This window comes from Phycodurus eques, chromosome 16 (assembly GCF_024500275.1).
Source record: "Phycodurus eques isolate BA_2022a chromosome 16, UOR_Pequ_1.1, whole genome shotgun sequence".
NCBI lineage: Eukaryota > Metazoa > Chordata > Actinopteri > Syngnathiformes > Syngnathidae > Phycodurus > Phycodurus eques.
In genome coordinates this window covers 14665534-14805270 of record NC_084540.1, presented here as the reverse complement: position 1 = coordinate 14805270, position 139737 = coordinate 14665534, and the positions used below count along the sequence as shown (strand labels likewise).

The window sequence follows — 139737 nt, the reverse complement described above, 5'->3', positions numbered from 1 at the left end:
GAACTAATTATGGTCCTAAGCTACATACCAGGAATCTCTGAAAGAAGTTTCAGCTGCCCTGATGTACTGTAGGTCGTGGTGTACATCAGCTGAGAGTCCTCCGAGTTGCAGCACCACGCAAACATGTCAAGTATCAACAATGTAGTAAGTATACGAACAGCTGAGACTTGAGACTAAAAATAAAAATTGCAAGTTTTCACCCGATGAACTTCATGGACTTTTCCAGAGTACTACAACCGCTGTAAAAGAGTCCTCCAAAAGTTCCTAGTGCTAAAGTTCCTGCAGTTGACATGCGCCCCAATGTAGCGTGTGCAGATGTTGTCATGTTCAAACAACGATGTACTCTGTTGTCATGTGTGTTGTGTGTATGTACAGGACACACATTGTGAGCAGTCAGCCTCAGATTCCCGCCATGCCTGCCAAGACTCCATCAGAGACCTCGACCTTCTCGCTGAGGCTCATGTCCGGTATGTGAGAACGTCAGCAGTTTTGCATGTTGTGGTGAGTCTTGATTGTGAGTCCATGTATCAAGTAGCCTGTGTGAATGTACTATATATTAAGTTTGTGTGGATTTAAGTTTATATGCCTTACATTATATGCATGTTTAAGTTTCTGTATTAAACTTGTGCCTATATTAAGTTTGTCTATTTTATTTTGTCTGTGTGTTTTAAGTGTGTGTGCATGTTTTAAAATTAATGTATTAAGTTTGTGTATAAGCATGCGTATTAAGTGTTTTTGCGTAGTTGTATAATAAGTCTGAGTGCAACTGTGTATTTAGCTTGTGTGTGTTTGTATGTATTGTAGATGACTGGACAAGACTAAGGCTGTCCAATGTCTTCTATTTCGGAGACAAGGTCAACGTGGAGGCGTCCTACACCAGTCGTGGTCCAGAAGCAAGACGGTTCTTCATTGACAGCTGTGTAGCAACTCTGAACCCAGATCCAACATCAGTGCCCCGATACTTCCTCATTGAAAACAATGGGTACAATGTAAAACGTGCCCCTTAGCGCCTCGAGTAGGTCCACTGATGTCGCTTTTTTGTCCACTTCAGGTGTCTGACAGACTCAAAACAGCGTGGCTCAAAAGCTCGCTTCCTGGCCCGAACAAGAGCGGATGTTCTCCAGCTGCAGCTCGACGCTTTCCTGTTTCAGCGTTATGAAAGGAACACTGTGAGAGCTGCTTTCGGCCCACTGACTGCAATTTCACCACAGACGCGTCCAACAGTTGTTTTGTACTTTTCCAGCTCTTTCTCACGTGCCAGTTGAAAGCCACCTCTGAAATGTGGAGCCGCAGCCCTGTCAACAAGGCTTGCACTTATGTGCATTCAAGGTGGCAACTTTAAGACACTTTAAAAAAAAAAATAAAATAAATAAAAAATAATTTTTTTATTTTTATTTTTATTTATTTATTTTTTTTTAAACTTAAATGATTTTATTTCCTGAAATAGTGGCTGTACCTCAAATTGACACTGTAACATTTTTAGTTGCTGTGTGCATCAACCACATGCACACAAAAGATGCCCCACAAGACAAAATTGTAGTAAGTGTTCTCAGCTGCTGGGCGAATTTGGAGTCTTTTGCTAACCAAAACAGCAGCACCCGACGAAGCTCTTGCAATTTTGCTGTGTTTTGTTTGAAACCACACGACATAAATTATTGTTTAATATTGAAAAATATGTTCCATGGACACAACCGCAGTTCATCGAAGCTATTGTTCTCGACTGTTGGGTCCACTACAAATCTGTTGCTAAGCAGCAGCATGTAAACATCCTCTCAGAGAAATGAAAGTGTGAACTCTTGCTGCATGCGGCAAATTTGTTATTTTAAAAGGCTTGTGTTTTTCTGTGATTTTATTTAGTTTTCCACTCCACCTGACATACACTGCATGTTTGTCAAAATAATTCCTCCCCATAACAGACACCACTACACTTCAAATCAACAATTGAGTAAATGAAGTCCCCGGAGAACATTTGTGTAAATGCAGTATATGTCAAAGCCCTTTCTCCATCAGATGGGAAAATGTGGACGGCAGCGCTGACGTGTGCCGTTGCTGTGACAGCACCTGCAAGAAAAACTCCCATCGACGTCTGAAGCCAGATGGTAAGACAAAAACGGAGCTACTCTCTCCTTTCGGTGCTGCAAATAATGGACCGTATTTACATCAATTTCATTCTGTTTCAGGTACCACGATGTGTGAAGTCATCGTTCTAGGCCCTCTTGTGATTCTTCCCAACATGTAGGCGAACAACAAAGTGTTAAATACAAGGAATGGTCTTTTTACATCTATCTGTTTGGTTTTATTTTATCATGAGGTGATAGAATCCAGGACAGCGCGGTGGGGTCTTGGTTTGCACGGCTGGTGTGAATGTTTGTTTATGGTCCCTGTGATTGGCTGGCGACCATTCCAGGGTGTACCCTGCCTCAACCGCTAGTCAGCTTGCCCATCAGATGGGAACAACCGTAGCCTCCAAACTCCAGTAATGTAGGGTGGCAGTGAACTCGACTCATTCACAGCAGCAGTTTGGCAAAGAGTGAACAATTGGGAAAAATAGGCTTCAACTGTTTAAAGGCATGTCCAGTTGAAGTTTAGGCAAACTAAACGCAACAGAATACACGTTGCTTTAGGAAATTCCACTTAATGCTAACAAACAATGCAGAACACCATAGATGGGCTATCCTCACTAACAAATGGCGCCGGTGTTATAACGTGACAGATATTGGAGTGTGGTTAATTTCTTTCGCCTGTGCTTCCGAGTCGGAGATCACCCGGGAGAACTCCGACTTCCGTCTGGCATGGAATGAATGAAGACTTCGAGACACTTGGCGTTTGGGCTAATTCGATTTATTGAACAAGCCTTAGTGTCATAGCAGCTGCTTACATTTCCAGAACGGCGAAAAAGGCCCCCAAAACTAAATCTCAGTTTATCAAGGTTCTAATTGTCTGGGCGCTGTATTAGCCCCCTCCCTGGTTGCATCCGGAAGGATGGTGCTCCTCATAACCATATTTGGAATCTCACTCGCCAGCTGGTGTCTCTTCGTCTGGTCAATGTTTCTCCCCTGGGTCCTTTGTTGCGATAATGAAAAACAGTTCTCTTTGAAGATCTGGCCCGGTTGTAAACCCCAGACAGGTTTCTGTTAGGGGGGGGCAGGACAACCCCCATATACATGTAACTGGTTAAAGGATGTCCTTTGATGTAGAAGTACAAAGAAAATATAGTTGGTGTGAAGACAAGTCTCCAACCATTTGTCCTTCCCAAAGGAACTCTGATTGTGTTACTATTAAAATATACTACAGGAGCATAAATGGTTAAGCACCACATGTAGACAGACATAAGAGGATTACGTTCTTCTCCCTGAAAAACTAGTTCTGCTTACTGAGGATGACCTTGAAGTACATTTCAATCTGTTTGTGAAGGCAGAAATTGATGTCATTGGATTGTGCAAGCGAACTTCATATTGTGACCAGTCAGTCAGTGAATATCTGCTGCTGATTAAAATTGCATAAACTACTTTTGATTAAGTATTTGATATTGGTAGATGAATTTTTTTTTAAATTTTTTTTACATTGACAGTTTATTTCTGACTTATTTTTCTCTTTATTTGGCAGACATTTTAAGTTCCTCTGTTGAGTTGGTGTGCGATTCTACATTTGTTTGCTACTCAGTCTACAGTATATTATTATTTTAGACCAGTTTCCCAAGTTCTATTGAGCAAAGGTATATTTTACTTTAGATAAATTGCATGGCACACCACCAAATGAAAATGTCACAAAAAATATATATATTTTTTTTTTCTTCTTCTTCCCTTCTGGTGGAACGACTGGTTAGCACATCTGCCTCACAGTTCTGAGGACCGGGGTTCAAATCCCGGCCCCGCCTGTGTGGAGTTTGCATGTTCTCTCAGTGTATGCGTGGGTTTTCTCCGGGCACTCCGGTTTCCTCCCACATCCCAAAAACATGCGGGGTAGGTTAATTGAAGACTCTAAATTGCCCGCAAGTGTGAATGTGTGCGCGAATGGTTGTTTGTCTCTATGTGCCCTGCGATTGGCTGGCGACCAGTTCAGGGTAGACCCCACCTCTTGCCCGATTATAGCTGGGATAGCCTCAACATGCCTGCGACCCTTGTGAGGATAAAGCGGTACGGAAGATGGATTAAAAATGTGTATATATATATATATATATATTCATTCATTCTAATTTCGTCTATTCATTCTGCCCTATGAATGGCTGCAGGTGGATGCACTGCTTAATTGCACACACTTCCACTAGATAGCAGAATATACAAATTGTACTTTCTGCCATCTAATAATTTTGACGAATTAAGGTAAATAACTGCATAACATTGGAACTTAAATTTAACTGACATGAATAATTGTATTTTTTTCAACCGTCTTACCTTCATTCTAGGAACAGTTGAGACAACTTGTTGTGGTAGGATTTATTTGAGAACGTACAGGATTGACGCATGCGCAATTCACATTCTCGACATTAGCAAGTGTTTGTTTACCTTCTCCTTCCGTGACATTTTGCTTGAGGGCTGCCTCCTCTCTCTCGTCTTTGTTTCTTTAAAAACCCTCGCAACGCTTCACAAAGTGAAGCATTAGACACCGTCTGTGTGGCCGGCTGCTAGCGTTCTCAGTCCAGAGTTGGGAGCATGTTTACATCGCAGACGTCGTCGTTCCAAGATTCCATTGATGTGGAGGAGAAGGACGACTTCGACAGCGAGGAAATTGCCGCGTACGGCCAGAAGACCCAATTGAACTGCTATTATGCCATTTATTTGTACGAGGGCACGAGGTAACTATTCGTTTATTGCGTTGCTATTTATCTAATCCATCTGCTATGTCTGATGGGTGTTTTCAGTGACATTCCACATGACATGAACTGCCTTCCTCCCTCGTTTGTAAGCATCATGCGTGCATTGATACACGAAGCAGGCGATGATGAAAGTGCATTCTGTCGCAGGTCGGAGACTACCGAGGAAAATGTGGCTTGGAACCAGAGACGCGCAGACTCCACAACCAGTCAGGAGGACTTTAGGTAACCCAGGAGCTGCGTGCCCCGCACCTGCCGCCGCCGCCGCCTTGTTTTCTTCTCTCACTTTTGTGTACATCCACAGGCTGCCATGGGAAGCAATATTGCATCTATTCTCGTTTCATTGTCACTTTCTCAGCGATCATCGCCTTCCGGTGTCTCCTAATTGCCTGCTCGATGTGGTGTCGGCTATGAAAATGATTTCCATGGAAAATGACCAAGGGCTGTGCAACTTGATAATGTTTGATACAGACCGCCATCCAATTTGAAACAAATACAGTGGTGCTTCGACATAAACGGGACAGACCGTCAAATGCACAAATATAAAATAGGAGCACTCACGCCTGATGTCGGTCAAACTGTCACGCTATAGTCATGCTATCTGGGACTCAGCTGTTGTGTGTGTGTGTGTGTGTGTGTGTGTGTGTGTGTGTGTGTGTGTGTGTGTGTGTGTGTGTGTTTGTGAAGCTTTCTCCATCTGCTTCGTGTTCAGTGGCTTCCCAGTCCTTCATGACCCATCGCCACGTGCACCCATACTGACCACTACACCTTCCTCCCTCCAGCTTGACTCTGATTGACAGCAGCTTGCCGATGGAGGCGGAGCCTGAGCTTCGGACGTATATCTCAAGGAGGCTGAGCAAAGGAGCCCTGCTCGGAGGCATGGGCAACATCGCCACTGTGGAGCTCAGGTGACGCACGCTCCCCTCATCCATGCTCGTTACTTACTTACATTTATTACTAGTTCCTTTCATTTCAAATGTATTTGTGACATTATAAAGATGTATTTATTTAGTTTATCCATCCATTTACTATAGTGCTTGTCCTCGTTAAGGGTAGCGGCAAGCGGTCGTGTTAATTCATTGTCAAGTATTCTGTCAGTTTTTTTATACATACAGTACAGTACTTGTTTTCATCCAATTGCTACTAATTGAATTGTATAAAAAAATACAGCACCTAAGATATCTGTGCAAAAAAACACTTAAAATATATTATTACTAGTATTACTAGCCAAGCATTATGTGCTACTGTAGTCGCGTAAACTGGCTCAGAAGCAAATTCTGGCTGTTGGGTTTATTTTTTTAATTGTTGAAATGTGCACTTTGGCTGTGATAAGGATTGCTATTTAAATACAGTAACCCGATTTTAAAATATTTTTTAAAATTAATTTAGATGGTTAAAAATACTCATTGTTTTTCCATGTCTTCCCCCCCCCCACCCAAGCGTAACCTTTTGTTACAACAATGTATTTAACAATTAAACATATTCTCCTCAATTCTCATCCGTTTTTATACTTCCTAGAACTTTCATTAGTTTTGTAACGCTTTACAAAACACATCCTAGTATGCGTTGCGGTAGTTGGTTCCACTGAAATAAAAAATGTCCTGTTCTCTGTGTCTCTTTGCAGCCTTCCAGAGCAGGCAGTGGGCTGCTACTGCTGCCTCCTGGAGCAGGAAAGATCTCCAGAGCAACCCGATGCAGACGGCAACGGACACGTCATCTGCTTCTTGGGGGGCTCCGAAAAAGGACTCAACTTATATCCTTTTTTTTTTTTTTTTTTTTTTTTTTGGTGGTAATGTCACTTCCTCTTTAGACTTCCGTTCCTTGACTGGGTGCACGTATAGGCTAGAGCTTGATAAGTATGTCCAAGGCTTGCAGAGCAGTCTGCAGACACCCGAGGTACAGTAAGAGCTGATTGTCATTTGATTGGTTGGACTATGAGTTGACTAGTTAGTGTATGTGTGTGACACAGCTGCAAAACCTGGAAACGGAGCTTCGTCCCTATCTGAGCCGCTGGTACGACGAATCTGTCATGCACATTTACCGTGTGCTGCAGCTGGTCCAGAGTAACATCAGCTTCCTGCTGCATGCCGTAAGTGTCACACTCAAAAGGTCCTCTTTGTACTCTCCCTTTTCTTCTCTTTCACTCCCCTTTAAAACCTCGTTCTGTCCAACTGAAAGTTTCTATGAATATCCATCATAATACAAAGAACAACAGTGGCAACAGAAGAAAACTCCACTGTTGCACAGTAAAACGGTTCTGGTATAAAAGGGATACAGAGTCTCCATTCTTCTTGACCCAGCAGGACAGGTTAAAAAAACAAAACAATGAATGAATGGTAGAATATGACACCGAGCGCCAGCCGTCCACATTGCGATCTGCACTCATGCCGCACCCCCGACCGTACAAAAAGCCTGTATTACTTCACCAAAGTCTGTATTACGTCATCTTCCCGATCTTTTTTTGAAAAGGTCTTAGCGCCATGAATAATGCAGTAAATACAACAATGAGGTGACTAACCAATCATTGTATTAGGCGGATATTAATATGCACCCAAACTTGCTTATGGCCCACGAGATTCCTTCTGCAATGAGGCTTTGCAGCCATTGGTTTTAACTAAACAAGCCTACTCAAATGTATCCAACCATACTATTTTCACTAGTTGTCTAAAAAACATCCAGACCTTCAATCTAGGTGACAATTATGCCCGCACGGGTCCCGCAGAGTGAGGAAAGAGGCTGAGTTTTACAGCACTTTTCAGACAGTTGAGTGTTCAATAGCGTTAATAGATTTGTCCTCAGGCTAGTTTCAACACTTTCAATTGGTTATGTAAAAAAAAAAAAAAAAAAAAACAGATGAAGTGGAGATAGACCAATAGTATTGATGTGTGGAAAAAAATATGAAATTGAGCATATTTGGACATATGGAGTTTCTTCCCAACAGCGACGATATACCGGATATTACATATACAGTGTCTCTCTCTCTCTCAGTTAGGGTTAGTCTTCTTCCTTCAACTGCCCCCCCCAACTCGCTCAGTGTCTGAATGTGATTGTGATATAACAAATGTGAAGTTGTTCAATCCGTAATATATATATTCTTTGGCAAGAAGTACAACTTGCTTTTTGTTCTTATCTCATGAGTTGGGACAAAAGTTTATTGTGGCTTAATAAAGAGTCTAAACTATTTAAAAAGCTCCTCGGTGGGACTACTAACTACAAACTATTTAGGCCACCCTTATTGTAAAGTAGTACCCAGTTGTGTATATTTTCCTAAATACACTCTCATTCATTCAGGCTTTGAGTCACAATCACGTGGAGGTCACCAACGCGGACGACAGGACGAAGGCGGACGTGTCCCGGTGAGTGCTGCTGTTCTCCTTGTGGTTTGTGTAATGCGGTACCTTGTAATGTGTTTATTCATTGATTGTGTCGTTACTGCACAGGTTCATCAAAGCGGCCAGCTTGCAGGGCCTGTCGCAGCAAGACTCCACAGCGACCTCCCTCTGCAAGGCCATGTCAGAGGACGCGCATTCCCACCTGACCGTCGACTGCGCTGACACGCCGCCCACCCTCACCAACACGGGTAAGTCATCCAGACGCGTCAGCTGTATCAATGGAGGCGTCATAACGTCGTGTGTATTTTGTGTTCCGCAGTCAGCAACCGTTTCTGTGAGGACTGGAGTCAGGCCTTTTTGAAAGCCGCAGAACGGGCCAACCCCTTCCTCCTCAGACAGATCCTGGAAAACTTCAAACTGAAGGTGGGAGAACACTCACCGGTTAAATCTTTGGGACTCCACTTCTAGGCGACTCATGCACGCGACTCGTGTACATGCAAGCATTTTCAGCCAACCTTTTTGCCGTCTCCCGGCAGGCCATCCAGGACATGAACAGCCTGAAGCGCTTCGTGCGTCAGGCCGAGATGAGCCACTACGCTCTGTTTCGCTGCTGCCAGTTCCTGCAGGGCTGCGGGAACGGCGACGTGCTGCTGCAGAATGCCCGGGCGGAGCACAGCGACTTGCCTGAAGCCTGCCGCATCATCGCCGTCCTCGAGGAGTTCCTCAGGGAGCAGTCGCAGGCCTGATTGCCATTCAAACACTTGAGTACTGCTCCCATGTTGCTTCCTGACATACTAAATGCATTTTGGCAGCGGAGTAAAATTTATTTACACTATCTATATTACCCTTTAATGCTCCTGTGAATGTGAAACTTCAAAAAAGTTAAAATTTTGTTGTAAAGTAGGATGTGCATAATCTTTAATTCTTCAGATGTGTATATACTGTATGATAACTGAGATAATTGACAAATGTATCCAATTTAGGAATTCCTTTCTTAAGATAAGAATTGTTATCTTAAGATTTTTGTTTATTTTATTTATATTGAATTTCATTGTGAAACCAATTTTGCACATTTTTTTCAACACACTACTAATATACAGGGTGTCCCAAAAATGTTAGATCATTCCAGAGTTTAATGACAAATACGTCTGACTCAAATGATCGCAAATTCTAACAAGATGATTGACGTTTTTAAAAAGAAAAAAAAAAAAGCATTTTTCTTTCTCTTAATTTAAAACAGTTGCCAGGATTTAGTGATGGGCAAATGATACAGCTTTGGTTTGGCGCCATACTAGCTATATATAAATATTTGAAGAGTGCGAGTAAATAAACCCTTAAGCAACATGTAACCTTTAATATAAATTGCATTTATTCTTTGGGTTAGTCTGGAATGTGTTTTAAAGTATGGGGGAATCGCATCAGCATATTTTATTGTAATGATGATATAATAATTATTTGGAATGAATGAACAAAACACTTGAATGACCATAACAGACTTCAGAACTTTCATTGCTGTCATGGGAAACGGTGCAAATGCTTCAGTCTAGCTCTTTAGAGGTTGCTGTGGCTTCAGTTGTCCACCAGATGGTAGTCTTAAGTTTTGAATCTTTTTCGGCACAATTGTTGGGAAAGCCTCATTGCTTCACTTGCCCACCACTACCAGGATTCTTAAAAAAATTTCTTTGACATGATTTTATCAAAACCCGTTAAGGTTAAAGAATTACACCAGTCTTATCCACTGGAACCCACATTTTTTGGTCGGCTGTTCTGTATCATGCATATGAGCCGCTGCTCACTCTGATGCAGAGTATGACTTTTATTACCATGACAACAGTGGGCGGAGCTTAGGTTTTGTCAACAACTCCATTTAATGTAAAGCAGCCCCAAAGTCTAAAGAGAAAAGCAAGCCTCCATAAAGAAAGCATAATTTGTATTTTTGATTGTGGAGGCAGTCCTTTATCATTAAATTTTGTATCTTTACAACATGAATCCTACTTAATTTTGCTTGCTTATATCAGTACTCAAAGAAAAAAATTTTTTTTGAGACACCCTGTTATTTTAAAACTTGCATGTGATTGCAGTTAAAGGTCTTTTTGAAAACTAAGATGTCTGTGCATGTTACAAATCTATGTGCACAAAAAAAAGGTGACAAATTTCACACCGCACTAGTTCAATTGTGAAATGTGATTGTGTTCTGTGAATCTACACTATGACATGTAAATTAAGTATGGATGGATGTGTAATAAACATCACGTGATCCACTTTTGTACTGTTCCTTCCAAGACAACACAAACAACATCAATGGGTGTAAATGTGATTTATTAGAGATTTAAAACCATTTCTTTGTGAAATAAGCCACCATTTGACCCAATAATACACAAAGTTGTGGCAGATTGGAGACTGGCGAAAAACACTTGGGTAATGTACTGGTGTAGTAATAGTTAATCTAACAATATAGAAGTAAAGCTCTAGTTGAAAACCAAGATGAATTAAAAACAGTAAAGAATAGCTTTGACTGTGCTAAATACAAAAATACATGGAAAATATATTTGTAGCATGTGAACCACTCAAAACAAACAGATTGACACAATAAGTTAAATCAAAATAAACAGCTTCATGACATCCATGAGTGTTAAAATGAAGTTTGTTTGGACACCACCAGGTGGGGCAAAGAAGCCACCTGGTCCTTGCTAAAATTCTTCAGGACTACAGCCATAATATACTGCATATTGTCTATTAACACACTCAAGTCCCTTTGTGGCTGCCTCTACTAATACTTGACCTGAGAAGTACCAAACCACAAACACCAACATAATGTCAGCATTTGGCAAGTGACTGGTAGGCAATCACAAGTTGCATTTTACTCCCCCCACCCAAAAAAAAAAACAGGACTGACATTTCATGATTAAATGCATATAAAATGGTTTCTTGCAATGAGGGGATGAATGAGGCGGGATCAAGCATGAAGTAACTTGATTGGTTGGCCAGTCTTTCAGGTGACTAGAAAAGAACCACGAGGGCTTAGGATGCGAGTGTCTCCCGCCGTCCCATCACCGTTGTTTGAGAAGCGCTCTGTACATGGCGAAGCCCAGCACGGCGAACACGGTGGCACCCACGCTGGCCCGCAGCCAGAACGTCGAGTTCTTCAGGTCCGCTTGCGCCATGTGCCTGGTGAAACCACACGAGAGACCAAGTGAGAGGTTGCAACATTTACAACAACAAATACTGAGGCAATGGCGCTGATACATTATGGACTTGACCAAAACAACTGCACCACTCTTTGAGTTTAAACTACAGTATTATGATCGAAGCTTCTCTCACTCAAAATTTGTCAAATGCTCAAAATGTCTTCTCTTATGTGCACTTCTGCTCTAGATTTCGTACATATTTATAATTGCTTTTCCTCAGTGTAAGTTACTTAACTGAAATCCAGGCATTTATTAGAGAGAAAGGCCTTTAAGTGACCCAATTCATTTTTATAAATAGTAATACAGTGATGTGAATATTCCTGTTCGAAACGAAGGTAAGTTTGAATGCAGATTCATGCTTAGTCAGTTCACCTTTTTATCATTCATGGCTCTAAGACCTTTAAAAAAAGTTTGGGAAAGTGACATAACCACAGTCATTTACTTGTGGGACGTAATAAAGGCTTTTTGTCTGGTCAGGTGTTCGGCGTGAGCGCAGACTGATGTGGACGGCTGATGCTGGCGGCCTGTCCTACCGTAAATTTTGGATTTAAATTTTTTTGTTTTAGCATATTAAACTAGTGGCTACCACAACTCCGCAGGATCTCTGTCAACGTGCTGGTTGGTCGTCTGGCCCACAATAAAAGGGAAAACTCAATAGTTTGTAGTTTGGGTTTGAAACATCATTTGTGATACCAGCCCTGGAACTTTTTATACACACCTCGTACACAGCCTGTATGGCTAACTGACACATACAAAACTGTGTGTGCTGCCACTGTCCACGTTGCTGTTGTAAAACCAAAATTTCCCGACTGTAGGACTAATAAAGACTAATTCTACTCTATTCTATGAACGTAGTATGGACTTGAACACGCACTACTGGGCGTCTAAGGAGCTGGCACCACCTCTGTGGAACCACAGCTGCTCCACAACTACACAGAGAAGGACTGCGACTACGTGAAACACAGGATATCACTCTACGTAGGAACCTGTTGTGAACGACCCTGCGCAGCTGGGCCTTAATGCTGCGCAGCAACTCCATCTTGAGGAGGTTCTGACACAGGCAATAGGTGCACTTGTTGCAGACGCACATGCAGCGGAGACGGGCGTGGCTGCGGGGGGGGGAAGAACACATACGAGAATGCGTGTATGCGCATGCAAAACAGACAACACGCATAAAACATGGAGGCACGAGGAGGCGGGATGAATGAGAGCTTATAGCACAGTATGCCCCATCTTAACACTATCATTTAGACATTTCTTTTCACCAAATTGGTAAACCAAACTCGAGATAAGAGGGTCTGTGTTGGTTGCCTTTTTAAATAACAGTCAATCATTAGCAAGATTGACTCTCGGTAGGCCCTTTAGTTTAGCGCACTGCTTTTCAAGCTCTGCTGAGCAAAGTGGTTTTAATTGCTTCAGAGATGAGACAACAATTTCTGGAGAGCTAAAATGAGATTTCGAGGGCTAGGCCGGCTCAGTGCTGGTTAATCTACTCAAAAAGCCAATCTGATCAGAGAGCTTTGAACGAGTTAAGACACCCTGTAAGATCTGCACAGTCTATGGGTGACTTTCAGGTTCACAACCTGAGATCTGGCATGTTTGAAACGTACTAATCAGCATCAATACAAAGAGCAAATGGACTTCAAGTTGAAGCCATCACCGGTGGCGTTAGAAGAGACGTTTCATGGGTTTCCAGTGAGATCAAAGGCACGCTTCTGCAGTCAATCGCTCATGGAAGTCAACATCTTACCTTCCTTAAAGAGTGGGAATTGGTGACATGCAACTTAACATTGGTTTTACCTCTTTTCATGTCCTATAAAGCCTAATTGATGGAACTACCCAAAAAGTTCGGGATCGTGGGCTTTTGGGTGAAATTTCAGGATGAACCTGAAATGCACTATAACCTTTACAGGTAAACTTAATTTTACTAAACTTAGCTTAGCGTACGTAATATGATCAACGAAAAGTGAGGAAAGGGGAGATATGGATGACAACCGGTGACCATAGTGGCAACATGATGCGGGCCAAAAGGGGTTCAATACTCACGGGTACATGGCCATGGTGGTGATTCTCGTGTAGAGGTCTTTACTGGGGGCGTCGGTCGTGTTGCACGTGAACGGTTGGGGCGGGTGGAGCTTGTGTTTGCGACAAAACTCGTGTGGCGAAAGGCTGAATTGCTGACCCACTTCGTGCAGGTCCGACTTGGCGGCTATCACCACGCAGGGAGTCTTGCTGTCAATGAAGTATTGCTGCCACGCACACACAAAACAGCTTCATTTCATTGTTTGCAGTTTCCCCCCCCACTACATCAGATTTTTTTTGTGTAACGTATCTATCGCAGAAATCTGCAGAAATCACTTTTCAGAGTTTTTTTGAAATCCGGGAGAACAGTAAAATACAATGAGCACACTCACGCAGGATCTGCGTGTCGGCCACAGCTCACGCCCATTTCATTCACTACACCACCTGGCCCCACCTCTTAAAGGCACACATCTATCGCACAGATACTCCAATACGCACTATTTTCTATTCATGTTATGCTTACAATTTTTGGGGTGCGTTCAAATACATTCACAATGTATTTTTAAAAACCTTCTGAAGGGTTTGTCCAGAATGTATCCCTCATGATGAACGACGGTTCACTTTACGTTTACTTAGCCTCACTTAAACAGATACACTTTCCAGGTGTTTCTTAAAGTGCAAAACAAAATGTCATACCTTGAATATTTTGGCGCAGTATTCAAAAGAATGCGGATTGTTGACGTCATAGACCAGGCAGACCACATCACAAGCGAGGTCCACCTCGGGCATGAACTCAAAATCTGACATCATCTCATGAAGCTGGAAGGAAGTGAAAAAAAAAACATGATCGACTTAACTCCTTGTGCACTTCTCACATTTACCTTTGCATCAAAAAATTTACAGATTTAGAATTCGAAACTTTATTGTCATTGCAATAGGAAATCATCATACATCAATATTGTTCATAAATCACTAAAACAACTTCAGACTTCAAAAGTATCAAAATTTTAACCCTTGAATGCCAGTTTTATTTATTATCACACACAAAAAAAGCCCAGAGGTCATTATTTGCCATGTAATATATAGTAGGGTGATGTGGCTTTGGAAGTGATTAGAGTGTTGCATATATCAAAGATTAACAACAAATTGTTTGAACTCCATTAGTCTTTTTTTATGTAGTTCCAAATACTTGCACTAGAGCGGTTCCAAGTATCCCTTCATCCATCCATTTTCTGAGCCGCTTCTCCTCACTAGGGTCGCGGGCGTGCCGGAGCCTATCCCAGCTATCATCGGGCAGGAGGCGGGGTACACCCAGGACTAGTTGCCAGCCAATCGAACAAACAACCATTCGCACTCACAGTCACACTTATGGGCATTTAGAGTTTCCAATTAACTCCAACTAGCGGAGACAAATTCCTTGTGTGTTTTTTTGGACATACTTGGCAAATAAAGATGATTCTGATTCTGGACACCGTTGCCAAAAATGCCTCACTGACTGCCATTAAAACCGATTTTTAATCTGTCATTACAAGCATTAATGTCAGCATTTCATCTGGAAGAAAAGTAGCGATATTTGACATTTTATACTTTTATACTGCTTTCCACCAGATTCAACCGTTTTCCCACAGTAGGTCAACTCATGATATTCTCGCTTTTTGGCTGTTTATATTATTAGTTAAAAGTCACCTACCAACAAATACTTCTCTTGACCGTACACATAAGTTGTGGTGATGGCGTAGAGGGACTTGTGATCTTCTCTAATCCGCCTCTGTCGCTATGGTGACAAAAACAATGGTCATAAACATCAAAGGACAGCTAAGATGATAGCTACCAGGTGGCCTCTAAGATGGTTTAATTGATTTGTTATCCTCCGTGGAGTCCTCTTCCATCTTGGCCTTGAAAGAACTCGACAGGGGCAGTACGATGGAATAGTGGTTAGCACATCTGCCTCACAGTTCTGAGGGTTGAATCTCGGTTCCAGCAATCCTACGTGGAGTTTGCATGTGTTTGTGTGGGATTTGTTCAGGTACTCCGGCTTCCTCCCACATCCCCCAAAACATGCATGTTGGCTTGATTGAAGACTGAATTGTCTATAGGTGTAAATGTGAATGGTTGCTTGTCTGTATGTCCCCTGCAATTGGCTGCTGACCAGTACAGGGTATAGCCCGCCTCCTGACCGAAATCAGCCAAGATAGGCTCCCTAATGAGAATCTATAGAAAATAAATGGATGTAAGATCTTGACAGGTGCTTTTCCTGTGGTCAGTATTGTAAGAAAACACATATTTTATGTTTCTCTAATTCCATTAACTGTCGTCGCACAGAAGTGACTATTCTCGGTTGACCAATCAAAGCTCCACAGTTTGTCTGTCCGCTCCCGCTAGAACCCACTATTTGTGATGCTGGGAATCCACCTCCGGTCGTCATGGTAACGGATCTTTAAAAAACCCGAGATCAGTGTAAAATTGTGAGAAAAGGAGTAATATGTCCTATAAGGTTGCCGTTACATGTGATACCTCGCTTGACCATGGAAGCAGAGTACCCAGTAGTTTTGCAGGGATTTCAACAGAAATCAACTGACCTGAAGGTTCTTTCCAAGGAAGGCCTGTAAGAAGCCACTCTTCCCGCTGGCTCGGGCCCCCAGGACATTGCAGCGGAAGACGTTGCGCTGGGTCTGCTTCTTCTGCAGATCGATGCGCTTGTTTCGTGTCACTGAAAGGCAAGATGAGGCACAATTCAGTGATAATGACCCTTTTCATTTGTTCTTATCCACTTAAAAAGAGGAAATGATAGTAAAGCAGCCTTCATGCATTAGCTACCGGTGATGGCAGCTGCTTGAGACTCCTGCTCATAGATGATGGAGTAGCCCAGGTAGCCTAAATACTCCAAACTCCGCTGGACATCCAGATACGTCGTTAACCTGCATGGCAGTTGGATGTGAGTTTTTTTTTTCTGCACATCAAGTAAACCGCATGTCTGGACTCAAAACACTCACGTCCACTGGGAGAGGTATCCCTGGTATGTGATCCATCCCTGTTCATTAGTGCACACTGTGTGGTTGACGTCTGGACCCCAAGGCATGTAGGGAAATACTTTGAACATGTCCTTCACCTCCTCTGGCGACAGCGCACAATCTCTGTCCTGAACATACGCCTCAACTTCAGTGTACATTAAACAACATGGCAGCCTCGTGCAAATTTTACATTTTTAAAAACAAAATTTTAATTTTGCATAATTGATTCATTGGGGTTGAATTAGTAATCTGAGAATAATAATGTTAATTTTTCAAATATAAGGTACTTTTGTAATATACTTTTTGTAAAGTGGCATATAATAGATGCAATGCAGAAAAGCAAGCCAGCTAGTTTATAATTATCTTACTACAACATCTGCAACTATGGGGGCATAAAACTTGCATTACGTTCTGGCATTGAAAACAAACGCAGAATGTGTATTGGCATCAAAACAAGTGGCACTGAAAAAGATTCCACTGAAATATAAAATAGAGACAATATGCTTTTGTTTTTTGGGGGATATTTATTATATGAAAAGTCAGTCTTCAGTTTTCCAATTTCATGTCCATCGGTGTTTTCCAATTTCAAATTCCTGGTTTTCGCATTCAATTTTCTCTCTCTTTTATGTCCGTATTTCATGTTTCAATTGATTTTTCTCAGTGCCAATACATATATTTCTACAATGCCCAAATGTATGTTTAATGCCAAAATGTAATGGCAGTGTTCCGAACCACCATGTGTTGCAGTTGATGACAATAAAAGATTAACAGTGATTGTGTTTCAAATATTCAAATCAGTCATTCTGACCCATTTTGTATCATTTATTTAATAATACCGCTAAAGGTTTAATGGTAACTCAGTAACGCAATACTATTCTTTGTTGTCATTTAACATATGATATAGCATAATATGTTTTAGTTTCATGATTTATTAATGGCAAAAGATAGTAATCGACAGGCTTCATCTATCATGTGATAAAACTGCACCTTTCAAGATTACGTTTCTTTAATTGGTAAATTTGGCCACACTCACTTTGTCGTGCTTGTCAAAGACACTCTGAAGAAAGAGGTAAGCGTTGTGGTTCAGCTCTGTGGTGCAGTCAGGAGGGATCTTGACTCTGGAAGAGGTATGGGGCATTAACCCAAACACCGAAAACCGCAGAGTCAAAAGAAGTCAAAGTTTAACATTTTCCGGTACATACACGGGAAACAGATATTCCTGCGTGAGCTCCAGGTCATCATCGTAACCAAACCTCCTGAGTACGGTCCAGGTGGTCTCGTGTCTCCCACGCTGTATGAAGAGGGTGTGCAGGAACAAGAAGCCTAAATTAAGGAGAAGATGAGGTCAGCAAACAAAGTAATTTAATCTCAATTTAGAACAGACTGCGATTATGTCTGACCTTTTAGTGTGAGCCCGTTGTCCTTGACTCCATCTGCCATGTTTCTTCTGACTACATTTTTAACATCCTCCAAGGCCTGGGACGCCAGTGGTGTGTTGAAACACGTTCTCTACATGAAACAAACAAACAAAAACAATTAAACCAAAAAAACGGAGAAAAAAACAAAACTAATCACAATGACGTAGCAATTTGGAACTCACCATCATGCCCAACTGTATTAAGATCATGCACAGAATTGCACTACTTGATCACAAATATGATATTTTGGGGTGTTGTATGCGGTAAAAAGTATTACCTGGAAGAAGTTGAGCTCATTGTCGTTCAGGATGCCGTCGTTGTCCAGGTCAGACACTTTAAAGATTCTAGTTAAAGCCTTAATGCAAGAAGGCTTTAGCTGTAAGACAGACAGATGTATTTTAGGCTACGCGCTTAAATGTAAAATTTAGATAGCAAAATATTCCCCTCAGCTAATTCACACACTTTTAGTTGGTGTTATCCCTAATCCAAACAACAAAGCTCACCTCCTTCTCTTCTGGACAGTACAACGGTCCTGTTGGGTGGAGAACTGCCTTTTGGGCGTAGTAGAACAGCTCTGAGATGTTCTTCAGATTTTTGGCAGAGCACTATGAGTAAACAGAGAGCTTACATGTAGCTTAACATGCAAATTTGAACCACAACTTTCAAACCAAACCACACCAGAATGGCACTTAGTCCATCATATCTCGATGTGCTAGAATTTTGTTAAGATTTAAGTCCTATTTACTGACAAAGTAAAATCTTTAGCAGCACAGTAAAAAGTTTATGATTGGAATACGGGGTTGAATCTTGTAGCAGTGCATGTGAATAATTGCTTCTCTGTCTGTAAAAGCCAATGTTTCTGCCTTTTTTTTTTTTTTTTCCCCCCAGAGGGTTGAAGTTGACCTGTCAATTATCCACCTTCTGTGATAATACCACAGAAGTGTAGAGATTGGAGAATGCCCGTGTGTAAGGCGATTCCACAGTGCCCAGACTAGGGTTTGAAGTTTCACACTCACTTCTCCCACCCTGTTGTACTACAAGGAACACGTGGTATAGAAAACTAAATAGTATATATTTTTAAATTCCACTTTCCGCCCTTGTCCCTACTTTGGATTTACACCAAATCTAACATCAGGCCTGCATGACAGTTGTCTCATAAAAGACGGAGGTTTATGTCACCTACACCTGACAAAGCCCAGATTCCTTCATGACAACAACACAGTCAAACCCTGCCTGTCACTGGTGACATGAATCTGTTAACTGATGCCGTCCGTCTAAACGAGGTCAATAGCCTGCAAGCAGCTTATGGGGCCAGACTCACATATTTGTAGCTCTCTCAAGTACAGGGGGTTCTCGGTTTAGGACGGTCCCAACATATGCGGTTTCATGGTTACAAACGGCAGGAGACAAACTAATCTACGCAGTGACGTAAGACTACATCGTCATGCACCATAAGAAGGCATGCTCAATCACCACCACGCTTACTGGTTTATATTTTTGGCCTGGCAGTGTTTTTAATTCAAATATTAACTGTAATTATGACTTTACTACTGCATAGGTTAATGACAGACTGCCGTTTCTGACTCACAGATTACAAACGGACCTCTGTTGAAAAATGAGGACCTCCTGTACTTAAAATCTGTGTGAAAATAAGTGAGTGGGTCTTCTTGGACGTCAGTGGACCCAAACATACCGGTCTGGTAATGTTATCTTACCTCTACACACGTCTCAATGTCCTGGTATTGATTCATGATAGGCAGGATGGTCTCCATGCTGCTGTGCTCCACCAGGTCGGACTTGTTGCCCACAAGTATCAATGGCACCCTGGAACAAAAATCATATGCATTATATAAGTGTCAAAACACTACCAGGTTAACCAGTGCCTACTCTTTAAAGCAGTAAAAGCACTATTTCACTGTAACAGACATATCTTACATCATACTGTTCAAATTAGGATAAGGCATAAGAAGCAAGTGAAATTGATCAACCGATTTTCAAGAGCTACAGGATGACAACAAGGTACATACCAATTTGCCCTGATACACTATCACATTGGATTTTAAATAAAGCAATGCTGATATAATTGAAGTGTAGACTAACTTTAGCTTTAATTTAAGAGGTTTAACATAAACATGGTGTTTACCAAGGAGGAACTACAATATACTAGTACTTTTGCACCATATGCTTGTGAACATGCCGCAAACAGCCCAAATTATGTGATGGGCAGGATAAATACAACACACACCTGCTGTCTTTGTCTATCCTATCATTGATGAGGGGAATCCAATGGCTCGTCACCTGGGAGAGGGGAGCATAATATTGAACACTCACTGGTAACCCTGCTCAATGGAATGCAATTCAAAACATATATAAAAAATTCTGCATTTACACAGATAATGATGCTTACTTTTGGGATGTCAGCTTTAACAAAAAATAAATGCTCTTGTATTGGCTCTCATTGGATTATGAAAGTGTACCTAATATAATGCAATTCCATTGTTTGAGAGACACCTCAGCTAAAGCAACAGCAGCCAGAGGAAGAAACTTGCTCACCTTTTCAATTGACTTCTTGTTGTTGACAGAGTACACTATGCAGATAACATTTGCCTGTAAGAGGGACGTATTGCAAATCAGCTTCCCATTTATGGGGGGCAGGCGGGGGGACACACACTGCAAATGATTGAAACATTAAAATAGGAGAAAATAATTTAAACCCACTTTAGATATTTCTTGATATAGTTGCTCATCTGACTGCTCTGCCTCTGCAAGATATATATTAAAAAAATATTATTTTACATGATAATAGTTGCATCACAATGTTGTAGCATATTATGAACCAGCGGTCCCCAACCACCGGCCTCAGACTGGTCCCAGTCATTTTGTATCGGGCCGCAAGCTATGTCAAACTTGTCCGTGGTGCAAAACAGGTTGGGAAGGGCTGTTGTAAACAATACATCCATCCATCAATTTTTTGTAGTAGGGTTGTGGGTGTGCCAGAGTCGATCCCTGCTGACTGAGTGGGAGGCAGGTTACACCCTGAACTGGTCGCCGTTAATATGGGACATATACTGTAGACAAACAACCATTCACACCTAGAAAACAACAAACCCCCACAGGAACACACGAGTCTGGATTCAAAACCCCCAACCTCAGAACTGTGAGGAAGATGTGCTAACCAGTCACCCACCGTGCTGCTACAACACAGTACCTGAGTAATCCACAATGTGTGTGGGCACCCTCTCTGGAGTGACATCTGCCGGGATGGTGATCTCCTCAGCTCGCAGAGGAACCTGACAGATTGAAAACAACAACTCTTGTCAATAAGGAACAATTATCAATATATTTAATCAGGATCTGCATGTATTATATACACATCACCTCATCAGGAAACTCCTCACTGACCAGAGACATGATCAGTGACGTCTTCCCCACTTTGGCTGTACACGCGCGCACGCACACACAAAAAAAAACATCCATTAAAAATGTATGTATTATAGATCTTCTGCATGTCATTTATAGTAATAGCTTGACCTCAGCGCATTTGTTTGAGCTCCCTAATTTGCAAAGCGCAGACAACACTTCAGCAAAACACACTTCAAAAAACAGTATATTGAAAAGCTGTTAGTTAAGATTGTGTCTTAAACAGACATATTTAAGATGCTAATCAACAGAACAACTTAAAAGTTTCAGTAGACTATTTTACTAATCTAGATCCATTTGTCAGATAATGTTGCGGGAGCCAAGCCTAACAATGATCTCCTACAGTTGAATACTGAAATTATGTGGATTAAACATTTCAGAGTTTAGTTTATATTCATTTTAGAGCTGCACAACACACAGAGCAAGTCAAGCGCCAGTAGCCATGAGCCTCCTAGCTAGCACACAGTATAAGCGGATAAAGCGCTTTGCAGCCGAGCCACATTGAAGACAGTCGCTACTTACGTTCCCCAACAAGGAGTATCCTCACGTCCTTCCTCATGTTTAAAGGGGCTTTTCTCCAGTGTTAAGGACAGTCTATTGCTTCATGAAGTCCCCTCGTTGGCTGCCACTCCTCCAGCAGTTTGTCTTAAATGAGGCCCGGCTACTGTCAAACTGGGCGCCTTTGTAGGACAAAACGGACGGTCGCTTTTCGGTGTCGCCCTTCGCGTTCTTCTCGCCTTTTCTCACTGCGAGCACTTTCTTAGCTCAGTGTTATTGCATGTTAAAACAGCCGACTCTTAAGTGCCACGTTTGTTTTGAATGGCATTCACGTTTGAAGCGGGTCCTTAACATTTCGCAGTTGTTTCATGGGGCACGCCTGACCTCCACTACCCGGCAACTACGGCGAGTTGTAAGGGGACAAACTTCATGAGGAAATATAAAACATTTACTGCTGCCCTCAGGCGTCATAGAGTGGAACTGCAGTCATTGTGCCGTAGAACACTGTATTTACAATTTGAAAAATTTATCCCAGACGGAAAATCCTTGTGACAAGGGCCACATTTGATTTTTAAAAGTGACAGATGAGCCAGGTCATTCGTAGAGGAGGTAAAAGAAAATTGTTAAAATGTGTGACTTGGCAAATAATGAAATGTCATTTTTAAATAGCATATTTATACTTTTGTAATTAAGGAATTTATTTATTATAATTTAATTTTTTTTTTTTTTTTACATCGAGTATAGGTAAAATCTTTATTTTTTTCTTATCTACAATGAATGTAGATAAGATAAAATGAATCATCCATTAACACATTTTCTATACCACTTTTCCTGTTCAGTTCACAGGGAGGTTGAGTTGACTTACGACATACTGGACTGGTTGCCAGTCAGTTGCAGGGCACATATACTGTAGAACCATTAACAGTCACACTGTCACCGAGTTGTAACTTAACCCACGCTGCCTGCACCAAAGTCAGGCAAATGTAGCACTACACTATCAGTGACCCCATGTTAAATCACTTAATTAATGAGATGAATTAATTATCTCATTAATTAAATGAATTAATTAATGAGATAAACTAATAAGTACAACAGTGGCGGCACGGTGGACGACTGGTTAGAGCGTCAGCCTCACAGTTCTGAGGTGCAGGGTTCAATCCCTGTCCCCCCCTGTGTGGAGTTTGCATGTTCTCCACGTGCCTGCGTGGGTTTTCTCCGGGCACTTTCCGGGTTTCCTCCCACATCCCAAAAACATGCATTAATTGGAGACTCTAAATTGCCCGTAGGCATGACTGAGAGTGCGAATGGTTGTTTGTTTCTATGTGCCCTGCGATTGGCTGGCAAGCAGTTCAGGGTGTACCCCGCCTCCTGCCCGATGACAGCTGGGATAGGCTCCAGCACCCCCGCGACCCTAGTGAGAAGCGGCTCAGAAAATGGATGGATAAGTACAACAGTTTAGTTTAGTCATATTATTATTATCATCATCATTAGTCTCCTTTTAATTTTATTTAAAATGTATTTGAGCCACACTTTTCTCATCCCTGATTTACTCCATCATGCATTCTTTTAATTAAGATTTTTAAGAGTTTTATTGTTCATATGTATACTAAATCCCCTTCACACAATTAATTATCTATGTTGCAATGGGAAACACAAGACTAAAGGCAGGTTTACACATTGTGTATTTTCTCAAAAGAAAATTAACATAGTAAGGTTGGAACGATTGACCAATTGCACCCAAAAATGACTCAGAGTAGATGAAAAACTAGAAACAGTTTAATGGAAAACTAAGAGCTATATAATCGGCATAATAAAGAAGTTGAATTCAATACAGCACAGGTGTCAAACTGGTGGCTCGGGGGCCAGATCCGGCCCGTCACGTCATTATGTTGCCCGCGAGAGTGTGCATCGACTTTGTGTTTCTTGCTAAAATACCAAAATTCCAAATTGGGTTAACTTTTAAAAATATTGCGATATTGCAATCATTTTGTTTTTACCAACCCCAGTTTTTACTGGCTTTTGATTTCAAAAGTAATTATCCATTAATTTGTGTATATATAATAATATGAGGCGGCACGGTGGACGACTGGTTAGAGCGTCAGCCTCACAGTTCTGAGGACCCGGGTTCAATTTTCTCCGGGCACTCCGGTTTCCTCCCACATCCCAAAAACATGCATTAATTGAAGACTCTAAATTGCCCATAGGTGGGACTGTGAGTGTGAATGGTTGTTTGTTTGTGCCCTGCGATTGGCTGGCAACCAGTTCAGGGTGTACCCCGCCTCCTGCCCGATGATAGCTGGGATAGGCTCCAGCACGCCCGCGACCCTAGTGAGGAGAAGCGGCTCAGAAGATGGATGGATAATAATATGAGGCAATCATACATTCATATGAGTTTGCAGCCATAACGGCCCTCTGAGTGGAACCATAACTGCGATGTGGCCCGTGACAAAAATGAGTTTGACACCCCTGCAATACAGTGTCTAATAAAGTGTAATATTACGATTATATCAACAGTAACAGTACTTTCATGGGTACATTTCTTGACACAGTGCAATGTGATTTGATTCCTTATGAATGCAAAGACAGTTGATGTGGTTAAACATGCAAGTTACAATTCGGATGTTGTTGTTCCATAACTCAAATTCAGCTTTCATTCAGCCGTCACACGCTCCAGTTTTCATCGCTTATTCCTGATATTGGCCTCAGCTGTGAAGACAAACAAAAAATGTGCATTTGCTGACACTTTTGCTCATAATTCCCAAATCCCCATTCCCATCCTTACTGTTATAATCCTGTGGTGTCATAGGCCTGGACATGACATGTCTGAGGGAGTCCAGCCATTCTCTTTGCTCGCTCTCGTGCTCGCACATGAAGACAAATTGCCGCTTGGGCGTCTCCACCATGAGGCCAAACTTCCACTTGTTTCCACGGGTCTGCTTTGGGACACAGTCCTTAACAGCATAACTGTTGCTTTCTGTGCCAAGGAAGATGACCCCCAACTCCTCAGCATCCTACATTCACAGTGACAAAAGCACTTTCAGACATATAATAATGTCCTTGTCAGTCACTTTGACGGTGGATGGTTTTGACGGTATAAAAAAAATTAAATAAAATACAAGGGTTTGTTCTCACCAAACGGCCCTTGAAGTAGAGCAACTTCCTATTTTGAGAGTCCAAAATGAACCACCTCTTTTTGAATGGTTCCTTCTGCTGGTAATCAAAATTTTATTTAAATTAAAACCAGTGGCTACATGAGGGAGAAGATTATTTCTTATTTGAAGCATAATTTCATTTCATTTGAAAATTCTGTCAATTCCTATACGTATTACCTGGCTCCTCCTCCACACCCCTTGTCGATCACCACACAGATTTCTAATTAAATTCAGGTAAGGACTGTGACATTCCAAAACGTCAACACTCTACTGGTAAGTGATTATTTTGTCACTTCGGATGTATGATTTGAGTTATTTAACACAACAAAGGTGAAAAGCATATTTATCTTTACCTTTCTAGGAGAACTACCCTGTGACAAAATCAACTTTTTGTATGAATACCCCGCCGATTGTCTCATCTTCTTATACCCGCTGTATGAATGTGGGTGGACATACTGTACAACCCAATAGTCAGCTCAGACATATGATAACATGTAAATAGGTTGCATAATTTAGGGTGGGAAAAACTTACCGATGGACCTGTCTTTTCCATGTAACCCTCTTTAAGGTAGTTTGGTGTTATATTCGGTAAAAGCTGACAATGAGAGTTAAAAACTCATTTGCATCACAACAAAACAACATCATTCAGATTCTTATTGTTAAACTTAAAAAATAGATTATTAGTCCATGATTGAAAATGATATTTTGGGTGCTTACATCAGCTTCTGTTCCAGTTGGGTATGCGGTTTTTAGGTATGCGTATCGAGCAGCACGTAGGGCGTTGTACCATGTGACTATTTCCTAGAATACAAAAGAAACGCATCAGCTTTAAAGTAAATAAAATGAGGGCGAGGAAAAGTCAGTTATTAATTCAGATGATCACACAGTGCCACCTCAGGACTCTCATGATACACGTAGAGGCTCCTGGTATGGTCATTATCAAGGTAAGTAATCTGCATCCCATGGGGATGACCAATCTTCTCTGGTTGAAATGTTACATTCAAGTGCTTGATTGAGATGATGGCTTTTGGACCTTTGGACTCCTAAATTAAAGAAACACAGGTACACATCAATTTTGGTTGACAGGTCAGAGCCAGCCAGCTATTGACAAGGTAACTCACATTTTCCTTGTTGTAGTAAGACAGAGTGAATTCCCTCTCAGAAAGAACAAACTTCCTCTTCAGAAACTGTGTGTTCTCTTTTCCTTTCTTCCACAGCATCCCTTCATAGAAGCCTGGAATCAAATCCAAACGGAGACTTCAGATGCAGATAGTTAATGGCTGAATGGGTGAGAGGATAAAACATCACCTGTGGTATAAGACGGAGGTGGATACTTGGTCTCTCCTGTGAACTCCAACCTTTCATATTTGGCTCTAATCCATTGCATTTTTAAGACTCTGAAGATTCAAACAAACACATACAAGTCAGTACAACAACTTTTAACTCAATATGCACTCCGCTGTGGAGTATAAGCAGGTTCAAGGAAAAGGGGTGTAGTTAAGGTCACTTCCATCAAATCTAAGACCTCTTCCTCATTAAATACGACCACTATTGAATGAACGATAGGGGCTCAATATTATATCAAAATATTACTTCAAATAATTTCCATTGACTGCAGCTTGCTAGCAGCAGCATTATTCACTCATACTGTATACCTTATTTATAAAGGTAGATTTGGGTTGAGACTTCTGGTTGAGACTTTTGCACATCAGATTTAAAGAATACATGTAAGTCTTAAGCATAATTTAGGCCTTAATTTGGGATAAAAACAAAACCCCCCTAAAAAAAATTAATCAGATCAGCATATACCATATATTGAGATTTCAAATTTGTTAATCAAAATTATTTCTGTAATCTCTCCTGTATTGATTTGTTTTAATTTCTTTTGACTCGTATTACATGTTATCTCAATATAATCAATACTGTTTTGCTTCTGCTTTCCGGTAGTTGCACTTCTATTAATGGGGCAGTGATCATTCAGTTTTCTGGTTGCTTTCAAGTTGTACTGAGAAAAATACTTACACGCAGTCAGTTTGCTGTGGTCGGTAGTAGTAAGGAGGAAGTGCTTTTTCATATAAAGCTCTGGCTTTGGCATTTCCACTGCATTTCATCAACTTCCCCCAGGCACCCAAAAATATACAAAGACAAAAGTTACCTATTTTAACTCATTTTTTTCACAATAACATAAAAAAACAAACTATAAGATGTCATACCTATATATTGTATGTGCGTTTATCCATACCTCGACATGCTCATCTTCCCAGTAGTCAAGCTTTATGGACTTTACTCGGCTGGACAGGTTGCGGTGGATGCCAGAACAGTGCAGACACACAAATAAACCCAACTTGCAAGATGCCCAGTCTGGATCTCATGGGAGCAAGACGAGATGGGGAGGTTAATTGGTGCTGTAGCCCAGATAATCACTCACAGAATATGTGAAGAGTGCCAACAATACACACAGGTCTCACCAGGCGCTCCACAGTCTGCACACAGACTGTTCTCCGGCAGCTTCACCAGCTCCAGTAAGATCCTTTTGTTTCGCTCCCAGTTTGCCATAGTACTCCACAGTACGGTTTACACATGACAGGCTCAAAAAGAACCATGGTGCCTACATAGTTTCACAAGTGGCCAAATGCAGTAAACACAAGGTCTAAAATTTAAAGTGGAACTTATGAGAGCTGTGGTTAATGTCACAACACACAGCGGTCCTTCCTCTTAACCTTGTTTCTACTGTAGTGACAAGTGTCAAGTGCCAAGGGATTTTCTTTTAACATACAAATACTCCTGCGCATTTCATGGTCTGAATGACGTGAGGACACTTTGTAAAACTTTGATAAACTTTATTTACTCACAACAAAACCCCAATGTGAAAGTGTAAAAAATTGAAGGTTGGAAAAAATATTTGTAAAAATGTGATTATGTGAATGTGACATTTAGGTTTTAAAAGTCAGCAAATAATTAAAACACTCAATTAATTAGGTGGCCAGTTACAATTTATAGAAAGCCTTTACACAGAGATTTCTTCCTATTTTTCACATTCAACTCTTACAGTCGATTAAAGATCCACACTTGCTCTAAAAAGCAATTGCTACGCAATTAGAAACACTTTCCAGAAGCAAGGTAAATGATATATAATTGCTACAGAGTATAAAATACAAATGTACAAAAACACAGATTAATATGATCATTTTAGTGCTATCTTTCAAAACACCTGAAGATGTCCTGAGTGCAACACTGCATGTGAGGACAAGTGATGCCAAAACATTGTTCTTTTCATCAGTGATGCAGTCATTTCAATCTGAGGACGCACACTTTGAGACTTCACTGGACGCAATTGAGTGAGTTACTTAAAACGAAAAGTGAGTTACCGCCTTGTGTCACCACCTACACTAACCAATGCAGTTGGCATTCCTAACCCCTGCAGACAACATATGCTGCACTATACCTGCCATATTTCACTTTGTTCACCTGGAACCCTTAATCATTTGTGAAAATAATCACAAGGAATTGTGTGGTCTTCTTCCCTGAGGATTATGGGAACTCTGTGGAAAGGTATTGGATAGTATTCTTGTGGAGACCCATATGGATGGAGTCCAGGTAGTGTAGAAACCTGAAGGAAGAAGAGGAGACCTTACTGCATGCATAAACAAACTGTTTCAAACTTTTATTTATAGCCTTAAGTAAGTGCTTGTCTGATGAAACAAGTGCTTAACCACATCCTGCCTGACTGCCTGCTCACCTTCGTTTCACCTTGCCTTGCTCCCTAATCTGCTCTGACCTGCAGATGGTGCGCAGGGCTGGCAAGTAGTCCACAGCAGCTGCAGATCTGTTGCCTAGAGTACCAAATGTTCCTCTGAACACCAGATTCTCCATAACATCTCTCCTCTGCTGCACCATCCTGGAAAAAGACAATGTGCTTATTTTCTTGTTGGAGAAGGTTTACCAAAAAAAGTTATGTTTGACTGATATATGTTGGACTCACTGGGGTTGACAGAGGCTGCTCTGAGTGAAGCTGCAAAATTCGCAATGAGAGGCCACAGGGAGAGTGAGTTCTGCCGCGGCTTCCTCCGCTAGCTGCCCCTCCAGCTGCTGGGCTCGGTCCCAGGCCTCTGCTACAGAGAGCCGACACTTGTGGAAGCTCAGCGCCTCAGCTGCGGTCTGGACCTCCAGCACACGCTCACCCATCACCCAGCTCAACGTGTCCAACTCAACTCTGGGCTCATTAGTCATCCCGTCCTTCAGAGCTGTACTGACTTGCAGGTGTCCCCTTTGAGCATCACCCCCGTGATGAACAAGTAAGGAGTCTATGTCAGACATGTTGTCGAAAAAGTCACTTATTGATTCCAGGCACTTGGAGACAGGGACACTCTTTAGACGCTCTGCAGGAGTCCGTGGTTTCCTTTTGTCTATTTGCGGAACTAATCTTTCAGTGGGTTCCTCTTTGTCCGGAGATCCACGCTGCTTGCAGAGAGAGAGGAAACTCTCCTCTGAGTCAGAGTCCGAGTGCAGTCCATCCTGGTCCGGTAGGTAGTGTCTCCTCTTGTTTGTTTTCATTCTGTGGGACACTTTAATTGGACTCCCGTCATCTGAACAATCAGCTGATTCAGATGAGTGCAGCAGCCTCGCATGGGAAGACTGCGGACAAATAGATACGATAACAGATGGGGGGTGCGGTTTGTAGGTGGAGATCAAGTGCATGCGTGGTAAAGGTAAGAGGGTCTCCATGTTGGAGTAGAGCACGTTAACTCCACGTCGAGTGCTCTCCATTAGCAGCTCCCAGCAAGCCATCTCATGTGTCTGACTCTGTTGATGCAAAATACACATTGTCATTGCCCAATAATTGTGCTATCATAGAGGCAGAATGCTACGTATGAAACGTTTCTTAATCTACAACCACTAATAGTTGTCGAATGTACTAGACATTGTACAGTGCAGGTAATACAGCTTTAACAGACATATGGACTAGCCGAGCCATGCAGTTGCAAATTGTTCATTTAAAATGTACATTTATTAAGGATTTTATTTTCACATTATCCATGTTTTGTTTTGTTCTGTTTTTTAAAATTTACATTACTTCTGTGGAAGTTGATACAAGTTAATGCTCGGGGGGAGTGTTTCAAAGCTTGTTTGGCATTGGGAGAAATAAAACAAATCCCAAAAGAAAAAAAAGAAGCAAAACATGTTTTGTCATTTGCTTTTACTATAAGCGAAGTTTTTATGATAAGGCCATGTTGTCCATCTAAATAATCTCCAAAGACATTTTCATCAGCACGTGTTTGGTTTGGTGCAATCTCGCATCTACATACATTTTCTTTCACAAATACATTTTGGTTAGACTCCAAACATTGATGACCATTGAAAATGAGCAACAATTTAAAAACCAACATTTTCATATCATTATATTTCACAAACTAATCCAATTTGAAGGAAACTGCCATTTGTATAGAGGGTTATAAGCTGTAATGTCAAACCATGTTTCATGCTTAAAGTCTATAGTTAGCAGTGTATGTCATGAGTCGGCAATTTACCCGAAGCAGCTCCCAAACGTCTCTCCAAGGTTCAATATTCAGTAACCCGAGCAGACTCTCAGTACAGCCGCTTTCACATGGAGGTCGAGGTGACGCTACACTTAGTGCGCACGTGTCTGCTGCTTCTCCACAAGTGGCTGGCTTCAGTTCATTTCCTAATTTAAACAGCACATACTGAGTTTAGTTGCCCCATTCAGTCAGTAGCATTTGATTGGAACTACAGTAAAAATGAACACTTCTGTACTAACCATTTGGGACTGTTTCTGCCGTGGGTGATGTCATGCGGCGACCCCCTGCACTGCGAGTCCAGCATTGCAGCTGCAACAAGCTCTGCCTGATGTCACAGCCATTGAGTTTGAGCAGTGTGCTGATGTCACGTTGGTCTGTCCACTTGTCCTCAGCCAGACACAGCAGGCGCAGGTAGCTGCTCACGTCCACCTGAGACAAGGGAGATTGTCAGGCATATCTTATGTGGTAAAGATACCCTGAATGAGCCCCCCCATCCCCAACTCACCAAAGAGGGTGTTTTGAATAGGACCTCTTCGAAGTTGCCGTCAAACACAGCACTGAATGCAGGATCTGCAAAACATTCAATGTGAATAAAACTCAAAATACCAGAAAGAGCAAAATTCTCAAGTTCACACCCCAGCACAATCTCATTAGATCGAATACTGGAGCTATAGCTATAGGATTCAGCCAAACGTAATGCTCAGTTTTGACTGACACTCTCAGAAGAATGAATTTAACAATATGTTTATTATAATTGTTTAGCATAATCTAAAACTGCAAGTTCTCCAACACATACTGGGAGGTGTTACTAATTTGTGCTAACCCAATGTAGCTATGCTAAATGAGAAAAATGCAGCTCAGAACCCATTAGAAATGTGCAGGAGTACCTAATGTTGTGGCCTCTGTGCTTGTACTCACCGCTGGTGGTGAGGATGACTGGTCTTTTCGTTGTGCTCATGAACGTCTTGATGGCAGCAAGAAAGCCAGAGTCTTCATCAAAAATAACATCTACTTCTTCAAACAGTATGAGCGAGGTGGCGGTCTTCTTGCTCTGCTCCTCATTCTCCTTCGTCGTGGAAGCTGCATTTGATTTGACTGTGGTGTCTTTTTGTTTCCTGGTGTCTTCCTGTGGTTTCATTTTCTTGGGAGAGGCTATTAGGTGAAAAACAAATACTACTCATAGATACAGCAAGTTTTAGTTTTCAGATCTGGACAGTTGTAAAGTATTTACCCTTTTGGTCATCCTGCTTAGTGCTCGGTGGTTCCTTGTTGCTGGGTTGGCCCGTTTTGAAGAAGTTAGCTAAAGAGGTTGGAGTCAAGCCTCCTCGTTTAGCACCTCTTGGGGAGTTGGGAACTTTCCTGGGAGATGAGACAACCTTGCGAGGAGAGTTCATCTTTCCTGGATGATAAAGAAATTAATTGAGTTGACTTTTCAACATCTTCATTTGCAGGTTTAAATAATCAAAATATAAAGGTTTTAGACCTTTTTAAGGCCACACTGATCAAATTTCGGACCTGTTCTTCACGAAATGTGACCACTAGGAGTGCATGGGCTCAATATTATATCACATTAGTTAAATGAATTTAGATTTTTGAGAGAGAGAGCGAGAGAGAGACTCACTATACAATAGAGTTGTCCTGATCCGATCATCGATTAAAAATTGGGGATTTTCACATGATTTTCAACAGATCGGTATCGGTTGATTTATTTTTTTAATACAAAATAATAATTTGACAAAATAATCCTAAATTACAATGATATTGTGAAATAGAACAGCAAAAGATGAGTTTTTTGTTTTTTTTACTTCTAATGTCTAATTTTGAGCTGGGATTTCTGTTGTTCATTTCAATATTACAGTAATTGGTCTATAGTCCGCTCTACCTTGAAATGCAATTTTATGTTTTTATTTGTGACTTAATTTGAAGCGCTCTGGTTTTACGTGTACAATGTTGCACTGTGTGAAATTGATTAATTAACCATTTATGATCTGAATATTGTTAATGAGCTAAATGGAATTTCTAATATTGTATTTTATTCTAGATACTAGTTTATTTAAAACAGGATATTACCAGTTATTTTCACGACCATAAGGCGCACCGTATCAAAAGGCGCAGTCTCAGTTACGGGGTCTATTTCTATATTTAACACATACATAAGGCGCACCGTATTATTGGGCGCAGGCATGGTAAAACACGCTATCTTAAAACATGCGGTAGCATGCATGCACGCTAAAACATACACTAGCATGCATGCTAGCGTATGTTTTTAAAAAGGCAGCGGGAGCAAAACTGAGTTCGGTGGTACTTTATTGAAGTATTTAACTTTTCTTTTATTAATTAATTTTTTTGATCAACCTCTTCCACAAATCCATCAAAGTCCTCATCTTCTGTATCCAAAATGAGCAGCTCGGCAAGTTCTCCATCAAACATGCCGGGTTCTCTCTCGTCATTGTCGGAGTCAGTCTCGTTGCCGGGGGGCTGTACAGCAATGATGCCGGCTTTCGCGAAAGCTCGGACAACAGTCAAAGCAAATACCTTACCCCAGGCATCCACAATCCATTCACATATGGCGGCGTAACTCGCCCGGCGCTTTGTCTTCTTGACTGGGCGAAGCTCGTTTTCCTGCTTCCTCCACATGCGAACCATGGATTCGTTGATCATGAATTCTCTTGCGGCTGCTTGATTCCCATGTTCCTACGCGTAACTGATAGCTTACAGTTTAAACTGCGCTTCGTAAGCGTGTCTCTTCGTATGTGCCATTTTCAGGAGTCTTTAGCCAAACCGATGTTTTGCACAATGCACATACTGGAACTATATACCTACTGGGGGCGTGCCTTTAGCGTCCTCTTTCACGCGCACCCTTCCCCCTTTAAGGTCCGCATGCTGTCCTCAGTCACATCCGCCTTTCCTCTATATAAACAGCGTGTCGGCAGGAAATGCTCCCAGTCAGTCAAGCGGAGCGCTCATCAAAGTCACACAACAACATTTACAGATTTTGGAACTCGGTGCACACATAAGGCCCGCTGCATTATAAGGCGCCCCGTCCATTTTGGAGAAAATTTAAGACTTAAGTGCACCTTATGGTCGTGAAAATATGGTAATAAGTATTTGTTTGCATTAATATTTTGTGCTTCACCACAGATATGCTATGAAAAGATTTTATTTGTTTAACCATGAACAACTGCTGCACCACACTTACAGCCTTATAAAAAGGTATCATGTCTTTCATTTAAATGAAAAAATTAAGATAATTGAGTCAGATACTCAAAATCAAGTGACTGACTCAGGTGTAAATGTGATCGGGACATGGCTACTATAACAGAAATAAAAAACTATTTCACAGTTATTACAGCTTTACGTTTTAAGCATAATTAAGGTATTGATTTTGGGAATTCTGTAAGGATCCACAAACTCCCCGTCGATACTTAAACCACGGGACATATTTTCCTAATAGCGTCTCCCATGTTTGTACATACTTGGAGAGGCACCTTGCTTGCCAGTACTGCTGCTCATGCTGCAGCTGTTGAAGTATGTGGGCTTGTTGGCATTGACTCCTTGACTGTCCACCTGGTGCGACTGAGTGGCCTCTTTCAGCTGGGACAGAATCAGACGGCCACTCCGCTGAGATGAAGCGTTCACCTCAAACACCTTGGAAGACCAGGAAGGACATAGACAAATATTTAACTCGAATGTCCACGGGCACCGTCAGGACTGATTAACTGCTGTGTAATCATGTTTTATATTCACCTTGAATCCCAACTCCTGAGCACAGGCATAGACTGTGGCAGTCTTTCCTATTCCCGTGGGTCCTGTGATGAGGACTGTATTGCACAACGAGTCTTCTGCAAGCAGAGACTCCTCCTCTCCACAGTCCCAGTCAGAGTCTGCAACAAAGTATTCAGGCATTCAGTTAACAAAAGTATGGTGGATTTTGCAAACTTAAATAAAGAACAAAATGTTTTTAAAGGACAGACCGTTGCTGCCCTCCTCCTGTTTCTTTCCTTTCTGCTTATTTCGCTCTTCCCTGTCTGCACGGAGCTTCCATTCCCTCAGCCAACTGTGCAAAAGAAAGAAAGGCACTAAATAAATAAGATGGTTACTTAAATGCAAAAACAAAATAAAAGCCATTTTGGTGCTCACCAGTGGATACGCCGCACTGAGGCAGTGTTGCCAATAATGTCACAGGAGTGCTGCGGCTGATATTTGTCCGTCCACAACACTTCCTCCTTAGCCTCAACTGTGGAAAACACAATAGTTTTAATATTAATTATATACATATATTTTTTTTGTTTTTGTTTTATTATTATTTACAAAAGCCAATGACATTGAGAATAATCAACAAAGAGGGACAACAAAAAGATAATAAAGCTTTCCATTACCATCACTGGTAGAGTTATAAATTGATTGTAGTAGTTGAAGGACAAAAGTAATAACTCACCTTTATTCTCAGTGCCCTCACACAAGTAATCAAGCACAACTACATCATCTTTTCCAGGCGAAGGATTGTCCTTTGCCTTATCCAGTCTGGCTCTCTGGGCTCGTCTTGTGCGGCCTGCCCTCTTTGACGGTTCCAGCTCCAGGGGCCAAATGTTTCCTTCTGGATTGGTGGCCCGCTGTTTCTTAGCCACTTTCGCCTCCTCATCATGCTTCCTCTTCCTCTTTCCTCCTACTGGCTCAAGTGACAACTGAATGCTTCCAGCCTCTGTATCAGTAAAACACAGAGGTTGGTTTGTTTGCGTTTTCTTGTATTTAAATATTTATATTTATTTAGACTTGTAATACAAATTCTAACAGCAATCAGTTACAAGGTAACAGAGGTATAGATTTTTAATTAACTTCTGCTCTATTATTGTTTCAGTGTATTGTGTAAAATATCTGCTAGCCAGACTTACCAGAGTGTTGCTGGTAATCAGCACGTCTGGCCAAGAAGCGAGGCATCAACGTCTTACTAGGGAAGAGAGGATTTGAGGTGCTCACCTCCTCCATAAGAAGTTGGCGAACTTGTTCAGACATCTCAAGGCTCCAACCAGAACCCTGGAGAAGAGGAGAAAAGCAGTTTACAACAAGAGTAGTTTAATAGCCACAATAGGCAGGGCTCTTTAAATCTGTTAAAATTTCTGAAATGGTGGCAAGTGAGTAGCAATCTTTACAAAGATATAGAGTGAAAAACAGATTGTATAACTTACTCGGGCACCAAACACTCCCCGTTCTGGTTCTGTCTGCACACCAAAGGAGCCATTTAGAGGTAAAAAGGGGTGAGACACTGGGATGCAAATCTCTTTAAGACAGCACAGTTGGGGAGATTTGGGCCAGGGTAGATTCCATAGAGGACAATCTGTCATTGTACAAAGGATGTCAATTAATATTCTTGACTATTGTGGATGTGTTCTATTAACTGTAGACACAAAAAAATGAAGATGTTGACTATACTATTTGGTATTTGCGTCATGTGTATGACGGGTTGTAAAGAGGCACAGGAAAGCGTGTATGTCTCCTTGGTGGCGGCAGCCTTGGCCATCTGCTTCTTGAAAGACTCAGGCAGCCCACTCTTGAGAAACTCTCTGCGAGCCCTGAACTGCTCATCATCTTGGGAGTTTTCAGAGCCCTCCTGGCTGTTCTCATCAAAGATGGAAATCACAGCAGATGCCTTACGCGCATTCTTCTCTTGGCCTGGCAAAGTGTCCTTGGAGTCTTTCAGAAACACAATTCAAAACAATTTAGGGATTGACAGAATTTATACCAAACTGATGGGCACTAAATGCTATTTAAAGTGGGAAACACTACCTGGGGGAGCTTTGGTGGCTTTGCCCAGTACATCATTTAGACAGCGTAAAGACTTCTTAGTTTTACTTTTTTGTGGTCCCATCTGAAGAGAAACCTCCTCCAGGCAAATGACAGAATTCTGAAATCAAGCCTCAAGTTACAAGTACAATATAGCTGTAAAATTTAAACTTCATCCTTTGTATGAAAACTGCCACAGAGGAAACTTGCACTCCTCTGGTAGAACCATTATATTTAGGTATATAGCTGTCTCAATAGATTTATCCATCTATTTTCTATACCTCTATACCTTGTCCTCGTTAAGGTCACGGATAACTGGAGCTGACTTTGGGGGAGAGCCAGCATGTATCTTGTACTGGTCAGCAATCACATTTAGACAAACCACCATGCACGCTCACATCCACAGTAATGGGCAATTTAGAACAGTGGTGTCAAACGTACGGCCCGCAGGCCATAACAGCCAATCAGGGGGACCAATCCAGCCTGTGGGGATGATTTTTGCAAGGTGTCAAATTTAGAGAACACATGAACTGCAATTTTTCTATTAACATAGCTGTTGTTGCTAATTTTGTCCACTGAAAGTCATGTGAACGTAACAAATTATTTTGGTGAAAACAAATACCTACTGTAGAAATAATTTAGGCCAGTGAATATTGCAAAATGTCAGACATTATCAGTTCAAAAGAGGTTGATTTGGTGGAAACCTTATGTGTTTTGTGCATGTACTGCCACAACTTTTGTATTTTTATGTATACATTTATAAGACAGGAATAACTACACCCATCCATCCATCCATCCACTTTCTGTCCCGCTTTTCCTCACTAGGGTCACGGGCTTGCTGGAGCCTATCCCAGCTATCTTCGGGCGAGAGGCGGGGTACACCCGCCAGCCAATCGCAGGGAATAACTGCACCCTCTTTCTGAAAAGACGAGTCAGTTGAGTGTGTCAAGGTTTCCAGATTATGTGGAAATGTATGTCAATTCAAAATGATTTTTAGATCTTAACAAGTTGTTTTATAAAAGTTGAAATACTGACGCATAATACTGTTGAAATTGCACACATTTTTGTTAAGACATTTCAAATTGCTCACATGATTTGCATCAAGATTTACAGCACAATAATAATAAATGGATGTGAACATTTCCAGAATGCACTTGTAAATATTTGCACCAAAACAATGGAAAAAATTGGAATAGTCAGTATTTATAACTTACTATAAGCCACAATTAATACTGGTACACTTCAGATCAAACTGAGGTGAATGTGGCCCCTGAATTAAAATTTGTTTTAATCAAATCACAGCTGCACATTGTTGCTTGTCTTAATATATTGAAGCAGTTATTTGGATTTTTGTTAACTTTTAAAATTACAAGATGAAATATGGCTGTGTGTACTTTTTACCCCATAAATGGTAAATCCTACCTCATCTTCACAATAACTCTTTGAGATGGAGGCCTCAGTCCTTGATGAACGCCTTAATGTGCTCTTTTTCTCAATAGCCCCTTTCTTAATCTGTTGTATTGCTTTAGCTTTCTCCACCAGTTTTTTCGCCTTCTTCTGTTTCTTGGAGTTATCCGATGCCTTGAAGCAAAAGAGCATGAGACCACATCTTTTTAGCACCATTTAATGTATTCAACAGAGCTGGCTTGTTACCTGATTATATCATAAATATTTTACTTACATTAGAAGCCAAAGGATTTTTGCCACCACCAGATACAGTTTGATGAACTCTTTTAAATTTTATCCTGATGAAACAAAATGATAAATCAATGAACCATCATAAGGTTATTGCTAATCAGACAAATACCAAATCTTAACACTATGCACACAATATGTTACCTGATTGGACCCTTTTTAGGATCAGGTGGACATATCTCTGCTACGTAGACTCCGTGTTTGGACTTGCGTGTTTTTGGGGGTGACAACTTAACAGAGGTCTCTGGAGAATCCTTATCCGGGTTACGGCTGTTCCTAATGGGAGATGTTTCTGAAGCTTTTTTGGCTTGCCTGACAACAACCTCTCTCCGAGACCACCTCACAGCTGGGATGGAGTAATTTAAGGAAGTGTCTGATTCCTCTTGGGTGTCATCAGATTTAGTAGGCAAGGTTTCCTCTGGGGCCTTTGATGAGGTTGTGACTTTTTCTGCTGCCTTCCTACGTTTTCTTTGTGGCTTTGTTTTTGTAACCACCTTGTTTTCCTGGATGTCATTTTCCTCAACATCTCTCTCTGCATGTTGCTTTTGCTTGGCCTGGATCTTGCCAGTCTTTGGTTTGGACCCATCCAGGCCAGGTTGTTTGAAAGCCGCCATGAAATGTCGCCTCTGTACATCAGTACTCTTAGGCGTGGATTCACTTTCAAGCACAGCCAGGTCAAGCTCATCCTCATCAAGAACAACATTGGATTTCCGCTTGGCCATTGAAAGTTCTGTGTGAAGGGGCAGCGCTTCCTTTGCAATGCTTCCTTCATTCTTTCTCCTGTTAATTAACAATTCTCCCCTTCCCTCTGGGTTTCCTCCTTCCTGAGTTGGTAAGATGGTGTGCATTTGAGCCTGAATGGTGATCGTTTGAGGTGAGACTTGGACAGAGAGCTCTGTAGATGCTACATTTCCTTTGGATTTAGAGCAGTCCAACTGGTGAATGTCCAGTTCATCAGCCTCTTGTGGTATCGTATTTCCTTCACACTGTACATCAGTCCTGTTTTCTTCACCCTTGACCTCGCTCTGACTGCGCACAAAATCCTCAAAGGAGATCATGACAGTGTTGCTCTTCAACTCAGAGCCCTCATTCACGTTGACCTCCATGCTGACAGCACAAGAATTTTCTGCAGATTTCTGTTCAGATTCAGAGCAATTTGCCTCAATTTGTTTGTTTTTCCTTGAATTGTGTACAGCTTTTGGATTGACTGGTTTTGCTATGTCCTTTACGTGTGCAACTGGAGATGAGGCACTATTTGTTGACACGTTTATTTCAGGTTTGCCATCTTTCTCACAATTTAAGGTGTTTTCGTGACGTTTTTCTTTTTGAGCCTGCTGAACAGGCTCACTAGTATTGCTCTCTGTTGATTGATTAGAGGTATAAGCATCAGCACTGATCTGGGCCAGCAGCGCAGCTGTATCACTGCCAATGACAGCACAGAAACTTTGGGAATCTGTTGCCAAGTTTGTATTTCTATGTGATCGCTCCACAATAAAGCAACTTGCCTCATCAGCTGAAATATCAGTTTCAAGATTCACAAGTTTCCTTGCAGCGTTAGTTGCCGTTCTCCTCCGTTTGAGAGACGGCTGCTTAACTGCTACTTCTGGGTTGGTGTGTTTTTCTGCAGACCTGTGACGAATCCCTTTAGGGTGTTCTGATGGACTGGTCTTTACTTTGCTGGTCAGAGGCCCCCGGCTGAAATAGTCCGTGATGTTATTGGAGCGAGGAGGCGAAAAGGGTTTCTCCACAGCTTTGGCCACAGGAGAGAAGTAGCTGGTGATTGTCTTGACAACAGTACTGCCACCATCTTTGCTAGATTTCTTGCAAGGCTGTAAACATAACAGAGTAGGGAAGCTATTAAAAATATTTGACACACTTAAGACGTAATATCTGTTACATAACATATGAAGCTCAAATGTGAAAATACCTGTGTGTTAAAGTCTTCTATGACAGATGCCATTGCCACAACACCGGCCATAATTTACAGGGACCTGAAACAAAAAGTAACAATTATAATATGATGACAACAAAATACCTTCAACAAAAAAAATAACTGTCAGTTCTTTTTTTTCAGTTCTACACAAATGGAATTTGTGAACAGGCAATTAGCTAAATAATCAAGTCAAATTAGCATACATAGTTCGGTTCCTCTTTCGTGGGCACTGTAAATATTGGACAGGAGTGTTAAATCATAGGCAGTTATAAGAAAACTATATGGGTATGTTAAATAATAACGTTGTATGTCGTTCCAAAAGCACAAACGTCAAAGTGAGACTCGACAGGTAAATAATCACATCGTAACTAACATTGTAATTGCCGACATGGAACCTTATAGGTTAAGACTTTCGGTTCCTGTCCAAGCTTACGTAGTGTAGTATTATTGCCAAAACACTTACCGAAAACACTAACACAAAAAAATACCCCAACCTCGTGTCCAGTTTACGTTCCCGTGTCGACCGCAAAATAAACGTCCACAGTCAAATACATACATTTATTTGTTGCTAGCACAAACGTAATGTACCGTGGAAAACACCAAGCTAGCAAAATACACTGCATTCAAGGCGCTCCTGGAAACTCTCCACCCAACAGTTCCCAAAACAGGTCCGCACATCCTGCTTTTGTCGCCTTCGGATGTACGAACACGAAGTGTAAAGTGCTACGTTTGTTTTTTCCAAAACGTCGAGGTTATAAGTGGAAAAAGCATTATTCCGGACGACTCTTTCAAAAACGCGCCAGAGTAGTTGAGAAGGAAGGGCGCCAAAATACGAGACCCTTTGCGTAGACAAATTCCACCAATCTGAACAGAGAGCACATTTACGTCATCTCTCGCCGTCGCTTGACCAAAGTAAAGATGGCGCCCGCCCACTGGTTTATTTAGTACGTTAGTAAAATGGCAGCGACTTCTACTGGCTGTCTGACTGTTTGACTAAATCAACACCTAAAAAAATACTTAGCTCTCCAGGTACCACCATCATTTTAAAAAAACAGTAGCGTACTAGGCCTAAGTGCTCATCTGAAAACGAAACAGAGGCTTTATTCATAAAAGTATATTTAATATTATGTAGAAAAATGTTATGATGCACAGTTCGGACATTAACTTAACACTTACAGAAACTTTATCAGAAAATAAAAAAGCACTTGACTAATGAGTCATTAAAATGTGTTACACTCAAAAGTTAAATAAAAATTGTATCTAAAAAGTTAAAAAAACAAAATATTCTTAAATATTAAATGCGCAAAATTATTACTACTAAAAAGTTCATTCATTCATCCATTTTCCATACTGTTTATCCTCACTAAAGTCACGGGCGTGCTCAACCCTATCCCGGCTATCTTCGGGCGAGAGGTGGAGTACACCCTGAACTGGTCGCCAGCCAATATACTGTAAAACTGAACTGTACTACTGTTCTTTCACATAAGTCTAGAGGGACCCAGCATACCACCAGTGGCACTATTGTACCACACTTTGAGAATCACCAGTGTATAGTATATGAGACAGCTGTAACAATAACCTAACCTAAATGTGGACGATTATATTATTCTTTTAAATTAAAAATATTCCACTAAATTCCACTCATGGAAAGTGCTGTGAAAATGTGTGCAAGAAGGATAGCAGAGTATGAGGACGAATTTTGGGGACCAAGAGGAGAACAAGCCACAACGTCAACAATTGTGTGCTGTTTTCATTTTACAGCCGCTCATCATGCTACACAGAGCTAGTTGGTTCACTTCTCTCTCACTTGTTTAGGAAATACTCTCCATTTTGAACAGTATTACTGTGTTTATTTACGGGCACTGTGGACGTTAGATTCAATATAACATTTTAAACATCGAAGACTGTGACCTATATTTCAGAAAAACTCAAAAGTGTTGTGGGCAATGATTCATTATCAAAGTTTAACAGTTTTACTCAACATAGATGACTTGGTTGGAAAAATTTGTCCAAGACTTTCAGAGGTAATTTGACTTAAATAAAAGTAAAGAGTTGTCCTCCTAATAATTACGTATTCAGGGAAATAACTACTCAAGTAGTGAGTAATTTCTTTGCTTTGCTTTGCTAACTTCTGATTTTGTTTTTTTAATCTGAGCATGAACATCAACTAAAATAAAATAACAAAATAAAATATGTGCAAGTTCAGATATTGCTGAACAATATCACTTAGTCTAAAACATAAATAAAATATTTGTAAAATAACAAACTAAAGCAAATTCAGCTATAAGAAATATATGTTTCCACCTGTTAAACAGCACAAGACTGTAGGCTCATCAGGCAGATTACAAAAACAGCAACAAGGCTGCAGTGGATATAAAATGTATACACACCCCTGTTCAAATGCCAGGTTTTTGTGAATTTTGACCAATATAAATCATTTTAAAACTTTTTCCACCATTAATGTGACCTAGAATTTGTAACTTTTGAAAAGGCTTTGCAGTTGTCCTGCAGCAGTGGTGTCAACCTATGGCCTGGGGGCCATTTGGGGGCCATCTCCCATTATTGTGTGACCTGCAAATGGCCCCCAGGCCATAGGTTGACACCACTGCTGAATGACAAGTGGAAAAGTATGACCCATGCAAATGTTGCAAAAAGGTCCGGTGGCACAAAATGGGAGGAACGGCTGCAAATGACCCCTGGGCCATAGGTAGAACACCACTGCTGTCAGAAGCGCAAAGCAGTGTAACGTTACATTGACGAAAACTCGACGAAATGTGGCACGCACATCGGGCCTTGTGAAAAATTTGATAATTTTACTTTTTCAGGCGCGATTTTAAAAAAATGGCTCGCCAGAGCCCCCTAGAACCATGCCAAAAGTACATCAAAGGACAACTCGGTGATCCGTATGACTTACGGCCCTGAAAATTGGTACGCATATAGGAAACAAGGATACAAGGAAGGAAGGAAACAAGGAAACGAGGAAATGAGGAAATGAGGAAATGAGGAAACAAGGAAACAAAACAAGGAAATGAGGAAACAAGGAAACGAGGAAACAAGGAAGGAAACAAGGAAACGAAACAAGGAAACAAGGAAATGAGGATACAAGGAAAAGAGGAAACCAAACAAGGAAACAAGGAAATGAGGAAACAAGGAAATGAAACAAGGAAACAAGGAAATGAGGAAAAAAAACAAGGAAATGAGGAAACAAGGAAACGAGGAAGGAAGGAAACAAGGAAACGAGGAAACGAGGAAACGAAACAAGGGTTGACTTTTTTTTTACTTTTATGTGCAATTCATTTTTATGATGCCAATACCCCACCCTGCAAGGACCTCAAACAGGGCCGGGGTGCGAGTGCCCGATCATAGCTGCTTGCAGCTCTAGTTTCTATTGTTTTCATCCATCCATCCATCCATTTTCTGAGCCGCTTCTCCTCACTAGGGTCGCGGACGTGCTCGAGCCTATCCCAGCTGTCATCGGGCAGGAGGCGGGGTACACCCTGAACTGGTTGCCAGCCAATCGCAGGGGACATAGAAACAAACAACCATTCGCACTCACAATCATGCCTGCAGGCAATTTAGAGTCTCCAATTAATGCATGTTTTTGGGATGTGGGCGGAAACCGGAGTGCCCGGAGAAAACCCACGCAGGCACGGGGAGAACATGCAAACTCCACACAGGCGGGGCCAGGGATTGAACCCGGGTCCTCAGAACTGTGAGGCTGATGCTCTAACCAGTCGGCCACCGTGCCGCCCTATTGTTTTCAAATATTTTATATTTTCAACTCATAAGGGGGGTAATTCAGGCATTGTTCTGATGTTTCAAATGAACAAGCAGGTACTGTACAGTGACATTTAAATTTTCTATGCATTTAGCCTGTTTACCTTCACATAGCATTTGCATTTTCCCAGTTGACAAAACCTATCAACATTCACAGCTGTAATCGCAGAAGTGTTTTTTGTTTCAATTTGTGGTTTATGTGGTTGTGTAACGCTCTCTATTCTTCAGACAAACAGAAAAAAGGAAGTCGCAACTGCAAGTCTGACACGCACAGGTTTCCGGGAATATTGTGTATATACTGCCAAATAGTCCTTGAACTTACTGCAAATTCACGATTGGTTCACTCAGTGAACTTTTCAGAAAATGGAAGAAGAAATGCAATTTTTAAAAGTCTTTAATGTATATATTTTAAAATTAAACATCTGGATTGCATTCTACCACCTCCAAAGGCACAGTCATACTTACAGTAGACCAAATCCATAAAACACTGCCACTGAACATCTTTACTTTGTGTTGTTCATAAGAAACAATGCACTTTAAAAAAAAACTAAACATTTTATTAAACAATGACATATTTTGTATCATTTCAAGACTAGCATGATATATAATCAGCTGTGGTATAGATTTGGACTCCCTAAAAATAATAGATGTGCTGGTTTGAGGCTTCAAACAGACCTTTAAAACAAGTAGGGCTACATGGTGGCGACTAAAAAGTCAAAGTAAAATCACAATCTGGCATGCCTATATCAACCAATCGTGACTGAGTGTTTACGAAGATGGGTTTATGAAACAAAACAAAGCCATAGGCAGGAATGCATTGATATGGTAGAAGACAGAGTAGTCACCACACGCTCCAAAAGGGGTGTGATGTTCATTTGAAATGGGACACCTGCACCTCACAATTTAACATACAACACAGCAAAGAAGATGAAAAAGATCTCAAGAGAATTGTGTCAGACTTGATGTAACACAATATGTGCAAGGAGGCTCGATTATAGCCCGTGTGTGTATAAGTCTTTAGATATGACATGAGGATTGATAACAGAACATACAATTAAAAAAAAAATCAATAATTCACACAAGGGTCGTCTACAATGTGTGACATCACAGCACCATACACTGCACAACAGGTTCACTTGGTGACAATAAAACTCAAAAGAATGGAAAGTTTAACAGTGGGCTATGCCACTGTTCTTACTCAGGCACAGAAAAAAAGATTTCAAACGATGATAAAAGAAAACAGGCTTGGCACAGACAGAAAAATACCATGAAGTATGAGGACAAAATTATTTTCTAGAAAAATGAGGGCACAAAAATGTTCTAAATCAAAACAGGGATGAAGCACTTGAAACAAAAACATGTGACACACACTGAAGAGTTTTGCTTGCAACACATGGGAGTCCTTATTCCACAGCAGTGGCTTTATCTGTACAAGTGTGTAGCAGCTGTGACAGGCACTCCGAGAAAACACCAATGTCTCTTTACAGGCCGTAAAATTGAACGTCTCCCATGTTAAAATGAAAAAAAGTCTTAGGAATTATCTGTGGGTGAAAAACCATGCAGTGACTCACAACCACACAATCAGACTTACACACTTGATGTGAGCTCCATGTTCACTCAAACATACTGAGAAGACACACCAATACTTCCCACAACTTTGACTTTCCTGTAAAAAATAAAAAAATAAAAAACATTGGCAAACATTAAGAGCTCAAGGTCCAGTTATACACGCTGCTCTTTTTGATTCTTCGATCAAGTGGTGACATTTTGAGAAAAATCTTAGTCACTATTTTCACAGACAGGAGACAGCCAGACTCTGAGTATCAATGCAGTGACTGGGCAAAATTCCTTCTTACAGATGTACACAAGTGAAGGTCAAAATGCAAATTGCATTTTTTTGTATAAGGGTATCTGGTTCATCCAATCCATTTACGTGTTCATTTAATCCACCAACCAAGTATGTGTGTGCATTAACCAGCAAGAGAGACTAACAGTAAGCAGGACAGCAAAACTGTGCACAACATTTACAATAGCTCCTGTACATACATGTGTCTTCTTTTTATATGATCAGTTCTTCCTTTGAGTGGTCTAATGCTGGTTAGTTATCAGCTGGTCCTGTAGTAAAGAGGACCCTCTGGTCTGTTCTGGCCAGCTTGGCAGGAGGCTCCAGAGACTCATCGCCTAACACAACAGCGTCTGCAGGCAGGGACAGCTCCTGACTTTCCTCATCGCTTTCCTCCTCCTCTTCCTCTTCTTCTTCTGAACCAGACATGATTGAAAAGTTTCTTAGCACGTTTGAGATGCAACTGGAGCAAGGTACTTCAATATTTCAGTGCAATTACCTTTGTCACCGTCCAGCATGTTTAGACCTCGTCCCAAACTGGCAAACTAATCACAAGATGGGGGATACATTATTCATTCATTCATCTTCTGTTCCGCTTATCCTCACTGGGGTCGCGGGCGGGGCATACATTATTTGACTGTAAATATGATGAGCATTATTTGTTGTGTTTAGGCATGCCTGCGTGTGTCTTTACCTCTCCCATGACGGCAATGGGGGTCTCTCCTTTAGCCTGGGCTACTCTATGCTCTATCAGGTAGTACATGTACTCGTCATACAGAAGGCGGATCAGGTGAAAGGAGCCAAAACTGGCAGCACTCCGCAGTGTCAGGTCCCGAATCACCATGGAACTGAAGAACAGATGAGAGAAATTCAGCCAAGATGCAAATGTGGTTGGTTTGGTTGTTTAGAAAACTGGAATACAAATATGATCACACTTTGATTCTATTGTGCCACACCTGTAAAAAGACCACTTGAGCAGGAACAGCTTGGCAGCCTTAGGGAAGGTAGGACTATGTTGGTGGGGTTTTAACACCTGGGAAACTACACCATCCAGCCAGGCAGCCCACTGCTCCAAGGAGTTCTGCTGCTGGAGGGTCAGCTTAAAGTCCTGCTCCAGTCGTTGGACGACGCGATCTTCACAGCGGCACACCCATGAAGCCTGCTCCTGTGCAGGGTGAACAGGATGAGAGCTATCTGTCAGTACGATATTAGATGGTCTGACCCAGTGCAACGTTCATGGCATTAACAAACTACATTAACCTGAACATTAGCAAAGTCAACACGGTTGAGGTCAGAGAGCATTTGGTTGATCTGGGCCGTGTTCTGGAGGACAGCACGAGCCGCCTGGGCCAGGTGGTTGAGACTGGTGTAGCGTCGCAGTGTCTGGGCAAATGCATTGGCTGACGTTACCTAACAGAACAAGAAAAATAGAGAGAAAACGTGTTAATGATGTGATTGGTGCACAGTGCTGTATGAAAAGCGAATAATCATTTTCAATTTGAGCTCATTCTCAGTACAAATAGAGCAGTGCTTTACCTTGATGCGGACCATTTCCTCAGGGATGTTCATCATTGCATTGGTCAGCCAGCTTTCCAGGCTTTTGGCAAAGTTCCGGATGGCTTGAGTTAAGGCACCTAAGGGGAGAAGGAAGAAGGTATGACTGTAATGATCATAAAGCACTCAGTTAAGTGGACTGTTTAATTTAAATATGAAAACCAGATGTCTTAGCCAGAAATGGTTAATTGAGAAAACATGGGGTAAAACACCAAGAGAGTCCTTCCCAGTGTTTTATGCATTTCAATGTCTGACAAATGGGGTGAAAATAAAAAATAAAAAAATTAAGTGATATACTTTCCATAATTTGACAGACATTATCAACTAACAACGCAGCCACATTTCTATAGATGCCTTACTGGGTATTGGCCTGAGGACATCAGGGATGAGGATCTCCACCAGGCCCTGATACAGGCTGTTGTCACAGTCACGGCTCCAACGTAGCACCGGGTCATACTTGCACAGCAGCACCAGGCAGGACTTCGGGAGACGCTTTTCTGATTCATCGTGACTAGTAACATACGGTTTTAATTAATATATTGTATTTCTATGCCCACTAGTAATGCAACTTCAAAATGTTCTTTGTACGTGCTGGACAAAAAAGATTTTAAAAGGTTTACCTGTACATCTCAACCTCTGTTACCACAATCAGCGATTGATTTGCATATTTTTTTTAAATTAGTTGATGTGACTCGATAATATCAGGTGTCCCTAAAGTCACTATACACTTCCTTTTTTCTAACTTCCTTTAATCGTAACAGGTATCATTCAGACAGACGTCAGGCCATCAGCATTTGCCATCATGGGTTTTGCAGTTTTTGTAATCATTCCCTTGCCCATGACTCGCCAATTGACATAGGAGCAGTGTTGCGAAATTGACGCCTGGTAAAAGGTTTGTCTGCTCCCGACTGCAGTTCAGCGCCAGTTTGAGAAGCTTTATGGCCGTCTTATTGCTCTTACATGTTATACAATTTCCACTATCCATGGAAAACCACACCGCAGAAGCCCTGCTACTACCACCACTGATGAAAATACTGAACCTCTAGATCAGGCACTTGGGCAAAGCCAGGGAAAGTCTATCTGGAGGGCTGCACTAGAACTCAGCATCAACAAAAGTTCAGCTGATGCTTTGGAGAGTAATAAAGCTTTACCCATACGTACCGACTTCAGGTTGTTGTGCATCATTGCTTTGAACAACCTGCAGCCCTCCGGATAGAATTTCTCTGGCTTTGTGCGAACATTTGGTCTAGGAGTTTGGTGTTTTCATCAGTGGTGATAGTAGCAGGTCTCCCACTGTGTGGTTTGTCAAAAACAGATCCTGTTTAGACAACTTGAAATTGATAGTGTAAATTATACACACTGCGATTGGCTGGCGACCAGTTCGGGGTGTACCGCGCCTCTCGCCCGAAGATAGCTGGGATAGGCTCCAGCATGCCCGCGACCCTAGTGAGGATAAGCGGAATGGAAGGTGAATGGATGAATTATACACACATTGGAGCAGTGTGACCGCCATAAAGCTTCTCAAACTGCCACTAAATGTAAGTCTGGGACAGAAAAAACAAGGTTAATTGTTAATCAATGGGCAAGGGAATGACAAATTGAAAAGCCCGAGCTGTTAAATGATGATAGCCTCACGTAATTATGAGAATGACTTTGTGAGAAGTCTGGACCACTCACACAGCCAGTGTGGCATCTCCAGCCTGACTCTGACTGAACCTCCAGAAGCTTTTCCATAGGGTCTCCACCAGGGTAAATTGAAGATTGACCATCACGTCCAGTATGGCCTGACAGAGAAGATAGGAATCATAGCACAGCTTAGCAGTATACTAAATAATCAAGCTTTTGACATTAGCTGAGCCCTGAATATTGTTAGTCCATTTGCATGTATTGTCTTTTACACAAATGTAAAATATACTTTGTGTTAGAGCCAGCTAACCTGATTTCTCCCACTTCATTACCTCACAGTGTTCTCTGTAGAGCAGCTGAAAGCTCTTTATGTGATCCAGTTCAATACCCTCAGGTGGGGGCTTCCCCTGGAGGTCAATATCTGGAAACTCTGGCAGTGTTCTGGTTGCATCTGACCAAAGGACAGATGACATAAAAACGTAATTAGAAAAGTCATAAATAAAAGGGAGGATGATTTCCTATCATAATTATATGATTAGATGGCTTCTGTTTACTGCCACCCAAAGAAAATAACTAACCAAGGAACTGCTGGTACTGCTGAACCTGGGTGCTGATGTCCACCTGTCCAGAACCCTGTTGTTGAAGTTGCTGCTGTCCTGCTCCCGAAGCTGTCCCATTGGTCATTCCCTCCACTTTATGCACAGGCTTCAACCTGATAGGACAGGGAGAAAGAACATGAGACAACACAGGCACAATCGTGATGATTGCAACCAAACAATCCATCTGGATACACTGGAAATAAATGTTACCGAAAGGTCTACAGTAAAGTGATGCGGGTACCTTTGTTTTTGAGAGAAAGGCTGCTGCCTCATAGCCAGATGTTGCTGATCTTCCATTAAGCGGAGAAGAGAAGAGCCTGCCTTGATTCTTAGACCATAGTAATGGTATTTAGAATTGCCCCTGTCAGGTACAGAAAAGGTCCTTTATTTCACATACTGAATATGTATTGGAAAATTACTAAGAACATTTTCCAAAGCTTTAAGATATTGCACACAATTTATCCCCTTGAGATGAATTCCACAGCGCAAGAAACAATAATTTTGGCACTACTTGAGATCTATCTTTATATACATTTAATGGAAACAACTAGTGGGATGAAGGGTATGTCACACAGCTCTTTACTGATGTCCATCGATGTTTTATAATATGTGTGTGTGTGTGTGTGTGTGTGTGTATATATATATATATATATATATATATATATATATATATATATATATATATATATATATATACACACACACACACACACACACACACACACACACAGGGTGATTGAAAAGTAACTCCCTATTTTAAAATACTTAGAATTGATTCATATGTTGTAATATTTTTCTCAATTTTATTTTGTGTATGTTACATGATGTATGGCAATTAAATCTATGTTCTTGTTTTCTTTTCAGATCGATTATTTTGTTTAAAATTTTGAAAGCCCTACAAACCCTACAAAGCCCCACACGAGTTCCTTGTGAAATCAGTTAATGCGGTTCCCAGGCGGCTTGATAAACTGGTGGCTAATGCTGGCGCCCATATCGAATTATAAATAAAACTCCATGCAATACACTTTCTTCTCTTGTTCATTTCTTGTAAGAATTATAGTTCAGAAATAAATTAAAAGTACTTAAATATAGGGAGTTACTTTTCAATGACCCTGTGTGTGTGTGTGTGTGTGTATATATATATATATATATATATATATATATATATATATATATATATATAGCGAGAGAGAGAGAGGATAAGGTATCTACCATTGTCTCAGATATTGATTTCTCATATAATGACACTAAAGACACTAAACATGTGTCATCGTATTGAGATCAGGCAGCCTGTTGCAAGTCAAGTTGTGTCTGAAAAGGTTATGCATGGTTCTAAATGTGCCTAAATTCAATGACACATCTTACCGTGTGCCAAGGCGTCGTGTGCGTAGTCCCATGAAAACGGATCGAATGAGTTTCCCGAAAGAGGCAGCATTAACAGGCTCGAGCTTCTGCTCCTGACAATGTAGCAGGTAGTGGCAATAGAGGGTCGAGCGTGGCAGACTGACTCCTTCGGCAGTCTCGTAGTTGTCCAGCAACCACTGTACCTGACCGGCAGGCAAGGGAAAAGCAGGAGACTGGTGCAATTAGCAAATATAAAGCATTCAAACATTCAGAACACAACTTAAAATACATACACTACTCACAATAAATTATATTGGGTTTTTGGGTGAAGGTCAAATTAAATTTGCCTTTAAAGGTTATAGGACATTTTAGGTTCATCGTGAAATTTCCCTGGAAATCTGAATACAATAGCCCTAACTTTTTATGAGTAGTGTATGCATGATTGCATGCACATAAATTTTATATATACAGACACAAACCAGTTTAAGTTTGCAGATTATTTTTAAATGAAAACAAAAATACCCTTGTGTGCGTGCCGTGGCATACAACATTGGTATGCAATGAATTAATGACTTGGTATACTGATGGAATGTCTGCCAAACATAAGTTGGTAACCATTTTCATAAGGAATTCTATATGATGCTTTGGGGATGGCAAACGGTTTTGGGGCATTTCAGGCAAATCAAAGGCACCCCTGTTCATGCACTGCAATGGTATGAAAGCAATGAGGTCATGGTTTGGTATTCATTTAGCTGGAAATCACAGTTAAAAATCCGATATTCTTCAACAGCCTCAAATGGGTTCCGTAACAGAATATTGGGTTGTATTACAATTGTGGTCGGAATCTCCGCATTTTTAAGTGTGCTTTCCACTTGACGACATCAGTGCGCAGCAGCAAAGGGTTGTGCATATGAAAACAGAATAAAAAGAAATTCCATTGCTTGGAGCCTCTGCATACCTTCTTGTCTGCCGACGGCACGCTACTCTCCTCGCCCTCTGTTATACTCACAGTGGCTGGGGAGGCGCGGGCGGTGTGGGAGTAGCTCTGGCTATTGCCAGCTGACCCGCCGCTGCTACTGCTGCTGCTGCTGCTGCTGCCCAACATGTAACCCCCCTGGATCACATAACTTCCTGTGGCACCACCATTAGTGCCTGCCCCATCCCCTGACCCATTTGCAGTACCACCTGTGGATACCACCGTGGCCCCTCCCCCTGTTGCACTGCTAGGCTGTGCCACAAACATGGACACGGCTCCTGTTGTGCCAGTGGTCACTGAGACAGTTAGAGGCGTACCAGGGGTGGAGGCCTGTGTGCCTGAGGTTGGCTGGCCTTCATAATACTGGCCAGAGGTGGTCTGGGTGTACAGGGCTGTGTCAGTATAAGGGAAGGTGCCGGAACGACTGTACGGAAGATCAAAACAGATGTTAGAACCTTGAGTAGTAAAACTGTAACAGTAAAAGTTTGTTTGCCATTATAAGATAGGAAATGATTCTAACATAGTGCTGGTGGTGTAGTTGGCATCTCCTCCTTCCACATACTGCACCTGATTAGTGTACACATGTTGTACCTGCACTGGTGTAAGCTGCTGTTGGACCTAAGGAAACACAAATGAACACAAACTTCTATAATGCCTAGGGCATCTCGAGATGTTTTATATTTTAAATAAAGTGGTGCCTTGAGATACACGTGACCTGACTTACGAGTTTTAAAGATACGAGTCGTCGTCTGGTCGATTTTTTTGCTTTGACTTGCGGGTGCAAACTTGAGGTATAAGCACCATATGGTAGCAGTAACCCCAGCTCAATTCACTTAACAATAAGCAGCAGTTGGGCAAATAACGAACAATTAATCAAAAAGGAGGCTTCAAGCTGTTGATGTTTATTGTCAAAGATGAAACAAGGAGAATTACGAGTTTAAAACAACCACATAGCTTGCCTTAGTAAATAAAGTCTGTTTATCGAAATGCTAACAAACAGTGAAAAAGGCCAATGACATGCTAACGGTTAGCATCGATAGAGGTGGTTTTAGAACCCTATAAGCAAAACAGATATTTAAACGCAAACAGTGGAGCAATACATGTATACAGATAATATAATGATACTCACAGGGATATATTCTTTATCTTCTACCAACATCTACTAATATAGCATTTTACTGAGTCACTTACAGTAGTAGTAGTAGTAAAAGAAGTACAATTCTTCTTTCTATGTGTCTGAATGCCTGTATTATACTGCCTCCCGGTGGCCAAGGCAGGCACACCAGAAGGAGCAGCACAATGAATTGAATTGCTGCATTAAATCATGATGCACAAATTGTTTAATTTCTTTACATTCTGTTTAATTATGTTATAACTTTATGTTTTTTTTTTTATAAATTACAATATTATAGTGCTATTTTTCCATATTAAAACTGCAAACACTTTTTTGTTTTGTTTTTGGGGGGAGGCTGGAACAGATTAATGGCATTTCCATTCATTTCAATGGGAAAAGATGATTTGAGATACAAGTGACTGGAGCTACAAGCGTGTGTTTTGCGTTACGAGCATGGTCACGGAACAAATTAAACTTGCATCTCAAGGCACTACTGTACTTTAAAAAATAGTCACTAATTTATGAACACCAGTTAACTCCATTGCTGCTATCTCCCTTGTGTCCCTGACCTACTTGGTTGTAGCTGGGAGCAGCAGGCAGCTGGTCTTTCTCCACATGCATAGAGAGCCAGTAGATTGACTGCCTATAGTGAATGATGTCCAGTGGGATCTAGATGAGTTTTCCAGTCTGCAGTCTGCTCTGGGGCCTAAGCGCTGTCCTAGTCCTACACTTCATGATGCCTTTCTTCCATGGATTATTTGATTTGACTAACGCCACCACATGGATGATGTGTTGAAAATACAAACTAGGCACTCACGGTCGCAGCTGAGGATAATTTTCAATTGTACACTTCGCATTATAATTCAGAACTCATTATGACCTTACCTCTGGGCTGAGATGAACAGGCTGTAGACTGGTGACGCTGAGCTGTGCGCTGGCCTCAGTCTTAGCTATCTGAGAGGTGGCCTGAACCACAGACCTCTACGCAAACAAAGATATGGCAAGCTTTAGGGGGAGCAAGGGACAATAAACAAATGTGTTTTGCACATGTGGGCGGTTTACCTGCTGGGCAGTTTGGACCTGTTGAACGACTTGCGTGGGCACTCCTGTCTGCACGACAGCTGGAGGGGAACTAGAGTCGGATACACTGTCGCTTGAGTGGAGGGAGCCCTCTGCTAGACAAGTAACACATATAAATTGGTGACGAGATGTTCACATGCAATTGCAATTGTCATTGGACCACTAGTGCTATGTGCCATTCCTGCATCAAATGCTTTAAATCAGCCTTTTCAAAACAAAGGTCCTTGTTCTGTTTTTGGTGGTGCCTGATTGTCAATACTGTAAGTTATTTTTTAAATAATGAAGCAGGTACTCAATTTTATTGATAATTTAGTATCTAAATTCATGTCAGTACTGTAGTGTTCTTTATCCTTACTTTACAAGTACAGGTATGTCGTGGGAATACATCACATATGCATGATGTACTTCAGTAAATCTGTGGACTGGGGAGGAACTGAATTAAAACGTAGGTCTTGGACTGAAATAGTTTGGGAAAGCCTGCTTTAAGCTATGCAATATTCAGATGACGTGGTGAGGTGGAGTTTGTTTTTTTCTACCATGTGCTTTTTATCTCAGAATAATGAAAGGTTGCATGAACTATAAACATTATCAGTAAAATCAACATATTATGTGATGAACACAGACATCTGTTGATGTTGATGTACAGAGCTAAATGGTGTGGCTCATTACCTGTAACTGTAACAACGATGTACTGAGGAGCACTTTGGGCATTTCCAGACTGTGTGGGGGAGCCTTGGATTGCTGCTGTTACATAATGTGTCTGTGCAGGCTGGGTTTGAGCTGTGGCCTGGGTTTGACTGCCAGCACTGGGCTTCTGAGTGCTGATGGAAGTGGCTTGTTCAGTGGGTGCAGTCTGGGCTGTCGGGGTGACAACGGTAGGGGTGACCACCGTGGTCTGAATCTCAGCCAGGAACTGAGGGGCAGATGCAGGTGTGGAGCTGGCATCAGGCTGTCCAGATGTGACAACAGTCCCTTGAGATGGGGCTGCTGGCTGGATCTCGCCGACATAGGCCGAAGTAGCCATTACACTGGCTGGGTAATCACCCTGGAAGCAAGAAACAAGTAAATATAATTATTTTAAGGATATGTAAAGGATGCTGGAGTTAAATTCTACATGAACAAGACACTACCAATGCTGAACACAGAAACCTCGACGCATCTTTCCTTTTAGTTGCATATAGCAAAGAAAATTAAAATAATTTAGAGTGCCGTTTGTCAAATACAATGGGGAGCTGATTTAATCGGCCAGTATAAAAAATTTTCAAATTGGCAAAAGTCGGACAATTTTTTATTTCTTTTAACACATTAACACATTGCAACATAAGACAAAGATAATAACATTTAAAAAAAAGCAAAAAAAAAAAAAAGATTTGTGCCAATTTTTCTCTCTGTTGTAATATAATGTAGTAATTCATATAAAGTTGCAAATATTAAAGGGCAAAATATGGTTAAACAGTCAAGTGTTGTGCCTATAATTCATATATTTATTGTTGTACATTAAGGGACCAGAACATTTATTTCATTTCGAATACTCAAAAATAAATATAATTTTTTCCCTGGATGCAAATGTACCTATGAAATACTGCTTGGCAGTTAATGATACAGCTCATGTGGAAGCCACCAGCGAAGTAGAGCATTAGTGTCTTATTACCTGTAATGTGATCACACTGGCTCTTAACTGTGGTATAATCTTGCAAAGGAATATGGTGCATTGCTATACTGTATACACTCTGCTATATTGTAAGAACAACAATTATCTGAACAATCCATGGGGGTCCGATGAACAAGAAAGCTTAGTTTTGATTGACACAGGTGTTAGTTTTACATTGATTAATGTGGGCTCACTTTACATTGGTGTATCACTGCACCAAACTGAGAGGTACCCATCGCATAGAAGTAAATAAACATGAATATCTTTGTAAAGGCAGAATCTTGCATAAATGTCTTGCATTGGGTCTCATTAGTTTGTGCTGTACGTAATGCTATGGCTGTAAAGTGGTGTGGTGTCTGTTTTTTTTGTCACAATGCCATGAGATTTCATTTACTTTGTCAAAAAAAAAAGAGTTACTATGGGATAAATTGTACATGTTGAGAATATTTTTTAAAAGAAAAAAACACTACTTTTACTTTGTTACATAGTATTTTTATCTACAAGTATTTATTATAATTGCACAATCTGTTTTGCTGTGTCAAAGAGACTTCTGTCACGTGACCGTTTCACCAATCCAAACGTAATGAGTCTAACGACGAGACGTTTGACTCCATTCCACCAATAAAACAGCCCCAGGCAGTCACATGACCACACACAGTCTCCACGGCCCCACACAGAAGGAAAGTTTTCAAAGTGACTCATTTACCTGAAACATGGCAGAAATCTGTATTTACCATATGCAGATAGACTCTAGCTCACTTGTGACCTGAATGAGGATAAGTGCTATAAAAAATGGATGGAAGGACTACAAAAATGAACAGCTACTGTATGTCAAGTGTTGTCATCTGTGCCTGGCGGGAAAATGTCAGCATTTCAGCCTGCAAGAACTCTAGCTGGAACTTGAGAAACATACAAGAGGCTGTGTCAGTTTGTGTTTGCACGTGAATGCAAAATGCCGTTTGTCCAATCCACTCACACCCCTTTGAGCTCTGTTCCTCGCTGTAGAAAGGGTTATTTGCATTCAAAAGGAGCAGGGAGAGTGGCACGGTGACCGACTGGTTAGAGCGTCAGCCTCACAGTTCTGAGGACCCGGGTTCAATCCCCGGCCCCGACTGTGTGGAGTTTGCATGTTCTCCCCGTGCCTGCGTGGGTTTTCTCTGGGCACTCCGGTTTCCTCCCACATCCCAAAAACATGCATTAATTGGAGACTCTAAATTGCCCGTAGGCATGACTGTGAGTGCGAATGGTTGTCTGTTTGTATGTGCCCTGCGATTGGCTGGCAAACAGTTCAGGGTGTACCCCGCATCTTGCCCGATGACAGCTGGGATAGGCTCCAGCACGCCCGTGACCCTAGTGAGGATAAGCGGCTCAGAAAATGGATGGATGGATGGAGGAGCAGGGAGAAAATCTATCTGCAATGTATGCACAGCACTGAAGATAAAGATGTAATTTGGCAGAACCTGCATTGTTTTTGAATAATGAAACAGATGTCAGTATTGCTGATAAATGTGGATGAAGCCACCTGCTAAAGTTCAATATTATCAAGTTGTTTATTTACAGTAATTATATAATCAATCATCTATGTCATGTGACCCTATTGTGCTAGTTCACTGAAAAACATTTATTGTGGCTGAATTTACCTCTGTTAATGTTATTATATTTAAAAAATGTTTTAAAGTTATAGTGTTGGGCAATATTAGTATTGTCATATTCCTATTTTGTAATAAATCAGAAGTTACCAATTACTCAGTACTTGAGTAGTTTTTGTTTTTTGTTTTTTGTTTTTTTACTAAATACTCTTACTCAACCAATTATTTGGAGGTCTACTTTTTACTTTTACCTGAGTCACATTATTTGGCTGTGGCTCAGTAGTTAGAGCAGGTTGTTCAGTGACCAAAATCAGTGACTGTTCGCATGTCGAAGTCTCTTTGGGCAAGACACTAAACCCTAATTTGCTCCTGGCAGCGCCTTGCTTGGCAGCAGTCGCCCATTGGTATATGAATGTGTGTGTGAGTGGGTGAATGTGAGGCTTTGTAACGCGCTTTGGGCACTGTGATGGTGTAGATAAAGCGCTATATAAGTGCATTCCATTTACCATTTAAAGCAAGAGTACTATTGAGTATCCATCCATCCATCCATTTTCTACCGCTTATCCGAGGTCGGATTGGGGGGGCAGTAGCTTTAGCAGGGACGCCCCTCTCCTCAGCCACTTCATCAGGCTCTTCTCGGGGGATCCTGAGGCGTTCCCAGGCCAGCCGAGAGACATAGTCTCCCTCTCTTCACCCGAGAGTCCAAGACCGCAAGTCCGATGACACGACCACAAAGTCGATCATTGAACTGCGACCTAGGGTGTCCTGGTGCCAAGTGCACGTGTGGACACCCTTATGCTTGAACATGGTGTTCGTTATGGACAATCCGTGATGAGCGCAGAAGTCCAATAACAGAACACCACTCGGGTTCAGGTCGGGGGGGGTTGTTCCTCCCAATCACGCCCTTCCGGGTCTCAATGTCATTGCCCACGTGAGCTTTGAAGTCCCCCAGCAGAACGATGGAGTCCCCACCACGAGTGCTTTCCAGCACCCCCTCGAAGGACTCCAAAAAGGGTGGGTACTCTTAACTGCTGTTTGGTGCATAGGCACAAACAACAGTCAGGACCTTTCCCCCCACCCAAAGGCGGAGGGAGGCTACCCTCTCGTCCACCGGGGTAAACCCCAATGTACAGGCGCCTCTCACCGTGGGCAACTCCAGACTATATCTAGTCGGAACTTCTCGACCTTGCACACCAGCTCGGGGTCCTTCCCTGCCAGAGAGGTGACATTCCATGTCCCTAGAGCCAGCTTCTGTAACCGGGGATTGGATCGCCAAGGTCCCTGCCTTCGGCCAGCTCACAATGCACCCGACCCCTATGGCCCCTCCCACAGGTGGTGAGCGCATGGGAAGGGGGACCCACGTTACCCTTTCGGGCTGTGCCCGGCCGGGCCCCATGGGTGCAGGGCCGGCCACCAGGCGCTCGCCTTCGAGCCCACTCCAGGCCCTGGCTCCAGATGGGGGCCCCGGTGAAGGGAAAATGTCTTCCTGAATTTTTCATCTTCATAGAGGTTTTTGGAGCTGTGCTTTGTGTGGTCCCTCACCTAGGACCTGTTTGCCATGGGTGACCCTGCCAGGGGCATAAAGCCCTAAACAACTTAGCTCCTAGGATCATTGGGACACACAAACCCCTCCACCACGATAAGGTGACAGCTCAAGGAGGGGTACTATTGAGTACAATATATATATTTACCACAAATTATGTATCTTTCATCAACTATCCAGCTATCTGTGTCAGTGATGTATATATATAATAATTATAAACAATGAAATAGTGTTCCACGTGAGGACTGAACTCAAAAGGTACAATTAACCTGTCTATCCACCTGTTGCCATTCAGGCAACAGAATAAAATATTTGTGTTTACCTAAAAGGCCCAGATTTAACACTTAACAAGTACATTTGTGAGTACATTGAGACAATATCATCATTATTTAACTGTCTTTTGTGACATGTTTGGTGGTATACTGTGAGATTTTTTTCAATGCAAAATATGTTCCTTGGAATGGCATTGCATTGTCAAATGTTATACAGATAAATGCTTCCATCTTGTTATATGGGATTATAAATAAAGCATACAGTACACCCATACAGACGCTTTCTTTTGCCACGCCTCTTCAATCGTCAATGTCCGCCACATGCCTTCGCTGGCTGCCTCTCTTGACTATCACAATATTTATTCGGAAAGCAACACGGTCGTCTCCCTATTTAAACGCTAACGCATTTATTCTTAAAATGTTCTTCGGATCATGACTATCCTAAATCGGCATCTCTTTGTGTATCAAACGCTACGTGCCCATTGAGTTTTGTGATCAGGCGCTGTTGAATCCGCGTTGCAGGAAAAGGGCGAATATAACGGCGACACAAGGCACGGCTAACTAGGAAGTCGCTGTTTGGGGATAAAATAAAACAAGCCAGGTGTGGCGTGACTCCACTGACGCCAAATATCGCCCCAACTGAGCTCGCGAGCGCCTCAACAACCGCCATTTTGTAACTGTTACCTTTCGCTTTTGACATCGCCATAACAACGGCCCGCAGCATCCGTGGCTGCGTCGTCACGGCAGGCAGACTGTACTGACAAGCCAAAGACGAGTGGGCGCAAAACGAAAGCTACACGACACATTATCGCCACTACGGCTAGCTTGCAGAGCAATATTACAATTCAGCTTCCTGATAGAAACAAGGGGTTTAAAAAAAAAAAAAAAAAAAAAAGACCGCTTCATTTCATCCATTCCGTGTGCGCCACGGGCTTCACCTGTGATTCCACGTGTGTATTTCCCGGCGTTAAAAGATCTTCTTTTAAATTTATGGCCGATTGAGTCGTTGTTGTTGATTCTCGTTGCCGGGTTCTTGTCGCCAGGGCTACCGTGGCTATGGCGCTTCGTCCTCACCAGGGCAACTGTTGCTACCCACCCCACTCCCTTTCCTCCCCCTCCGTGCCCCTGATTGGCTGGCTTCGAACAAATTCTCTTAAAGTGACAGTACCATCATATTTTTACGACAAAGCCCCTACACGCCCATTTTTTTCTGACCGTCTCCAAGCAAATACAGTACTATGCGAGTAATCCAAATGGTTTGAACATATTGTTAGCATAATCCACCCAAGTAATTTTTTTTTTTGGTTTCGGAAAGAAAAACAGGAAAGAAAAAAAATCAACAAACAAGAAGAGTCCGGTTGCTTTGTGGATTATCATGACCTGGATGACTGAGAATCAATACAGACATAAAGATTTTTTTTTTTTTTATCAAGCACATTTGTATTTCGATGTCATCACTTTCCTTTAAAAAAAATGGCCTAATTCTTATTTTTTATTTTTTTTTAACCAAAATCGTCTATTTATGATTGCCACCTCTGCTGAAATCAGCTACATCCTCAGTTGAACAGATCATGCAGTTCTACCCCTGACATTAAAATATTTATAAATATAATATATTTAATATATTTGGTTCCGTTTTTTTATATATAAAAAAAAACAAAAATAAAAACTGAAAAAAATGACCTGATATTTAAGGGTGACAGTAGGATAATTTTTATGAAATTGTATGTATGATATTTGTTTGGCAAGGTGGAACGGTGAGAGACTGGTTTGCACATCTGACTCACAATTCAGAGGTCGATGGTTAAAATCCAGGCTCTGGGCTTCCTGTGTGTAGTTTACGATGCATAGTCTCCCCATACCTGCGTGGGTTTTCTCCAGATAATACAGTTTCCCCCACATTCCCAAAACATTCATGGTAGGTTAATTGAAGACTCTAAATTGTCGTAGATGTGAATGGTTCTTTGTTTATACAGTATGTGCGCTGTGATTGGCTGGCGACCAGTTCAGGGTGTACCCTGCATCTTGCCCATAGTCAGTTGGGATAGACTCCAGCACACCAGTGACCCGAGGGAGGGGAAGCTGTACAGAGAATGGATGGATAGATTGATGGATGGATATTTGGTAACTTCTGTTGTCATGAGATTTAACATGAACAAACACAAATGATTGTGTCTGTACAGTGATGCCTTGAAACATGTGTGACTTAAAAGTTTTTCAATAGATGAGCCGTCATTCGACCGATTTTTTGCTTTGAATTGCAAGCAAAAAATTTAGACACGAGGGCTGGATACGAGCTTGTTGTGAACTCAACTCACTTCAGCTCACTTCAACAAGCAGCAGTTTGTCTGATAGTAAACAATTCTTGCAGCACGGTGACTGACTGGTTAGCACATCTGCCTCACAGTTCTGAGGACCCCTGATTCAAATCCGGCCTTGCCCGTGTGGAGTTTGCATGTTCTCCCGGTGCCTATGTGGGGTTTCTCCGGGTACTCCGGTTTCCTTCCATATCCCAAAAACATGTGTGGTAGGTTGATTGAAGACTCTATATTGCCTGTAGGTGTGAATGGTTGTTTGTTTATATGCGCCTTGCGATTGGCTGGCAACCAGTTCAGGGTGTACCCCGCCTATTGCCTGAAGATAGCTGGGATAGGCTCCTGTGACCCTTGTGAGGATAAGCGGTACAGAAAATGGATGGATGGATAAACAATTCTTCAGAAAATAGGCTTCAAGCAGTTAACAAACAAACACCCAGTTGAAGTTGTGTATTTAAAGCACCCACATAGCTTTGCCTTGAAAAGTCAGTTTATCTTAATGCTCATAAACAATGCAAAATGCCATAGACGGGCTATCAAATAGCATGGGTCTCGTGGTTTTATAACCCTTTATTTGAATAAAAATGGTTGACCAATACATTTAGACAGATAATATAACAATACTCACAGGCATATTCTGTGCAAAGAACAACTAATATTACTGTGGCTTAATGAAGAGTGACTGGCTTCATTTATATCCGAATGTCAGTGTTATACTGCTCCTAGGTTGCCAAGGTGCGCACACCAGAAGAATTAGCAAAATGTCCATTAAATTGAAGCAAAGAATGTAGCAAAACTGATTAATTCTTTACATTCCTTGTAATTTCTACCTTACTGCAAAGTACAATATTATAGCTACTGCTATTTTTCTAATCAAAAAACATATTACAAGGGTGATATGTTGTCTTTTTGGGAGGCTGCAATGGGTCAATGGCATGAAGACTAAATTGTCCATGGGTGTGAATGTGAATGTCAACGGTTGTTTATCTACTGTATGTGTCCTGCAGTTGAGTGATACCCAGTCCAGTTTGTAACCTGTCTCTCTCCCCCAAAGTCAGCTGAGATAGGCTCTAGCTCACCCGAGTGAGGACAAGCAGTATAGAAAATGGATAGACAGAAGAACATCTGCGTATCTGACCTGTTGTATTAATTCACAGCAATATAAATGTGTGTGACTTTTATGACTTTTTTTTTTTTAATGAATGTCATATTTAAAATACCATTTTGTTTCCTTGCTATTGTCATATTAATTGCAAATTCATCTTGCTATTGTAATTTTCCAAATGAATGGCCTTTGACTAGTGGCTTCACAGATAAAAGGTGTTTTATTTTTGTGCGAGTCATAACTAGACTTCTATGTTATCGGACTTGGAAAATGTCACCAGTGATGACTCTGTCCTCCCCGCTCACCTTTCCGTTAAAGAAATGACAGAAAATGTCATTATCAAGAGCACAGGGTGGCGATGTTGAAGTCATACAAATTGTAATTTGTGGCTTAAAATGGCAGAACATATATATATATATATATAATAGATATGTGTGTGTGTGTGTGTGTGTGTGTGTGTGTGTGTGTGTGTGTGTGTGTGTGTGAGATATACTGTTATAGTGATGTTGGTGAGTGTAGTAATATTTTCAGGAAAACATTTATAGTGATATTTATTTGTATGTAGGTATTATATTACTACACAATTGAACAAGTTTGTATGGATTTGATTAATTTACCAAATCTCTTAAATAATCCAACTTCAATTCGTAATTGAGAGGGCTATACAGGATATGCACTCACCTGCTGCAACATTAGGTATGTCATAATCCAACACAAGACCAGCTGCTGAGTCTGAGGGATATTTCATAGAACAATAAAAATTATATTCTTGCAAAAGATGTGACATGTTTTTTTTATTATGCAGCTCAAACCATTTGACTTCTTCAAATGATAAGTCTCATTGTGATCCTTACAATATACCCATAATTCACAATTATGGCATGTTTTACATATGAAATTGAGGGACATTAGACATGTGCTTCCGACCTTTGGTCCGCTTTTTATTCTTCATAAAGGTCTTCGGCTGTATCTCTCTTTCGAATCTTCTATTCTTTCAGAGGATCCTGCATGCGCAATATGCATGTCCCCCTTATTGGGCTTCAGACTGCTTTATAAACCCCGCTTGGGTCACCACATAGTCATATCTGTTGCAGACAGGGAGACAGAAGCCTATAATTGCTGCACAACACAAATAATCTGCCTTTGTAGCTCTGCTTTTATTTCCTCAGGGTGCTATGTGGAAAGTTGTGCTTCTGGCTGTGTGTCTGCTGGCAAATGAAGTTCACACCATGGACAACCCAGTGTATGGCGTCAAGCTCTGTGGTCGTGAGTTCATTCGAGCAGTCATCTTCACTTGTGGTGGCTCACGATGGAGACGATCGCTCAGGACTTCAGGTGAGACAGTGACTTATCTAAAGGAATAATTGGGGTTTCACATTTTTTTTAATGTATAGAATTAATTTTTATTTCCACCTCTAGTGATATGACACTTGTATAATTCTTTTGAAACTCAACTTTGGCTCATTTTACTGCAGCAGAAGACCTATTCAGCGCCCATCAAGATTCCTCAGGGGAACTGAGTCACAATCCTGTGATGGAGAGTAAACGCTACAGAAACAGAGATCTGGATATCCTATCAAGTGAAAACCAAGAGAGAATTTTCAGCCGGCCAACTCGTTCTTTTATCACAGAGGAGATTCTCGAAGCCCTGCGGAAGGCAGATCGCAAGGGCCGGGAAGTGGTTTTGGGTCTTTCCAATGCATGCTGCAAGTGGGGCTGCAGCAAGAGTGAGATCAGCTCCCTTTGCTGAGAACTGAACACAACAATCACACAAACAGACATGCATACCAGTACATCATTGTGAAATTATCATGAATATTAAACACATCAATGTATACGGTAATTTTTTTCTTATGAAACTTTGGCCATTTTATATCATTGTAAAAACATTAACTTAACAGTTTTATTTGTCAGATGGATGAATTCTACTAGAACTGTCATGGTACATGTTTGTTCCATATGGCATTCAATGCTTTGATAACACATTTTTGTGAACACTGTGTCCCAAAACACTTAATAAATGCTTTCTTTGTGTTACCAGCTGGTTTGAGAAGATGTGTGCAATGTAGCTAAAGATCGCTTGTACGTGGGAACACAAAACATTGCCATTGTTGCTTTACTGCATTCATTTTAATTGTATTCAAATCTTAATAACTTTAATCAACACCACCAAATTACGAATTTCACTGTGTTGCTTTCTCTTCTAAAACTATAACAAGTCCATGCATTGCCAGTGCATTGACATAAACTATTAGGTACACTTACACAATTTAATGAGTTCCAATATGTTCCAAAAATCAAGCCTTTGCAAAGTAAAAAATTATACACAGTCAGACAGGATTTATTTGACCCTATAGTGAGAATAAGTGATACAAAATATGGATTGTTTTTGGGATTGCTGTTTGCAGTGGTACAGAAATCCAGTGCAAGATTTACTTCTTCAAACCCATTTTCAAATTTGTACAATTTAACTTTATTTTAAACTTGTCTGTTTTGCTTTTCTTATTATTCACTCACACACGTTTGAAATTAAGAATTAAATCAATCAATCATCATATTGAAACATCTTTATTTTCAATACTTTTGTTTACTATTTAGGCAGTAGGTTCTCAGCCCATCCGTCCATTTGCAATACTGCTTACACTGTTTAGGCTTGTGTCCCCGTGATCTGCTTGCCAGTCAGTCGCAGGTCCCAACAACCATTCATTCATACATTCACATCGTCACTGAGTTGGAACTGAACCTACACAGCCTTTATTAAAGTCAGACGAATGTACCACAACACCCTCAGTCCTCCAATGGCAAAAAAATAACTATATTCATTTTTTTGCAGCAATGGTTGGAGCTACAATGCTAATAAATATCATAGCACTCTTTATACAGCTACATGATACAAAAAAGCAATTGAGATTGTGCAGTAAAAGAATAAATATTGGCGAGGTACAGAAATAACAGAGAACAACTAACAAAAGTACTGAAGTACTGTAAGTCAAAGTTAGATTCTATGTGGTAACTGAGACTGAAGTTTGTGTTTCTACACAAACACATTTGAATGGGAAAACGTCTTTTCTTGAAAGATCAAAGTATATAAACCTCAAATGGCTTCATGATTGTGTTTATTCCGGTAATGTTAAACGGTAAAGCACAGACGCGTACTGCTGCCACATCCCAAAAAAATAAATAAATAAATAAGATTCACTATCACTGAACCTTTTTTGTGAGTGTGTGTGGCAGCAATACGCTTCGTAGTACATGGCTCGTCAGGATCGGTTAATATTACACTCGCATGTGAAGGGACTGACTTCCCCATATATGTACATCCACGTGATCGATGTGGAAATACCCAGGGGCGTGGCCTGTTGCGCTGCTATTTCCGGTTAAAGCGATCGCGAATCACAGGGAAATTAAGTTCTCCACACTACTGCGTTCTCAGTGGGGATGAGGTAACGAACTGTTTATTGTACTGTATTCAATATCGTGCATGCTGTTGTTACACTGAAGCTTCCAAAGTAATGCTGTTGTAACCGAAAGTCTCGGTCCAGGAAGTTGTCTTTGTTTGGTTTGCATTCCCGTCAAATACGCAAGGTGACGTCAAGTGGGGATTAGGTCACATTTGCGACGGATCTGCTGTGTAAATATCATCAATATCATTATCATACTTGAGCCACGCGAATTTGTTTGAATACTGAAATAATGATGGACAGGAGCTGCTGAGGCAGTTCTACACAGTGGTCATCGAATCAGGCCTGTGTAATTCCATCACAGTCTGGTTTGGTGCGGCTACAAAAAAGGACAAACTCCGATTGCAACGGACAAGCAAAACTGCTGAAAAGATTGTCGGTACCCCCTTACCCACCCTTGTGGACTTGCACGCTGACAGAACTAAGACAAGAGCGTGCAAAATCCTCTCGGACTCTCCACATCCCGGTCACCGGCTCTTCCAGCTCCTTCCCTCAGGTAGGCGCTACCCATCAATGCAAACTAAAACTAGCAGACATTCCAACAGCTTCTTCCCTCTTGCAATCAACTTCTTAAACAGCTAACCTACAATTCCATTGCAACATGCTGCCAATTTTTTTGTCTTGAGTTTGTTGTCACATTTCTGTCGGGCCAATTATACATTACTCGTGCAGTCACTGTCTCACTGTGTCACTTGCACACTGATTGATGAGTATCTGCAACATTTGCACAATCAACATTGTCCCAGATTATCGGGCTACTAGTCACTTTAAACTGGATACACTCCTTGAAGTCTCGACGCCCTTTGCACAATCGTCATTGCACCGGACTATTGCTGTATAAGTCATTCACACTGCTTTAAGTGCTAGAGGACGCTGCATCTTTTTGCACAATTGTCCAAAATATATATATATATATATATATATATATATATATATATATATATTGTACCGGCATTACCAGAAAAACTAGCAACCCTTTATTGCTCAGTGACTGTTTTTCTCAATGTCTTTATGTCTCAAGTGTTCTCTGTCAATTGACTGTCTGTTGTCGTTCTACAGCAGCTCCAACTACCGGAGACAAATTCCTTGTGTGTTTTTTGGACATACTTGGCAAATAAAGATGATTCTGTTTCTGATCTCATCTCAATTTGCTCACAAATTAATTTACCTCGTTCAAAATCTGGGCCTGTTTAATTGAACATGAAAGCTGATAAGTTGGCTGGAAGCCTTGACATTCTGTTGTATGAATGGCAACAGGTGGACGCACAGGTTTATTCTACGCCTAGTGGAATAGCATTTCATTGTTCTACCTGTCACTATATGTTGCTGGTATGGATAGATAAACAAAGATGTCTTTGTTATTAATAAATAATCATTTTCTGACAAGTTAAGTCAGATTGGATCATTTCCAGTGGCACCTCTAATGATTTCTTATGGCACACTCGTTGGGAATCACTACCTTGGTGTACTATTATACTGTAACTATTTCACATTATTCTGGGAAAAAATAGCCATGGGATATACAGTGAAACCGTGTGGTGGACTCATTGCTATATAGGGTGTCCACAAGTCTCTTTACATTAAAAAAAAATATTAAAACATTAATTTGATTAGATGTCCAACAGATTGTTTTTTTTATATGCAGTGGTAATCATTATTTTAATCATATTGCATTTGTGTATGTTGGTGGGTTCTTATATCAAACATTCCCAGATGTGGATTGGAAGGGATGGTCCAATTCCCTGGCCACTTCGTTCATCTGATATCACTCACTGGACTTTATTGGGTTATATTAAAGATATCTAGTATCTAACAATGATATGGGACACAAGTGATATGAAGCAAAAGATCACTGATGCTTTGCAGTGCTAAAACGAACATTGCAAGAAATCAAGTACCATCGTGATGTCTTTTTAAAATTGTTTTTAAAATTAATTTCCATGGATTTGTCTATTCAATTGCTTTTGTAATAAATATTTTAAATTGTAAAGAGACTTTATAGACACCGTGTGTTATGGAGTGAACTACAGGCAGACCTGTCTCTCACATGAATTGTAACATTTATTGTCGAATACGCTACTACTAATACTAATACACTTTATCACAATGCACATTCTCTAGGTTTGACAACTCATACAAGATCTGTGCATGCTCAGAGAAGTGAATGGAACCTCTGGACATCTGGTTAACATAATACATCCTTTTGGCACAAGAAAGCTAGGCTCAGTAAGTAAAATCAGTGACGCTCTTCACAAGCATTAAATATTGATTTGATCTGTAACAACACACTCTCTGTGTGTTCACATTTACAGGCACAATACGGCTGGCTCCAAATGTAATGGCCCAAGGATGGATTCTCTCAATCTTGATAGTCAGCATGGTCATTTCTTATGCTGCTGCAGGTATGCTCTTTTTCCGATTTATCAATTTCTGGTTTCTTTTACATCACTGCAGTAATGAAAATAGACATTACATTTTAAATATGATTGAACTAACAAAATCACACCGCTACAATGGGAAGTTAACTACATTTCCATTATCGACGATGTGGAAAATGAGCTTCATGAGCCTAGTCTTTGTTTTGCACAAGAAATAGAGTTTTAGTATTGGTCGGTGGGCTTATTTAGAGATTTGTAGGCTTTAAGGCTTTTTAGGGGACTAGCATACATACTGTAAAATTCTAAGCCATAGAACATTATTGTAGACTATAATTTTTTTTATAGTTGGATAATAATTTTAAGCAATATTTCCAAATATTTTAATCCTATTTCCTTATAATGCATTCATACTAGTCCAATATACTTTAAAAACAATATACCGTATTTTCACGACAATAAGGCGCACTTAAAAGTCTTACATTTTCTCCAAAATGGACGGGGCGCCTTATAATGCGGCACATCTTATGTGTGCACTGAGTTCCAACATTTATAAATGTTGTGTGATGAGCGCTCCGCTTGACCTTTTTATTTTTTTATTATTATTTTTAGTTTAAATTGTTTTAGCATTTCCTGCCGACACCCTGCTTACACAGAGGAAAAGCGGACGTGGCTGAGGACAGGGGAAGGGTGCGTGAAGTAGAATGCTAAAGCCCCACCCCCAGTAGGTATATAGCGCCGTTTTTTGTTGTTGTTTTTTTTTTTAAACCACTTGACTGACTGAGTATTTCCGGGGTGTGCATTGGGCAAAACAATGTCGGTTTGGCTAAGGACCCCCGAAAATGTCACCTACGAAGAGACACGCTTACGAAGCACAGTTTAAACTGCAAGCTATCAGTTACGCGGAGGAACATGGGTATCGAGCAGCCGCGAGAGAATTCAAGGTCAACGAATCCATAGTTCGCAAGTGGAGGAAGCAGGAAAACGAGCTTCGCCAAGTCAAGAAGACGAAGCTGAGTTTCTGCGGGGAAAAAAAAGGCGAGGTGGCCCGAGTTGGAAGACCCACTCGAGCAAAGGATTAATGAGCAAAGAACAGCCGGGAGAAGCGTCTCTATAGTCACCATTCAACTGAGTGCAATAACTCAGGGCTTGCCATCATTCATGAGGATTGATCAAAAAAATTAGTTAATCAAAAAAAAGTTAAATACTTCAATAAAGTACCACCGAACTCAGTTTTGCTCCCGCTGCCTTTTTAAAAACATACGCTAGCATGCATGCTAGTGTATGTTTTAGCGTTCATGCATCCTACCGTATGTTTTAAGCTAGCGAATGTTTTACCATGCCTGCGCCCAATAATACGGTGTGCCTTATGTATGTGTTAAATACAGAAATAGACCCCGTAACTGAGACTGCGCCTTTTAATACGGTGCGCCCTATGGTCATGAAAATACGGTATACTGTTTGAATTAACCTTGCTGATTCCTCTCTTATATTGAGGCTCATGGGATCTCTTTTGATTCGGGTTTACATTACCAAATATGGTTCTTTGCCCAATAAAGGGCTGCACATTTGAAAATAGCATGTTTTTTTATTTACTCTAGATCCTCCAGATCCCCCTTCCAAACCCGAGTGCCACATTCCATGTGATGACAGCTGTGGGGTTGATATTCACTGTAGCTGGAATCACAGATTTGATCCTCAGATCCTCACAAACTACAGTCTACACTGGGAAACCGCACACAGCATGTGAGCGCAACATGATACTGATCAGTAAATGACAGAGGTGGGTAGAGTAGCCAAAAAATGGACTTGGGTAAGAGTACTGTTACTTTAGAATAATATGACTCAAGTTAACATAAAAAGTAGTCGTCCAAATAATTACGTGAATAAACCTAAGTACTCGGTTGGAGGAGGGACGACGACTTACAGCGTTCTGTGTAACTTCTGATTTATTATTTTTTTGTAATGGCCGAAACGTTAAATAAACAAAAACAGAGAACAGGAATGCCTAACTACAGCTATTGCCTAACAATATCACTTTAACTAAAACAACGGTAAATAAATCTTTATAAAATAACATCAATTCAGCCATCAGAAATTGTCTTATATTACTTTTTGTTTCCACTCATGAAACTAGACAACGGGCTCACCAGGCAGAGATTTCATAAAAAAACAGCAATGTGTTTTCTCAGATTCAAGTGGAGTTCTTATAGGCTGAAATATAGACATTTTTAGGAAGAAACAGATGACGGCATGACAAAGCTGTTCTTTTTCGTAGTCGGTCCATCGATTTAAAAAAAAAAAAAAAAATTTATACCGCTTAACTCGGGTTGCGGTTGAGGTGGAACCTATCTATGAGGTAAATATTTTTCTGCCATATACATGTCACTCTCTGTGTGAGTCCGTGGCGCGGAGACTGTGCGGTCATGTGACTGCACGGTTCAGTTTTGATTGGAGAAATTGAGTCAAATGTGACTGGTTGTTAGGCTGGATTGGTTAAGAGTCATGTGACATAAGCTGCTCTGACGAACCAAAATATATTACACAAGCAATAATAAATACCTGTAGATAAAAGATAAAAAAAGTAGTGAGCAGAATGTAGCTCAAGGTAATGGAGTAAAAATAGTGTTTCTTTTGACCAAAAATATCTAAGTAAAAAGTATGTTGCATTAAAACTGCTCTGACAAGTACAAGTTATCCAAAAAGTTAAATAAAAGTAACCGAGTAAATGTAGCTTGTTACTACCCACCTCTTGTAAACAAACATCACAACTCGACTTACCGAATCTCCTCTCGCTTCCTCTCCAGAGAGGACCGTGTGAATACTGGGACAAGTTTGAGTGGGTTCATCGACCGTGAACACTTTTCCATGAACAGTGAACTTCATGTTTGGGTTCAGGCTGAAAGCAAACACGGTTCCGCCAAATCCCAAGTGGTTGTGTTCGACACAGGAGACCTTAGTGAGTCCTGGACATATTGCTCACATATACAAACATCCACTATGATAATGATAGTGGAAACTTGAATAATTACACTATTTATTTTATGCTAACATATTTCTGTTACCTCTGCCTTTAGCAAAGCCACCACCTCCTCTAATTACACGTAGTTATGAAGATCCTTTGGAAATATCATGGAGTTCCATCTGTAATGAGCCACACCTCTCTTTGGGGTCGTGTGATGTGCGATTTCGGACTCAAGCAGAAAAACTATGGCATGAGGTATTAAGAAAGCGTGGTTCATTCTGTCCTTTCCATAGAGCATTTGACATGGTGAAGGCAACTTTGACAGTATATGTAAAAGTAATGTAGCTAATAGACAAACCCAAACAAGAAATGTATGGTTGTATGTGGACATTTTCAGAGTGTGAGAAGCACCCAGAGGACTTAAAGTCCCTTTTAAGTGAAAATAAATATCCTCTAAATTTGAATGATTAAAAAAAATCTATATAAAACGAGGCTTCAAAATCATGGGGGGGGGAAAAAAGCAGTTCTCGCGGCTCTCAGACGCTGTGGGCGTGTCAACTAAATGCGCTGAAACCACACCCCGGTCAAGTGTCAACTACCACTAGTCCTGGAAAAAGGGACGGTTCTTATAGCATCTTTCTTATGCCTAAACATTCCTACCTGTATGAGTCGTGAAAATCCACTTACACATACAGTGGGTATGGAAAGTAGTATTCAGACCCCCTTAAATTTTCACTCTTTTTTTTTTTTTTTTTTTTTTATATTGCAGCCGTTTTCTAAAATCATTAAAGTTAAATTTTTTCAACATGCGTGCATTCATGCCCGACAACAAGGCGCGCTAATGCAGCCACGCCAGCCCGAAGCTCCGGTCCACACACTGGGTGTCAAGTCTGACTGTTTTAAAAAAAAAAAAAATAAAATAAATAAATGCAGCTTCCTCGCTATTCTGCCTCTCTGCGTGACTTGCGTGCTCTCATGGCTGACAACAAGGGGCTCCAAAGCGGCCACGTCAGTGGACTATCCGATGGGAAGCTTCTTGGGGTGCAGGCGTAGATAGCTAACTAGTTGACTTCACGTCGCAATTGTGCTGGATAATCACTGATGAGAACCTGCAAAGTTGACTTCGGTGATAGTAAAAGCAAATTGGATTGATTTTTTTTCTTTTTCTTTTAGTTCCTACTGAGACAGATAAAAAAAATCTGGGGCAAGCAAAAAATAAAAGCATGACCACAATTAGTTCAAGTTTTAGTTGTAGTGAACTCAACTCTTTCTCACACTTAAAAACCATGCTATAATATCTAATTCTTTGATCTCTCATTGTGTCCTCACTCAGTGTGTTTTACTTTTGGCTTAGGATGAAATTGGAGCTCAAGTCACCTATGAATTTAGTGGTCCCGTCCAAGCTGGTGTAGTCTATGAATTTCAGGTACGCTGTTCCTGTGCCACAGGCTTGATCAGCGACTGGAGTGCAACCCACAGAATAAGGAGTTCTGAGGCAGGTAAGATTTCTTTTAAGAGGCAATGTAGAAATAAGTTCAAAAGTCAACACCTATTAAAAATTGTTAGCAGACTAATGTTTGGAGCGAAACTTGTTTTTTCAGCTCCTACTGGACAGATAGATGTATGGAAGGATTGTGGCGTGCCTGCCACCAATGCTGATTGTGTTGTGACCTGGAAGGTAGACAACACACAATTTTTAATTTTACGTTTGACCAAACCAATGGTTGTCTTTTTATAACGGAATAGAAAATACAGTTAGATCCAGTAGTATTTGGGTAATGACCATTTTGCGTTGAATATACCACCACAATGAATGTGACAGACAACAATCAAGATACACAGAAAATACATTTAGATTCAGTAGTATTTGGATAATGAGCATTTTGCGTTGAATACACCTCCACAATGAATGTGACAAACAGCAATCAAGATACAATTTTAGTGTAGACTTGCAGCTTTAATTCAAAATGTTTCACAAAAAAGATGACCTATACCATCAAGCAGCTGTGGCTGGTGAGTTTCGGACCTGGGCCTTCAGTGACCTAATCCACCTCTTAATAATACCATCACGTAAAATAATGTACAAAAACACTATATAACTATGTGTGTAGGCTTTACACGATCAGGATTTTTGGGACCGATCAGCGAGTTTAAAAAAACGATAACCGATCGGATGATGGAGGAATGTGTCTATTTAAATGACCTGTTCATTTACTGTATATACTTGTGTACTTAATTGTTCAAAAAATTATATTTACAATAAATAATGTATCTTTGTTCCTCTATTTATGCCAGTGAGGCATAGTGAGAGACAGAACAAATGAATGGTCTTCTATTAGATGGCAGGAAGTAAATACAGTAATTCATGTATCCACTTTTTGTGACATTTTTGTTTGTTGGTGTGCCGTGAGATTTTTCTATTCTAAAATATGTTCCTTGGCTCCATAAAGTTTGGAAATCAGTGCTCTAGTCAGGTCATGTATTCTAATCAGTCAGGTCAAACCAACATTACAACATGACAGAAATAATGGATGCTAACTTACTGTAATTAAATTACTTTATTTTTAATTAAATTACTTCACCCACACCGAAACTTTAGAGCATAATTCGACAGAACGGCGGCATGTTCACGTACAACCGTTGGTGCTAGCAGTAGCTTGCTAGGCTATATAACGTTTTTGTTGCCTGCTTGCGAGCCGTATCGTATTAAAAGTACGTGAACATGCTGGAAGCAATCCATTATTGTTGTCGTCGCCATGGTAACGAGTGTATCTGGTCGCGTTTGCGTTGACACGATGAAGCCCAGTGATCGAAAAAACGGGATGTAGTGGTATCGGAATACAAGATTTTATTGCAGTAGTCTGACATAGTGAAAGCGCATATTTGTCTTGTATTCTGATCGGGCATTATGTGTTGTCTGTCTCAGACGTGTTGTTTGTTCCACACCGCCGACGTGTTTTTATAAAAAAAAAAAAAATTTATTGCCCGTCAGATATTTACAGGACTATGCCAAAGGACAAGGCTACAAATAAACTAGCTTTTGAATTAAAATATACTGTGCATGATGGCGAAGTCACGTCATTGATCGGATCGGCGAATTATGACATTAAAGCCAATCAGCCGATCAGGATAAAATGCATAAAATGCTGATTGGCCGATACCGATAAGGCCAATAAAATCGGTGTAAAGTCTATATGTGTGGCATTACGGAAGAGAGTGTTTTGTGTATTTGAGGGTGAATACCATTATTACTAAAGCAAGAAACAGTTACCTTTATCTTCCAATATATCATCCCCAAACAACTCCAAACCTCTATAAAGGTTGTAGTGTGTACACTACAATATAGCGCTTCACAATCAATATCTAATAACAATATAAAAACACAAAAACTTTCAATAAAATACGTCATACTCACCCGAGATGCTGATGGAGATCCAGAGACCTCCTTTCTTTCCTCCTGCCTGTCTGCGGAAGCAAGCTGTTGCGCTACACATACTCTGAAAGTGCTTCAAAAACCATTTTCCGAATTGAAACAAGACAGACGGCAACTATGTTGGTTGACATAGCCTCACAAAGTTGAGTTTTTCTTGAAAAGTACACCTGGAAAATTTATTTTTAATCATGCCTATCCTCCCTAGTAAATCAATCTCATGCACATATTCAGCTAACTAATCAGAGGGGTAAAGAGGCTATTTAGTTGAACCAATCAGAGGATGGAAAATGCCGTCGGCCGTGCTGTCACTCAGCCTTCGGGAAGAAAAAAGAAATGACAATTTCAACGGTGTTTGTGTGTGTGTTTGACGCCTGCACTCGGGATTCTGAAGGCCTTGGGCGGATTACTTTTATATGGCAACACATAGAAGCTGAAACCTGATTGGAAAAAAAATAATCTATATACACTGTATCTAGGCATCAAAGACACACTATGAAATTAAGACAGGCTTGGAAATAAATTAATATATGTATTATGTATGTTTTGTTATATAGACAATAATTAATATTAATAATTAATCATTTAATTACATTGTGGTCAGTGCTTTTGATAATGTTTAGGCCAGCAGAGAAGGCTCTGAAGAACTGCTCACCACTGCCATTAAGGAATTTACATTATCTTATGCAGAATATCTCTCAAATCCAACTGTCTTGAGTCATGCCCCACAATCCTCTTTTTTCCCACCTTTTGTTCCCTTCCAGAAGCTTCCTACATCTCAGGCTCACGGACAAATTCTGGGATATGAAGTTACGCTGTTCTCCAAACACACCACGAATGTATTAGTGAATATTTCCGTAGCTGAGCCGAGGGGCTTGTTGATGTGTGATGAGCTGAAGTGCTACCTCAAGTCCTCTTTAAAGAGTGTGTCATCAGCCAGTGTATCAGCGTACAACGCCCGTGGTGCTACAGTGCCCTCTTACCTTGCAATTCCAACACCAGGTATCAATTGTCGAGATTGAAATGTCTTGATTTTGAGCTCTAGTGACAGTGAAAAACAACACATCACATAGGTTGGACAAATACAAGGAAAACTGCAGTACTCTCTCAAGTGTCCAATATCTTATCAATTTTTCTTCCAATGGCAAATGTAGAGAGTACAAAATATCTGTGTGATTCGTTATTACGACTTCACAGATTAATAGATTACAGGATGGCCGGGGAACAGAATCACAGATCAATAAAATTACTATTTTAGATGTCATATTCCTGATTGTGTAACATATTTGTGTGGCCACTTTTTGCTTGGCCAAATCCAATTATTAATAATAATAACATCCAACATCACTTCTTCTTGGCAACTTGGGTCAGGGTGCTGCTACTGTACTGTAAAATAATACACAAGTTTGGAGTTTCACTCTTTGTGTTCTAAAGTTGGATTATGCAGTAATGACATTGGTAGTGTATTTTCAAACTCCTTGATTTATATGGACTATGCGTTCTATTTCTTATACCTTTGCCCGAAGGTCCAGTTGAAATACTGTAGCTAATACATTGCTGTTATACTTAGGTAAAGTGAGAAGTGAGCACTCCATTGATGTCAGGATGAATACGGAGAACCTCACCGTCTCATGGGCGCTCCCCTCTCAGCTCCCCGACACCAAATCATTCAAGGAATATGTGGTCCAATACAAACAAGCAGGACGTCTTCTGGGGAAAGGATTTAACTGGATCAGAGTGAATAAAAGCTGTACTACAGTTACATTTAAAGGTTTGTTTTATTTTGGTAGTTTGACAGTAATTAAATTGATAAGGTAAATTGGAACACAGTCATGTGAATTTAAAAAGTAAAAACTTTTCAAAACTGGTGTTTCATCTTTGCTGAATTTCCCCTTCCAGGTCATTTTGAAAGGTACAGGCCCTACCAAGTGTCACTATTTACTGTTACACACGATCAACAAAGCCATCACTTTTCATCCGTTATTGGTTATTCTTGTCACGGAAGTAGGTATCCATACAGTCAGTTATTATTCTTTTCCATAAATATTTGTGATTGATTTTGTCATTTTGCTTTTTTCAGTTCCCGCTAAAGTGCGTTCATTTAAAGTCATTTCCATTGCTGCGACACATGCAACCCTGTTCTGGGAGCCTGTTCTGCTGACCATGCAGAACGGGCTGATCCTCTACTACGAAATAGGTGTTCACGGACAAATGGGTAAACAGCAACAATATACATACTGTTGGTTGATACAAAATAAATTTCTTCAAACCAAGCTTTGTCACAAACAAAGTTGTCGCAGATACTGTAGATGTCAACACAAAGTTGTTGGTAATCTTCTGATAAAGAAAGAAAACCCCACAATGGTCACTGAAATAACTTGACAAATAAGATGTACTGAAAATAAACATATCAGGCATACTGCTTTAGCTTTCTGTGCAATGAAAGTTCAAGAATATAAATATTTTCAAAAGCGGAATGTGCTGCTCCGTGTCAGAAAGCTTGGTCTCAACTGCAGGTCATGGTCCACCAACAGGATAATGTCCCAAAACACCCAAGAATGGCTAAGAACAAAACATTGGTCTATTCTGAAGCACACCAATCCAATTCCTAAGGAACATTCAATGAAGGAGCTGAAACATTCAAGCTGGAGAATACACTCTTCAAATCTAAGAAGACAGGAGCGGTTTGCTCTCAAGGAGTAGGTCAAAACACCTGCTGATATGTGCTGAGGTCTCATAGAGTCACAGAAATTGTTTGATTGCCTCAAACGATTGTGCAACAAAATGTTCAAGTCCCAGTAAAAATGAATGTCTTCCAAATTTTGACACACCACAGAGAAGTATTTTTTTAATAACCCTGTCAGAATTGAATGATTAAAAAAAAAAACATAATAATAATAATAAATCAAGCCATTCTCTCCGATATCAAATGCTGTGGGCGTGTCCGCTTAATGTGCCAAAACCTCCTTAACTGCCAACTGTCAATCAAATAACTTTGTCTAGCATCTTCCTTATGCCTAAACATCCCTACATGTTTGAGCTGCGAAATCCCCAGGTGTCTGGAATATATCCCACCAGGTTGTCGCGTCGGAGAGCAAACGGGCTCCTCTCGGTAGGCGGACGGGCAGCTGCCTCGCCTCCTCGCTTGGGAATTTAAATAATGACACTGAGCTGTTCTGGGGTGTAGGCATAGTTAGCTAGCTTACTACATGCTGTAGTGGTTGAAATTAGTCTAGTAATAATAACAAAGTACAGGTCACTCCCAGTTGCGCTGGATAACCACTGATGTGAAAGAAGTTGTTGAAGGTATTATATTGTGGGAAGGGGGGCCTCATGCCGGATCACAAGTGCGTCACATGCACTGTTTTAGCTATGCCCCAAATAAATCAGGAAAACTGAAAAGGTGAAAAGCAGTTTAACGGTGACCAGTGATCAAGGAGTTTTTTCTTTCTGCAACTAAAGAAGACCAACAATTTTGCCCTTATAATGTACAGTACACGTTAGTTACTTAGTCATTGTAAAATGTGTGTTTGCTGTACTTAAATGACCTCACTCAAAGCAATATTGCAATCTTCCCTACAGCAGTGTACAATGTGAGCGCCTCCCCTCAGGATGAAAACAAGACCTTTGAGCTGCTGAATGTCAGTGCAGATCAGGAGTATGAAGTGTGGATCAAGGCTGTGACCGAAGCTGGGCCGGGAGACAATGTCACCATCAGTTTCATCACAAACCAACAACAGCATCTTCAGTTAAAGTTAAAATGTAACTATTTTTTTCAGACTTATTCACATGATAAATATAATTTTCTCAGATGTGACACATCAGGTTGTTGATGTTATATGTCTCGCTATCTCTATTTCTCAGCACATTTATTATCACTCCTGATCCTACTATGTCTCCCAGTCATAATATGCTGTCTTTTGGTTTTACTCAGGTGAGATAATACATTTTGTGTGATATAGACAAGCATGCAATGGTTTTGGCTGTTTCAACATCACTAACAAAACATGCTTGTATGTCAGTTTTCATAGAGGAACAAGCAAGACATGTTTGTGTATAAATGAGAAGATACCAGATCCATACAATAGCACCATCTACCAAATGATGGCGTATCAGGTGAGTTTAATTCTGTTACTGTAAATGCTGTGTTGTATCATCATTTTAATGGAAAATGTCTTCGTTCTTTGTGTGATATCATTGTAGGTGAATGAGCCAGTGGCTTGGATTTGCATCCCAATCTATGAACCACACCCCACCATGTCCACGTTAGAGGTAGTGGAAATCCAGCACCAGCTATGTGAGCAAAACTGCTTCTTTGAAGACCAAACAAGACCAGCAGCTTCCTTAGAGGGATGTACAAGGAAACATAGATATGGTAAAGGAGAGTACAGCAAAATGGTTGACTCTGAGGAGGAAAAGGACATGAGCGAGGTGACAGGCAGGGATGATTGTTGGAGCTTGTCAGAAGAAGAACAAGACACATCAGGATATGAACAGCACTTCATACCAACTGCTGCGGAAATACTGAATGCTTGATACAGTGTATTCACAGTAATATAGTATTAGCTGAGTCAGTCATTACTATTTTTTTCCACTGAACCCATTATAAATGTATACAAATAAGAAAATGTTATATCCCTATACAAGTGATTGAAAGCACATTCTAAGAGCTGCGTAATGTATTTTGCTGGACAGGCCAGTTTATACAGAGTATTATTTTGTTTACAGTGTACTTTTTATATTTTCTTGATATAAATTGTTATTTCAAAAGCGTACAGCTATTGATGAAATAAACATTTTCGAAGCAATAGCTGCAGTAAAATTCTTTTAATTAAACTATGTATGATTAGTGTGGAAAGGCAGTGATTCTCAAAGTGTGGTATTATTAACCAGTAGTGGTATGTGAACCCCCTCAAATACAAATACAATTTAAAACATGAAAAACTATCAAACAATTCTAGCGATGCATGCAACTTATTTAAACTTTTTTAAATCGAGTACAGTCATTTTTATTTTATTTTTTTTACTTTTCATGAACATTACATTTAAGTACAGTTCAGTTGTTAAGTACAATCCACTTGCATTTCATGTTAAAACTTCTTAAGAACATTTACAACTTTTATTAATCAAAGTCATAAGTTTTGCAGTTGTCTTACATTTAAGCGCTATACGGTTTTGTTAGAACGGCATAATTTGCAGTGACTTACAATACTAAATACTGTATACTTTTTTACCTCTCGTTTTTTTATTAGCACTTGGCCCACTAATTTACTGTATTTCAGGTTGGTTATTAATGTGGTAAGTATATGTTGAGGCAGTAGGCTACTTTGTGTAAAAAGTATTGAGAACCATCGTTTAAAGACAAGTATCAGCTGTCTGGAACAATGTATGTATATCTAATAATATAACAACGCGAATAATAATAATTGTACTTGTGTAATCTCGCGAGAAGATGAATATGTGCAGAACGGAAGCTGCCAGGAGTCAGTTTCAGTCAGCGTGCTCATTTGAACAAGAAGAACAGCTACGAGGGACGGTGGAAGAGCGGCCCAGCATTAATATTACAACCAAAAGTCAATATTGTACGTACTATAGCGTAAGGTTTGTACTCTGACATTTTAAAGTGTTACGATGACCACGTTGCTTCAGTGTGTAAGGTGGGGATTAATGTTTGGTAAAGTTTTCGTTTTGCTTTAGCTCGTGTATTAGCTTTAGCTTTAGCATTACCTTGCGCAACGTGTTCAACAAGTTTGTGACTATTATTAGCAAAGATCACGACTTTGACTTCGATTGGTAACACGATTGGAGTTTATTAATTCCTAGCAATAGTAGGTTTGGGCTTTGTTGTTCAGGAAAGTGTTGTAATTGCCCTTTGTTCGTGCCCGTCTCATGTGAACACGATGCCTTGAAACTTTACGTTCGACCAGGGCCTAGTTAGAAGGGCAATTTCGTTAGCAGAATCCTATCTCTGTATAGTTAACCTGTTGTGGTGTTGAACAATCCATCGACGTAATCGTTTGTTTTTATCGTGTGAGTAGATTTGTCGGTGCCGTTCCATTTATGTGAATAGCCGTATAGGTAACTGATGGAATTGGACACGGCGGTGCTGCAACGTTGCTAAAGTTAGCAGACTTTTAGCCTCATCCTTTGTCAGTCTAACCATTAGAACGCGGGACCACCACGCAAAGAATTTAGCCCCACGTCCACGTGAACTACATTGTTAGTGTTTCGCTCTATTTACTTTTATACGTACACGCATTCGTAGGTTAAGTGTACTTCCATGACCCGAAGTGGTGTGGGGGTTGGGCCAGGATTAATTTGACGGATTAAATTGGGTCATAGACTTTAAACGCCCGTGTTGTTTAATGTGCTCTTTTCGGGCCTCTACTCTGTCCCCAAAGGGATTTGAGAGCCGTGCAGCGAGTTACCTATTCTAAGTAGGCCACACGTAAGACTGCAATATGGTTGTGATCTTTACAGCAGGCAAGCGTTTTACCCAGAGGTGGCAAAAGCATTCACACTCTGTCCTTAAGTAGAAATACAGATGTTTAAAAAAAGCAGAAGTACAAAAGTAACATTTTCTTTTTACTGTCAAATTATAAACACTGCCCGTTCTGATAACTTAGCATAAAAAAACAAAACTGGCTGGGACAAGGCAATGTATTCTCCATGAATAATTATTGTAGCCGACATAAATTTTCTTAATGCCATGAATAGGGGGTTGTCGTGCTTGCCCAAATCTGTTGCAATCTTCGTTAATGCCCCTTCCAACAAAGTTATTTGTACTTCATTATTACCCACCAATGTTTCTAACATGACTTCTCTTTTTTTGGAGATGATGCATAAAATACAACTGACTCTCACTGATGGTCTTTGTATTCATACTGTCTGATCCAAAGACCAATTGTTCACTGTCCCCTCCCCTATGTATTGCAAGTACTGTATGACACAAAAATATTTAATGCATGTCCACAGGATGGAGTGGCAGCCAGATGACCAGGGACTCCAGCAGGTCCTCCAGCTGCTTAAGGACTCACAGTCACCAGACACAGCAACACAGAGAGCCGTCCAACAAGTATCCTGAGTTTGTAATAGGAAGTTCTGGAAGTAAAAATTGCTTAATGTTTAGAAAGGCTTTTGCTCAATTTATCTAACTACACACTATTTGGTAATCATTTTGGATTTGTATGTTGGAAATTGTTTGGAGAAGTTTGTCTGCATAGGATGATGGAAAATATGACTTCACTGAAAAATTGCCATTACTCAATATGGAACATGCTTGCAATGGTTATGAATGAAATGAAAATATCCTTGACCACAAATGTAGAAACTTGAACAACTGAACCAGTTTCCCGACTTCAACAATTATCTTATATTTGTCCTTACGAGACTCAAAACTGAAGGTAAGCATACGGTTGTGAATGTTAATCTCTTTTTGTACCACTGCTGTGAGATGATGTATTGTAGTTTCTAAGATTTCTGTTTAATCTTGAAATGAAACTTGTCACCAATTGCCACTGCAAAGTACCAACTTGGCTCCCTTTGGCTTTTAGTGCTGCCAAGATTAGTCAACAAGTCACAAGTATGTCAACGATCAACATTGTTGCCAATTTAAAAATTTACGTTTTTTTTTTTTTTGAAGCTTTGTTTTTCTCTCAAAAGTGCCGGCGTCACGGCTAATTGCCGGTCTTCTGCCCTTGACCCACATGTGCCGGTGACGTACCCAGAAGAAATATTGCTAATTGGTGTTAGCAATGGAGACCGAAAGTTTGCGCATTTCACCAAAAATACTGAGGACGAATGTGACGCAAAACCTGAGACAGAACTTGCCTTTAATGACAGCACAACAGTGATACACAAGCATCTAAAAAGGAAGCAGGTTGTGGCTAATTCAGCTTCTGGTGAAGGGGAATAGGCATCTTGGGTATTTTAGAGGGCTGCTAATGTTATGGTAAATGGACTGAACTTATATAGCCCTTTATCTACACCATCACAGTGCCCAAGGCCTTTCATTCACCCACACAGTCATACCCCAATGGGCGACTGCTTATAACCGTATGAATAGATGATGAATACGGTGTACCCGGCTGGCTAGTGACGTGCCTACCTGGTGGCCATGTTGGCGGGGGCAGTGTTCCCATCAAAGTATTCTTATTACTTCTTTTTGTCAATTTTAAAGCATGTGCTCCTTTAATATAAAGCATTTGAAAAAAGAACCCCAAAAAATACTTCCCTATGAAAGGTTATTGCCTGTTCCCGTGTAGTGATGGTACGACATTGTGCATAGTTTTTGGTTCCATTTTAAAAGTGCACTAAACCTTTACAGTTACAATGTTAAAGGCCATAGTATCGCCTTCATTTTAATTTTAATCATATAACATGTCAGGATTGCTGGTAGAAGCTGCAAAATTTATTAAAAGTTAAATGTTGTGTCAATGTTACTATTATCGTTTGCAAATACCTTAAAAACATCATCAAGCTAATGATGGTTGTCGACTGCTTGCTGGTGTGTGATCTGCATTTTACATATCTGATTAGTCGACTAATCGCTAAAATAATCTGTGACTAGTCGACGCTCAAAATAATTGTTTGTGGCAGCCCTATTTGCTATTGACACTTTTTCATTGGCAAAACTGTGACTAGTCGACGCTCAAAATAATTGTTTGTGGCAGCCCTATTTGCTATTGACACTTTTTCATTGGCAAAACCTGGTGCAACATGATAGTTTTTGGTCATTTGGGGTGCCAAGCTGTATGGGTGGCGTAAATCACTACTAGTCATTCATTGGTTGAGTATGTCCATGCTAACGGTTTGCATTATCCTTATTCTACTCTACAATCCCTGTCTTGCTGCCCTCGTTGCGTTATGGTTTTAGTAATTTCCTGCAATCCTATTTTTGGAGTGGATAGCTGACCACTCAAAGCAAATCGGTGACATTATTAAAATCAAGTCTTACTTTTTATCAGATTTCTCCGAATACCAATGTTTCCCCCCCCCCAAACATATTTCCCTCAAGAATGACTTTAGAAATAACAGAAATAGATTTTTCTTTGCAGGTAAATGGAAAAAGTGCTTCCTCTCAGGATAACGTCCTAAAGAATTAACACTTGTACTAAAAGTAAACACAATCTTAAATAAGCATTTTAATTCTCAACAATTTAAATGAACCGTCAAACTGCATGGCTCGGCTGCTCCGTGTGTGTTGTCCAAGAGTAACGACACACCCCCTCCAGCTCTGTCGTCTTTTGGGTGAGGCAAAGTGACCTGCAAAATGTTTGTGGTTTGGAAGCCCAGTCTGTCAAGGTTTCAACATGTCGATAAATCACAGTTTTTGCAATATATGAATGGGCACCATGTCTTTGGAAATGTTAAATGCCAGTGATTCTGAGATTGCCTTCCAAAGTCCTAATTTCTTTCATATGTAAAAGAACGTGAAAATGATTTTGCTCATATTGTCAGTTTCTTAGCTGTAATTAAACTGGCTAGTCCCTTTTTTGAAATAGCCACTAGAAGAAAAGTCGCTGAATATAGCGATCAAATCACTATAAAGGAAATCAAGTTGGTAACTGACTTTTGTAAACTAGCTAAAAATAATTGTCTTGACAAACTCAAATTGAACGCCCAGTCCTGGTACTTAAACCTTCACGTTGTGTCCCAACACTCAAAACCTTGCTTCTTACTTTACAGACGAGCCGACTCGCTCTCTCAGTGGTCTGATACTAAAGAACAATGTTAAGGCCCATTACCAGAGCTTCCCACCAACTGTTGCCGATTTCATTAAGCAGGAATGTGTCAACAACATTGGCGACCCCTCACCCCTCATCCGTGCCACCATTGGTAAGTTTTAATCCACTCAAGTAATCACACTGTTTGGCGCCTTGTGCCTTTGGAGGTGATGCATATAATCACCTGACTGGCTGTGAAGGTGTTCATATTCGTATTGTCTGATCCAGAGCCGCTGCCAGCCCGTTATGAATGTGGTCATCATCTTTCCGCTTCTGACTGAAGTCTTGTCTCCTGTTTTTTTAGGCATCCTGATCACAACTATTTCCTCCAAGGGAGAGCTGCAGTCATGGCCTGAGCTCCTGCCTCAGCTCTGCAACCTGCTCAACTCGGAGGACTATAACACGTGCGAGGTACATCTTCAAGAAAATATTTCCTTTTAAGATGTTGAATTGACATTAAATTAAAAAAATACATCAATGGCTTGATTTCTCACTTGAAATAAAAAAAAGCACACACAGGAAACTATGGAAATGGAGATATTGTTCCAGGGTAAATCTGTTATCAATGCCCTTTTTAATGTACAGCCAACATTTTAAGTACCTTTTTACATTCCTAACTGGCATGCAAGTATAAGTTGAACATTGTGTAACAAATTATGGAGCTACTCATCCATTGATAGTATTTAAGGAAGTGAAAAAAACCTTTACACTTCATTCATCATGAAACTGTCATACAAGTGTAGGGGGGAAAAAGCCAACCACTGCAAATTACAACCTTAGTGTACTAATAACTCATGCATCCCTTCAGGGCTTTCGAAATGTGAGGTTCTTCTATATGTCTGAACCTCTTAACTATATTGAATCATTTCTTATGTTTGCACATTCTGTGCTTTTGCTACATTACCGTTTTATCTTCTCACGCAACCTCATTTTCTTCTCTGTGTCCTTGTATGTTTGCGTTTGATTTGACAGCCTCTCTGTGTGTGTCCGTGTCTCAGGGCTCATTTGGAGCACTGCAGAAGATCTGCGAAGACTCGTCAAAGTTGCTGGACAGCGACGCTTTGGACAGACCGCTCAATATCATGATACCAAAAATCCTTCAGTTCTTCAAACATTGCAATCCAAAAATTAGGTACAGGACAGGAGGAGAATCACTCTATTGACTGATGCCTTGTTAATACATGCTAGGGAAGTACAGTATACAATTATTCTTCTGTGCTTTCAGTTTAGTTTTTGCAAGCCAAAAATACTTAAAGGTCTGGAAGATTAAACTATGCTGCTGTTGTCACAGTTTAAACTCTGCTATTTTCATAGTTTAACAATTTAAAAGTTGTCTTTCTATCGCCCTCACTAGTAGTTACTCATTGTATACACTTTATTCTGATTAATTCCATGGTCTACGTAGGTCCCATGCCATAGCCTGTGTGAACCAGTTCATCGATTGCAGAGCACAGGCCCTAATGGACAACATTGACACATTCATAGAGGTTGGTGTTTGGATACTAAAGTAAATCAGCTACCGTATTTTCACGACCATGGGGCGCACCGCATTAAAAGGCGCAGTCTCAGTTACGGGGCCTATTTCTGTATTTAACACGTACATAAGGCGCACCATATTATTGGGCGCAGGCATGGTAAAACATATGCTAGCTTAAAACATACGGTAGCATGCATGCATGCTAAAACAATGTTTTTAAAAAGGCAGTGGGAGCAAAACTGAGTTTGGTTGTACTTTATTGAAGTATTTAACAATGTACTCATTTTTTTTTTTGTCAATCCTCATCCACAAATCCATCAAAGGCCTCATCTTCTGTATCCGAAATGAACAGCTGGGCAAGTTCTCCAACAAACACGCCGGGTTCCCTCTCGTCATTGTCAGTCAGTCTCGTTGCCAGGGTGCTGTTCAGCAATGATGCCAGCTTTCGCGAAAGCTCGGACAACAGTCAAAGCTACGTTAGCCCAAGCATCCACAATCCATTCACATATGGTGGCGTAACTCGCCCAGCGTTGCCTCGCAGTCTTAGTTGCACTTGGTTTTTCAACCTGTGAGATGGGTGCGCATGGAGTCACAGATCAACAGGGACGGTGACGCGTGGAAAAAAAACATCCCATCTCATTACATACACCTCACTCAGCCACTCTCTCATTTTCTCCTCGTCCATCCAGCCCGTTTGATTGGCCTTAATGATGACTTTGGCTGGAAACTTTAGGCAGCATCTTCCTCTTAAAAATCACCAAAGGTGGCAGTTTCTGTCCATTACCATGGCAACCAAGCACAAGAGTAAAAGCCGACTTCTCGTGCCACGTTGTGCGTATCGCTACCGTTGTGGTCTCCTCCTACAGCGTGGTTCACCGGGATGTCGAAAGTGCGAGGCACCTCGTCCATGTTGCTGATGTGGTTGGGCTGGATGTGTTTGTCGGCAATCTTTTTACTGCAGTAGGAGCGGAAGATGGCCAGCTTTTCCTTGTAATCTGCCGGAAGTTGCTGCGCCACGGTAGTCCTTGCCCGGATGGATAGATGGCACCGTTTCATAAAACGAAAGCACCAAGACGGACCTCCTTGAAAATATTCAATTTTCATTTCTTCTGCAAGCGTTATTGCCCCCAGTCGACTGGTGACTGTAGAGACGCTTCCCCCGGCTGTTCTTTGCTCATTACTCCATTGCTCGAGTTGGTCTTCCAACTCGGGCCACCTTGTCTCGTTTCTGCAGAAACTCCGCTTCGCCTTCTGGACTTGGCGAAGGTCGTTTTCCTGCTTCCTCCACTTGCGAACCATGGATTCGTTGATCTTGAATTCTCTCACGGCTGCTCGATTCCCATGCTCCTCCGCGTAACTGAAAACAATTTAAACTGTGCTTCGTAAAAGCGTGTCTCTTAGTAGGTGCCATTCTCGGGGGTCCTTAGCCAAACCAATGTTGTTTTGCACAATGCATATGCCGGCGCTATATACCTACTGGGGGTGTGCCTTTAGCGTCCTCCTTCACACGCACCCTTTTCCCCCATTACGTCCGCATGCTGTACTCAGTCACGTCCGCCTTTCCTCTATATAAGCAGTAGGAAGGAAATGCTCCCAGTCAGTCAAGCGGAGCGCTCATTGAAGTCACACAACAACATTTACAGATTTTGGAACTCTGTGGACACATAAGGCGCGCCGCATAATAAGGCGCCCGTCTGTTTTGGAGAAAATTTAAGACTTTTAAGTGCGCCTTATGGTCGTGAAAATACGGTTGGTTGTTTTTTTGGGGCAGGGGGGCAGATGTAACTTGCTACTTGCTTGGTTGTAGCCTGCTTTTCTGTACTCCTTTCTTAAATGTAGAATTTCACCCCTCTAGAGCCTCTTTTCGCTGGCAGCTGACGAGGATTCTGAGGTCAGAAAGAATGTTTGCCGGGCTTTGGTCACGCTTCTGGAGGTCCGGATCGATCGGCTTATCCCCCACATGCACAGCATCGTCCAGGTAATAAATCTGCTTATTTAAACATGATTGGTTTGGATGTGGAGAGCTAACTAATTTTTCCACATCCAAGTCAGCATCTTATAAACCTTAAGTCTCTAACCTGGACATGATGATAAACCCAGCTCATTGATTCATAATGATACCTTAAGTTCCTAAACTACTGATCCAGATTTGCTGCAGCTCTGAGCCAAAAGCTTGTTTAAGGGACGGTACATTAGTCGCCAACATGTTTTATCTCTCCTCCTGCAGTACATGCTGCAGCGCACGCAGGACACTGATGAGAACGTAGCTCTGGAAGCCTGTGAGTTTTGGTTGACACTAGCAGAGCAGCCCATCTGTGACGTGGTGCTATCAGGACACCTGGTGCAGTGAGTAGCCAGTCTTTTTACACATTGCCAACATTTATTGTATATTGGACCCAAATTTATTAACTTTTTTTCCCCCACATCCTCCTCAAATAGACTGATTCCTATCTTGGTAAATGGGATGAAGTATTCAGAGATAGACATTATACTGTTGAAGGTGAGTTGTTTTCTTGTTCTGTTAAAGAACTGGACAGTGTTTTGTAATAAAAATGTCAGCAGCTAATATAATTCAACCCAAAGGCTGAGTTGGAAAGGTGTCTCACATGCATGTATGTTTTGAACAGGGAGATGTGGAGGAAGATGAGGCCGTACCAGACAGCGATCAGGACATCAAGCCACGTTTCCACAAGTCGCGCACTGTCACCTTGCAGCATGAAGGCTTAGAGGGAGGGGAGAGCGACGACCTCGAAGACGACGATGACACACTGTCGAACTGGAACCTGCGTGAGTAGAAATACTGTTTTGTCTTGTTTTATACATGTAGGCAAACATGGAAGGTATTTACCATGAGTTAATAATTTCTTTTTGAGTTTTGGAACTTGATCAGTCGTTAGTATAAGTGAGATTGTGTTGTGTAGTGGCAACCGAGAAGCAATGGCAGTATAATGGATTTTGGAATTCACACCCAACTCGTTATTTGCTTCAGTTCAAATCAAAACAGTGAACATTTTGAGAGTAAAGTTTGGTGCAAGACAATTACAAAAAAAAAACATTTGTACAGTGTGTATGTCTCTACAACACAGAATGGTGGAAAGTGAAATAAGTACAACAAACGGTCAGCATTCTGCCAACTGGTTGCTTTATAGCAGGTGTTAAGCTGCTTGACTAACGAGTCTGTGTTCACATGCTAAAACACCTACCATATCAGTATGTTTGTCCCTTCGTATAATGCTGGACGATATGGCCTAAATTATTTTTTTTCTTCCTATTGTCGATATTCGATATGACTCGATATATTAAAGTTTATGAATGTATAAAACTAGACCAAATTGATTTGCAATATAAAGGTTTATTTAACTATTATAAACATCACAATGCAACGCATTACTTTTCCCTGAAGGTATTTCAAAATATGATCTCAAAATAAGAGAAGCCACTGTAGCAACCTAACCTAATTATTCTCATCCAGCTTCCTAGAATTTAAGGCCTCTTTAAGTCCTTGTGCAATTGTCTCACCAGTATGATCTTCACGTGCATAGCTTTTCTGCAAACTGGTCCTTTTCGGCTCCCAGTCTTCACGGTATCTTATTAAAATAATTGTAAAATAATAGTTGTGGACCTAATTAGCATCTTTTGGAAATTACCTGTGTAAGCACTAGCGCTAAATCCGATGCAGCATATCTGTACATATGTACATCTTGGTTTTCTTTATTGGTACCTGCTATGTCTGTCCTCTGCTTAAGTCAACAGTAAGTCTTCATTCTCGCAACTTTGCTTGCTTCAGAGGAGGTGTTAAGCTTGTTTGATTGACAGATGCTGGTCTCCTATGCTGACACAGCTATATTTTTTTGAGTACTGATTAGGATCAAGTTCACAAATGTATTTACCTGATAATTTATTGAAGGATCTATGAACGCTGATTCCCCGTGGCAATGAAAATACAAATTGGCCTCAATTGACTTAGAAGAATGATTTGACGAATTGATTTCGATGCACAGGAAAGTGTTCAGCAGCAACACTGGACATTCTTGCCAACGTGTTTCGAGATGACCTGCTGCCCCACCTGCTGCCACTTCTGAAAGGCCTGCTCTTCCATCCCGATTGGGTTGTTAAGGAGTCTGGCATCCTCGTATTAGGCGCGATTGCTGAGGGTAAGACCTGATGATCTTTGATTGCCAATGATCCACAAAGGAAAATACATACTACATATAATTACTTTCTTTGCGCCACAGGCTGCATGCAGGGCATGGTTCCCTACCTGCCAGAGCTCATTCCTCACCTTATCCAATGTCTAAGTGACAAGAAGGCCCTGGTGCGCTCCATTGCCTGCTGGACCCTTAGTCGTTACGCACATTGGGTAGTCTCCCAGCCCTCCGACTCCTACCTCAAGCCCCTCATGACAGAGCTTCTGAAGTGCATCCTTGATGCAAACAAGAGGGTTCAAGAAGCTGCCTGCAGGTGAGCTCCTCTATCTTTGCTTACTTATGTGGAAATGACGACACACCCAGCTCATTGAATAACAATGATACATGTTGTTCCCATATGTTTTTTCTGATCCACACAATTATTTTATGAAATAATTTGTTGACTTGTAGTCATTTATGTGCCATAGATTTGATTAGTCATGGTTGTTGTTCTCCATATGTTTTCCACTGCAGCGCGTTTGCCACCTTAGAAGAGGAGGCATGCACAGAGCTTGTACCATATTTGAGCTTCATCTTGGATACGCTGGTCTTTGCCTTTGGAAAGTACCAGCACAAGAATCTCCTCATCCTCTATGATGCCATTGGAACTCTGGCAGACTCGGTGGGTCACCACCTTAATCAGCCTGTAAGTATTTTGGTTTTACCAGATGTTTTCATTTCAACATTATTGTTGGCTCTCATTGATTTTGGTGTCATAAAAAAGCTTTCAATTTGTGTGCTGTTTCTTAGGAGTACATTCAAAAGCTGATGCCCCCTCTTATTGCAAAGTGGAATGAGCTCAAAGATGAGGACAAGGATCTTTTTCCTCTCTTGGAGGTAAATATTAAATCAAATCTACAATATTAAATGGAATCTACATTTTCCTATAGTTATTTATTTTTATTTGGACCACAATGTTTATCTAAAAAGAGCAATTACTGCATTGAACAGTCTCTCCTGTAAAAAATGTCTTCTCCATTGGGATTTTGACAACAGAGTAAAGCTTGAAAAGACATGACATGTTCTGTCTATGCTTCCTTTTCTCTCAGTGTTTGTCTTCAATCGCCACTGCACTGCAGAGTGGGTTCCTGCCTTACTGTGAACCTGTCTACCAGCGCTGTGTCACACTGGTCCAGAAGACTTTAGCTCAGGCTATGGTGAGAGACCAAATGTGCTGGAAATTCTTTTTTTTTTTTTTTTTGTGCTTGTTCAGTTTAGACAAATATAGGGAAATGCAACCTTTTCAGATGTTTAACCAGCACCCAGACCAGTATGAGTCTCCTGAAAAGGATTTCATGATTGTGGCCCTGGATCTGCTCAGTGGGCTGGCTGAGGGTTTGGGAAGTCATGTGGAGCAGCTTGTGGCCCGGTCCAATATCATGACGCTGCTTTTCCAGTGCATGCAGGTACGGGCAAGTGTTTTTGGTTTTTGCCCCAAGTGTTGTTTGTTTATTGGATTCTCCAATTGGATAAACATTGATGCAGCTTTTTAGAAGAACTCTTGAGATATTTGTTTGTGTGCAGGATGCAATGCCTGAAGTGAGGCAAAGCTCCTTTGCTCTATTAGGAGATTTAACAAAGGTCTGCTTCCTGCACGTTAAGCCCTGCATTGGTGAGTGTTTTTTCAGAACTCATGACACCACCGTAGTATGTATCTTATAACCATTTTGTTTCATGTTTTCTCTCCAGCTGAGTTCATGCCCATTCTTGGACTCAATCTCAACCCAGAGTTTATTTCGGTGTGTAACAACGCTACCTGGGCCATTGGGGAAATTGCCATGCAAATGGGTGAGTAGATGATGAGGAAGTTGTTGACAACATCCTCTGTTTAAATTAAAAATGACTGTCTTGCTGAAAACAAGGTCTCAATATCTGAACATGATGAAAATCCCAGCTCATTGACAATAAAATGATACATTTTGTTCCTATATTTTCTGATCCAGATATTCGAGACCTTCACGGTATTGAGGATACGATCAGCTCTGAATTAGCTTCAGGAAATCACTAGCTCTAAACCCAATGCAGCAGATCTGTACATATGCAGATTTTGTAACTCCTTATTATACTCAAATTTTCCTCATTGCTACATTGTCGGTCTGTCACTTGCAGCACTTCCTTTGTTGTAGAATAACTTCTGTAGGAATAAGTTTGTTGCTTTCTTTGCAAACTCTCTCTGGATTGGTGATATGCTTTTGTTGTTTGTTTCTCTAGGTGCAGAGATGCAGCTTTATGTTGGAGTGGTTTTGCCACACCTGGTGGAGATCATTAATGGACCCAAGACCCCAAAGACCTTGTTGGAAAACACGGGTAAGCACATTCATCAAGTACCTCATCCATGTCCCCCCCCCCCCAATTTAAAGCAATGATGTTCTCAATATGTTTGTCCTTCATGTGCAGCCATTACAATAGGAAGACTGGGTTATGTCTGTCCTCAGGAAGTGGCACCACAGCTTCAACATTTCATTAGGCCATGGTGAGTCAGAATAATTTTTCACTTCAGATTATTTTTCTATGCACAGCACGGGTCACTGTTTTTGTTTAAGGTTTGTTTGACATCCCATGGGCCATAAATCGTTGGTAGATCAACTGTAAATTACGGACTTGTTCCTCCATCTTTAACCCTTGTATTCCCAAGCGTGTCTCTTCCTTTTCTTAGGTTCTCATTAATTCACCAAAATCATGTTTGCGGTTCATGAATTTTCAATGAGTTCTGTTAAATCAAATTTGCGCACACTGAAGCATTCGGATCTGTATTCAGATCTGCTCTGCTCAAGTGCACACCCTCATACCGAAAACATGATTGAGTGCTGATAATGCAATGTCTAATGTGCAGGTTGGAGGTTTTTTTCTGGTGTAGTTGTATGAGTAATGTGGTTGGTCAGGAGACCGAATTGTACAGCATCAGCTTCTTCAATATAATTTTAAGTACCCCCTTATTTTAACACATTGTTGTCCATGACCATGTTTGTTGAGTAAGATGCTGTAATGATTTTGCAGACCTGGCACGACTAAATTAATTCAGAATTTTATGTCTTCCCAGGTGCACATCACTGAGGAATATCAGGGATAACGAAGAGAAAGATTCAGCCTTCCGCGGAATCTGCGTAATGATTGGCGTCAACCCAGCCGGCGTTGTGCAGGTGAGCTGATATGATCCATGAACTGTTTACTCTAGTAGGCACTATCCTTGATAAACTAACAGTTATTACTGTTCAGGACTTCATTTTCTTTTGTGATGCCGTGGCCTCCTGGGTCAACCCAAAGGATGATCTGAGAGACATGTTTTATAAGGTGGGTGATACATTGTTGAAATGCTTCCAACTGTCTTGGTCTGGCTGGTCACACTGTGATGATCACTTCTAAGACATTCGAAATCTGACACACTCTGCGGATGACTTTAATCTGAGAAGTGCGGTACAGCTGGCCAAAAGATGTTTTTAAACTAATCTCAACATTTGAGCTAATCATAGACACTGGGTGCAAACTTGTGTAGCTTGAAACTGCATTGACCATACGCCAACACCATCCCTTTTTGTCATCGTAGATCCTGCATGGCTTCAAGGACCAGGTCGGTCAAGAGAACTGGCAGCAGTTTTCAGAGCAGTTCCCTCCATTGTTGAAGGAGCGTCTGTCAGCATGCTACGGCGTCTAACAAGTCCACACTGGATGCTGTTCGGTGTGTATGCCAGTGTTTGTCTTTGGCTCAGAAGTCCAGACCGTGCCTTTCTGGAGATGACACACCCACCTCATTGACAAAGCAATGATACGTTTTGTTCCATGTTTCGTGATCCAGAATGTTATGACATCAGTCTGTATGTTTATGCTACCAATGTCATTTCAGCACCGTTTCAAGTTCTTATGTGCTTTTTTAAAATTTCTGTCTCTTCAGGTTAACATAGGGAAGGGTTTCCAGGGGACTCATTGCACTGCCCAGCACAGCAGGGAGGAACGATCTGGAGGGATGTGACGGGACTCCACTTGGCAGAGGGTCCCCTCCCTCCCTTTCCCTGTGCCCTGTGTCTCTGTGTGGGAGGGTGGGAGGAGGGTGGTGAGGGAGGGTCAATTTAGGGATATACATATACCTCTTGGATTTCACGCCTCGCAAAATCCAACATGCTCAGAAGTGGCTTTCACCAATAGCACCACAGGGATTTTAGTTGGTTGGTTGGAAAAAGGAGGCTGGCTTTGACTTCTCCCCTCCTCAATTTGATTATTTCACTATAGTGTTGTGGGGAGGGGGTGTCCGATAGGTACATTTAAAATGAATTATCTGAACCAGCATAGGGTGCCATAGTCCCAAATCTCCCAATGCACATAGTCAGTGTATTGACATGCATACATCAGTGTGTTAAAACGGGCTTGTGACTTTACTATTATAAGTCACCTCTTGGCTTTGCAGAGGCTAAACGAAAGATGCTTTTATGTAATAATGCAGGAAATTTGCTTAAATATTTGCACCTTTTTATAGGAAATAATGCATAAACCCTTTGGTGTGCATCTATTTGGGTCTATTCCTCTCATCATCTGTACATTTATGCTGAGTTCTGAGCTGATCGCCTCTAAAGTGATGCATGTTGAATATCTGATTTATATAGTTGTAATAGGGAGGCTGCCATAATTTGTAGCAATCAAGCTGCTTGTTTTTTGTTTTTGTCCCCCTTCCACATTTACCCGAATAGTTGGCTTCCCTGTTGTTCAAAGGAGGTTGCGTGAATACGAACTATAGGTAGATTAATACTTATTAGGAAGAGCTGAAATACTGTAGGTAGGTTAAGGATTCTTCTGCTGCTGCTTCGTTTCTCTAAGAACTTTCAAAACGGATGTAATAAGAAATAAGCCGTCAAGAATAACTAGGTTCTGATATAAATGCACTTTTTCTTTTGTAAGAATTAGAATTTAAAAGTATAAACTGATCTTCAGGGGTTCTTTGTGATAAGGGATTCGAGGACTGTCTTGAATGGTAAAATAATTTTAAGCATTGATAAAATGATAGGTAATACTTGAGGCGTCTTAATATAGTAATAATAATTTAGCTTGTCCTAAAATGAAGATTTTAGAGGGACTATTTCAGTATTTTGCATGTCCCAGTGCAGCTCTGTAGCCATGCGTTAAACTTTGTTTTGTTTCTTTTAATCCATTTGTGGAGGCAAATGGCTTTCATTACAAAGATGTCAAAAACCTTGCATGCTTTCCAATGAGTGTTACTCCTTTTAGACCTTTTTAATGCATCCCTTTTTGGAGGGAGTCTCACTTAAAAGCTTTGTTGACAGTAGTATAACGATGTGGACTAATGGGGTACTGTTCCAGCATTTGCTCCAAATAGTAAATATTACCAGCTGATATGTAATTCCACATGTTGAAACTGTGTACATTATGCCTGGAAATACACTGATCCCAATAGTTCTACCTGGCACTGGATAGCTGGAGAGAGTGATTTTTATCCAGCTTTGTCTTCTAGCCATTGTCCATAGTGGACGGTTATATTGGAAGTGTGTATGGCTTTTAGCCTGAGGGTGTGTCGCTATGAAGGTGTGTACGAGAGTACTGCTTACATGTTGTTTTGCACCAACCCTACCCTAAGGTTATGTGTCAGGCATAGAAGGGAAGGGAAGTATTTGTGTGGCCACTGCCAATATCAAAGTTTGCCTGCCAGTTAACAGACCAAGCTTCTGATAAGATAACTGTATGGTGAAGAAAACAATACTCCATCACATTTTGTCCCTGTTTTTTTGGTTAGCTTTATGAATTTAATTTTTTTTATTTTTTAAACTCAATTAAGCATTTTTGGTATGAACTTTTGTAGCACAATTGCAATGGCTCATTTAAAGCTGCTAAAACACTCAAGATGCTGACATCACTTATTTGGTAGGCAGGAAATGAGGCCGGTGGTGGTCTTTGCATATTGTGATGTGTGAAGATTTTTATTTTACTTTTGTTTTTATGCTCGTGATATTTTAATTTATTTTTTGTTTTTGTGCGGTCTGTGCACAAATTTTTTTTGGACTTCAAAAGTTTTTTTTCCTTTTTATTCTTTTCATTTAAAGAAATATTCATTTTATAGTGGACCATTTAATTACATCAAATTTGATGTTGTGGTTGACTGAAGGAGTCTGGGCTTGGCGCATACCTTAGGGAAGACAACTGATTCATAACTTTAAATATATCAAGACTGCCGAGTTTCACCTCCCTTTTTGTTTAACTGGTGCAGGTGGGATATTTGCAGATGTACTCCTTTTAAATTTTTTTCAAAGGGGGAAAATAAAAGTTTTCTATTACACTGTGTTCTCAGTTATTATGCACATAGGACTTCAGTTTGGAGTAGAGTTTTTTTTTTTTTTTTTCCCCTGGGGAAAGTTTTGTGCGTTTCTCCTGTTTCAGAACACTAGCTAATTTCTCAGACAAGCTAAAGTTAAAGAAAATAGGGTTATTCCAAGTTAAGCCACTTTTATTGCATAAGGGAAAGAGGGGTCTTTCTGTTGACTAAAAAGCATGGAAAAGTCCAATGCCTTGTGAAAGGAATGAAAATGCTAGCTGATCCAAGAAAATCATTGGACTGTTAAATTTGTCTGTGATTCAAAGAACATATAGGTTTGTTCAGAAGATGATGGGCCCCTTAAGGTATAAAAATGACCTTTGCAAAATATGGAATTTTTAACTGAATATTTCACCCTGTGGTATATAAAGAAAGTGCCTTGTGCAGTAAAATAATTGTCATGCAAGACAACATACTGTCCCACATTCCAAAATGTACAATTGCTTTATAAAGCTTACGTGGTATATTTTTATACCCATAGCAGCTGTAGGGAAATAAACTTGTGGCGTGGCCACCATTCCATTACCTAAACTTTGAGAACCTGTGCAGCATCCTTAGAAGTATGATGTATGATGATGGATTGCAGTATAACCCCGGATAGATTCTTGCATCCTCAATGAGATACAGGCAGAAACTATCCATAGACTTACAAGGCGAGTGTTAATGTGACATCGAAAATATAATAATAAAATAAAAATTTTGCCACAACAAAAACTTGTCATGTTGGTTTTGTTTAAAAAAAAAAAAAAAAAAAAAAAGTCATGGCAGCTTTCTGTGTCAGCAGATATCTGTATTTAAATATGCTGCTCTTTAAGTTCAACATTGCTGAGAAAATTAAAACTACCCTTTTCCATCAAATAATAAAAAAAGACTTACAAAATACCTATGCATCAAAACTAAAATCTTGATGTAATTTACCTCAATGCCACCAATATTATCCCAATTATAGAAACCAATACTCAACAAAAAAATGCAATATAACACACAACTGCTGCATACATCATAGAGCTGTTAAGAATTAATATATCTAATATGACAAAAACCCTTATTAAAAATGCAGACGCCATTGAGGGTGAGCGCACTGGCCCAGTGATGATGAATTTGGAATCTGATTGGTTAAGGAAAGAGTCCTATTGCTCAAACGTCATGGTTACCACTGTTTACTAAGGCTCTGATGATATGGCGTCACATAGAGGCCGGAATTTGATGGGATGAAAAAAAATCTAAGATACTTAAAAGCATTGTAGCCAAGCGAAACGCTTTGAAATTAAGAAAATAGACTGCGGGGTCAATTGATATCACCTCATGGAACATGTACAGTATTAGAATTTAGGGTTGAATGTCGGTCAGTGCTTCTGGTAGTCATACCGCCTATATACCACTGCTCAAAACTTTCCTATTTGCCACCACTAAACAGACAAACTTAATACTTTAATCAATGGGGAGTATTTAAAATTACTAACTGAAAATTAAGGTACGAAGCACTGTTAGTGTAAAGTGTGGGTAAGCAGAAACAAATTCGACTTGATTCTAATCACACAAACAAAAGCGTTCAGACTGTGCACGTTGATGGCGTCATTTGCTGCCGCCGGAAGTGGCGTTTTGAATTTGTAGTTCACCCACGCCCACATAACCGATTACAGTTGGTACAGTAGCCTTTCTGCATCAAAATCGGATGATTTACACCATTTACCGGATATATTTTTATATCATTTCAGAAGTGACCAATTAATTGTGTGGTATATTTTCTTGCCTGGTGACATCATTGTTAATGCTTGTTAAATCATAGTATTTGGGAAGTAGCCATTTAACGTCTATGTTATCGCCTTGTGTTTTAATTCTTAAACTTAACCAGGAGTTTTTTATTTATTTTTGTTTAAACTGAAACGAAGAATTGCCTTTTTGGTTTTATGCTTCAGTCACTTGTGTTGCTGTTCTGTGTAAGCTAGCACTGCCGGGTAAATATGCAGTCACCAAAAAAGTCGAGGAGCGTAGCCTTGAAGGACATGTATTAATGCTGCCTCGGCTATGGATGACGTAAGGATGAATAAAGCGTCCGCAGCCGGTAAAGATGGGGAACAAAGTGAAGCCTCGAGTCCAGAGTTTCAAAGGTAGGACTACAACCACCGATTATAATGCTGTCCAAGTGACCCAATGCAGTGTTTACCTCCCTTTATTGAGTCAAGGCACATTTTGTATTCGAAAAAGTCTCACAGCACACCCCCATACAAAACTGGTACAAAAAGTACTGCATATATATATATATATATATATATATTCAGAAATAATGGTGATCTGTTCTCAGTTTACTAACAAATTTGCTTAGTGTGAAATATTTGTATGATAATTGATCACAAAGCTATTATTCTACTGTATTATCAGCAACAGGTGGACAAAAAGGTGTATTGTACCTGCTGCCATTTAGTGGATGAGTATGTAATTGTTCTACATGTCACTAAACGTCGCTGGCATAGATAGATGAACAAAGTTTATTATTTGTCGAAAATAGATTTAAAAATTTGGACCAAATTCCCTACAGTCCTCCTGATGTTGCCCCATCTCCTGAGACCAGTGGACTGTTGTCATTGCCATGGGAGATGGTAACCCACATTGCCTCACACCTTCCGGCTCACTGTGTCATCTCTGTGCTGCCAAAGGTGAGTCATAAAAGGTTTTGACTCATCTTTCTATCCATTTTCTAAAGAACTTATCCTAGTCAGGGTCACGGGTGACCTGGACTCCAGCTCCAAGCAGGGGCATCGCCAGCCCCCTTTACTGGGGCATGTGTCCCAGTATAAATGAGCTGTGCTCCAGTATCAGGTGGGGACTAGCCATTGGCAGTACTGAAAGTTTTTCCTGGTGGGCCGGTATGGCCACTATCATGGGTGTGTGTTCCGGTTTTTGTCTTCCCCCTGTTTCACACACACCTGCTCCTGAGAGCATCTTCACCACCTGTGCCTCGTTCAGCCTAATTACCCCTTGTATTTAACCTCGTGTCTCATTCTCTCGTTGCCAGTTCGTTGTACCTTGTCGTCGCGTTCCAGCATTCCTTGTTTCGATGTCACTGACTCATAGTAAGACTAGACCCAGTTCTGATTATTGACCTTGCCTCTTTGCCTCACATTTTTTGGATACTGTTGCCTTTTTGGATTGCCTGCCTGTGTACCGACCTCTGCTCGTTTATTAAACCTTCCTTTTGTGAAACTGTCCATTTGTTTTGGAGTCGTGCATTTTGAGTCCTGTCCGCTGTTCAGTTCATGACAGAACGAACTGGCCATAACATGGACACAGCAGACTCAGACCCGGTGCGCAAAGCCCTTCAAGCGCTGGGTCAACGCCTCTCGAAGCTGGATGAGCAGCTTGCTGCTCTCCACTTTCATCTAGAGGGACTGTCAAGGCATCAGGACAATATGATGAGACAGGTGGCCTCGCAGTTTGAACTTCTTATGAAAATGATTCAAGAGAAGGAACCAGTTGGCACAACACCCGATACCGCCACGGTACCAACATTTCCATGTGAAGCAGTCACCATGCAGCCACCTGCCACCTCCGCTGCTGTCTGCCCACAGCTCTCTCGACCGGAGAGGTTCTCCGGAGATTCTGGGAACATTAAGCCGTTCATCACTCAGTGCGAACTCCACTTTGAGCTGCAGGCAGCCGCCTTCCCCACCGAGCGGGCAAAAATCGCTTTCGTCATTTCCCACCTGACTGGTCGTGCGGAGGCGTGGGCTACTGCTGAATGGAGCCGCAATTCCGCCGCGTGTCATTCGTGGGCTTTTTTCATAAAGACTATGGAGCAAATGTTTCAATTTTCCACACCAGATCGTGAGGCAGCTCGCTCCCTTGTCACCTTACAACAAGGCAAGCGCAGGGTGTCTGATTACGTGATTGAGTTTCGCATTAAAGCAGCTGAGAGTCAGTGGAATAATCGGGCGCTACTCGATGCCTTTTTTCAAGGACTGTCCCCCGCCGTCAAAGATCATTTAGTCCCGCTAGACCTGCCGACCGACTTAGACACTCTCATTGCTCTCGCCGTAAAAATCGACAAGAGGCTTTTGGATCGCGAGCTGGATGGAGATCGGCGGAGGGCTGCGTCACCGCGCACTTGGAGGATGAGCCTCGGTGACCAGCCAAACCAAGGCAGATCCCCTGTTTACGGTCTCAACCCACTGGCTAGCGTCCCTAAGGATGAACCCATGCAACTGGGCAGGTTCCGTCTCTCCCCTGAGGAACGTCAACGCCGGCTGAGGGAAGGGCGGTGCTTCTACTGCGGTCAGTTGGGTCATTCCGTGAGAAACTGTCACGTCAAAGTTGCCGGTGCCGGTAGCAAGGGCACGGGAGAGGTGAGTCTGAATTTCATTAAGGAAGACCCTACATGGGTTCTTCCTAAAGTGACACTATGCTCTCCTGATCAAGAAATTCATACACCTGTATTAATTGACTCTGGTTCTGACGCAAACTTACTTAACGCCCTCCTTGTTAGATGTATGCACCTTTTAGAACCTTTCAAATAAAATGCCACCGCAACACCTATGCTGCAGATGGCAGTTTTATGGGCAAGATCACTCACTGCACCCAAACACTCACATTGACATTTCCTGATTCTCACTCGGAACACATTCGTTTTCATGTTTTTGATGCCATGAATCATGACCTTATTTTAGGGAACCCATGGTTGAAATTACATAACCCCACATTGACTGGTCCTCTGGGCAGGTTATGTCATGGGGCAGCAATTGCGCCCGGAACTGTTTCAAGCTGCCATGTGATGTTCAGGGCTATGTTTCTAATGACAATCCACAGAACCCATCTGGGGATCCTGATTTATCTCAAGTGCCCACCTGTTACCAGGATATTAAAGAGGTTTTTTTCTAAGTCCAAGGCCAAATCCTTTCCACCCAACAGACCTTATGACTGTGCTGTTGACTTGCTGCCTGGAACCACACCCCCACGAGGGAGGCTGTTCTCTCTTTTAGGGCCGGAACACAAGGCCATGAAGGAGTCCGTGGAAGAATCACTGGCAGCTGGGATCATTCGCCCATCTTCATCCCCTGTGGGAGCAGGATTTTTCTTTGTGGACAACGACAAGACCCTGTATCAATTTACCGGGGTCTCAACGAGATAACTGTAAAGAACAGGTACCCTCTTCCTCTCAATCTCCACCACCTTTGAGTTCCTGGAGGGAGCCAAGATTTTCACCAAACTAGACTTAAGAAATGCGTATCATCTAGTCAGGATAAGGGAGGGGGGTGAATAGAAAACCGAATTCAACACACCAACGGGACATTATGAGTATTTGGTAATGCCTTTTGGACTTACTAACGCTCCAGCTGTTTTCCAAAACCTTGTCAATTATGTCCTGCGTAATTGACAAGCTTTTCAGAAACTTAAATCGAGCTTTACCTCTGCTCCCATCCTTACTTTGCCAGATCTCAAACAGCACTTTGTGGTAGAAGTTGATGCGTCTGATGCCGGAATAGGAGCAGAGCTCTCTCAGAAATCTCTCAAGGATGATAAAATACATCCTTGTGCTTTTCTCTCCAAAAAACTGACCCCAGCTGAGAGAAATTATGACATTGGTGACCGTCTGAAGACTCCGGCCCCGAACTACAAAGTGGGTCAGCGAGTTTGGCTCTCGACCAAACATATTCCACTCCGGGTGGAATCCAAGAAGCTCGCTCCCAGGTTCGTTGGGCCCGTCCCCATCACAAAGATAATCAACCATGAAGCTGACGCTCCCAAGGTCGATGCGGGTCCACCAAGCTTTTCACGTCAGCCTACTCAAGCCAGCCCGGGAGTCCCCTCTGGTCCCGCCTTACAGGAACATAACGATAGCGTTGGTTACATTGGTTATTGGAACCCGAAGTGAGACTTCAGCTGTTGGAGACTTTCTCAGCTAACGTTGGGCGATAGGTAGGGTACTACCTGTACTGGTAGCCTGTCAGTCGAGAGGACACATACATCGACAAACAAGCATTTACAGTACGTTCACCCCTATGGACAGTTTAGTCTTCAATTAACCTAAGAAGCATGTTTTTGGAATGAGCCGAAATTCAAACCCAGAATCTCTTGACTGTGAGCTATTCCACCATACTGTCTGTACACTTTTTACAAAATTCTGTTTTATTTGTGCAACGCCATTTCACAGTAAAGTCATATCGAGGCACTTTCTGTATGGAGCAGGTCTACAAAATGAAATCCAATAATTTCACTGAGATCGCTCACATGGATAAATCAAAGAAAAGAAAAGTTCATAAAGAGAACATAATGTTTATTCCTACGGGCTACATGAACTACTCTATATTAAAAACAAACACCGCTTGCGCCTCACAGATGACTGCTTTGCAATCGGGAAAATGAACGTGATGACTACAGCCTTGATGGCCAGATGCTTTACGCTGAGGTTCAGGCACAAAAATCACATGAACCAGATAAAATAAATATTTTAATTGGCTATTTTGCAAATATATATTTTACGTTACGGAAATAGTCGTTTTTAAATAAAGTTGACAACCAATTGCACGCTCCACATGTGAGAAAAAGCAGAAGGAACAGAAGCAGATGACATTTTTGGTTGGCTGCAGGTGGATAATTTAGGTTTGGCTTTAATTTAATCAATAAGAGGAGTTCTCAATTAGACACTATTTTGTTAGAAGGGTAAGCTGAACGTTAGCTCAGTCTTTTTTCAGCGTTTAAAATGTTATTGTTGCATGCAGAAATAACATTTTGTGTTCTCTGTAGCGGTTAATTTATTTCAATAATGCAACAGATGATAGTTTTTTACACCCATCCATCCATCATTGTCTTCCGCTTATCTGAGGTCGGGTCGCGGTGGCACAGCCACTTCTTCCAGCTCTTCCGAGGGGATCCCGAGGCGATCCCTGGCAAGCCGAGAGACGTAGTCTCTCCAGCGTGTCCTGGGGCGTCCCTGGGGTCTCCTCCCGCTGGGACGTGCCCGGAACACCTCACCATGGAGGCGTCTGGGAAGCATCCTAAACAGATGCCCGAGCCACCTCATCTGGCTCCTCTCGATGCGGAAGAGCAGCGGCTCTACTCTGAGCCTCTCCCGGATGACCGAGCTTCTCACCCTATCGCTAAGGGAGAGCCCCGACACCCTGCGGAGGAAACTCATTTCGGCCGCTTGTGTCCGGGATCTTGTTTCAGTTTGTTCTCAGTTTTTTACACATGACGTTTAAATAAAAATGATACACAGTGTTATCCTCACTTTAGATGTAAAAAGGGTTTTGTGGTTCCCAGTGTTTTTTTTTTGTTTTTTTTTCCTGTGGGAGACAATCAAAATTGCTTTTGAGTACCCCTGAGCTTTTGACGACCCCTGGTTTCAGTTGGTAATAGCTTTTATGGTGTTTTATTGTATATTTGAACAAAATGATGATGCAATCTCTGTCCATCTTCTTATTTCAGGTCTGTTATGCTTTGCGCAATGTCGGGAAGGACAATACTGCCTGGCAGCTGCGTGCACGCAGACTCATTGGATCAAAAGCTATCTTTCCAGTGGGACCAAGGGAAGACTTCGATTGGCCCATTGCTTGCTTGGAGATGGAGGAACTGATTGCCTGCTGGACCGGAGTAGCACAGGTTGTGGCCAAAGAGCACCAAGCTAATGTGGTAGACCCGGAAGGAGTGGGGCAGCAACGAAGGGCCTTGGAAGATGGACCAGCAGCTGAGGGGCAAGAAGACAATAGAGCGGCTGTTATAGAGCCAGAGAGAGTGGAAGTGCAGGAGGAAGCATATGACGTTGAGGAAGGGTTGGCATTTGAAGAAATGGGTGGTGAACTGCACCCTGTTGTTGGTGAGGACCAATTAGTGGAATTGAGGGAAGTGCTGGAGGAGAGATTAGAAGATAATCCAGAAGAAGTGCTGGAGGAAGATGGGGATCGCCCAGTTTTATTTGAGGGCCAAGATGATGCTCCTGATCATCTACAGGACTTGGCTCACCTCGGGTTTCAGGGTAATAGAGGACATGTAGAAATACAGCATCAACCCACCAGAAGTCAGAGCCCACCCCCAGCGCTAGAGTGCCTTACCTTGCTTTCAGGCCACATTGCCGAGATCAACTCGGTCCTCTTAGTGGGGGGCGACGGGGATGTTTGTGCCACGGGCTCCAGAGATCGGGATGTTAAACTTTGGAATCTGCAGGCAGACTCTAGCAATATGCTGATGCACACGTTGGTAGGCCAGGGCCACTTCAACTCCCATCAGGGCTGGGTGTGGTGTTTGGCATCTCAGGGACACCTTCTAGCTTCGGGGGGCTTTGACAGAACAGTGAGGTTGTGGGACCTCCAGGCTTGCGGGGCAGAGAGGGGAGTGATCAGGACTGAAGCTGCCGTCATCTGCTTGTCCTGTCTGCCAGATGTGTTGCTGGCTGGTACATTCAATGAAAAAGTCCAAATGTACGACCCTAGAGGTGAGTCAGACGCCTTTACTGTATACCATACACTAACTGACAACTTCAACATGGAGACCGGCACAACTTTATGAAAACTAGTACAAGTTGAAGTGTAAGCTTTGACAAAATATGGCATTTACCACTTAGTAGTATAGTCATTTTATGCAGACTAGTGCCTGGCACAAATGTGTTTGGCCAAAATGACATACAGTACAAACCCCAATTCCAATGAAGCTGTGATGTTGTGTAAAACATGTAAACAGAATACAATGATTTGCAAATCCTTTTCAATCAATGTATTTTTTGCCATTCAGTTCCTTGCAAGAGAACAGCAAGTTCTGAAAAAGTACTAAAACGGCGAACAGTTGAACATGTGCATTTAAAAGTTTATAGAAAGTCAAATTAACTTCACCTGTAAAGGTTATAGTACAAATGAGGTTCATTCTGCAATTTCACTCGGAAGCCCAAGATCCCAATGTTTTAGTGTGATGTGTACTGTAGGATTGTTTGGCCTTGGTGAAGATTCTCCTGGGTGCCATTCAGAATTTTTCATACAGTTCTTGTACTAAATCTCATTAGCTCGTTCATGTGTACGCAGTGGTGTTGTTGCTCAGTGTTTATTGTACTTGTATCTGCAATTGCCATATTATTATTTTTATTTTACTCAGCTTCTGTTCCCTTGGTGAAAAGCCTCACACACCATACCAATTCTGTCCTGTGTCTGGCGGCAGACGACAAATACATCATCTCTGCGAGTAAAGACAACACTGTGGTCGTCCACGATCGCAGGGCAGACAGAAGGTTGTATAAAGTTCGGGTAAGTATAAACACGCAATAGGAATTATAATTCTGTGACAGAAAAACATCAATTTCCTGTGTGTTTCCAGCTGCGCTCTTACCTGCGATCTATGAGCTACGGTGACAATGAGGTATGGGGGGGAGACATCAGGGGCAGACTCCGTTGTTTTTCCATGCGACAGGGGGTCTTAAAGTACCTGTCGCGATTCGATGTTGGCCACACAGCTATGGTCACTGGCATTCACAAGTCACCTGGAAGCCTCTTCACGTGCTCCTCTGATTTTACTGTCAAGGTAACATGGGCCCTTAATATTCTGCTCATGTAGTTAATATATTGATTTATTTTAATGTCCCTGTAAAGTGAAAATGCCGTCTAAATCTGGCACACCACAGAGAAGTGTTGTTAACAACCTTGACAAATTTTGATGATTAAAAAAAAAATAGCGAAGTACATGAAATGAGGCTTAAAATGTCATGAAAAATCAAGCCATTCTCTCTGCTCTCGAATTATGTGGGTGTGTCCGCTGAATGTGCTGAAACCAAACCCTACTCAACTGTCAACTCTCAATCTAATGAATTTGTTTTTTCACTTTTCGTACAATGATATGCATCTCAGTGCTACACATAGTTAAAATCAATCCTCTCCCACCACTCATCCAAACATGCATACATACATGCACACACAGTTAAAAAAGTAAGATAATAATAATGTAATGACCTATGGCTAGGCACAGAGAAACCAAGTGGGAGATATCTCAGTAAACTGTCTGCACTGAGAACAGACACCAGATGGCGGGCACAGGGTACCAGCATGGAGCTCTGGTATAGTGACGTAGGGAAAGCCACAAATGGCGAGTCAGGACCCGATGGGGCAGGACCACGGTCACAATCAATTACAGCTCCCAGTGCAGAGAGCCCCCACTCAGGAAACACTGAAAGATACTAAAAATAATCATTCACGTATATTAAAAAAAAACCAAAAAACATCTGCATAAAACCCAGCGTTCAGTAGAAAAGCTAAGAGTGTAGGAAATAGTAATAAAACACTGAAAATAAAGTTAAAAGGATAAAACTGTTTAAAGTATGCTAAAACATGAAATATCAGTACCTTGCTATTCCTCTTTTCTCTGTGTGACTTGCACACGCTCAATCCAATGGTTCACTCTTAAGTGGCCGTACCAGTGGACTATCCGAAGGGAAGATGTATTTTCTGGATGGAGGCATGGCTAGCCAACGGTATGCCGTGAATGCAACGGAAAACCACTGCGAACGAAGGCATTCAGTTATTCTATAGTGGGGGAGATGGTCGACTCATGCCGGAGTGGAGGTGCGTCACTGGGCAACATTTTAGCAAGGCCCCAAAAAAATCAGGAAAACTGAAATGATGAAAAACTGTTTCATGCTATGTATCCACAATTAAGTACTACATAGTTCTCCGTCTTTGCACGGTTTCAGCAATTATCGTCAAACATGTATAACGTATTTAGAAACAAATCTCTGTATTCGGTTTACTGGGTCTTTAACAACTGAACTTCTTCTACCTCCCCAGGTACACATCCCTTGTGGGCCTCCAAAGACATTATGCACCCTGCGTCACCAAGACGGAGTCTCTGGGGTGAGTTAATTGCTTAACGTCTCAAGAAATTATCTTTTCACTGTATATATAGAGAGACAGAAAAAGGACTTTTTCAAAAAATATAATTATCTTCAGAGTGGAGTATCCAAAGTCAAACAGAAGCTGCTCTACTATGCAGACTAACTTTCAAGTTGTTATTTCAAAGCCATTTTTTCCTATAGGAAAAAAATTACTCCAACCTGAAACTGTCACAGCCATAAAACCTTTAACTGTACGGGGGATGTCTTAATATTAGAACATTCCTATCTGTCTTCCAAGTATATAGTTAACCAGAGTGTAATAAAACGAAAATAAAGTAACACTAGTCAACCCTCTGAAGATTCCTAACATACACGTAATTGATAGCGGATGTAGTCACTGGTCTAACTAGTCATTAGCCATGATGCTAGCATCTGATCGGAGGTTATTATATTCTAAATATTGTATTGAAAAGTAACACTCTTTCCTATGTCACAATACGTTCAGTTTCCTGTTCTGTGGTGGTGGTCATAGGTCTGTTTGGTTAAACTCCCAAGTAGACCATCTTTCAGGAGTTTGGCTTTGGAGGTGCCACTGTAATTTCTAATAATGATATATCAGTATAATGCACATTTATTACAGCATCTGGTATATGTGTATATTTTTCATGTCTTCCATCCGTTCCGCCAGCTGAGCGTGGAGGCTGGAGTCCTGGCTGTCGCCTCAGGGGATATGTGTGTGAAAATCTGGAGGCTGAGAAAGAGCGAGACTTGAGAATAGATGTGGACAAACCTAAATGTCTTAGAATACTGCACTGTTAAGTTGTGAAAGCAAGATGTATTCAACATAAAAAAAAATATCTGTAAGCTATAATCATGAAAATTATAAAAAATAAAACCTTAAAGTATTTCACTGTGTGTTGTGACTCTATGTGTCACCTTTTGAAATGAACAGCAAATAGGTTTCCACAATACATGATAGATGGCTGTGTAAGTGTGGTACGAATACCACTCGTGGTAGAAGGGCTCCCTCTAGTGTTATGTGCATCTATCACTGAATTAAATATTCAAACTGCATACAGTGGTATAAACTTTTTTATTTTATTTTTTTCCCCAGTAGAGTTATAGATTATAGTTAAGTAACTTTTAAGTGCAATACATTTAATCTTTTAGAACTGCTCGTTTTTAATCCTTTAGTGAGTTGCACTTTAACTTTTTTTTTTTTTTTTCCAATAGGTTTTAATTTTAGTTTTTTTTATTTTCCTATATTTAAGCACCGTACTAATTTTCAAACTACATAATGTTACAATGGCTTACAGTAAGAAATATACTTCACGAATGAAACCTGTGCATCATTACATTACTGTATTTGAATGTTCGTCATTATGGTGGTACTTTAGGTTTCTTTAGGTGGTACTTGGCGTAAAACGTTTGAGAACCACTCTTGTAATACAATATATTGAGATGCACCTTTAAGTACACAAACACGCTCATGTTATTACCCTCACCGGCCACACAATTAGGTACTCCTGCTCAAGCAATCAAGCATTCTGCCTTCATAAAAATATACTAGTACTCAGCTTTGATTGAACTTGTCAGTGTTCTTTTGACGATACAGCATAAATGTGTCAAACAAAACTAAACATCTTTGAAAGTATATTTACAGCCATACCTACAGCTCTTGTATTTGCTTTAACTGGATAATGCCAGTGTACCAAATGAAGTGTTGTTTAAAAAAAAAAAAAAAAAGTTTTTGCTTTAAGTTTCCTTCTCTAAGCTCATGTACAATCAAACGGGTGACAAAAATCTAACTCACATTAGTTGTTCAAAATAAAGATCATTGTGGCATATCTATTTGTAAAATTTATTGGTTCACAAAGTAATACAATGCTATTTTCAGAAATGTGTTTACAGAGCATTCAAATTAAATTATGTCAATCAGGCTACACAAGCGCTGCAAATTTTGCATGGGGAATTGAAATTAACATCAAATGACAGCTAAATGTTCTGCTGAGCTGGTGTCAACCCTCCAATTAGGAGTCTCAAAGCAGCACACAAGACTTCTTATCTTTGAATGGATTGGAGGAGGCAGCAACGCTGGTAATTAGAGGGTCACTGCGCCTGTGGTCCTGGCAGTACTGGACCAAATCTACTGCTGTGAGAGAGATCTAGGACAGAGGTGGACAGACATTTATTTACAAGCGGGGTTTAGTGTTAAATGGCAGACCTTTAATCTGCTAGTCATCTGCTAGTAAAAAGTATGATGGAATTTTGCCAAAACAACCACACATACCTTTATTCTCTCCATGCTTGCTTCCAGCCGAAGCTGCTCCACCAATTTGTGCACCTGAACGAGGCTGTTACTGCAACTCATTTTCCACGGGATAGCTTTTGCTAAAAATATTTGATGTCCCTTCGAGGAATAATAGACCTGAACAGTGATCCTTTGAGCCTGACAATCTGAAAAGCTTTCAACCTACCTTTTTGACACATCACTGTAGGGTGGGAGTTAAGAGGCCCTTTGAACATTAAGGGCATCCTGGAAAGGTCACAATGATCACAGTTTTTGTTTTTCATTTTGGATCATGGATCTGCTTTTAATACAATGCCTTTTCCAATCTATACTAAAAAAATTGTAAATGTAAATTACTGCTGATGTTGGTTAACAGGTTATTCCCCCCCCCCCCGTGTGCATTAAAACAAATTAATAAATGGAAAATGCCAGAAACATATTGATAGGCAGAAAAATGAAATTAAATTAATCGAGTATCCACCTGTTGCCATTCATACAACAGAACAATAACATTGTGTTCAACTAAACAGTTCTAGATTTTACACCGAGAAGATTTGTGTTGGTGTACCGTGAGTTTTTTTATTTTTCGTCTTTCTAAATATGTGTCTTAATTGGCTCAATAGATGTTGGGAAACACTGAACTAGGCTGTTGTGCTGCCACCTAAATTCAACTGCCAAGTTCAAATGTGATACTGAGAATGCAAGATCAGTAATGTAAGACATTATTTTGGAAACGTTTATCATTAAATTTGGATAAACTAAAAGGCACAATTGTGGATTTTCTCAAGACCTGAAAAATGTATACATTACGACGTATTTTGTGTGCCGAGGCATTCAAGAAATAAAACGAGGAATAGACGGTAAGCGCTCGTGAGCTAGTTGGTTGTTTGACAAACCCAAATGTCAAAGAAGAAGAAGTTCCGCACGTCGGCTTCCGCTTTCGGTAACGCTGTCACCTACACCGTATACATGGGATGTTTATTTTTCTTTAGTGCTAAATTGCTGATTTACAAAAACGGAATACGTACATGTCATTTGTGACAACCTGTTAGTTTCCAGCCACCGTCTCTTTAAGGTTTGTGAAATATTTACGTTTCATATCTCATTCTTGCCATAGGTTAGGAATAGCATAGTCGTTAGCCTCTGTTAGCTATACTAACCTACAAGCTGAAATATGGTAATGTCGTTCCACTACATAACCCAAGGCAAGAAAATATCACATTTAGTGTTTCAATAATACCTCTAGTGGTATTTTTTTTTCATAAAAAAAATGCCTTGCTTAAAGCAGAAGTACTGATTGAACTCATTCTGAAAATGTACACACTCCGAAATGAAGTACAAAAGTAACAATAATAATAGTATTTTTTGCTGTCAATTATGTACAATATCTGTTTTAAAAACTTGGCACAACGAAAGAACAAAATATGCCTTTGGTAATTATAAACTGAAAAAAACAAGTACTGAACGTGTTTTTTAAGATTCGACTTATAATTTTTGAACGGCAGGAGTTTGTGGTTTCTAAGCTGCCATATGACACAATGCATTTGCCATGAATCATTTTTGGAGCCAACTGTATAAAACATCCATCCATTTTCTGTACTGCTTATCCTCACTAGTGTTGCGGGCCTATCCTAGCTATCTTTGGGCGTGAGGCGGGGTACACCCTGAACTGGTCGCAAGCCAATCGCAGGGCACACAAAGACAAACAACCATCTCTACTCACATTCACACCTATTGGCAATTTAGAGTCTCCAATAAACCTACCATGCATGTTTTTGGGACGTGGGAGGAAACCTGGAGAAAACCCACGCAGGCACGGGGAGAACATGCAAACTCCACACTGGCGAGGCCGGATTTGAACATGGGTCCTCAGAACTGTGAGGCAGATGTGCTAACCAGTCGTTGACCGTGCTGCCCCGTATAAAACTTGCTTACATAAGGCAATGGATGGGGAATATCTTGCTTCTCTGATTCTGTTGTGTCATCAAGCTCTCAGTCAGTCAATCAAGATGTCAATTGTGGTTAACTTCACCTCTTTCTTTAAATTTTTTTAATGTTCTGTCATCATCTGCAGATGTTGAAAAAAGTGAAGTTTATTTTGCTCATGTAAGGAGTAGGAAGTACTCAAATGTAGGGAGTAAAATTCAATGAGAAAAATAAATACTCAAGTAGAGATACTTGAAAAATCTCCTGAAGTATAGTATCAAAGTGTTTGTACTTCCTGGGTAATGCACTTTATTAGAAAACAATGAAGAGAAATTGAAGTTTAAAAAGAAGCGATTACACACAGTGTATCTACACCGATATTGCTAGCGTATCATGAAAACCAGTTCTGACTGTCCAACTCACACCTTTCAGGTTTAGTCGAAGACATGGCAAAAAAGGCCCCTTCTATTGCCCTTGAGGCTGTACTTAAAACCAGCAGTGACTTACCAGAGGACTTACCGAAGATCAGAGGCTACGACTTTAACCAGGGGGTGGATCTCCATGCAGTGCTGAAGTCCTACCTAACCACAGGCTTCCAGGCCAGTAGCCTAGGCTTGGCCATCCAGGAAGTCAACCACATGGTGAGAGGTTGAAGATGTACAATACTCATTTACCTTGAGTAGCTTTTCATATGGTTTAAGAATTTTTTTGGGAGACATTTATGTATTCGTCCCTAGATCGAAAAACGTCTCGAGACAGTTGAAGCAGAAGAAAACGAGTCTGGCGACTCGCCATCCCGTCCAGGCTGCACCATCTTTCTTGGCTACACTTCAAACCTCATCAGCTCTGGTGTCAGGGAGAGCATCCGATACCTGGTAGAACACAAAATGGTGCGTCCGGAACACAGTCCATTCTGGGATACAATTTGCTTGGATTTGTTTTGTTTTGTCTGGGGATGTGCCGATATTGCTTTTTTTCTGACAAAGAGTATGAGTACAAGTACTTTAGTCTGGACTCTGTTTTTTTTTTTTTTTTTTTTTTTTTTTAAACTAAAAAAAACAAAAAAAACTGGCAGGATCAGCTGGGTAGCCTGTGGGTGTAGGTTGGCTGGGCCAGGCCACGCCATGGCTTCGTGACAGGAGTGCAGCTGGTTCAGCTAGAGCCGAGTAGCACACAGCTGAGCTGCACGGAGCAGAGCGTGAGATACTCTGTGTTATTCAAGAAACTCTGTGTTTGGTGTGCCGCTGGCCGCATTGCATTTGGATTTACTGTTGTCATCAGCATTTACCTTAAAGTATCTCAACAAGGTTGACATGGTTCCTAACTTCCTACTCCACCTGCCTGGAAGTTATGTCAGCCTGGTAAAGTGGTATTGTTATATCATGGTATCGGAGCATTTTGATGAGTAGATGTACAGATGTAAATTTTTTCCAAAGGGCATAATTGAAAAAAAAAAAAATCTGCCATACTATAGTTGCGCCTCACAGATAAAAAAAAATAAAAAAATTAACAGGGTAGATATCATGGAAAATTTACTTTTTGATTGCTTGTATAAAAATAGTTGGGTCTCTGGAGTGACTGTCTACTCATCAACTGTGAAATTGCACTGTAAATTCTTGTTGAGGTGTTTATTTCTGAAAATTCGTTTGCACAATATTGTCGGATTTGTGATGTCATGTATGTTTGTTTGTTGATGTGTCCGCTGCATGCGTAAAGTTATTTCGTGGCTTGGTGAGGAAGTGCTGCCACCACAAGTGAAAATACAATCAGTGCTTTTACTTTCTTTATGAGGGCTTGCTTTTTTCTCTCTGACTTGGGTTTCCACTCGAGCGCAAGTAGCTCTTAGCAATACCCGGTGCTGCCCCGGGTTGTCATGGTAGCACAAAGCTATACGTGCATTGTCACACCCTGCAGTAGATGGAGGTGGGGGTAAGCAGTGGATCTTATGCATGATAGTGGACAGGACAGGCTGATTTCTGCAGGGCTCTAAGAGGGTTAAAATTGTATTTTACTTCTTGATCCTTGTTTTTTTTTTTTTTGGATTACGCAGACATGTTATTAAGACAACTGGGAATTGTTTTAACTTGTGGGGAAAAAAACAACAATATGTTTCCTTTAACATTCATTACTGTCACTAGTGAAGAAGAAACTGTAAAAATGTAAAATCATGAAACAACTACCTTAATTTAGAGAAGTGGTGACGTGTATTGGTTGTCGTACTACTTCAAATGCGACTCTGCTTTACTTCATGATACTTCCTCTGTATTCTTCTTCCCTTTGCATGTTATTCTTTTAATACACCTTTTTGTCTTAAACCACAAAATAAGAATTGTGTTTCGTTGACTTTTGTGTAGGTAGATGTGGTTGTGACCACAGCAGGAGGCATAGAGGAGGACTTGATCAAGTGTCTTGCTAACACATACCTTGGAGAATTTAGCTTACCGGGCAAGGAGCTTCGTCTGAGAGGAATCAACAGGTTGGTAAAGTATGAACTGTAATTATGACTCAACTACTGCGTTAGAGTAAGCTAGTGAGTACAGCGTGTTCCGACTTGCGTACAAATATAGGTTACTGGCTGCAAATTCTTCAAGATGCCAAATTAATGTAAATGTATCTGTTTCATGCTCTTTAACCACCTCCCTTCTTTCCCCTTCATTCTACTCTCTCTGGTTCAAGGATCGGGAACCTACTAGTGCCTAATGATAACTACTGTAAGTTTGAAGACTGGCTCATTCCCATCTTGGATCAGATGTTGCTGGAGCAGAACACAGAGGTGAGTCGGATAGAGCCACCCAACTTACAGTTTACTGCTTACTCACTTTGTTTCTTGTGATTGGTTGGAAATTAATTTAAAACCTAGGGTACCCGTTGGACTCCTTCCAAAATGATCCACCGGCTTGGCAAGGAGATCAATAACACTGACTCTGTCTACTACTGGGCGTACAAGGTTGTATTCTTCATAATTATGTTGACTAATAACAGCTACAGGATTGTCAGAATAATAACTTTGGATTCACTGGATACTTGACGATGTACACCAGTAGGATTTTACAGAGTTATGAAAAAGTCTCTCAAACAAAGATACTTTAGTAATGCTCGGTTTGACACTCATAATTTAACAGTGTGTTAATTACTGTCGTTGTATTTTGCTGTGATGTAGAATTCCATTGCACGTACTGAGAGATGTTTGTTATATTGGTATCAGACCTTATTTAGCTATAAAAAATGGACATACTGAATTATAAACATCTCAAGATCATCCAGTGCAATCTAAAACCACAATAATAAACATACTGCTAAATGAATACCTCTCTGACAGTGCCAATCCAAATTGAGCGCCATCTTTGTAAAGGCAGATTTTCCGTCCCTGGCAATGTTGTGTATGTCGGAAATACATGTACACTCAAACAGAGAACAAATAATGATTAAAATTTTTTATTTATTTATTTTTATTTTTTTATAAGAATAATATTCCAGTATTCAGTCCTGCATTGACAGACGGCTCTCTTGGCGACATGCTTTACTTCCACTCCTATAAGAATCCTGGCCTTATACTGGATATTGTGGAAGGTAAAAGAGAAAGATTGCCTCGTTTAAGTCGATATCATTAGTTGACAGTTTCATAAATGTGAGCCTGTTCTTCATAGATATACGCAGGTTGAACAGCCAGGCGGTGTATGCCAAAAAATCTGGAATGATCATCCTCGGAGGTGGGCTGGTCAAGCATCATGTAGCCAACGCCAACCTCATGGTAACTCATCTCTTCTTCCCCTCTCTAAATACAACACATAAAGTTAGTTTTTGTAGATTGACACGGTTCTTTTTTGTACCGTGCTGCCTTGAGATATGGTTTTAAGTTGTTCCTTGACCACGCTTGTAACTCAAAACACTCATCTCAAATGATCTTTCCCTATTGCAATGAACAGAAGTGCTTTTAATCCGTTCCAGCCTCCCCAAAAAGCCAACAAAAAAATTTGCATCCTATAACTTTGAACTTTATAAAAACATATCATAATGACATCATTAAATAGAATGTAAAGAATTAAACAGTTTGTGCATCATGAGCAAGTCATTGCGGCTCCTTCAGGTGTGTGTAGCTCGGGCTTTATATACAGCTCTGGTCATCCATCCATCCATTTTCTGGACCAGTTATCCTCACTAGGGTCACAGGCATGCTGGAGCCTATCCTAGCTATCTTCGGGCGAGAGGCGGTGTACACCCTGCACTGGTCGCCAGGCAATCGCAGGGAACATATAAACAAGCAACCATTCACATTCACACCTACGGGCAATTTAGAGTCTTCAGTCAACCTACCACACATGTTTTTGGGATGTGGGAGGAAACTGGAGTACCCAGAGAAAACCCACGCAGGGACGGGGAGAACATTCAAACTCCACACAATCAATACATTAGTGCTTGGATTTGTGCTTAAATATAAGAATGCATCAGCCTATCTTAAATTATTTGTACAGGAAGATCATAAATATTGATGATTCGCATGTAATTGTCACACATCATTATAAATAAAGCTCAAACCTGTTTTTACAACACTGTTTCTACAGAGAAATGGTGCAGATTACTGTGTGTATGTGAACACGGGCCAAGAGTTTGACGGCTCGGACTCTGGTGCCAGACCTGACGAGGCTGTGTCCTGGGGCAAGATCAGAACCGACGCTAAACCTGTCAAGGTATCAATGTTTATCCTTACAATATTCTGCCAATAAGAAAACTAATGTTGTCTTGTCACGCTTATCAACTATATACTCCAGGATGTATATTTTCAAATTCCGTTAGTCCCAAAACTAGTATAATTTCGATTTACTTTTCTCTGAATACAGATGATAATCATAGAACCGTAAATTTATCTGACTGATACATAGGTAAGGGTCTGGTTGCTCAGTACAATGATGAGCATTTCAATTCATCATTCAACATCCATCCATCCATTTTGCTACTGCTACTACACATTGTTCAAAGTTCAGTTGTATATTCTAATAAGTGGTGGTTTGTGTTTGATGGAATTACTCAAAGTGACTCATGCAGGCAAGCTCTCGAGTCGTTTTCGTAGTGATGGTTGACCGGGAATCTGGGTAATTAATTGTGGAGTGTCTCCCCAATGTATCTTCTAGTCACAGACGGTATGTGTATTAATTTGCCCTCAAGGTGGCAGTATCTGCTCATTGTCAACTCCATGCATGCTGAGGTTGGGGTCAGAACCCTTATCTTAAAGCTCCACAAAATAGAAATGAATGAAAAACAAAGTTTACTGTAAGATCAATCCATCCATTTTCTATAAGGCTTATCCTCAATATGGTCACGGGTAAGCTGGAACCTATCCCAGCTGACTTTGGGTGGGGTACATCCTGGACTTACTAGCACAGGTTTACTGTAACAAATGGGGTGGGGGGGAAGTCCTTTTTTTTTTTTCATTTTCTGTTTTTATGTGTTTGTTTCTAGGTATATGCCGATGCCTCTTTAGTCTTCCCTCTGATTGTGGCCGAGACCTTCGCTCTCCATGCCGACAAGCTGACTGCAGGCAAGAAAACTGAATGAATGCTGCGAAGCACTTTGTCTCATTACAGTGAAACACTTTTTCTGGGGGGGAGGAAGCGCCGCTTCATGCCGGGTAACTTTGTAAAGCACCGCAGCATTCCTGTCCAACCAGTGCTGCCATGTGGAAATAAGACTGCACGGTCTCTCTTAGCTTTCTCCAACAATATTTACTTGTTAGGACAAGTTGTATTACTCTCATTCAAATGGCTTAAATAACACAGTTGCATGCCTCAGCATGCGCCAAAGAAACCGTCAGTTGGGCGTTAGCAGACGACAGTGAATATGCGCCCATGAGGCCAAAACTGCATATATTTCAATTTAGAATTGTATTATTTAACTTAATAATGAAATGTGTGGATGCTAGATTATGTAAACCACCACTTTACGATGCTAGATTGCTAAATTACACAAGAAATTAAAGGAACTTTCTTTTATGGTAGAAAGGAATATTTGTCCAATTCAGAAGGCATTGATGTGCATGCAATGCTTTATTTCACAGCGTTTACTTCTTTGGGGCTGAAAAAGCTTTGAATAGCATTATGTGCACCTGTCTTATTTCTACAATGTAAATATCCAAATTGACATCGGCAACAATGTTAGGTTTTCATAGCTGTTTTTTGTTACGCTATCTATCTATCTATCTATCTATCTATCTATCTATCTATCTATCTATCTATCTATCTATCTATCTATCTATCTATCTATCTATCTATCTATCTATCTATCACATTAACATTTTCCTTTATTTCTCAGTGAATAATGGATGAATGTTAATGACAAAATGAAGGTATATGCAGGTGGTACGTATCAATGAAAGTGTACAATCGAGTGCTTATACAAATTAGGTTTGCTCAGCCTTGTTGGAATCCTGTGCTCTGCTGCGTATCCTAGCCTGGATTTACGCTGCACGGTTCAAGTGACAATTGAGATTTTTCGTCCTCAAGCGGCACAATTCGCAATTTGCGTCATGGAAACCATAAATAGAAAAAAATCAGGCATGGAATTGGATCTTTAGATCGGAGTCTCAGGCCTCTTCCAAATGTGGTTAAAATCCGATGCGTATCGGATGTCTGCCTATGTGAGTGCACTGTAGATGACTAGATCGGATATACACTGTCAATGCGAGCTTCACATCCTCCAAATACACTGATTGGTGATATATATCCACCTACATCTGGGCAAACAACACCCGCTGTAAATCTAAACTACAGCAAAGCATAGCCCATTAAATATGATGTAATTATGGTTCATAAGACGTATGTCCATCATTAAATAAGCAAAAAATATTGACTGAATGTAAACAAAGCCATATCGGATAAATGTCCCTTGAACTATGCATAGAAATAGTTAGAGACCTTACATTTTAATTCGGAACGTGGACCTGCAGTGTAAATCCAGGCATAACGTATCAGGTTAAATATTGTGCTGCTTTATAACACCTCTAGAAATAATTCTCAGAAATACAGTTTCCTCCCTGAACTGAATATTTGTATTTATTTGCTTAAAAAAAAATAAATCTGTAAACTTACATTACATCATTTGGAACTTTGTTTTGAATAAACAAAAGGAAGTAAACGGTGTCTTCTGACTTGTTCGGCAAGAATTCACAACTGGCGGAGTGGCACGCCGTTTCCTCCGTTCACTTGTTGATGTTATAATATGTACTCGCATAGACACAATACATCCTCTTAAGATCCTTTTCCTCTCTCAGCTCTCTTCTGAAACAACCACATAATCAAGTCAAGTCATTTCCCAACATAATAAATCAGTCTGATGTTGTGGTAATAATATTTCCTGTGCCTAATCACGCTTCCCATGTTCTCAAGTTGTTTTCCTAACCCACTTATGATAAGTTATACCTAAAAAAATGGGAATTGTGGATTGATTTTATCTTACGTTTACTGAAACATAATTTTCTCCATAGTGGTTCAAAGTGTCTTTCTTGACTCGAATATTGGCCTTCTTTTGCTTTTGGAAATGAGGAATGGAAATGGAACTAGGTCACAGTCAACCTTCCCAAAAACCTGAGCTCAAAGTGCGACACACACAAAATTGTGTGTTCCTTTCCCACTACAACAGGTTTTCCATTCAGGTCATTTATGGATCAAGTGCCTACCCCCCCCCCCCCCCCCCCCCCCCCCCTCAATGCACCAGTATCAGATTGTAATCATCAAAGCCTCAGAAGTCCGCCAAAACCTCAGCTCAATGAGTTTCTTTAACCTTTTTTGTGATGCCACCACGGAGAAAAAGTGATGTTAACCATAGAAAAGGGAAATGGAGGAGCATAATCAGAATGTATTATTTGCTGTTTTTACAGATTTTGCGAAGGTGCCGTACAACCCAGTCTCCTAACACTTCCAGTGCATTTTTCCAAAATCAAATAATCTGTAAGGCATTTATTTTAATGGGTAATGTTGTAAAATGGGTTGAAATGATAAAGCCTTTCAGGATTCATAGTTTGGGGTACTGCATGTATATTTAGGGTTTAAACTGTTACTATAGGTAATGATATACATTTTGTGGGGGTGTCAATTGCAGAGTTAAATTTGCATAGCAATAGCACGGCTTTAAGAATTTAATTGTTACAAATAAAACACCACTAGGTGACAGTATTGCTCTAAAAACCTTCAAACATTGCAGTTGTCCCTTGTTTATCACAGGGACAGCGACCATATATTTTTTCATTTATATATATATTGTAAAGCTTTATACAGCGTACTAATACAAAACATGCATGTGAGGTGTAGGCATTTTTTCTGTCCACTTGGGGTCGCCAACCTCACGTTTTACACTGTAGTATCTTGAATGTGTGTTGCCTTAAAAGGCAGGGCCTGGCCTGTTGAGTGACGTCGGTGTCAGCGAATGAGAGTGTGGAGTTGGCCATGTTGGCTCAGGAAAGCACTGGCTTTTAATTGGCTGACCATAATCCAGTCTGAGTAGTGGTAGCAAAATAATAAATAGTTCAGTGTTGAGTTACTCAGCGTAAATTGTGGCCATCGACAGCTCGGTAATGAATGAGCGTATTGTGTGTTGGTTTTTCTTACTGTTTGTTCAATAAAGCGATTGAAAGTGCACTGTTGGCTTTCCATCCATGATCACCTGAGGAGGGATTACAATTCATTATAACTACTAGTGGTAGGCTCTATTAAATGACCGAATGATGTTTACTTTACCCTAGATGTGCAGTTGCTTAAGCCAGTTTTGTATTACAACAGACACCTTGAACTTTATGTAACTTCTTTTTTAAATAGTGAAATGCTGCCAAATTTTGGAGATTGTCTTTTCCTAACCCACTCTTTCCTCCTGGCTCCCGCTTGAGTGTGCAGTAATGGCCTGAAAAAAATGATTACCATATAGAGAAAAATCCGCGTTATAAAATGATATACATTATGTACGATTTAAAAATCAGTGGAACCACAAAATGGCAACCGACGACTGTACAGCTGTCAGTCAGGTGTCTTAAAAGGCTGAATAGTGTTACTTGATTTTAGTTTTTTTGTGCAGTGGTTAACTTTAACTTTGACACTTGTATTACAGTCTATAATGTTAAAATGTTAATTATTTCCTCCACCATTAATAAAGGTTTTATTAAGGATGACATGTTGAGCTTGGACCAAATTAATTCACTTTACATTATTTCCTATGGGAGAATGGGGTTTGAAATTGGAAGTCAAGCAGCGTGACAGAACAAATGGTTTTGACTTGACTTTGGTTCCACTGTAATGTGTAATGGAAGGACTACAGAGAAGGCGAAGTGGTCAGCTATGGGGGACCTTGTGTCCGTGTTAGATTGTTCGCCTTAGTGAGGACATTTTCCCCTTCAATAGTATTTAGTCGTTTGAAAGTTAAAGTTTGGGACTGGATTTGACGCAGGTCAAGGGGGCCCTCAGTGGCTATGAAGGTCCTCACAGCAATACAAATACTACTGTATTTCAGTGGGAGTGCAGAGCTGTAGTCACGCTATGATAATGTGTGGCGTCTGCACAGAGCAGAGTGTGTTTGCTCCCACTTCCTCCCCCTATGGTGGAACAATCATTGCCCTGTGTGATGTGCACGAATGCTGCAGTCATAATGGCAATTAAGTCTGTTCCCATCCAAAGTGGCGGCAAGCAGCAAAGGGCCAAACAAGGAGGGAGAAGTAGGAAGACAATGATGTAGAAGTGTGCGCATTTTTGTCAGTTGCAGATTAGGATTAATTGTGTCTGTCTGGGGCTGAGCCCAATGTCTTCTGACTTTTTATCTCTGTTGTGTTTAACTGTTGTTACCATGGTAACAAGAACCTTACTAAACTCATCGGCAAACCCGAAGAGGCAGGTGAGTCAGTGCATGGGTGTATCAAGGGAGGGGCACACACAAAGGTTAACTTTCAAACATGTAGAGGGGAAAAAAAAAAGAACATGTCTACCTTATGCTGAGAAACAGGAAGTCCTCTGACGCAGCTGGGTTTTTTTTCTACTCCAATGATGGCCCGTGTGACATTGTCACCATAGCAACACAAAGCAGCAAGGACAAATACCCAACTGATTGGTTTGATACCGGTGTTTTAAGTGAGATTGGGCGAACCTTTTAATTAGTATACTAATTAATTTTTCTCACTTTTAGTGTCACGTGTGCTTATTACTCTACAACAGGTGTGTGCAAACATTGTGCTCAAGGGCCACATCTATTTTTTTTTAATTTACATATTGAGATGAGGTAAAAGAAAATTGTTTATTCTCAGTAAAATAATAATTTTTTCTCATTTTGAAGTTGTATTATTTATAGTTTGGTTATAATTATTAAACCAATGTTTTGATAAAATAATTTTAAACATTAAATTTACATGTACAATTATTTTGTTAATGTTTAATTAAAACTCAATCAACTATTTAATGAGAAATGTATAAAAACAAAAAAAATTGTAAGTGTAACATGTAAAATAGTTTATTTTACTAATAAAATAATTGATTCTCAATTTATTTATAATAAATTATGATTAACCAGCCAATTATTAAAATAAAACATTGGTGAATGTACAGTATAAGCATTTTTAAAAATGAATGTTCAACCATCAACCAAATATTTCATAATGAAATTTTAGGAAATAATGACTTTTCCCACCCCTGCTCTAGAAAGAAGAAAATGACTAGCACCATTCTGATGCAATATTTGTAATATTATGAGACAATAGAAGGCTTTCACAATGGAAGATTGTCTTGCTATGCCTTAATTGTGTGTGACATTGTTTTGACACACTGTTGTATCATACCATGATTTATTATTACATGATTATGAAGTAATTTTATACTGTGAAAACAGCCTCATGATGCTGTCTCTCCATTGCCATGGCAACCCTTGTGTTGCCACCTGCGGCGGCATGGCTCAGGTGGTAGAGTGGTCGTTTCGCAACCCAAAGTTGTGGGATCAATCCTCAGCCACTGTGACCATAGCCATGTATCCTTGAGCAAGATACTGAAACCCCAGTTTCTCTTGATGCTGCATTATCAGTAGGTGAATGAGGACACAGTGTGAAGGCGCTTTGACTACTCTGAAGGTAGAAAAGCATTATATTTACCATTTACTTTGGTGACGCTTTGTCACATGTCAGCTGGTCACTGCATTTGTCAAAGTATATTACACTTCTCACCTGTAGAGGGAGTCCAGGAGCAAAATCAAATAGCCATGCTGTACCTTTCGACATTTTGTATTTGTATGATTCATGACTGTAGAAGAGCCTTTTACGATTACCTGCAATGTGAAACATTCTAATAATTTGACATTGTTCATCCCAAAGTTGATAATTAGAGTAACTACACTCACTTGTAATGCCTATCATTTGTAGGAAATATGGTAAAAATTTCATACTGCAGAGAAGACATACTGCAGACAAGCTTTCTGGTCTAAAATTGGATTTTTCTTAGAACCAACCATTAAACCTGGTTTTAAATGTGGATTTTTAACATCGGGCCAGGAAAAAAGCTCTAGTGCCTTGACTGTGTGTGTGTACACAGCATTTTTATGAGCAGTTGAACACCTGCAGAGATTTCTTGTTTCTGGCCAATCATGCTGCAGCAGAGTACAATTCAAGTGAATACAAACTATAAATGGAGACTCAAAAAAAAAAAAAGATTTATTTAAAATTCCAAATCACATACATTTAATCAGGCATATATTTAATATATATATATAGATGTGTGTGTACAGAAAAAAAATCACCTGATTTTGCTTGAATATGTCAAAATGTCAGTCATTTATATCATACATATGCATATATTTTAGGTATAAAGGTATAATGAAGTGAGTGTAAATGAGACCACAGGCCCCTGTTCCTGCTGAACTGAGCCAGCCGACGTCACACACTGATTATCAGCACAGCAGGCACAGGAGACCGGCCCAGTAGAGTGTACTGTCTATACTGACATACATACAGTATATACATATATTTTTAGGTCAAACTATTTGGCCCAATTTGTTCATGCAAAAATCCACTGGCAAAGCAAAATCTAAATAAATAAATGAATGAACGAATAAATAAATGTAATCCCAAAGTTTCACACGTGTCCTTTTGAGAGTGAAGAAGGAGCTGATGACATTTCGTGTTTTCAACAGATTAGCAGTTATGAGCAGACGTCGTTATACCTGCTCTCATGAGCTGGGCGCAGCACATCACCCAATCGTGAGTCATGCGTCACATACACGCAACACTGGCACAAGTACAATGAATAGGAAAAATACTTTTCTGTTTCTTTTGAGTATTTAGTGTAGGGAGTTGTTTAAAAAAAAGTTATGTTAGAACTGTACAATTTTACAGCAACATGCAACCAGTAGTGAGACACTCAAAACATTCAGTAAACACATTTCATAAACTTAAGAGATAATTTTGCAACACCAATGCTATATTTTGCCATAGTTTAAAGTGATTTAGAGGTTAATACATATTATCATGGAAACACACCACTTTTCCTGTACAGTGAAGCCCCGTTCATTGGGTGGGATACGTTCCAGACTCACTCGCTATAGGTGAAAATCTAGTGGAGACACCATATAAAAACATTTTAAAATAGCTTTAACCCTCCCACATTTGTTGAACACATTTAACCATATTTATACTCACTTATTTAGAACACATTGTAAATGTATTTGAACATGTTAAAATTGCAAGCATAAAATTTATAGAAAATACTGTAGATATTGGAGTGTCTGTGTGTTAGATATGTGCCTTTAATATAGAGGCGGGACTTAGTGGTGTGGCGTGTGATGGGGTAGTTATTCAACTGCAGATGGAAGCAGGGGTGTATTGGGCGAGGCCTTTATACAAAAACAAATCGTAGCAGTGGAGTCATTTTTGTCAGTAAATACTAAGCATAACTTTCATGCCCCCTTTTCATTGTGTAGGAAACCACACAACACATGTTTATGGGAATGGAAATGAGACTATTCCACCAGCATAATATTGGTGTGCATGCAGAGCAGATCCTGGAATGACACTTCCATGACATGCGGGACATGCTGCACAGGAGCACATTATTTAAAAAAAACAAAAACATTTATTAATTACAAATAACCAATATAATGCATGTTATTAAAAGACAATTTGCTCATAATATGAAATCCTTCATTTCAATGGGTGTCCTTCCGTGGGTCTCTGCTGATGAAAAGCGATGGCAATCTGTGACCTTGATCCCCTGCAGTTTGCAGCCCCGTGGTGACAGAACTTAACCACTGTGAACATGGCACACCTTCAGTGTTCACATGTGTGCTAAGTCCTGCCACCGCACAGCCGAGTACAGTACAGTCATCGGTGGGTGTGTTTGTGTGCGAGTGTGCAAAACGAAAGGTGTGTGTGAGTGTGTTGCGTTCCTCATGCCAGCCATTGGAAATCCCTGGCAATGTGATTCAGTCTTAAGTGTCCAAAATCACTCTGCCAGGAATTCCCCTGGTCAACAGAGAAGGGTTGGGACGGGAAGCATCGTCGCCATATCTACAACACACCATAATAGTCCCCATTGCCCACTGCCCTTGCCTCGGCCCTGCGTCCTTGTGTGCGTGTGTGTGTGTGTGTTTCTTGTCAACTCCCAGACTTCCCGTGGCCTCTTATAAAAATAGTTTTTCAATGACAGAATGGAGAATTTGGTTAGAAGGAACTGGCCAGTCAAGTGGCACTCCCTCTAATAGATGTGCGCACCAGTCAGGTTTGCTCTTTCATCGTCGCCTCACGTACGTAGCAAACGGCCTAGCTTGCTCATTAAGAAATAGTAAGGAACGTGGTAATTTCATGCTATTCATTTTCTGTTACTATAAGCAAAAAGACAAGGTAATTCCAAACATCTAACATCCACATTCTGATGATCCGTGTTCAATAAGAGGTGCTTGTACAACGTATGAGTAAGCAGGACACTTTTGGGGAAACTCCGGACTCTAAATAAGCTAAAGCCTGTCTGCTGGGATGTGGAGGGCAGCACTTGGGACACAGTGGGCACTCTTATCACCAATCTCCTGCAGAAACCGCAGGCATAACAGTCTGGAAACACAGTCCCAAAATAGTATAATAGCTACCGACTGTTTTATTTAATGCAAAGCCCAAAGCAAGTCTGTTTTGCCCCAATACTTACTGTATGTTCCTTTTTCGTTCATAATGCTAAATGTTCAAAAAAAAAAGGACAAGTTGTGATCAGGATCTGTTGTGATGGATGATACCATTTGATACAAATGTAATGCTCTTTGAATTGAAACCCACTGGTAGAAATTAGGGACTACTAGTTGACTATTTCAGTACTCCACAATGATGTTTAAAGTGTGACGTCGACTAGTCATTAATCACGTTTGTGACTTGGAGTGCGCTAAATGAAATTAGAGAGTCCCCTTAGTTGATTTAAATTTTCGATTTCTGAATGTGCAGCTTTGGCAAGTGTGGGAGGAACCAGCAATTGGGGAAATAAGGAAGGCTTGAGCAGGATTTTGCACAATTTTTCACTCCACGCTATCAAAGTGGAATGACAGCGGGAAAACCACCACAAATTCCCACCATGCAGAACCGGCTCCTGTAGTGGGCCGAGACCGAGGACAGGTTTCCCCTATTTGGCTAAGTTGTGCAAATGTTACCTTGCTGTCCCAGCCGCAACAGGCTAGCTTTCACCCAGACCATGTCGATGCTCGTGTACTAACATGTACGTGCTGCGTAAATTAATTGTGTAAGATCTCCATTGTCGGTGAATATAGATTATTTCAAAGCAATCCCTCCTCCTGTGAGTTTTTTTAAACTATAGTACTGTCCTGAAAAAATATCAATGACTCCATCAGCGACTAGTTGACGATCACTGAACCTTTGTCGCATTAGTGTCGGCTAAGAAAAAATTTAAGTCATGCAACTCTGAGTAGAAATAACTGCCGCCAGTGGCTAAAAAAATCTAAAATAACAAACTGCTCTATCCAGTTAGTCACAGGGTAGCTCCGAGTTTAGGGTCCTCCACTTTATTCAAAGCATATTTGCAGTGGGATCGTTATATGTACAGTACTTTATTACATAAACTGTCTTTTCCATCATTGTCCCAATCAGAGCCTGAAAATAAGAGGCTCATTTGAGGTCCCAACACCCATCAAAGCCATCCTCCCGCTTACTCCTCCCAAAAGCACCATCCTCTCTCATTCTGTGCTATTTTCTTTGCCTTTTCATCTTTTCCATCGCTTTTCCGAGCTTCGAACCCGCAGCTGTTCCTTCCTATGGGCTCATTCCTTCCCTTTCCCTTCCCTTCCCATGTGATGACGCACACTGTCCAACACATCACCTCAAACGCTGGCTGTGTGATGTCTCACTTTTGCGTTTGGCCCGTCTAGTTTATTTTGTGTATGGAGCCAGTCAACGCGACATGTAACGCTCTTCTCTACCGGGATGTTTATTATGGTTAGATGTAATCATAAGCTTCTGCGGAGCCGGCTGCGGCTCGACGTCGTGCCAACGTTGTGCATCCTGAGGGATAGAAGAGGAAAAATGAGTCTCAGTGAGTGATGATGGCCACAAATTGTACCTCAGTGGAGAATTTGCATTAAGGGCAAGTAGGGCTATGGAAAAAAAAAAAAAAAAAAAGGAAAAACTTTTTAAAATTCCAATACTATTTTTGTTTTCTTTAATATAGTAGATTTAAAAAGTACTATTATTTTTAGAACATTTGTTTCCCTGTCCTTTCTCTCCGTTGTGGTGCACTGGCGCTATCAGGCTCTGGTACACAGAATTCCTTCAAAATAGCCACATCTGAGCGAGAAGCTCTGCCAGTAAGCCAACTTTTCATTTCACACAGAATCCAGCAAAGGTTAAATATAGATGCAACTGTGTGAACGTCAGCACCCGTTTCTATTGTGACATCTGTCGGACCGCGGCATTGGTTTTGACACAACTGGGCTGGAGAAGTGAGTGTTGATTGTGAAGCTTCACACTTCTGTCCTGCCATTCACCATTTACACAGGAGTCTTCCAGACTCTGTTACGTCTCTGATACTACCTCTGAAGTTGGAATAATGGCAAAGCACCTTGTTCCCCCCGTTCTGTGTCAATGAAGTTCATATAAGACGGTAGAAAGATCCCCCAAAAACATGACTCAATCAGAGCAATTGTGTTGACTCTGCGCCTGCTACCTGGCTTAAGAAGAAGAACATAAATAGTAATACAAAGTATTATAGCTCAAACCTTTTGAGATAAAAATGACACTGTTTATGACAGTTGACACTGTGTGTGATCGATGTTGTTGATATTGGTGCACACGACGTGCAGGCGAGTGTAAATGTGGCCGCTGGCTGATTTCACTGATTGTCTCTCCTCTTTGGGGTTGACTTTGCCGTATACACAAGGGCACACGGTTAAGTGGAAAAGCCTCTGTTGAGACAGCTGGGTCTCAAGTCCTTGTTGTTTCAACACATATCTTTTCTCGGTGCCCTTGCGTGTGCATGCATACGTGCACATGCGTTGAGAGGCAGACAGGCGGTGTGCCCGCCCACAAAACTATCAATAAACAAACACAGTTATGTCAGCGGCACTACCGGGCAAACATGGCATGTGCGTTAGCTTGATCCTCACTCGACCTCATAAAGCCCAGAATAGCACCAATATGCGCTGATATGACATCATTCACACCTCCAGGCTGGCAAGACCTTCACAGAGCAAACTGTTCAGTTGTGTACTTTAATAATATGATATACTAATATTGATAATACTATTTAAAGTGCAGTACGGGGGTGTCCCAAAAACATTACTCTCTTTTTGATTGCCCAATACTCAGTACAATATATTTTTTTTTACTTGACACAATACTAGCATCAGTCGATGAGTTAAAAGAAAAACATTTAAGACTGTCTAACAATTCTAAATGAAATGTCCCGCAATGTTGTCAAATCCATTGGTCTGCATTAGCAGCTGTGTTTGGAAAAAGTGGCAACCAGTTTGAACATTTGCAAAATGCAGGAAAGAGTGAACTAGATTAGGGAGAAGATTTTCTTTTATACCTTTCAATTATGTGTGTGTGTTATATATATACAGACACCTAAATCAAAATGAAATATGAGTAATAAATCGAAGATTGAGTAAAAATCTTTTGGGACACCCTGTTTAAGCCATGGTACGGCTTTCCATTGCATCACAGGAGAGGACTTAACCTGATTATGTCTAAGGTTCAAACATAATGTCAACAGTGTGCAGGGGTTAAAATATCATCTAAATTCTGCTTTGAGTGTAAATACACCGTGTTTTGTTTTCATAATTGCTGATCTGTCTCTTACACCCCTTAAAAACACTTTTGGCGGTTAGTGTGGAATTGCGTGAACTTAAAACAAAGTTACTTCACCTTGAAGTTAGCAGTAGGAAGACTTATTGCATATGCACTTCAATAAGGTGAAAAAGCAGTGCACCACTGCTGGATCTTTGAGGCCACACACCTTGGTGTCGTACCACACCCTGTAGCTGGCTTACTAGCAGACACTGTGTGTCTGGGTATGTGCGCGCTTGTCAGCGTATTCATTTCAGCTTGCGTGCGAGGGTGTAATTATTACTGAGACCGTGACATTCAACGACATTCAAACACTGACTCTCTGGCGCTCCGTGCTGGGTGTCTTTCGCTCCGTTCCACGCTGCAGTTGGCTGGCAATCAGTGGGACAGGCCACTTGGGTGACATTCATCTGTGGGAATTCCAGATGAAGGTTTTGCAAAGAGAAAGTCTCCCGGGACCACGAGCCCAACCCCGAGTTCTTGGTTCTGCTCTGTGTGTAACTTTATCCCCAGCCTGGTCTTTAGCCAGTACACCCTTACCGCCACCAGGCCTCTACTTAGTCCACAGCCACCCTGCTGCCATGAACCGCACATGCACAAATGGAGGCAGGACCATGCATGCACTTTTATTCCACTGCGCCATCCCTTTCCTGAGTCTGCTCACATTTTTGTGGGCCCTCCTCCTATTTTACTTTCCCAGCATTCATCTAAATGATTCCCCAATGGGATACCTGTCCCATTGTCGCTCAGTTAGGCTCCACATTGGAGTACTTCCAGAAGGGGAACCAAAAAATAAAAAGTACATTCCTTTCATGGACCTTTGGGATCCTACAGACTTACAGGGCCTTAGAACAATGAGAGGAATGTTTGAGTGACTCCAGCCTCGTGTCACCATTGCCGTAGCATCCGTCTCTGCGCCTCAGCGACTTTTAATGACCCCGATCACAGCCGCTGTGACAGATGCGTGGACAGGACGATGACACGCATCCACATGGAAGTTCGCCAAGGGTTGCGCAGGAAGCCGGACAAACAGGTTGAGGAGAGCCAATTATGTCATTCACAAGGGTGGAGTTCAAACTGGCAGACAGACATGGAACCATCCCATTCAAAGAAACTATTTATGTCTGACCTTTGTAATGGAGACGCTTCCACTCAGACAATACAAGAGATGGTGCACTTGAATGAACGTTCAAGTCCCCTATCAACAGGTTGCAGGCTTTGCAAAATGATGTGAGCCTCACTGGGGAGGACGCACAGTACAACACACAACAGGAAAGTGTACAGATTTGCCAGGTTATGAAACAATAAAACACCAAAGGTGGCCTCCTCAGGGGAATGGTGCACCTACCTGAAAGAGCATTGTTACTCCTTTCTTCCGTCTCCCGTTGACTCTCACCATGCTCTCCAGTGGTGTGGCTCAACTACATAGATGTCAGCCCCTCTCTCATGCTCTCGCTCTCTCGCCCTCTCCTTCCTGTGTAGTCTCTATCTTTCTCCTTGAGCAGTGCAGACACAAGTGTGTGAGAACGCGAGTGTGTCTGGGTGCCAGACGGGGTGAGAGTAAGTGAGTAGGCGGGTCTGAGCCCAGTCCAGGGGATTCCTTTATGACGATGTCAGAGGAGAAGGGCCCTCCCCTTCCGTGTGTCTCCTCTGTCTCGCTCCCAGCAAGCAGTACACCCCCCCCACCCTCTCACTCACTTTTCTCCCCCACAGGAAAGGGGGCAGGGAGCTAATTGGCCGCACAGCCGCTAATAAATGAGCAAAGGCAGTCGGAGTCAATAGCAGGCAGGAAATGTGCAGAAGTTCAACAGACAAACATGTTGAGACACTTTCTATTGGAGCCCCTTTTATGTACACTTATGTACTGTATACTTAAAACACATTCGTTGTTCAAAACATCTATTTTATTATCAATGTTGGATTTTTGTACAGCTTGGACTGATCCATTTGTTTGGTGCTTTACCAATTAACACCAGTTACAATTACTAGCAAAGCATAGAAACTTACACCAAAATATGAGTGGAAGACATGCTTTGATAAATCGACAGATGTCCTTAGACGTCAATAGAACATAACCATAAGGAAACTATTACACATTCTCTATTATAACCCCAATTCCAATGAAGTTGGAACGTTGTGTTAAACAAATAAAAACAGAATACAATGATTTGCAAATCATGTTCAACCTACTATATTTAATTTAATACACTACAAAGACAAGATATTTAATGTTCAAACTGATAAACTTTATTGTTTTTAGCAAATAATCATTAACTTAGAATTTTATGGCTGTAACACATTCCCAAAAAGCTGGGACAGGGTCATGTTTACCACTGTGTTACATCACCTTTTCTTTTAACAACATTCAATAAATGTTTGGGAACTGAGGACAAATTGTGTTAAGAGATGTTAATACTTACCATTTACATTTTGATTTGATTTCAATACATAAAATATAGCCAAGACCTAAAATAATGATTATTGCTCTCAATAATGCTCCAAGTTACCAGGACCCTTTAGAATAATGCAGTGCAAAAGATTGTTTCTTCCAAATATCTTTTCATCTGATCTTGTCTTTTACAACTTTCTTGTCTTATGAAAACAACAACAACAACAACAATGAAAATACGTAGTCAACAAATAAAAAATCAATTTAACTCAGTCTATTAAAAAATATGGTTGCGATTGTAATTTAGGGTATGCTTAATTTGGGGTTTTGTGACATTTGCTGAACCTCACCTGCTATGATTGGGAGCCCCCACCCCCAAACACACAAATACACACACTGAGGGCTAGCATCACAGTCTTCTGAGGGGCGCTATTAGAGGCTTTACAACTTCCCTTCAAGCTTTTGTGTGCGTATGTGTGTGTGAGAACAACAAAGTCCTACACAGACAATTACGCCCCTGTAGACGTCACGCATTCCACTTACACACACATGCACACACACAAGCTTGTCTCTTAGCAACACATACATCGAGGCCAAGTGAAATTACTGTGCCAGTAACGCACATGACCGCAAACACATTTATTTTTAAACGGGATGATGTTCGGTTTTTGTCCTCTCAGGTACTTTACAGTTGAAGTTTGTAGTTATTTTGCATTATTGTATTTACTCTAATGATCACTACATGTACAGAAACAGCCAGATAATTCAATATGTAGTAAGCATAATGGAATTGAAGAAAAGTTTCCATGTCTTTTTTTGTGGTCAAAACTGGGATGCACGCTGTGCACACTCCCTTCTAACATGGCCTTACGGACATGACACTTAAAATTTGTACTGTAATTAGTCAGAGGGCAGATTCGACCAAACAATGCTCGCCGAATGTAAACTTCACAGAAACATCCGAGGCCACTCCCAATTGAGTGTAATGATCTCACATGATCTTTTATGTTAATATATAAGAAGACACTATTTTATTTTATTTTTATTTTTTTGTGAGCAGAAAACACGTTTAGTAGTTGAATTTTATGCATGATTAATTTCTGAGAGGCCCATTGAGCTGGCTCAAATATTTGTATCAAAAGATGAATTTAGTTTGCATGTCCTCCCTCCTATTCAAAAGGGTGAAGCATTGACCGTTCACTTAAATCTAAAGCATTTGCATTAAAGCACGTCATGATGCTGGATGGTCTCTTTTTGTTTTTATGACAGTTGGTCTTGGTCAAGGGAATTCGAATTTAAGTGCCTTAATTTTTCCGTATGTATGCTTGGACACAAGTGTGTCAACCAACCACGTGAGATAATAAGCTGGCTGGTCATCTTGGTGTGTGAGTGAGTCATTGTGCGACTCTATTCTTGGCCGCAATGTCTGGGAGACAAAAAATATATATATTAATAACACTTCCGTTGTTATGTGCTGTCAGATCAAATTATGCATCAAACAGTCGCAAATGTTTTATTTTTTTTGAAGTTGAAAATAAATAAAAGAGGGGAATTCTCATATTCAAAATATCAAACTTTCCCTAATGTAATGGATAGATCACATGCAATAATGTGCTTCTGTCAAGCTGCATATGTCTTCCTCTGCCTCTTCCTGTGTCCTTGGGCCTGATCTTATAAAAAGGTAAGCCCTATATTCCATTTGAACTTTTCCCTGGAGTAACTAATGGAAATTTAAATAATCTGTTCTGGGGTCAAACTATCGCCATCACAAAATGTTTCTACAACCCCAATTCCAATGAAGTTGGGACGTTGTGTTAAACATCAATAAAAACTGAATACAATGATTTGCAAATCATGTTTGACCTATATTTAATTGAATACACTACAAAGACAATATATTTAATGTTCAAACTGATCAATTTGATTGTTTTTAGCAAATAATCATTAACTTAGAATTTTATGGCTGCAACACGTTCCAAAAAAGCTGGGACAGGGTCATGTTTACCACTGTGTTACATCACCTTTTCTTTTAACGACATTCAATAAACGTTTGGGAACTGAGGACACTAATTGTTGAAGCTTTGTAGGTGGAATTCTTTCCCATACTTGCTTGATGTACAGCTTCAGCTGTTCAACAGTCCGGGGTCTCAGTTGTCGTATTTTACGCTTCATAATGCGCCACACATTTTCAATGGGAGACAGGTCTGGACTGCAGGCAGGCCAGTCTAGTTCCCGCACTCTTTTACTACTAAGCCACGGTGTTGTAACACGTGAAGAATGTGGTGCACAAATTGCACGTAAAGAACTCCGTCCGGACAATAACAATACAGGATTAAACAATAAATAAAAATCATAAAAATGTTGAACTCAAAATTCTATTTAAACGTTTAGTTGATCTGGACTGCCCCCCATTCATTTAAATGAGGGTAACTTTTACTTCAGCATTTTTTGCCTATATATTGTTGGAAACACTTGCAATGCAGCACATTTAGACAATATTTAATTGTCAACACTTATACTGCAGTTCAGATTTAGAGTGGGGGTTATATTCTGTTGTTTGGGCACATGCATGTGTGTGTATATAGCAGAGGTGGAGGATTGGAGTCAGATTTCTTGACTTGAGTCACGTAATGTTTTCAATTTTAAGACTTGGGACTTGCTTGGCTTAAATTTACAAAAGACTCAACTTGGACGTGGTATTCCAGAGACGTGACTCAACTTAGACTAAGTAATTGACTGGACAAGTCTTGCCTGCTTACATTTGAAAATCTTCATTTCCAAGATGGTGTGGTGTTTGTTTGTTTTTTTAATAAAGGAAATCTACTTCTTGCATAGTGTGCCGTAACCTATCAACCCACAAGTATTCTATGATGCGGAGTGCAGGGGCCAAGTATCGCAAAGGAGAATATTACATTTGGATTTAAAGATTATGTTTTGCAAAGTGGCCAATGTGCAAATATATATTGTGACTGATTATGACTTGATTTATGACTTGCTTAACCAGACAAATGCCTCGACTCGACGAGCTTGTTTTTGCCAAAGTAACCTGGGACTTCTTTGAAACTTGAGGGTTAAGACTTATGACTTGCACATATATGATTTACTCCCTCCCACCTCTGGTATATATGTCACCAATTGGTGACGTCAGGCTTGCTTTTCCAAGTTATATCTGATCTGTACATTTTTGCTGCAATTGCATTGGCAGATGTCCGAGACATATCGGATTTTTATCTACATTTGGAAGAAGCCTGATTCTGATCCGAAGATATCCCATTCTATGCGTTTTCTTCTCTTTTTACGCCGCCATGACTCATATCCCAATTGTGCCGGTAGAAAGCAGAAAATCAGAACTGTCACTTGAACTGTGCAGTGTAAATCCAGCCTTACATCAGCACTATGTCATTTAGCAGATGCTAAAGTGAGGCTTACGGTGGGAATTGGTGAGGTGTACGCCACTCCCAGCCATCAGTTCAGCAGCCATCTTGGCACTTCTTTCAGGCTGATGAAATAGTTTGAAATACCGTACATTAAGACTATTTCAGAGCAAAAAAAAAGGGCTTTAAAAAAGAAAGAAGTAATGAAATGAGAACTGTACTACTTAAGCAAAATTATTTGCCAACAGAACAGAAAAATTTTACTTGGCAAAAGTTTTTAAAACAAGTAAGCATACAATGATATAAAAAGTCTGCACACCTCTGCTCAAATGCTAGGTTTTTGTTATATAAATAATTAGCCCAAGATGAATAAATTAAAAAAAAATTCCACCGTCAATGTGACCTATAACCTGTACAACCCAACCGAAAGAAATTTGTCTTAAAAGGGGAAATAAAAATGAACAACTGAGATAATGTAGTTTCACAAGTATGCACATGTGACTTTGTTAATTAAACAGTCACATTCAAACTCAGGTTAAATGTCTTTTCAAAAAAGCTTTTCAACAGTTTTTGCAGTCCTATCAATACGCATTTTACTATTTACAATTGTACAGTGGTACCACGATTTATAAGTGCCCCAATTTACGTGTTTGTCAAATTATAAGCACCTGCTTGGATGATTTTTTTTTTCATTTTATTTTTTGCGACTTTCGGCTTGTCAGATCGTATTGTAATTACGCTTTTTAAAACTTGCATTTCTTTACATTTTATTATGTTTTTATAGAATATAGTGCTATTTCTATTATTTTTGGGGAGGGCTGGAACAGATTAGTAGCATTTCAATTCATTTCAATGAGGAATATTGATTTGATAAACTAGTAAATTGAGTTACGAGCTTGGTCATTGCACTAAGTAAACTTGTAAGTCGCTGCAGTTGGTCTTTAGCTTAGCTCAAATGCTGTCAGCTACGTGAGCATCATAGGTCCTCATTAGCATCGTATTTTCCCCCTGCCAACAACCTGTCGGTTAGTAGGTGGCCTCCCTCCTCCAACTGTCATCTCCCTTCTCACCCTTGGCCGCTCCACCCTGAGCATCCCTATTCACTCCTGGAACACTTGAGCTCACTCCTTTTTATACGCCTCACTCACGCTGGAGCACAAAGCCAGCGAGCGGTGGGTCATAAAGTGCACGAAAAAGATCTTGCACGCATTGGACGGAGGCCGCGCCAGCCGTCTCCAAGGCTCCGACTGGATTCACTTGACTTTGATTGCTCTGTCCTTATTCTCTCTCTTTCTCTCGCTCACTGGTATTTATGTGTTGGTAGTTACCGTGGAGACAAGACACAGAAACACTGTGGCGGTAGACAGGAAGTGCTGTGGAACCACAATGGCGTCACTGCGGCTCTGCACTCGCTTGCCTCGCTCTCTCCCGTCTGCTTGAGCCAGCGCGCATGCTATTATCCTTAGCAAGGGAGACCACACGGCTCTGCTGCCGCCTCAATCACACTGTTGCTTTTTCAGCTGCGGGCCTCCTCTCCTCTCCCTCGTCAGCCATGTTTGCCGCGTTTTGGAAAAATCCCGTGTCTGATTTGCGGTGTCTGCAGTGCCCTACTTTCGCTGATTTGCCGGGAAGCGGTCCGTGGCTCTTCATTTTTTTGCGTGTTAGTCATATTAACGTTTAAAGCATGAGGCTGTGTAGCCCAGCGGCTTCCAAACTGGATTTGTTTTTCGCGGTCCGCAAAATAATTTGGCATAAATTACAGTGGTACCTTGACTTTCGAGTGCCCAACTTGCGAGTTTTTCGATATCTGAGCTGTTGCTTGGTAGATTTGTTTTGCTTGGTGAGCCAAAATTAGTTTTTTGAATAAAAGATGAAATACTACGAGAATAGTCATTTTTGAAATTCCCTTGTTAAAATTTGACTTTCTTCCCTTGTTAAACTTTGACTTTAGTATCATAATATTACAACTTTGTCTTGCAAAAATGTGACTTAATTCTCGGAAGATTACGACTTTTTAAACAAAATACGTCTTTTGTTCTTGTAAAAATTCTGACCTATTTTACGACTTTATTCTTGTACATTTTAACTGTTTTTCTCTCAGAAATTTAGGTTTGTTATCATGACATTAGACTTTTGAATTCGTGTGGCATTTTGGGGTACACCTTGTAGTTATGTTAAATTGGCATTAAGATTATGAAGGTATCCTTGGAATTATGCCTCCGCTGGATGTTAAAGGTTTGAGAACCTCTGCTATAGCATAAATGGAGTCAACAGGTGACCCAGTGAGAAGGCATGCGTATGGTCCTATTGCAGAATCTTACATCAGAACCGCATTAGCGTCCACCGTATGCACCTCCTGTTCTGCCTTTTTTTTTTGTACACATCTCAACTCTAAATATACTCCCCTGGAAAAACCCCTTGAATAGATATTGCCCTCTCCCACTCCACATGCTAAAAATAGGGGGCACCTTTGCAAACCCCACCCTGCCAACTTGCATACTCTATTCTCACTCCCTTGTTGGCTCGCCTGCGGCTTTTCTGGCTTGTTCACTCTTGGCACTCAACATGAGTCCACAAGCTTTGTGTGACGCTGCCCTTTTGTTGCCTTCCACTCCCCAAACCTGTGCTTCACTGACGTTTTCAACTCAACAACCTGTAAACTGACACTAGCCAGACAAAAGGCTTCCTTAAACCAGCTGCACACTCTAAACGCAACTGAACTATTCAGTCGCTTCACACAGTCTGCGTGGTTCTGCAACTAGTTTTCATTATTTGCCGACTGTCTACAACTACTTTGGCAACGATTCTACATGTTGACTCGCAAGTGAATGGCATTGTGTAGTGTGCAGCTTTCTACGAGTGGATACATCCTGGAGAAATCTGCAATGGATGCGTAGTGACCATCTTGAAACCTGGTGAAAAGAATGAAACATTTCTTCATGAAAACGTGGGCCATTAGCCATAGTCTCTCCTTTCTTCTTGCTAGGGAAGGACGAGTATTGATACCAGGTATCGGGCAAATAAGGTGCTCATGAAGGCTGCTGATAGCAGCCACTGATGTAACAAATCTGGCATTAATTAAGTTAAGCCTGTCATGATCATTTTTTAAGACGATATATTTTCCCAAAAATATCACGATAAATTATATCTTAGTTGCTTTTATGTCTTTGAAAACCCTCGAGCTGCAAGACTGTGTCCACTGAAGTGTCCCTTCACCTGTCAATCAATTATACGTTGACGCTAGCTGTAGTCAACTACTGGTTGAATAGCGTGTGGCACTGAGGTTATGCTTAATAAACAGTTAACGTTCCCATTTTTGCCATGTTTGTGTTAATTGCGGACTGACACACACAACTCGGAGGGAGGCGTTGATGTTTTAAACCACTTCACCGCGGTGGTGCAAGCTGTTTAGCCCCTTAGCTAGCTAGCTCTTTAGCTCGTGGGCTAATGAACGTAATAAACAGTTAGCGTTCCCCTGTGTGTTTATTGGGGACTCACTCAACAAATCTGAGCGAAGCGCTGACATTTTAAACAGCGTTGCCGGGGTGGAGCGATCTGTTTCGCTCCTTATAGCGTTAGCTCGTGGGCTAGCTCATTACCTCACGGGCTGGCTTGTTATCTTGCGGGCTAGCGAACATAATAAATGGTTAACTCTCCCCTAAGTGTCTCATTTGTGTGAATCTACATGCTGCACGTGAAGCAAGGCTGTGGAGTATTGGATGGCGGCAACACCGGCAAGAGTGTACTGGTCCGCCGGCGTTCCATTAACCCACTAGCGGCTAATGACTCAGCTGTCCACTGTGTGGTCTGCGCGCCGGCTCACCACGACAATGACAATTCATCGAGTCTGGAAAACCTATTGTCTGTTGTTTATCGAATGATAAGTCGATAGAGCAAATATTCTGACAGGCCTAGAGTAAGTCCTCCTTTCAATGTAAACTCAATCTGTTGAAGGGGTAAAAGTTAAATTGTTTAAAAAAAAGGTACATGTACTGTTTTCAATAACATTGGGCTTTTGCAGTGTCTGGTCCCTCACTCGAAAACCTAAGTTTGTTTTTAAGTTGTTGGTTTTTTTAACACTTGAATATCACCTAAATAATTGCCTTTATAATTAATGTAGGATTTTTGGTTGTGACATTTTGACCATGGAACAGATTACAGTAATATTACGCTAGATGGCGGCAGCGTATGGGAAGGACCTCACAACATTCGGCCAGTATTCCACGTCTCACTCACAATTTGAGAGTAAATTTGTTACAAGATCATTCATCGAACGAGTTGACCTCATAAGTCAAGGTACCACTTTAGATTTACTTCTATTATTTTCAACGAAAAAATGTGCTTCGATATCCAAACAAATCACCCAGTGCACAACGCAAACAGTAAAAGTGTACTACTGAAATAATGTAAAAATTATGTATGCACTACAGGTCGGATTAAAATATTGCGAGAGCAAGGTCTGGTATCATTATCTCTTTACAATACCGTGTCAACAGCATCAAATATGCTTTTCAATTAAAACCAAGTATGTGCACTGAATGAAAATGTCAGCTTACTATTTTTATGTAACTCTCTATAGTGCCTGTGTACTTTTGATGGTCCATAGTTGATAGTCCATAGTAATTACTGTGTTTTTGGCAGACTGCAAGTTTTTCTTTTTTTCTGTTTTGTCTTGTATTGGCTCAGGTTCTGGATTATTAGTAGACTTTCTTTGTTTGTGAGGGTCCAATGTTATTAGTTTTCATTGTTATGGGGAACCCCACGGAACCGAGAGACCCCTGGGGGATCATCATCTGCTCCCACTTACTCAATTCTTTACACTTCTTCTCATCCCAGAGGGTTGCAGAAGCCATTCGCACTTCCAACTTGCCATCCGTCGGTCCGTCCATTTCTCCATCAGTCCACCCATCCGTTCTTCCAACCTCCCGTCTGCCTGTCTGTCCATCCATTCATCAAATTACCCAACCACCCGTGTGGCCAGCTGGCCAGTTGAGGAGCGCTGCAGCCATCGGGGATCTGTCGGGTGCTGAAACACGGAGAACAGATGAGTTCCCAGGATACACAAACCCAGATGAAACCCAAGTGGATTGTGTTGCGGTAAGCTCATCGTCAGAGCAAGAAATGAATCAAGCGGAGGGAAGGATTAGGAACAAATTAAAGAACGTTCACAGAGACTTTGGTCTACCAGTGGGAGTATAAAACATGTTTTCAAGGGCGATAACGCAGACGCTTGCTGCAGCAGGGATTGGTTATGAAAGATACCGGTAGCTATGTTGTTACAAGACAAGTAAAGAATGATTAATGAGCCACAATGAAAAGAAGATGCTTCGACTGTTTTTTTTGTTTTTTTCCCCCCAAGTGAGGAAGCGGGGTACATACAGACCGATTTTTAACATCTAATGAAGATTTAAAATGTCAGAGGCGTCACACATGACGGAGAAAAATCAGCGTGCGTGTGCTTACTGCATCGAGATGACCAACACAGCACACCACACAAACAACGACATCCGTGAGAGTCCTCCCCCAAACCAGATGTCTGTCATAGTACCAAG

The 139737-nt window shown here is 40.9% G+C and overlaps 12 protein-coding genes and 1 non-coding gene across 31 annotated transcripts in view; 8 read left to right on the top strand and 5 right to left on the bottom strand.

The window, feature by feature from the left end:
- LOC133414526 (zona pellucida sperm-binding protein 3-like) overlaps positions 1-4322 on the top strand; it is a 6768-nt gene extending 2446 nt beyond the window's left edge. The window contains exons 3-8 of one of the 2 annotated variants that reach the window (XM_061699943.1): positions 376-467; positions 805-982; positions 1052-1169; positions 1244-1329; positions 2011-2099; positions 2181-4322. In XM_061699943.1, the coding sequence (XP_061555927.1) occupies positions 376-467; positions 805-982; positions 1052-1169; positions 1244-1329; positions 2011-2099; positions 2181-2239 (622 nt within the window). In that variant the 3' untranslated portion in view covers positions 2240-4322. The remainder of the gene's footprint in view (positions 1-375; positions 468-804; positions 983-1051; positions 1170-1243; positions 1330-2010; positions 2100-2180) is intronic. The other variant, XR_009770040.1, reaches the window with a different exon arrangement.
- A 147-nt stretch (positions 4323-4469) lies between these two features.
- c16h17orf75 (chromosome 16 C17orf75 homolog) lies at positions 4470-10406 on the top strand. The gene is made up of 10 exons (XM_061699942.1): positions 4470-4795; positions 4964-5038; positions 5596-5721; positions 6438-6566; positions 6649-6709; positions 6783-6902; positions 8105-8169; positions 8254-8393; positions 8465-8568; positions 8682-10406. The coding sequence occupies exons 1-10, from the start codon at positions 4653-4655 to the stop codon at positions 8889-8891; spliced, it is 1173 nt and encodes a 390-aa protein (XP_061555926.1). The 5' UTR covers positions 4470-4652; the 3' UTR covers positions 8892-10406.
- Positions 10407-10456: 50 nt separating this feature from the next.
- On the bottom strand, positions 10457-22096 carry LOC133415174 (mitochondrial Rho GTPase 1-A). 2 transcript variants are annotated; one of them, XM_061701019.1, is made up of 20 exons: positions 21727-22096; positions 21163-21221; positions 20993-21074; positions 20503-20546; positions 20338-20391; positions 20030-20082; positions 19500-19608; positions 18288-18389; positions 18062-18160; positions 17767-17875; positions 17569-17689; positions 17400-17484; positions 16349-16494; positions 16173-16273; positions 15935-16065; positions 15046-15129; positions 14052-14174; positions 13380-13582; positions 12320-12442; positions 10457-11313 (listed from the first exon to the last, which is right to left on the bottom strand). In XM_061701019.1, exons 1-20 carry the CDS (start codon positions 21761-21763, stop codon positions 11196-11198), a joined length of 1983 nt encoding a protein of 660 aa, XP_061557003.1. In that variant the 5' UTR covers positions 21764-22096; the 3' UTR covers positions 10457-11195. The 2 variants fall into 2 exon arrangements, with proteins under 2 accessions (XP_061557003.1, XP_061557004.1); XM_061701020.1 differs by lacking the exon at positions 12320-12442.
- Positions 22097-23505: 1409 nt separating this feature from the next.
- Positions 23506-27496, bottom strand: adap2 (ArfGAP with dual PH domains 2). 2 transcript variants are annotated; one of them, XM_061700499.1, is made up of 11 exons: positions 27323-27496; positions 27097-27221; positions 26877-26968; positions 26163-26251; positions 25976-26088; positions 25748-25897; positions 25572-25655; positions 25387-25449; positions 24835-24912; positions 24485-24713; positions 23506-24408 (listed from the first exon to the last, which is right to left on the bottom strand). In XM_061700499.1, the coding sequence occupies exons 1-11, from the start codon at positions 27408-27410 to the stop codon at positions 24380-24382; spliced, it is 1140 nt and encodes a 379-aa protein (XP_061556483.1). In that variant the 5' UTR covers positions 27411-27496; the 3' UTR covers positions 23506-24379. The 2 variants fall into 2 exon arrangements, with proteins under 2 accessions (XP_061556483.1, XP_061556484.1); XM_061700500.1 differs by having other exon boundaries at positions 27097-27215.
- Positions 27497-27707: 211 nt separating this feature from the next.
- Positions 27708-40624, bottom strand: atad5a (ATPase family AAA domain containing 5a). 2 transcript variants are annotated; one of them, XM_061701240.1, is made up of 22 exons: positions 40264-40624; positions 39795-39858; positions 38012-39696; positions 37854-37917; positions 37595-37753; positions 36176-36293; positions 35822-36082; positions 35578-35726; positions 35284-35425; positions 34830-35093; positions 34532-34628; positions 34366-34448; positions 34139-34275; positions 33868-34039; positions 31623-31790; positions 31310-31543; positions 30897-30961; positions 30631-30820; positions 30383-30537; positions 28837-29657; positions 28594-28752; positions 27708-28464 (listed from the first exon to the last, which is right to left on the bottom strand). In XM_061701240.1, the coding sequence occupies exons 2-22, from the start codon at positions 39843-39845 to the stop codon at positions 28386-28388; spliced, it is 5253 nt and encodes a 1750-aa protein (XP_061557224.1). In that variant the 5' UTR covers positions 39846-39858; positions 40264-40624; the 3' UTR covers positions 27708-28385. The 2 variants fall into 2 exon arrangements, with proteins under 2 accessions (XP_061557224.1, XP_061557226.1); XM_061701242.1 differs by having other exon boundaries at positions 40389-40624.
- A 3329-nt stretch (positions 40625-43953) lies between these two features.
- On the bottom strand, positions 43954-59836 carry rfx1a (regulatory factor X, 1a (influences HLA class II expression)). 6 transcript variants are annotated; one of them, XM_061701117.1, is made up of 18 exons: positions 59707-59836; positions 54383-54758; positions 53696-53808; positions 53519-53614; positions 52040-52137; positions 51502-51943; positions 50565-50746; positions 49441-49560; positions 49179-49312; positions 48933-49051; positions 48652-48758; positions 47334-47485; positions 46957-47054; positions 46681-46830; positions 46377-46585; positions 46115-46268; positions 45920-45965; positions 43954-45836 (listed from the first exon to the last, which is right to left on the bottom strand). In XM_061701117.1, exons 2-18 carry the CDS (start codon positions 54735-54737, stop codon positions 45676-45678), a joined length of 2736 nt encoding a protein of 911 aa, XP_061557101.1. In that variant the 5' UTR covers positions 54738-54758; positions 59707-59836; the 3' UTR covers positions 43954-45675. The 6 variants fall into 6 exon arrangements, with proteins under 6 accessions (XP_061557101.1, XP_061557103.1, XP_061557102.1 ...); XM_061701119.1 differs by having other exon boundaries at positions 51553-51943; XM_061701118.1 differs by having other exon boundaries at positions 53696-53805.
- Positions 59837-63308: 3472 nt separating this feature from the next.
- On the top strand, positions 63309-64188 carry rln3a (relaxin 3a). 2 transcript variants are annotated; one of them, XM_061700823.1, is made up of 2 exons: positions 63309-63523; positions 63667-64188. In XM_061700823.1, the coding sequence occupies exons 1-2, from the start codon at positions 63364-63366 to the stop codon at positions 63936-63938; spliced, it is 432 nt and encodes a 143-aa protein (XP_061556807.1). In that variant the 5' UTR covers positions 63309-63363; the 3' UTR covers positions 63939-64188. The 2 variants fall into 2 exon arrangements, with proteins under 2 accessions (XP_061556807.1, XP_061556806.1); XM_061700822.1 differs by having other exon boundaries at positions 63664-64188.
- Positions 64189-65564: 1376 nt separating this feature from the next.
- On the top strand, positions 65565-79227 carry il12rb2l (interleukin 12 receptor, beta 2a, like). Of its 7 annotated transcripts, none has more exons than XM_061701211.1 (17): positions 65565-65631; positions 65954-66145; positions 67771-67875; positions 67962-68051; positions 69626-69770; positions 70832-70983; positions 71102-71244; positions 72344-72488; positions 72591-72667; positions 75184-75421; positions 75990-76190; positions 76319-76423; positions 76500-76634; positions 78002-78181; positions 78284-78353; positions 78442-78535; positions 78623-79227. In XM_061701211.1, the coding sequence occupies exons 4-17, from the start codon at positions 67988-67990 to the stop codon at positions 78953-78955; spliced, it is 2082 nt and encodes a 693-aa protein (XP_061557195.1). In that variant the 5' UTR covers positions 65565-65631; positions 65954-66145; positions 67771-67875; positions 67962-67987; the 3' UTR covers positions 78956-79227. The 7 variants fall into 7 exon arrangements, with proteins under 7 accessions (XP_061557195.1, XP_061557198.1, XP_061557197.1 ...); XM_061701213.1 differs by having other exon boundaries at positions 65569-65631; positions 66069-66145; XM_061701212.1 differs by having other exon boundaries at positions 65593-65631; positions 65893-66145.
- Positions 79228-79919: 692 nt separating this feature from the next.
- Positions 79920-96083, top strand: LOC133414844 (transportin-2-like). Its single transcript, XM_061700515.1, has 25 exons — positions 79920-80001; positions 81395-81494; positions 81747-81822; positions 84107-84256; positions 84449-84555; positions 85143-85276; positions 85550-85631; positions 87477-87599; positions 87849-87967; positions 88061-88121; positions 88249-88408; positions 89623-89775; positions 89857-90082; positions 90283-90454; positions 90559-90645; positions 90858-90965; positions 91056-91214; positions 91333-91420; positions 91498-91596; positions 92020-92115; positions 92206-92281; positions 92849-92948; positions 93025-93099; positions 93353-93484; positions 93698-96083. Exons 2-24 carry the CDS (start codon positions 81396-81398, stop codon positions 93458-93460), a joined length of 2658 nt encoding a protein of 885 aa, XP_061556499.1. The 5' UTR covers positions 79920-80001; position 81395; the 3' UTR covers positions 93461-93484; positions 93698-96083.
- LOC133415529 (small nucleolar RNA SNORD41) lies at positions 81249-81316 on the top strand. Its single transcript, XR_009770145.1, has one exon. It is a non-coding gene; the product is annotated as a small nucleolar RNA SNORD41 (small nucleolar RNA).
- Positions 96084-97749: 1666 nt separating the features above from the next.
- Positions 97750-107819, top strand: fbxw9 (F-box and WD repeat domain containing 9). 3 transcript variants are annotated; one of them, XM_061701417.1, is made up of 7 exons: positions 97750-98232; positions 98661-98778; positions 103544-104546; positions 105197-105345; positions 105416-105457; positions 106876-106941; positions 107611-107819. In XM_061701417.1, exons 1-7 carry the CDS (start codon positions 98150-98152, stop codon positions 107692-107694), a joined length of 1545 nt encoding a protein of 514 aa, XP_061557401.1. In that variant the 5' UTR covers positions 97750-98149; the 3' UTR covers positions 107695-107819. The 3 variants fall into 3 exon arrangements, 2 of the variants coding, with proteins under 2 accessions (XP_061557401.1, XP_061557399.1); XM_061701415.1 differs by having other exon boundaries at positions 105416-105619; XR_009770119.1 differs by lacking the exon at positions 107611-107819 and having other exon boundaries at positions 105416-106653; positions 106876-106946.
- A 1142-nt stretch (positions 107820-108961) lies between these two features.
- On the bottom strand, positions 108962-109293 carry LOC133415335 (guanine nucleotide-binding protein G(I)/G(S)/G(O) subunit gamma-7-like). The gene is made up of 2 exons (XM_061701310.1): positions 109213-109293; positions 108962-109087 (listed from the first exon to the last, which is right to left on the bottom strand). Exons 1-2 carry the CDS (start codon positions 109291-109293, stop codon positions 108962-108964), a joined length of 207 nt encoding a protein of 68 aa, XP_061557294.1.
- Positions 109294-110131: 838 nt separating this feature from the next.
- On the top strand, positions 110132-118266 carry dhps (deoxyhypusine synthase). The gene is made up of 10 exons (XM_061701309.1): positions 110132-110287; positions 111571-111779; positions 111876-112028; positions 113493-113614; positions 113815-113911; positions 113999-114085; positions 114603-114708; positions 114786-114889; positions 115701-115826; positions 116596-118266. The coding sequence occupies exons 2-10, from the start codon at positions 111585-111587 to the stop codon at positions 116689-116691; spliced, it is 1086 nt and encodes a 361-aa protein (XP_061557293.1). The 5' UTR covers positions 110132-110287; positions 111571-111584; the 3' UTR covers positions 116692-118266.
- Positions 118267-139737: the final 21471 nt, after the last annotated feature.

Coding starts and splice junctions, on each gene's coding strand:
- c16h17orf75 (XM_061699942.1), top strand. CDS start 4,653: ATGTTTACATCGCAGACGTCGTCGTTCCAAGATTCCATTGATGTGGAG. Junction 5,039..5,595: donor ACCAGTCAGGAGGACTTTAG/GTAACCCAGGAG, acceptor TCCTCCCTCCAG/CTTGACTCTGATTGACAGCA. Junction 6,567..6,648: donor TCCGAAAAAGGACTCAACTT/ATATCCTTTTTT, acceptor GACTGGGTGCAC/GTATAGGCTAGAGCTTGATA.
- LOC133415174 (XM_061701019.1), bottom strand. CDS start 21,763: ATGAGGAAGGACGTGAGGATACTCCTTGTTGGGGAAC. Junction 16,495..17,399: donor TCTTTGACAAGCACGACAAA/GTGAGTGTGGCC, acceptor GCGTATGTTCAG/GACAGAGATTGTGCGCTGTC. Junction 16,274..16,348: donor GGATACCTCTCCCAGTGGAC/GTGAGTGTTTTG, acceptor ACTGCCATGCAG/GTTAACGACGTATCTGGATG.
- adap2 (XM_061700499.1), bottom strand. CDS start 27,410: ATGGCAAACTGGGAGCGAAACAAAAGGATCTTACTGGAGCTGGTGAAG. Junction 26,252..26,876: donor CCACAGCAAACTGACTGCGT/GTAAGTATTTTT, acceptor TTGAATCTTCAG/AGTCTTAAAAATGCAATGGA. Junction 24,913..25,386: donor TGGAAAAGACAGGTCCATCG/GTAAGTTTTTCC, acceptor TTTGATTACCAG/CAGAAGGAACCATTCAAAAA.
- atad5a (XM_061701240.1), bottom strand. CDS start 39,845: ATGGCCGGTGTTGTGGCAATGGCATCTGTCATAGAAGACTTTAACACA. Junction 36,083..36,175: donor AGCCACCAAAGCTCCCCCAG/GTAGTGTTTCCC, acceptor TGTTTCTGAAAG/ACTCCAAGGACACTTTGCCA. Junction 30,821..30,896: donor TATTCAAAACACCCTCTTTG/GTGAGTTGGGGA, acceptor CCCTTGTCTCAG/GTGGACGTGAGCAGCTACCT.
- rfx1a (XM_061701117.1), bottom strand. CDS start 54,737: ATGGCTACTTCGGCCTATGTCGGCGAGATCCAGCCAGCAGCCCCATCT. Junction 52,138..53,518: donor CTGTTCATCTCAGCCCAGAG/GTAAGGTCATAA, acceptor GTGTTTCCTTAG/GTCCAACAGCAGCTTACACC. Junction 51,944..52,039: donor AACTACACCACCAGCACTAT/GTTAGAATCATT, acceptor TCTTCCGTACAG/TCGTTCCGGCACCTTCCCTT.
- rln3a (XM_061700822.1), top strand. CDS start 63,364: ATGTGGAAAGTTGTGCTTCTGGCTGTGTGTCTGCTGGCAAATGAAGTT. Junction 63,524..63,663: donor ACGATCGCTCAGGACTTCAG/GTGAGACAGTGA, acceptor ATTTTACTGCAG/CAGAAGACCTATTCAGCGCC.
- il12rb2l (XM_061701214.1), top strand. CDS start 67,988: ATGGCCCAAGGATGGATTCTCTCAATCTTGATAGTCAGCATGGTCATT. Junction 70,984..71,101: donor GTTCGACACAGGAGACCTTA/GTGAGTCCTGGA, acceptor CTCTGCCTTTAG/CAAAGCCACCACCTCCTCTA. Junction 76,424..76,499: donor TGGTTATTCTTGTCACGGAA/GTAGGTATCCAT, acceptor TGCTTTTTTCAG/TTCCCGCTAAAGTGCGTTCA.
- LOC133414844 (XM_061700515.1), top strand. CDS start 81,396: ATGGAGTGGCAGCCAGATGACCAGGGACTCCAGCAGGTCCTCCAGCTG. Junction 81,495..81,746: donor CACAGAGAGCCGTCCAACAA/GTATCCTGAGTT, acceptor CCACAAATGTAG/AAACTTGAACAACTGAACCA. Junction 85,632..87,476: donor ACATTGACACATTCATAGAG/GTTGGTGTTTGG, acceptor TCACCCCTCTAG/AGCCTCTTTTCGCTGGCAGC.
- fbxw9 (XM_061701415.1), top strand. CDS start 98,150: ATGGATGACGTAAGGATGAATAAAGCGTCCGCAGCCGGTAAAGATGGG. Junction 98,779..103,543: donor TCATCTCTGTGCTGCCAAAG/GTGAGTCATAAA, acceptor TTCTTATTTCAG/GTCTGTTATGCTTTGCGCAA. Junction 105,620..106,875: donor CCTCTGATTTTACTGTCAAG/GTAACATGGGCC, acceptor CTACCTCCCCAG/GTACACATCCCTTGTGGGCC.
- LOC133415335 (XM_061701310.1), bottom strand. CDS start 109,293: ATGAGTTGCAGTAACAGCCTCGTTCAGGTGCACAAATTGGTGGAGCAG. Junction 109,088..109,212: donor CAAGCATGGAGAGAATAAAG/GTATGTGTGGTT, acceptor CCTCTGTCCTAG/ATCTCTCTCACAGCAGTAGA.
- dhps (XM_061701309.1), top strand. CDS start 111,585: ATGGCAAAAAAGGCCCCTTCTATTGCCCTTGAGGCTGTACTTAAAACC. Junction 112,029..113,492: donor ACCTGGTAGAACACAAAATG/GTGCGTCCGGAA, acceptor ACTTTTGTGTAG/GTAGATGTGGTTGTGACCAC. Junction 115,827..116,595: donor CCGACGCTAAACCTGTCAAG/GTATCAATGTTT, acceptor GTTTGTTTCTAG/GTATATGCCGATGCCTCTTT.